This window comes from Papilio machaon, chromosome 2, assembly GCF_912999745.1.
Source record: "Papilio machaon chromosome 2, ilPapMach1.1, whole genome shotgun sequence".
Taxonomy (NCBI): Eukaryota; Metazoa; Arthropoda; class Insecta; order Lepidoptera; family Papilionidae; genus Papilio; species Papilio machaon.
In genome coordinates, this window is record NC_059987.1 from 7,670,305 (window position 1) to 7,796,106 (window position 125,802).

Sequence of the window (125,802 nt, forward strand, 5' to 3'; positions counted from 1 at the left end):
CGTTATATCAGCGTTTTGGTGATTTCCTAAACATTACATAGAAGTGGACAATGTGAAATATTTCAAAATCTGAGGCACTGAGTTTTAGAAACATCATTAATTTCCGAATCGAAAAAGGAAAAATTGCAGCAGACGATCAATGGAATAACATAGCTTATTGTTTATATATTTAGCTATGTGTGAGTATTAATAAATTGTTAATATTTTCAACGAAATAGCCTGATTTTAATGCCATTATATAGTAACATTTAAATATTTATATAAATATATAATATTTAATAAGCATTACTTTACAATAAATATAGTGCACTCTTTGTACTTTTGTACTAAATTAATAGTATATCTTTTACTTAAAATTAGTGTGCCTAAATTTAGGTGAGCAATATTTGACCGTAACTTTATAACGATCACAATAACAGTATTAACAACATTGTTAATACTTCATAACTATAAAAAAAAACATTATGTGATGCTTAATATACCAATATTATCTTACATGCAAAAAATCTATAGTGATCCCATGGGTGTCTCAAATCTTAAAAATAAAATATATTTTCTAACGACTGTGCTCAAATATAAATATCAATAATATCTCTAAATGTATTTACAATATTAATAATATATTTTTTATAACAAATTATTAATTCCAAATATCAACAGATATTTGTTTACTGCATAACAACAGTAATATTTACATATTTTGTTATTTTTTGGACACAATTTTTAATAAGACAATCACTAATGGAATGATTATAGATGAAAAACTATATTTAAAATATGTAATAAAATAACAAAATACAGATCTGAACAAATTGCACTACAAATAAAGTACCTAAATATTTCTTTGTTATTACGATCACAATCAAATTTTGGCTTCAATGCTATCATCTATTATGTTGATAAATAAATTGGGTAACTATGAGATATATAATAAATATATAAGGAATGTTTTGGTAAACCATCTTTGTGTGGTGGGATATTAATTGGATTAACTATAATTATAAAATATAATAAGAAATAGTTCAATGTACAACGCAAACTACCTTAGTAGTTATGATTTAAACGTATCGTATATTTCAATTTGCCAGAAGATATGTCTTCCAACTTTGGTGGCGTTATAATAAACTTTGCATTATTTACAGATTTGTATTTGCGAAATTTCTCAGCTAACACATAAGTGTTTTTTCTGTAACTGTATACAGCTTTTACTTTGTTATTTAATGCCATTTTGTCAACAAAATAGTTCTTTTCTATAAACACCCATGGTTGCCATTTTCTCCCCGTCAAGTCTGGATTGTATGATTCCCTGTCGCTCGAAGTGCTCGCGTAATGAGCACCGTTTTCATTTTTCTTAATAACTACTTTAGGAATAGAGTGCTTATGTTTTTTATTTTTTTCTTTATGCATTTTTATTTGGATTTCATCAATGCTCTTAAGAACATCTTCAAACTTTGGCTTATTCTTCTTTGGATAATGATGTTTAAGCAAATCGTTATTTTTGATATGACGTTCGTCTAACTTTGGTTTTTCTTTAGCTATTTTTAAAAGTTTTAATTTATTAAGGCTGTTTTGTGGCAAAGGAAGTTTAACCTTTAGATGGCGTATTGTTTCTTTCAAAGGGGGAATATACTTTTGTGCGGCTTTTGTGAGAAGTGGTCGTGTTCTAGGATAATTTACTAGTTCGTTATTTTCAGACAATTTACTACTTGTTTTACTTGTACTTTTTGTATTAAATTCGTTAATTTGCGATGATATAGATCCATTGCACTTTGTTATTTTTAATAAAATGCCGCAGCTTTTCTCTTCAGACGTGGTGGAGGACACTTCGGGCGAACTGGAATATCGCGGACTTTCATCTTTATGATGGTAAGTTATCGAACTGTCGCAAGTTGATTCACATGAATGTACTATATCATATTGAGTTGGTTGGTATACGGTGTTTTCCAAGGCCTTATCCAAATTATCCTCATAGTCTGAATCAATGAAATTGCTCTTATTATTCACAACATTTTCTAGTGGTGATTTAGAATTAAGTCTGTCTCTATCATGTTGTTCTTTCAATGTATTGGGCGAGGTATTCTTAATGTCATAACATTTTATGTCGGGCTCATATTCACTCCTATCGTTTGATTCCGACAAAACTTTTTCCAATGAATCGTTATCGTAATATCGGTTGTTTTCATCTGAATAATGAGATTCTCTTCGAATAAGAGTTTTTGTAACGTCCATTTGCGGCGTTCTGTACAAAGTCTCTACAAGTTCTGCGTCGTCAGTACACATTTCGTTGCCATAAATGCATTTTATTTTCTCCATATTCTCAGTGTCATTGTAAATTAGAGATTCGTTTTTTTCTTCAGTTTCAAAGTCTAATATACTGTCACTTGGCGAATACGGTGCATCGAGAACTACATTTTCAGCAATGTTGTCACTAAATACGGTCTCTACACATGCAACGTCTTCAATCCAGGATTCTTCGTCAATAGTTTTACCTACTGCGTTTTGGTCGACGGGATTTTCCTGGACGAAATCATTCACATCACCGATCGAGTCACTTTCTGTATCGATTTTGGTATTTGTATCAATATCTTCATTCACAGAACATGTTTCATTATTAGTTATTTCATTTGTAAATATAATCTCTCCCTCTGTTGCAAACGTGCAGTCGTTTTTAAATTCGTTTTCATAGGCATCTTCGGATATTTCAGCCAAGCAAATTTTTTGTTCTTCTTCAATATCTTCTGTTATAACACAGGAATTATCAATAAGAATACAAAAGGACACATTTTCTTCGTCATATAAAGTCGAGATGGAATTACGGCGATTCGTTTGAATAATATCGCATAAGTTTTGGGCAATTAAATGTGGTTCCATCATTTCACAAGGATTAATCTTTTTACGTTTTCTTGGAATTGTATAAATGTTTTCAGAGTTCATTGGTTTAATGTCATCGTTGGTATACATATTTATAGCAGAATCTGACAAAGAACGTTTTAGACGCAAACGACGGTCAATGCTTACTTCAGGTTTACTTATTATTTCTTCTTCAATATTATTAGACAATTGCTTTTCTTCGTTTTTATTACAACACTCCTCGGTTGATTCAAAGTTTAGAGTTTCGGTGTCTTTGTTGTTTGATGAATAATCTGTATTAAAATTTTCTACCCCATTATCTTTCATAGAATTATCATCAAGTTCTGAGCCAATCAATTTTTCCTTTTCTGATGGATTATCTACACATTCAGGCATGGTGTCAATTATACTACTACGAGGACTTTTCAAATCCTCATTACTTCTGTATCGTTGTACAACCGTACTGTCTGATGTCGGTGAAGTAGAGAAAACATTCGTATCGTTTTTATGAACTGAGATATCTTCAGTGATATTAGAATCTGTCAACATGGAATTTTCTGAAACTTCTTCTAATTTTTCAAAGATGGGTAGTGTCGGCCTGTTTAAATAATCGTCCTTTATAGAAATGCTATTAGATTTCTTTTCTTTTAATATTACCTCCTCATTACGTATTATAAGGTTTTGAATTATATTTGAATACAACCGTTTATTAAAGTAGAAATTTTTACTCGGTGACAGCATGGACCCGTCAAGATGTTCACTACATTTATTGTTCTCATTCTTACTATCACTTTGTATATCCAATGACATCACATCGCTTTCGAGTTTAGCTTCCTCCGATGTGCGTGAAGGTACTTTGAACTCGACCTTGAATGTTTCACTATTATTACTGCAATCGACTTCTGATGCGATTGTTGTATTTATTGGCACCATCAAATTACTGTCATCAATTTGTACATCCTGTTGTTTTTCAGACGAATCGTGATAAAAAATATTACTTTCAAAGTCATTATCTATCGTCAAATAATTTTCTTTTGAATGATCAGAATGTTTATTTTTATCACTACAATCTAATTCTTCAGGTTGGCAACTTATAGATTGAGTAATGTTTTCAGAGTCCTCGATAGATATAGAATCCTGCGTATTATTATGTTCTGCTAAATTAGTATCATTTTTATTTAAATTAGAGTCCAGAATTGAATCAACAGCGTCAGTTGATGTACTCAAATTTATTCCATCTGAATTATAAAGTAGCTCATTTTGAGGCTGAAGAATGTGACTTTTTTTATCATGTGTTTCTGTGACATCAGATTGTGAAGGTAATATTTTATCAGAAAATTCTTCTTGCCCAAGATCATTCAGTAACTGTGAATTTGTTTTATCGTCACTATTGGAACTTTCAGTTTCGTTTGATATGTTGAAGCTAGTGCTTGTAGACAATTCGGATTTATCAAATGCTTCTGAAATATTCAGCTCTTCATTGATTAAATTAAGCAACGAATCATTAACATTAGTATTCTCCTTAAGGGGACAATCCTCCATTGACTCACTATTACTTTTATTCAAGCTAAAGTCAATTGCAATATCTGGAGAAAAACTAGATTGTTCCACTTCATTATTTATTTTTGGCAAAATGTTACATTGTTCATGATCTACATTACTTTTATTTAGACATATCATACTTGTTTCGTCTTGTGGGGTATGAGGCGACGTAATACTATCATTTCGAACCAAGTCTTGTTTTTTGGTAATGTGCTCGTTATCGGCGTTACAATCACGAATAATGCTACTATCATTTTCATGACTTTTATTAATATCTGGATTTTTGATAATAACACTGTCCGTCCTAAATTGTGTATTAGCTATTGGACTTAATTGTTTTTCTTTAGATTCTAAATCAGTTTTCCTTAATTTACGATATTTACTCAGTTTTGGAACATTATTTTCAGTTTCTGAATTGGGAGAAAACTGTGATAATTTATTTGATTTTTCAATCTTATTAGTGTCGCTCCTGTCTTTCTGATCAGAATCCAGTATGGGTAAGTCTTTAACAGGTGTAGGCGAATTCACAGGTTCCATATTATTGGAATTTATAAACTGTTGATTAATTTCGGGAAAATTTAATTCAATATCATTATCTAGTCGAGGTAAAGATGCTAAAGATACACTTGAGTATTCTAAATATTGTAAATTATAATTTTGTTTGGTAGGATCTAAGGAATTTTCATTTCTGAAGTGTAAATTATCCATAGAACAACTAGCAATAATATCTTTTGAAGCATTTTCACAATTTGAATTTTGTACATTTGGAAAACTTCTATCAATGCTAGTTTTATCAGTTTTGTGTAACACATTTGATTTTGAAGCAATGGGATTAGATATTTTTTCTATTATTCTTTCATCTAATATATTTTGAATGGGAGTAGCAATTTCAACATTTAACATTTTTGGGCTGCAAGGCTTAATTTCAAAATTACATCCTACTTCTTTATGAATAACTGACTGGCTTATTTTCGCTTCAACATCTAAAGGTGATACTGGTCGCGGTATAGCATTAATTGGTTGTTTTGTCACGGTACTTTTCAATGGGGCATGATAGTCCTTTTGTGGTTTTAAATTAAAAGGTCTCATATTTGTCGATTCAATAGCTTCTTCAAATTGGTTCAGTAACTCAATATTATTATAACCTTTGATATTTTCAGGCAATTTTGATATTTTTTGTATATGGTCATATTTACCTAGTTCTTCACTTGGTACATTTACTAAACCTAAAACATAAAGCTGTTCTTGTTTATTTGCAGTGTCATGATGACTCTGCAAGTTCTTTAACTCATCATTACTTTTTGAAAGTGTATCTTCCTTATTCTGCTCATTTGGTTCATCATCTCCTTCATTCCACATTTGAAGAAATTGTCTTACATTCAAGTCTTTTTTTACTTTGGAACTTTTACTATTATTAGGAACCTGAGCTGTGACATTTCTAGGTAAATATCCATATCTATAATCAGGTGATTTGTATATGTGATGATCACCTGGGAAACCATTGATATGTGAGTCTAAGCTCCTCCCACTAGTAGTTGATGATTGACTTACATAACCACAGTCTTCTTGAGTTACATGTGTCTGGGCTGTATCATTGCTGGTATTTGAATCAGATGGAGAAATTGCAACAGCAGTTGGAGAGAAATGTATAGGATGTCTCAATAATGGGTTATGAAAATTTACTGAAGGGTCCAAATTTCTAAGGTGAGGTACATAATCAAAATTTTTCATGGGAACATTTTCCTTTCGATAAAGTGGTAGCTGAGAAATTCCATGCATATTAACAGGTGTATAATTAGGATATATAACTTCGCCTTTCAAAGAGTTTGTATGATTTGCATCATTTGAGTATACACTATCAGAAACTGAAATCTTTTTAATCTGGGATGCTTCATAATCAAGATATAACTTATTGTTGTTAGTGTAAGGTAATTTGTTTGACATCACTGACTTGGAACTATCAGAAGGATAAGGAAACACATTATTTTGTATACAATTTGGTTGGAGTGGCCCATAAGAGGGGTGAATTATTTGGTTACGATATGCAACATTTAAATTTGCTTGGGGACTAGGCCTTTGGTATCCATCCATTATTGGTTCCCCCATCCTTCTATCAATATATTTAATTGGAACTTGTGGATAGAGAGGATAAGAATGTGGGGGAGCTGATTTTTGTGGATCAAAGGCATGAGGTGGGAATGGTGTGTGGAATGAATTTGGATAATTACTAATATAATCATACCTGCCAGGTGGGTACCTCCCTTTTGATGGGTATGGTCTAAATCGAACATTTGGATCTTGATAATACTGTTCTGGATACAGTCGGCTTGGGTCTTCTTGAACTGTTCGGTGAGGTCTAATCATTGGCATTGGTCTTGGACCAGCACAACTGGGATAATCAGAATACTGGTAAAGTTCAGGAGCACCATAAGGCCTCAGAGGTCTGATATTATTAGATGGCCATCCATGAGGGCCATTTCGCGCAATTCCAGGATTTAAATTAGTTACAGGAATTTCTGCAACTCTGAGGCTCTTTTGTTCATTGCAAGCTGGACCAATCGTATAAGGCACATCACAATACTTTGCCTCTGAAGGCAAATTCACTTTAACATTTTTTAGCATAGTAACATTTCTGTCCATGGGGAAGTTTGATTCATCAACTTTTTTGGCTGAATTGTAAGGTGACACCATTATCCTTTGCATGTTTTCTTGGAATGTTTGTCTAGGAGATATGTTTCTTGGTGGCTGATATTCAGACATTTTATGCGGATAGTCTGGAGGTTGTCGATATATATTGTCGGAGCTGGGCCACGACTCAGATATGATTTTTTTCGCAAAACCATCATTGCAGTTTGGCGACGGCAATATTCGGTCAGGCCCGATAATCGCACACGGCCTCGAGGTCTGTACATCCACTTTAGCCAAAGGATTTGCACCAATATCTTGATATGACTTACAATTATTTTGTAGCGAATTGCCGCTCTGGGCGTACTTTGTGCTGCCATCGTTGTTATGTCCACCCAGAGCAGAATCGGTTCTCAAATCTTTAGCGTTCATGACAGCCGTTACACGGGTGTATTAAATATTGAGTCGTGGTCATTTTTTGATCATTTGATGGAAATGTTGTCCATTTACCTCCAACTCATAACAAAATTATGGATCATCCTGAAATATAAACAAAATATCAACACCTATGTCAAATGTCAAAACACACTGCCACATGCACAATACACTTTTAGGACTTTTTTAATCGATATTTTACTTCTGTAGCACATTTAAGAAAGAAGATACCTGCAATAATACTTTAAGTATATAAAGCATCAATATTATTTCCTAGGTGACACCGATTTATTACGTCCCTGTACACCTGTCGTCCATGTAAATCGGTTGTGTTGCCTTTAAAAAATACATTTTAGATAATGTTCAATTGCCCCTTAAAACATTTTTTTAAATTAATATTTAAACTTATTTAATTTTTATTACTTAGTAGATTATTGCAAAATACAATAAATGTAATAAAATGAAAAGAAAATCATTGTTTTACACAGTTTTGTACGACCCACTTAACTCTGTCGGTAGGTGACGGTCGGACTTGTAAGTTGGCAACACCACAACCAAAGAGTTGAAGACTATGGCTTATTTCATAAATGACATGTGACAAACTTATTGTCTATCACATGTCACTGTCATATTGATTTGACAGCGACACCGACAGCACACATAGTTTGATTTTGCAAACGTTTTTATTTTATAAAAAATATCGTTTTAGGCCTGAAATCTCATAATGCAATTTTTATCTTTAAGCTTCATTCTTTCCATAGTTTTAGCTATATATATTATTCACACAATATGGACTTTAGCTGAAATTTTCATACCACCTGAGTGCGTTCGTGGCGAGAAATGTTATTCGTCATTTTTAATTTCTAATCCAGTACAGCATCTTGTTTTATTTACTTCTGTGAAACAGTTTCCTCGCATCGATGGATCCACAGCAGAATCTGTAACGAAAGTTCATACTTCTTTAAAAATTGACTATCGAAACCCGACAACTATGTTAGTTCTTTTACTGATTAATTTTCCAAATTTATTTTTATTTAAATTTTCTTCATAAATCCTTATAATGTATTACAGAGATGTGAATATTAAAATCCCTCGAAAAACTCGCAATAATGGCACATTGTACATGCATGCAGTTTTGTTGGATGAAAGCCGCTTATATAAGGATTTTCGAGAGCTGCATAAGACTGAGTCGATGCATACCTTACCACTAGTGACTTATGTGGAACCCCAGGCTGCTACATTTAATTTGCTCAATCATAATGTAAGTTATTTTGATACTACTTTTGATTTATTTTCTATTTTGGCCCTTGTATACTCAGAATAATGTACTGATGTGCTAATATCACCTAATCAAATCCTTAATTTAAATATTTTAATTCAAAATTTTGTCTACTGGTTTGCATACATCAATTTTACTTGAACAATATTTACTTCAAAAAGCTTTCTATAACTTAAATGTTCCCCATTTCATTTATTTTTACACAACCATAGAATACATTGAGTTGTAATAATAAATTGTTGTATTTTTCTTTTAGGAGGTTTTAGAGAAACCTGTTCAAAAAAGTATAAAACCGTACTCACATATAACCACATCAGTTCCTTTGTCAATTCTGACTGATAATTTAAGTCTTCCTGCAAGAATGCCTCCTGAGCTGCTGCAGTATTTAAGGTACTTATATAAATCTGTTACTACTTACCAATAAAAGCTCACATTTCAATGAATGAGAAATGCAAATTTTGCAAGACAAAGTTTTTTAAACATTAATACAATTAATTAAGGCGCTTCAAACATGAACATAAAATAGATCGAAATCTACAGTTGTTTTTATAAAGTTATTTTCGAATTTAATTTAGATTAAAAAATATATATATATCACCACAGTGCTTTCGTTATAAGTACATCATTATTTATTGATAAAGATCGCATTTCGTAAGCTGACGCATAATCATTTTTAAATAACCATGGTTTGTCAAAAATCCACGCCAGCTGCTAGAATCGAGGTATTAAATCGTTGATGTATTTTTAAGCTAAAATGTAATAAATTATAACAACTAATTACTGTATGCTTAATCAATAGAATAATTACATATATGTAACTATTTTATAGTAATTTCCAAAACTGTTAAACTACCACCTGAACAAATACTATAGTAAATGTTATGTACACTAATATTTGCATATTTATAAGGTCTATTACTATTTAATTGATAAGTTGTAACTGTGTTATATATATGTTGTGGTTGTACTTGAATAAATATATAAATAAATAATCATAATTCTCAAAATATGTCTTATTTTCAGAGTTCGGAATGGAAAATTTCTGCCGATTATTGTGCATAATGTATTAAAGTCAAGAATGTCACATTTGAAACTGCTGAACAATAGTATGTCTGATGTAAATATAACTGTTACTGTAAACCCAACATCATATGGAACATTACGATTGGCTCTACATGTGCGTTTGACATTGGAATTGCTGCACGGTCTCGGTTTTAGTGAAAAAGATGTTGATGATGTTAAAGGAATATTTGAAGATACAAATCTATATTTGTTATCAGCCACTGTGTTAATATCCAGTTTTCACGTAAGTTATATTCTGAGTTAATAATTATAAAGCTAGCCTATGTTTTTTTATTTTACTTTGTAATAAAGTAATAATTTTTAATTGTTAAATTATATCTCCATTTTCTAACTACAAAATCAAATACAGTTGAACCAGGCTAAGCGAGAAACCTCTATAAGCGAGAAAAATATCATGGAATGTTCGCTTATCTAGGTTCGACTGTAAGCAATCTCATATCATTGGTTGGCAATGATGTGTTTAATCCATTCGCTTCAACTTTAAACATTGTAATAATGACAATAACAATCATAACATATAATCTATTACTGTATTCTTTTTCAAATAAAAACCTTCTTTATGTCGACTTTAAAGATTATCTGGTTCGACCATAGATAATATGTGAAATGGTTTTTTTTGCAGTTATTATTTGACTTCTTGGCGTTTAAGAACGATGTGTCGTTCTGGCGCAGTACACGCTCGCTGGCGGGCCTGTCCGCGCGCACGGTGCTGTGGCGAGCTTTCTCACAGCTTGTTATATTCTTCTATCTAATGGATGAACAGACGTCTCTCTTAGTTCTCATTCCTGCCGGTATTAGTGCTGTTATAGAGGTAATCTTCTTACTAATTTAGTAAAGTTTGGATGTATGGATGAATGTTTGTTACAAGGTATCTCCAGAACAGTTTAACAGATTGTGATGAAATTTGGCATACGCGTAAAATATAGTCTGAAAGAACACATAGGTTACTTCCTATGTTTTTAAATAACTTTCGGACATAGTCGCGGGCAACACTTAGTTGTTTAACTAAGTACTACTAGTAACTTGTTGTTGAAAGTTAAATTTTAGTACCCTTTCCACCTTTTTATTTGATAAAGAAAAGATGGCAAGGGGAACTGGAATTTATAGGTAGATAACTAATGTGTAATCTCTAACTTCTTACAAGTTACTTCGCTAGTGAACTTGTATGGACTCATTTGGCACTTTGTATAAAAAAAATGTGTGTGTGTAGGTGTGGAAGGTGACAAAGGTGCTGCATTTGCGCGTGTCAGTGGTGCGGTGGGGGGTGCGAGTGTGGCGCGAGGGGGGGGCGGACGCGGCTGAGCGCTGTACTGCGCGCGCCGACGCCGAGGCCATGAGATACCTCTCGATCTTACTCTACCCTCTATGTATCGCCGGAGCTCTCTACTCACTAGTATATGAACCGCATAAGAGGTTAGTTCATTTTTAAATTCAAAATCTATGGTCTATTTATATGAAGAGACCAGCTAGATGTGAATGGAAACCAATCAAGATTTGTACTCATGTTTTATATAAATTTTTCGTGGCTGGCACACATGCATGCTAGTTGCATGTACTGGATTCAGGTGTTTGTAAATATTAACTGGCATGCAAGTAGATGGCACGACATTTTGTGACAATTATGGCCATGTAAGTGAAGGGAAGTGGCGTAAGGAGTTACGAAAACAAACTTTTACATATGTAAGACGTATGTCTTAGAAGTAACAGGTATACTGCATTGTACAAGAATGTGAAGGCTTCTTAAAAAGACTATTTTTCTTCGTTGTCCAGCTGGTACTCCTGGGCGCTGCACAGTGTTGTGAACGGCGTGTACGCGTTTGGATTCCTGTTCATGTTGCCGCAACTGTTCGTCAACTACCGGCTGAGGTCTGTGGCGGCGCTGCCCTGGAGAGCCTTCATGTACAAGGCCTTCAACACCTTCATTGATGACGTGTTCGCCTTCATCATCACAATGCCCACCGCACACCGGGTGGCGTGCTTCAGAGATGATCTCGTCTTCCTCGTGTACCTCTATCAGCGATGGTAAGATTGTCTATGGATATGTGCAATATTATAACTCAAATAACATTTGAAACATTTTATGGTGACATTAAAAAAAACGCCATATATAGTAAGTGACATTTGTTTGTTTGCGAAGTTTGTAGATCGATAAGGATATTTGATCCGGTGGGCATAAGTCAAACTAATTTATGATAGCTCACTAGCGCCCTCCTGTCAATATTAAAAAACTGTCACAAGGTTCGTTTCGTAATTTAGCTGTCGTGTCATGTTTTATTATTCCATTTTCTATGGTTATACATATTTTCTGACAGCACTTACGGCGATAGCAGCATTTGTTTTATCGGACTATCCTTGTTTGACTATAAGTCTTCTTCGAAATTGATCATTTCTATAGTAATGTCTGTGTAGAAAGAGAATGGGATTTGAGGGTACAGTAGTGCTTTGTTGTTAAACTGTGTAAGGTTTTACCCTTTTTAGACATGATTAAATACAAAAAACCGCAAGAAATCACAACAAATAAATCCGTATCAATACAAAATTTTGACGTTTGACAGATGGCTGGGTAGGATTGCCATATAAAAATCGCCATGTCCATTCTCTTTCCGCACAGACTATATCATAACTTGATATTATCTACTTGATCTAACAGTATACAGTCTAAATATATATTTATCTCGTGTATTTATTAAATAATAATAATTTTCAGGCTGTATCCGGTGGACAAGTCGCGTACTGACACCGCTACAAGTATGACTGACACACCCGATGAAGAACCACTCAAACAGAAAGAAGATTAGTGCATTTATTTTAATTTTTTTTATCGAGGCTTGGTGCTACATGATGCTGACTTGTACAGTTTCACATTATAAATACTTAGTTATATTACTTGAATTTAATTTTTTGAAAACATTTTTTTTTGCTTGGTAAATGAGCGTAGTAATAAGTCTGCGCCATCTACCCAAAAGTTCTAGTAACATATAAAAAATAGTAAAAAAAAAATTCTTAATACGATTAGAATATTCAAGCTCGTAAAATTAGAATTTTAGTAAGAATTCTGTTTATTACTATTTACTTTTTAGTAAAAATCACGATAGTTTAATATAGACAACAAGCTCAAAAGATGACATTGTTTTTATTTTTAAAATTCCATTTCATACTAGACGCAAAATGTCAAAAAAATCTATTTAAATATACAAAATCTTTGTAGAAATTGTATCCAGTTGACTTATTATCCTTGGAAATTAAACTAATGAAATGTTGGTACATAAACGTATTTAATTTCTTGTATTCTTTAAAAATACAAAATGTATTTTGTATAATATTTGTATTCGTTTTAGTGACAGTTGAAGATTAACCATATGTTAGTCGTTTTTTTATTAGTGATTGTTTTATTTATATATTTTTAAACATATAAAACATAACACAAAACTGAAAATAATTTTTTATATCATAAAATTTAATGATTTTACTAAAATTAATTCATCGTACAGATAAAATCAGTAATTTATTTACGAAAATCATTGAATATTAAGTTATAAAGGATTTTCTAGTTTTGTTTCTAATCCACCAGTTTTATTTATTTTATTTATTTAATTTATTTATTTAGATTAGTCAATTAGTTGTGGTTGTAATCTAGTATTTCTATTTGGCTATGTGTTAGAAATAAATTTAAACTATAAAAAATCTTTATTGTTCGTCTCTTTTAAATACTTATATATGTTTTAAATAATTTGATTGTTTATTTTATCAGAGCCAAGAAATTACACAATTTTTTAAAAGAGATTTAACTTTTATCGAAAAAATTTTTTACAATATAAAAAAAAATTAAAATGTTAAATAGTCACCGAGTTACGATTTTTTTTTATTAATTTGATTGGTATTAATCCCATTTAGCAGAAGAAATTGTTGGAATTAGCATTTTTATTTTTAATTTCAGTATAAAAATACTGACTAATGCATTATTACAGGGAATAAAACATTCCTAGATTTAAATTATATTGATGCGATTTATTTATCTGTTGACTAAGACTGGTAGCTAATTGTAAGAAATTGTAATAAAAAAAAATCAAAGAAAAAAAAATCATGTGAACCAAAAAAAAACTGCTCAAAATTGTTTTAAAAAGTAGCAAGTTTTAAAATTACTCATTTTTGTTTTAGAATTACTTAGCTTTAATACAAGATATTTGTTTCCTGTCACATGATAGTCAAGAAGTCTTGCCTCTTTTTTTTTCATTGTTATAAAATAAATTATTATTTAATTTGTTTAAATAAATAAATATTTAAAGCAGAAAATTTCCAATGAAAATACCAAACAGAAGATTATTTTGCTTAGTTATTAGATAAATAATAATAAATAAATTAACTAAAAAGGTCGTTTTTTTTACACAATATATTTTAACCATTCATATTTGATGATATTGCCGTGTAAATTTATTCTTAAAAGAATTTATTTACGGTGATACGACATAGAAAAACTTGTGTGTCATACATTCAGGAAATCAGTATTAAAAAAAATACAGTCGAATTGATAACCTCCTTCTTTTTGAAGTCGTAATTTTTGTGTAAGAACTTATAAAAGTATATTTTTTGTTTCTGTTTTTTTTTTTTTTCAAATATAGCGAGAGGGATAACATGTTTTTATACAAGTGTTTCAACAATGGTAACCCACAGTGAGGATTGAGAACAAAATACACGTGTAATTTAACCGCAAAGCCGCACAACAAATAAAACGTTGGAGTAACTTAAAAAAAATTAAAAATCCTTTATAGAACTAAAAAATTTTTACATATTTAATAGAGCTCTGTCACCTGTGCTAGGTGTAACCTGTGTTACAGGGGACAGCGTCTTCTCTTATTTATGATCTTACGTTTCTATAGTATGTGCTACAGTACAAAATATGTTTATAATAATATATATGTGTATTTGTGGGGTGTGTATGCGTATGTGCGAGTGTGTGTGTGCATAGTCATGAATGTCAATTTCTTTCTATATCAATGTTTTGTAAATACAGTAATTATAATTATTATGTGCATTTTAATTTTTTTTCCAAAGATTAACTATCTGTCGTTCAGTAGACTGTATTATCTGATTAGTAATTATATTTTATATTTAATTCTTTGATTAATATGTTGTTAGCCGGACGCTTATCACGTGTAAAGATAATATTCACTAAGATACATGAAAAATGACTGATTAGCGAAGTCGCGATTCATTTCAATTTAGTCCCATCAACCGTACGGTAGTGTATAGCTCTACAATAAACTTTAAAATTAGATACGACGTCTGTTAATAGATTATTCTATGATTAACGTCAGTAAACGGGTGTAAATGTTGATATGGATTTGTACGACATCCTTCTACAAGCAGGATTGATAACATCCGCATTGGTTTTATATTTAATTTATATTAGAAGACCTACTAACAAAAGTGGACCGTACAGAGAGAAAGGTAAGTTGAGCTATTTACCAGTTTCTATAATGTTTGATTTGTTTTTAAATAAACTATGTTAAAAATGTGCGATGTGATGTAAAATGTATTCTCTTATCCGTAAATTCAAAACCGGTTCATTAGACTTCGTAATAATGTTTATTTTAGCACGTTCTCGTTCGCCGTACATTTTTTTACCTCTGTACGCAAATCAATTTCAATATTGAAACGTCCTTGAAACAATTGAATTGATGTGTTTATTTTTATGAAATAAAAGAATATCTCATAAAATCTATGGCGCATTAAGATTGATTTTAAGTTTCGAGTCATCGTAAAGAAATATGAAGGATTCGTTTTTTAATGAAGAGTTTAATCAGGAAATATTTTTAATGCGGCTTAATTTTTTGGATGCTACTAATCGATCCTTCCTTGTCGTTCCAAGTAAACAATTAAGCGGACAAGGCCCTTCCTTTAGTTATATAATAATCAATATTTGAATTACATTGATTGTATCGTTGATAAACACAATAAACTTTACTAATATAAATGCGATGTTTAGATGGAAGGATGGATGTTTGTTAGAAGATATCTCCATAACGGTTACAGAAATCTCACTGAAATTTGGCATCGATGTAGAACATAGTCTGGAAGAACACATAGAGTACTAATTAAGGTTTTTTTGTAATTTCGCGCGGACGGAATCGCGGGTGACAGCTATAACTTTAAAAATGATTAAACATAGTGACTTTAAATGCTCTGAAGCTAGATTTCACAATAATACCTGGATTAATAACGACAAAAGCAATCGAGAGTTACTCGATACATTGTTAAAGATGTATTGTTGGCTCAATTTTTCAATGAGATTGACAAATGAAAATTATGTTTTGTCAATGGAAACCTACTGGAACAATTATTTAATTTGCTTTAATATGTTTAGATCATTTTATGGAGTAATAAACACGCTAATATGTTTATTTTGTTTGAATTACAATGACTTCAGTTGTATTCAAAAATACAAATAGAGATTATCCGTGCTATCATTATTTTATCATTAAGTCTCTCTTTGTATAATGATGGCAACGTAACTACTTTCATGTCCGAATCGTATTTTTACCGACCTTCGCAAGTCTATTTGTTGGTCGATCATATTAGGTCCTTACATATGAAATTGGCGTTTTGTATGGGAGGAACAAAAAGTCGAAATTTTTTAATATAATATATTTAATTAATCAAAGTATGAACCATTATTTTCTATGCACTTTTGCCATCTCATAGGTAGTTCATTGATCCCTTTACTAAAAAAACCAGTCGGACGGGAATCAATAAAATCTTTGAAGGCGATTTGGACTGCCCCATCGGAGTTGAATTTTTTCCCTTGCAAGAAGTTATCCAAATTTCGAAAAAAATGGTAATCTGTTGGAGCAAGGTCCGGGGAGTACGGAGGATGTCTTAGACTTTCCAATTGAAGCTCTTCTAATTTAGTAGCCGTCTGTTGCGCAGTGTGTGGTTTAGCGTTGTCGTGAAGCAGCAGTGGCGTGGAGCGATTGTCCAGCCTAGGTTGTTTAGCCGCTAGCTTTTCCATCATGGTTTGCAATTGCTGATAATAGACATCAGCCGTAATAGTCTGGCCAGATTTGAGAAAACTGTAATGAACAATACCGGCACTAGTCCACCAAACGCTTACAAGTAACTTTTTTGGGGTTAATTTTCGCTTGGGGCAGGATTTGGCTGGCTGGCCAGGATCCAACCATTGCGCTGAGCGCTTCCGATTATCGTAAAGAACCCATTTTTCATCACAGGTAATGATTCGGTTTAAAATACCTTCATTATTGTGCCGGTTCAGTAATGTAACGCAACAGTCGACGCGCGTTTGCCGGTTTGCTACAGTCAATTCGTGAGGTACCCACCTTTCAAGCTTTTTAATCTTCCCAATTTGTTTCAAGTGAATTAAAACAGTTTTATCACTAACATCGCAGCCTGCAGCTAACTCGGACGTGGTTTGCGATGGATCCGCTTCCACAATAGCCTTCAACTCTTCATTATCAACTTGAGTCTCAGGCCGTCCACGGGGCTTGTTCTGCAGATCGAAATTTCCAGAACGAAAACGTTGGAACCAAAAACGAACTGTGTTTTCTTTTGCAACACGACTGCCATACACATCATTCACCCTTCGAGTCGTTTCCGCAGCACTAGTGCCACGGCGGAACTCGTACTCGTAAATAATGCGATATTTTAAGTTTTCCATTTTGTAAAATGAGTGACGCAAACAGAAAAAAACAGAAGAAAAAAAACAAATGAATGACGGTCATCGAACCACAAATACATGAGTCTATAGCTGTACAAATTTGAATTTGGAATTCCTTACCAAAGAGGAGAAATTCTTGATTAAAGTGGCCAGTACGAAAAACGCCAATTTCATATGTAAGGACCTAATAATAACTTCAGAAAGGCGATGTGATATTCTTGTATTGAATTTCTTAGAAACCGACTCCCTGACACCGTAAACCGCATTTGTGAGAAACACGTAACTGTCGTGTTTTGTTATTTGTTAAAAAACTTATGTTTTTCCTTAGTCAATAATGAAAATATAGTGAGTTTTACTCATGTAAATGTTTCCTACATTTACATGAGGAAAAACTTAGTCCTTATTTCTATATAGTCTTAAAAATAATATAATATTTATTTTACAGAATGGAATTACATAATAAAATATATCTTTGCACGTATTGCTGTCAGGCGATGGAAATCACAGTTCCCTTCAAAGTTCGTGGTGTCAGAGACGAGTAAGGAAGGTCTTACAGAAGGATGGGACGGCATCTCAATACGGACATCTGCGACAGATGGCACCACCGTGCTGTTAGGTATACGCAAAATATGTGGGCGCAAGCCAATGGCCGAAGTTAATCTGTATGTCAAATTAGTTGATGGAACTTCATACAAATTACCAAGTAAGTATTTTCAAACAAATGTTGTATCCTATTATTTGGATAAGTCCTTAAAATCGAAACAAAATTATAACATATTATAAGTTATCATTTTATACATGACGAGCGGTTGTTTGTCCCTACTATATGGCTTTCTCCACAATTATTGGAAAAATAATTTATATTTTAATAATTTCAGGTTATCCTGAAACATTAGTGGTTCCATGGGAAAGTATAGAAGACGGATGGAGCGCGGGAGGTTTGAAGGTACAGATCCTCGAACCGGAGCAAAGATTGAGAATTTTGTACAACGGTTTACTAAGGAATTCAATTGACGACACCACACAGCATGTACGACTTAATCTTATGTTGGTATAATTTTTTTTTGTTATATACATTACGTCAAAGGTAACATTATTAAGGGATGAGGACTGAAACGACTTGGAGGACACAAAACTAGCGCAACGACCCCGCTAAAGTGGGATAAAAATAAGGAGACGATGATTAAAAAATATATTCTATTCTCCTTCTTAAAGTGCCCTATTTCGAAGGTCAAAATCCCGAAGCTGTGGTAAATACAACTGTGTCTCTTTCTTACGTCAGTTGGTGCTCAGCAACGAGTGTGGTGAGGCACCCAGCGGACTGGAGTGAGCAGCTTGCTGCGCACGCGCTGGCGCTCGAGACTTGGCGCGATGGTTCCTGGGCTCAAATACTGTAAGTATAGTACTAAGGAAGTTGTTCATGATACACTCCAGAATGTACAAAGAACAACTTCTACCTTGTTTTAAAACATATGTAAGGATTGATTGCCAAAGTGGGTCAGTAAAGGACTGGTCCTTGAAGAGACAATTAGACTTGTTCTATTACGTGGTTTCTACTATCTGGTTTTTATCATTTTGAGAGAGTCTTATGTTTTATATCGCAGAAGTAAATTCGGCCACAACAGCTGGCTGCAGTTCGGCGCGGCACAGGGCACGCTGCAGACGTTCGACGAGGAGGGCGCCCTGCAGAAGAGGGAGCGGCTGCGGATGCGAGGAGTGCGCGAGAGAGGCTGGTCACGTGACGTCTGCGCCAGGCGCGCCCTCACTCTCACCGCAGTCGCTAAGGACGGCACGGCTATCATGCTGAGAGGACTTTCCTACAAGAATATTTTTAATGAGTTAGTCTACTTTAAATAAGAATTTGAGATGAACACTAAGTACCTATAGTTTTCAAGTAGAACTAAAGGGGCTTAATGTCACATCTAACAGCATGTTGTACTGCTAAGTTCCGTGGTAGCTGATGGTACTTTTAAAATATTCATATTACCACGCATAAGAAACTTATCTGCATTGATATAATTAATCTTTACAGATTAATCTCGGGCTGCGTAAGGTTTCCGGACTACACGATCAAACCTCTCACCGCCACTGATCTCATTATGTCAGAGTTTTGTGAAACTCCCGATGGAATACCGAAAGTTTACACAATCACAGCTGTTGGTAAGTTGCAACTTTGAAGTCTTGTTAAGAACATTATAATAAAAAAAATGTTTGTATATTTGTAACAATTTAAATCAAAAACTACTGGACAGGTTTGAAATATTCTTTCACTATTAGAATGCATCTATCGCCGAGTAGTTTAGGTTATGTTTAATATTGTTAATAATTATATTGTAGCAAATGGTCGCAGTTTAAAAGTTGTGTTAAGAATAAATGACGACGGTGTGAAAGTCATTTCATTAACCCCACACAAACAAGACATTGTTTACCGAACACTCGCTGTCGAAATAAACGGAGAGCATGGTACAGGCATCTTAGAGTTGACATACGAGTCTTCTGGTAAGTAATGAAGAAGGTAAAGATGAATTTCCACTGTTGCAATTATATTATTATCTATTTTGAATCAAAGAGAATGTAAAAACGGATGACAATTTATTTTGATACAGATTATAGCAGTGGAAAGTCGTAGTAAATTACGCAAAAAGACGTCGAATTGCTTAGACCTCATTTAAAATATAAGAAGAAAACTAAGTATTACGTCTTCTCTCAGACAATGTTCTACATCTGTACCAAAATTCATCAAATTACATGAAGCCGTTTTGGAGACACCTTTCCATTCATCCAAACAATCGCATTTATAATATTCATTAAGAAATTACGGACTCTGCAAGAAAATCTCTTTTATTTAAAATGTATTCGTACTAACGCATGAGGTCCAATTCTATTATTATGCCTAATGCAGACTCTATCGAGTGAAATGGCTCTCTAGGACAACAGAGGATGATAGTATGTTTTTCGGTTACTATTTCCAGATAAAACGCCTATCCCACAACAAGCATCACAGACACATATTTTAAAATGGTTAAATGAAGACAAAGCAGGTTCAGTGGGTTACTGTTTAAGTTTCGAGGACAGTGCTGCGGCTTGTCCAGCGTACGTCGGCGGAAAAGGAGCCTCCTTAGCACTACTGGCTTCCGTACAAAACGACGAGGTAGACATTAGTGCAATTTCGCTAAGAATGCTGAAGTTATTTACGTCTTATATTTAATTAATATCATTAAAACATTGAAATATTACGTGGAAATCTTTACGACAGCCAAAACCGTAGATCCCAACTTATCGTACCGTACGATACTTTCTTGTTGGTGGTATCTTAAAATTGTAAAAATTAAGTGAAATAATATAATATATCCAGGGTTACAAGGTGCCTCCTGGTTTTTGTTTAACCACAAAAGCATTGGAAAGGCAACTCGAAGTGTATCCGGAGTTAATTCAGGCGATAAAAGGCATCGAGGCTGCTAATGAAGACTACGATGAAGATATTTTTAAACAAAAATGTGAGACGTAAGTGAGTCCGACGGTCTTTTTGATAAAAAAATATAGGAATTATATAATATTAAGTGAAAGGAATAGTCTCTAACACTTTAACATAACACTTTCAGAACAGTAGAGTTATTTATGAAAACTGATATATCAGAAGATATTAAAGAAGAAATATTGAAGTACTTGAATGATTTAAGGATAAAAATAAAGGAACAGAATTTTAGTATAGAAGAACGCTTTGCTGTTAGATCGTCAGGTAAGTTTCTTGTAATTCAAGTATAGTATAGAAAGACTTTGAGTATTAAAGTATTTCGTATTTTTTACATGTTTAAAGTTGTTATTGTCAAGTTTTCAAAGTGTCGGATGACTTTAGGTGTGGGAGAGGACAGCGAGGCGACGACGGCGGCGGGACAGAACGAGACGGTGCTGGGTTGTGTGGGCGACGCGGATGTGTTGCGCGCAGTGAGGCGCTGCTGGGCCTCCATGTTCGCCTTTAATAGCTCTTATTATCGTCGGTAATGTACCAAATAATAATAATAGTAGTTATTATCACCTCAACCATTTATCCATCTGAACATTATTCATAAAGTTACTTAGCTTCTGTAGAAATTTGCATGGAAAGTAAGTTAAAATGTATGTTTATTGATTTAAATCACCAAAAATATAGAAAACCTAGAGTTGCTACACTTCTGTATGATTCCAACACTATTGGACTTAAAAAATTAATAATGTCTGAGTGTCAGTGTTGTTACGTATACGCAGACAAAACGGTCAACCATGTTCGTGCGGGGGCGGTGTAGTGGTACAGGCGTTAGCGAGTGCGCGCGTTGCCGGTGTGTTGTTCACACGACACCCGCTCGGCGACCCTTCAAGACTCCTCATCACTGCTAACTACGGACTTGGAGAGGTATACAATTGTACATTTAAGCTCATTCTTAGGTTAAACCAAAACATGTTGATGTCCTTAACTGGGTTTTTACACCTTAATCTTTATCTTAATTAAATGGTGTCTATTTCTTAAATATTCTTTTACAACTTATCTATTTATTTTGGCCATTTCTTTCAGAGTGTGGTATCCGGTTCTGTTGAACCAGATTCAATAATAGTAAAGCGTGAAACAAGCGGACTAAGGATAGCTAAAATCGATCTGGGATCGAAGAAAGAACGAGTGAAGCCTGATGGGGATGGAGTGGCTGTAGAAACGGTCTCTGACGAAGAGCAAAAAGTGCCTTGTCTGACTGTGTCGGAAATATTAAAGCTTGCGAAATTAGGCGTCTCGCAAGAAGAACTGTGGGGTGCCGGAAGAGATATTGAGTGGGCTATTAGCGATGTGAGTATTTAATATACTAACGTGTTGATTATAATCTAATAAAATGTGATAATCAATAGCCGTTTTAAATCCAGGTTTAAAAAAAAAATTACCTATGACTCAATCTTTCATTAATTTTGGAATAACGAAGAACAGCTTAATCGTTGTCTTACTAATGTTAATTACTTCTTGCAAAAGATATTCAGAACGATCAAACGTTACAAATACGTTACCGGCTTTTGTTAAATAAAGAGAGACAGTAGAGAAGTAGAAGCAGAGATGACAAGATATAGAGCCAACCCTTTCAGGCAAAGTTTAGAAGTAATATTTCGCTGGAGAACTTGAATTTGTTTATTGAATGCATTTAAGCTATTGTTATGTATTTAGTATGTTATTGTATTCCTTTAGGGTGTCATATATTTATTACAAGCCCGACCCATCACATCGTTAGAGCGCTGGACTGAGGAGGAGCTCTTGCACGAACTGGACTTCCCCATCATGTCGGATGATGAGCTACTTACATTCGCTAACACAGGAGAGGTAGTCTTCATTGAAATATTTCAGTCAAACCAATAACTCCATCTATATCAGTGAAGTGTTTTCACCTAATTCAAAAAGCCATCTTGTCGTATCTTTTCTTGTGTGTTGTTTTCCATACCAATATCTATTATCTTGCAGAAACAATCATGCTAACAGCATCAATGCTAGCGGTTCTGATAATTATGTTGATAATTTACTTTCAACAGGTACTTCCAAAACCTTTGACACCTATGACTTACGACCTAGTGTTGACGCCTCTACAGAAAGGTATCGACGGTGTGATCGGATGTAACGGTGACCACTACGACCGTAGTATCGCCGTCACACACAACAGATGTGCACTCGTACTCTACAACGTGAGTTCAATTTATTCTGCCAAGTTTTTTAATACAGATAACCTGCTAAAAATGCAACAGAAATGTATATGTGTAAAGGAATTCAAAATAACAGAGAACCTCGCATTATTCATATGCAAATGACTGTATTTGTAAATTAGTTGCGTATTTACGATCGGGGATGTAAACCATTCGTTAAAACTAGCTACTTCAAATGCATATTGGACATTCGAATTCTTAAAGATACATTAAAAAAATCAGAACAAGAATTTTTAACTCTCTTCAAAAGTGTAGTAGTTATAATTTGTATTCCAGTCTGTGTATCGTCGTATGCCACCTAAAATAGACATCGGCATCCGCATGGTGGAGATGGCGGTGCACGGACACAAGGTCGCCGACGACAACATTGTCAGTACGGCGCTGCACAGGCGGCGGCCGCACTGCCTTGACAGAGTCCTCACTATGGCATCTATGTTCAAGGTTCGATATTCCGATATACACATCTAACTTACAGTATAGAGTAAATAAGTTATAAGACAATTAATAAAGAAGTAACAACTTATATAAAGAAGTGTGAAGACTGACTCCTCGTGGAAAAGAATAGCAAAGGTTTCGTAAAAATATACTTAAAGTTTATTGAGATGTCTGTAATTTGATACATTTATGTTACAGTCAGTACTTTTTGCAAAATCGACAATGAATGATACGATCAAGCGAGTGAATGAAATGAACTTGGAGATCGAGACGAGCGACCCCCTGGAATACATGAACAGGCTGGTGGCAGGTCTGCCGGAGCGGATGCAGACGTACAGCGCCAACCACAGCCACACCAGCTCGGCAAGCACCTTCACACAGTTCATCGCGATGAGCATACTGCTGGAGGGGAAGGAAGGTCATTTCCTTATAATTGCAAAGCTGTCTCCACGACTCTGTCCGTACGGAATTAAAAATCTTAATTTAGCCTATGTGTTCTTCCAGGCTATGTTCTACATCTATGCCAAATTTCAGCGAGATCTGTTGAGCTGTTCTGGAGATAACTTCTAACCAACAATCCATCCATACATTCGCAATTATAATATTAGTAAGATACTATCACTATTTTAAAATAATGGATGCTATTTTAGCTACTTTTTTCACTGTCAATGTGAAAACCTTTACAAAATGTGTTCTGCCTTAAATCTTTATTTAATTTGTTAAATATATTTTTTATAGATTTCACACCAGAGCACTGCAGTGAAATAGGCGTCCTTCTCAGTTCAGGCGACGTGCTCTCCGCCCAGGTGCCTCTCGCTCTGGCCGATATCACTAGAGAGCTGGAGGATTCCGGCAAAGCTGAGGAATTCCGTGTTCTGGAGCCCAACGACGCGATGACCTGGTTACGAAAAAATCTTCCTCACGTGCATATGGATATATGCCAGTTCTTAGAGCAACACGGCCACAGAGCTATTATGGAGGTAAGTCGTAGAAGTGACATAGTAAAAACGTTAAGGTACCTTTTGTTACATTAATAAAAAGTTTATGTTTCTTTTTTAACATAAGTAAGCGTTACGTGACATTCAGTACAACTCAATTGATCATTTTGTGTTTTAATTAAATTAATTAGGAATAATAATAATTATGTTTTAGTTCGATCTAGCGACAAAACCATGGGCACTTGTACCAGAGGAATTCATTAAGGTACTACAAACAATGCCAGCGACGAAAGATGCGAGCAAAATAATTAAAAGTAACGCTGAAATTATTGCATCTCTAAAGACACCTCAGAAACCCAGCACAAGGTAGATACATAATGTATTAATCTTTATTTTTAAACGTAGCTAATGTAAAGTATAGTTTGTTACATCTGTGAAAATTAACCAAAATATTGTACTCTTTTGATTTATAGAAAAGCTCTACGTTGGGTTCTACCTTTATGTCATCGCTCAGTTCGTCACCGCGAAGGGACGAAAGCGCATTTGATCCTCGCGATACATAAACTGAGACTGTCAATACTAAACCTGGCGAAACTGTTGGTACGCCAGTGGTACCTGCCTCATCCTGATCTTATATTCTTCTTCAGACTCAATGAACTTCGTACTTATATAGAGAAGAGAAATCCAGCTATATTGAGAAAGTAAGTAGTATATTTTTTCTTATTATACTAGCTGTCGCCCGCGACTTCCGCGCGGAGATGAAAAAACGTAAGTACCCTATGTATTCTCCAGGCTATGATTAACATCTGTGCCAAATGTTATCCAAATCCGTCGAGCCGTTTCGGAGATACCTTCAAACAAACATCCAAACTTTCGCATTTATAATTTTAGTAAGATGTAAAAAAAATCTAAATAAAGTAAATACTGAATCCAGAAAAGATGAAACTTGAAAAAATCATTTATTTGAGGCAATATTTCTAATTAAACTTACAGTCATATTTCTAGGAATTCTATTTTTTTCTGTTTAAATATCGCATTAGCTTCTGAGCTCCTAGCACGAATATTTGCGATACGCGCCTTAGTAACGTAATCGAAATAATGTCAAAATTTGTATAAGATTTGTTGGTATACTTTACACTCGGTATCATCATCATCATCATCAGCTCACTATACGTCCCCACCGAGGGGCTCGGAGCCTACCCCAAGTTAGGGGTGACTAGGCCATAGTCAACTACGTTGGCCAAGTGCGGGTTGGTTGACTTCACACATATCATTGAATTTCTTCTCAAATATGTGCAGGTTGCATCACGATGTTTTCCTTCACCGTAAGACTCACTCGACACACTCGGTATGCACTCTACAAATTCTAATACATATTTTGTCGATAATGTTACGAAAACGTTCTCACGAATATTCGTGTGAGGTCGCAATTGTTATTTTTACGTTTTTGTCTTTGGCCTTTAAGAAACAAAATACAACAGATAACTTCTTTGAAAGCTGAAGCGGGATCGTTTATTTAGTTGTAAATATCTTTTAATAATAAAATATATTATTGGTATTAATCAGGGCTATACAGCGTCAACAGCTGTACCCCGGCTGGTGTAAGCTCAAGTTCGCGGAGGTCAACACCGGCTGGTTTGACCCTCTGCCGACCGCCGGGCTTGCGGTGACCGCCGGTGACGTCACCATACAGGCGACCTCAGTGTGCGGTGGGGAAGTCGTGGGCAGGGCTTGCGTTGTCAAGGATCTCTCAGAGGTATAACTACAATTAAGGCTTTCCACTGACAAATCACACACGTAAACTTAGAGAATAATTTTCATTGTGTAAAATTGGCTATATATAGTAGTTAGAGTGCTTTTTCTCTAGACATTGTTTAAGTTACAGCAGTTTGTAATTAAAATCCCGCCCATAAACAACAGAAGTTACGACTTGCAATTATTGTATACTAGCCCACCAGCGACTCTGTCCGCGCGAAATTAAAAAAAAATTATAAGAAGCCTATGTGTACTTCTAGACTATATCTTTGCCAAATATCTATTCATCCATCTAAACATTCGCATTCATAATATTAGTAAGATATGTTACGATTAATGAAATATATTTAAACAGATAAGCGAGTTGCAGTCAGGAGACATATTGATAACGCACTCGACCGACATCGGTTGGTCGCCATACTTCCCACTGCTGAGCGGCATCGTCACAGAACTAGGCGGTCTCATATCTCATGGTAAGACTTAAAGTTTATCTGTTTATACAAAGTAATATTACATATATATTTTTATTACCTATGTTATTCTCAGGTGCGGTAATAGCGCGTGAGTACGGTCTACCTTGTATAGTGGGCGCCACAAACGCTACGAGCGCCTTCGCAACCGGCGACACAGTGCGCCTCTGTGCCACAACTGGCACCGTGCAAAGAGTGCATCTACACACTGCTGACACTGTAGCTGAGACCGTAGCTGATGAGTAGCTGTTCTCTATGGTCTAGTTGAATAAACGTGATTGAACTGTTCTTTGCTTATTATTTGAGAATGAATAAATTAAATTAAGGAATATAAACATATCAAATGAAACTGTATAATTGTTCAAACGTATAATATTCAAATATAAAATAGGTTACAAGAATGTCAAAAAAATAGAAAAACTAAAAACATACAAAAGTTACAATAAAAGTAAAAGTCGAATATAAAGCAATAATAAATTCCATGAATGCACCTTGTATATCAGGACCCGTTATATTATCTCACATATCAATATTTGTAAGATCATTAAAATTTTATTGAAATATAATAATCGTTATGAACTTATCGACACGTTGCCAACATTCAAATCGAGAAGAATCAGACCTCAAAAGAACAATTTTACATCACACCAAAGTATTTATAAAAAATAATCGCCTACTCAAAATTCAAGAGCGTATCTACAACAATTTTCCGACCGATAAATGTATCAAGAGCGTTTTATCCATCAAGTTGCAACATCCAAGAGGAGCAGTTCAAAGCAATCAAAGGCGACTGGGCGACCGAACATGACGACGTGACAGCGATAGCGCGGCGGAGTCACCGCGCCCAGCAAGTAGGAGGCGCGGTATCGCACGCGGCCCACGTACACCGCGCCCACGCGCACCGCGCGCTCCGGCACTGAGCCCGCGCGCCACGCCAGCCACAACACTGGCGCGTTGCACAACACCTACTCATAATAAGTGGTTACAGTTCAAGATCATCCTAAACAAGACGCACTGCGATACTCAGAGACAAGTAGTCACTATACTAAGAGGGCTAATACTCTGAATGTGTGAGATATGTCAATTCGATTCGTAGTGCTGTGCATATCAGCCATTCGATGTGTAATTTGTATTGTGTACTGGACACATATTCTCACCTGATATTTGGTGTAGTGGTATATCCGGCCTCCATGGTACAGGACGCAACAATGCATAGAAGGATAAAGAGCTGCTGGCAGAATTTTACAACTGGAAAAAAGCCAAGACTATTTTCTATTTCGGAATTTAGTAGACTGAACAGAGAAAATCTACGGCAAACATGTAACTGATGTTTCCACACGATAATGTGATAAACCATACTTATGCGTGGTACGGGCGACCCAGGTATCCTCGCCGTCGCAGACGCCAGCAGAGACCGCGGCGCTGGGCACCGCGCCGCATGCACTGATCACCCACACCGGCCCCGGCTGTCGCCATCCCGGCACCCACTCTACAACATGCAGTCAGTAGAACTATGTCAGTTCTAAAGACAACACCAACAAACGCATGTTCACACTCGTTTGCAGTCAGGTGGTACATCCACCAAATAGGTAATTTCCGCATATAAAATCGAAGTTGAAATGTACACAGGTTACTTTTACTATACCATACCCTTCTTCAGTTACTTCATTAATTCTCCTAAAGTTTTTAATCGAATCGAAAATAATAACCTGACAACTGTCTTTTGAATCTCGATTCCCAAGGGCTACACAGACGTTCGTTGCATTGTGTCCACTCTTTCAAGTTTTCTTTAACTCTCTCTTTCAGTATTCGCCATCGTCTAGCAAAAACAATTATAAATTTAAACGAAAGATAGGAAAATAAATAAATATCGAAGGGTGAAAGGTTATTTGTTTTAAGCGACATTTTTTGCGATATTGACTTATGTATATATTCAGAATCAGGGAATTTTTCTGATTCTGAATATATACATAAGTCAATATCGCAAAAAATGTCGCTTAAAACAAATAACCTTTCACCCTTCGATATCATAACACAAATACTTGCCGGTGACAGATATAACAAAGGAAATTTTTATATTCAAGTATTAACTTACTCGGACGATGAATCTTTATATTGTAGGAGTAAGTCAGTCTCTTTTATCTGTTAAACAAAAGCGTGCGTCATGATATATTAATTAAAAAATAAAGTAAAATAAATAAATAAGAAACATACAGCATCAGTCAACCAATGTGTCCATCTGTTAAACATTTCAATAAGATCCAACATTTCATTGTGCGTGTCAATAAAATTTCTAGTTTTCACCGTAGTTCTGGTCGGTGATACAATCTGCCGAATTAATTTTAAAACATACTATTATTGGATGAGCAAGCAATTGACTGACAGGAGACGGCTTTGAAGAGGCCGTTGGCAATCTCTTATGACAGAGACCAAGACTAATTCTGGGTCGTGGCGCCAGAGAAGTAAGGAGGAGTAAGTATCTCTGTCATTGTTTGCCACAAAAAGCGTCTATGGTAAATCAAAATTTTGTTAAAAAATAAAAAAAACAAAAGAATATCGGATTCGTAATTCAAAATACATATAAAATACCTTTTTGTTTTTGTATTTTGAGGCAATACGTATAATTAGTTGTCGACTGAATGACTTATATTGAGTCCATTGCAAAATCTCAGTTGTAGTAGTTCTTTGAAAATTGATCCAAGTTTTATCCAATTCTAAATCTATCATGAAACACAAAATTGAGAAAAGCATATCAATATGTAACAAAAAAACTAAATGTTTGATGGTTTACTTACCACTGTTTTCTTGGAAAGTTAAAACTTTCTTAATACTGTTATGTATCCAAGTCTTCCAGGCTTGTATGTTCCACATAATGCTGACCATCATAGAGTGCCAGTCGGTCATTTGATCCGTCGTTACAATCGGAGTCCCTAAACAAAACAGTTCATGTCAATAACATGGATGAAGTCAACATAGTTTGTCTCAAAATTAGATATTTATATAAATTTTTACTTACGTGAGCTATAAATATTTCTAGTCTGAGTAGTCCATGAACTTTGTGGCTGAACCTTAGGTCTTCCCGTCACACTTGAATTCGTTTCTCGAGCAACTATCACCGTTGGTGTCGACCCGAACATATGCAGAGATCTAAAGTTGGGTAGGGTTTTCTTTTCAAACGTCAACGGCGGTTGGATGGGTTGCTGGCTTTCGGAGTATGGTACATCTTTGCTCGATGAGTTATAAGGCGAAGTAGAAAAGGCATCGCTTTCTGGGGTTAGCATTGTCGTTTCTTCCGAGCATTCTGATGCGGAGAGTTTCGTCGGGATATTGTCGAAGGGTCCTCCGGGCGAAGGGTATAAGACATAGCCCGCTGTAATGTTTGACCCGCAGCCGGGTGAAGGTTTAGAGGCGGGACATGTTTGTGTGGACTTGGTGTGTTTCAGTGGACACTGCCTGATGGATATCTCGACCCCCGAGCCGCAGATGCGCGGGCCGCAAGGGTCCAGCTGCATGGCGCGCCCGGGGCACACGTCTAACGTGTCCTGGATTGAAACGTGACGGGATCTTCTGGAACAAACTCGACCTATCCTTCGCAAGCTTCCTTCGCACCATAACTCGCATTGGACGATGACATTCTTCATACATTTGCAAACTTGAATTACCTCTGTAACAACAAAAATATTAATAATATAAAAGTCTAGGCGTAATATCTGTACGAGAAGTGAAAAGACAATGCACCTGGTTGCAAGAAGTATACGGCGAGATAATTCGTGACGTCATCAACTACATCTGAAAAACAAAGATGAATATTAAAACAAAGATTTTTATATAATAGAGTGTATTAAGAGCCAATATTCTCACCATCTATGAGATCTTTGTACTTATTTGTTGCAAAACTTTTGTTAGCTAATATTTTTAGTTTTATTTGTATTTTTCTCGACACGACAGGATCTACATTTGTTACGCTTAGTTGATCAGCTGTCTTTGTCCGTAATCTGTGAAAGACAGAAAAATATGGTTAAATGAAAAAAATAAAACGAAAATAATAAGATTCATAAAAAGTATATTTCCTCATACAGGTTTGCGCCGTCGAGATGTGTCTTACGCAGTGTGCCGTGACGCAAAAGAACAGCGTCTTTTTCTTTATCCATTTGTTCTACTAATATCTTTAAAGTTTCCGACTTTTCCTCTGAAAAATATAACCAAAAATCGTCAAATTGGTTTCAAAATTCTTGTTTTCTTTTACTTTTACAATTGTTGTAATATAAACCTACCTTGAAGCTTGACGTAGGATGTAAGAAGTCTAGCATTACACTTGATAACATCTGTAATAAAAATTCAAATCAATATTTATCTACAAAATTCTTTGCTTAAGATACAAAGAGGCATACATACTGTTGAGATCTGTTTTTTCGTAACCAGACGGTGTGACATCTTCCATGACCTTCTTCAGCTTGTCTTCTATTGAGGATTGCAGAGTTGCATCCGGTCTGTTTATTTCATCGTCGAACGTCGTCAGTTTACGCCAACTAAAGTTTCAAATAGTTATATAAAACACAATTCACGCCTGTAACCTAAAGGGGTAGATAGAGATCACGGACCACCATTTGATGTGGCCAAATGAATCTCCGCAATCGACTTTTCGCCATTTCGGGAGACGGAATGTGACATGTGGCGAACCGGCTCGCCGTCTTTTTCTCCCGGGAATTTACATAATATGTAAATTCTCATATTATGTGCGTGTTGCATCACGATGTTTTCCTTCACCGTATAGTTACAATTATATAGGTGATGTAAAATTATTTCTATTGTTAAGATATTTAAAGATAAAGGTCAGATATTGAAAAAAATTTACTCACTATGCTACAGCTTCAGCATGCGTTTTATGTATTTTGCCTTCGACGAGAGGAGTGTCACCAGCCACTTCTGCTTCAGTCAAAAGCGCGATGTACGCTTCGATTTCCTTATCTAACATGTTAATGTTTTAATATTGCCATAGTTCAGTTACATCTTCATACCGTAGTTTTCCATCACCTAAATACATATTAGCATCCCTTTCAAATCTCAACAGAGATAACAATCTTTTTGTTACATGTATTTTGGCAATGGGAACTCCACGGTTACATTTCTCGTAACTTTCAAGAAATAAAAATTTACCTGGTATAGTTACATGTTCCGACAAATATCCGGCTGTCGTCTGAACATATTCTGTAGCAAAGAATATTTTATAAAGGATTTTAATAAATAAGTACTACAATAATCTTTTTTAATCTCTTTTAAAAAAAAAATATAACAACAAATACCTTTTATATACGGGGCAACTTTACGTGGCATGCCTCGGCCTTTTATCATTTCCCCTAATTTCTGTGATAACTGCTCCTGAATTACTTCACGAGGAGCGTACGCTTCAATGTTCTTATTTTTCTTCAACCTTAACATTTTGACAAAGATGTTATTTAAGTTTAAAATTACATTACAAAATATAATCTTTACATGAAATTATTTATAATGTTTGCTACACGTTCATAATGTAAGAAATCAAAGTAATTTCGTATGTTGTTAATTTGTATTATTTCATTGAATAAAGAATCCACCTCTGAGCCGAGTAGAAATAAGATTCAGTGTCTTCATTCACTTCTGCTAGAATTTCATTACCACGATTCTGCATCTCTGAAATGACAGCCTCTCGCGCGAGCACCTTGTAACCTTCGAACATTCATGGAACTGTTGGAGTTTACGTAAAAATAAAATACAGTTTAACAGTAGCATCGAATAAATACTTACTTTTAGACATAAATTTTTCGGAGAGATTCCTTGAAGACTCAATAATAACATCTGGAATAAACAATCGAAGTTAGATAACCTTAAATCATTTTGTTGTTTACCGAATTACATATATCTTAGTAAATAAAATATTCCAATGTTAAGAACTGGAGCCGAATGCCAGGCTTGCGTCGCAGTTCTATAATACCTGCTACTATGAGAAACTAAGATCTAAACCAGTTTTCGATAATAATGAAAAAATGACCGTTACTTCGAGATGTACCGTAAAAGTATTTTTTGGCTTTTCGTGTTTTTAAACTTTAGAGTACCTACTCTAGAGTCCGTACCTAGGCACACTATTAGCTAAAGTATTAACTGACAGACTAATATTGATTAACCTTGCATGGAATCTTTGAGTTGCGGCGGCGTATCGGTAGCCACGAGTGCGCTCAGTTTCCTCTCAAATTTCTTCTGCAGCCGGCCCGTGTCCGACGATTCCTTCACCGACTTGTCCGTTGTCAGTGAGGGCTCTGATATCCTAGACAAGTGGGATAACTAAAATCTAAAACAATTAAGGACGATAGCCTCCCAACCCTGGGATTTTTGTAGCAACGGTTTCTTTTCAAATTCGAACACTATAACGGTTCCATACTTAACTTTCATCTATTCATTCAACACTTAATTAATGATACAAAGTCTTATACAAATCAGAATAGATAGAATATTTTTTATGGTACCAGTCGGCTGCCATCGCGTGGGATAATTCGTTATGAGGTTGCTTGTAAAAAACTTCACCACCTCGCCCTTTGAGCTTCTGCTGAAGTAATTGTTCAGCTTGTTCGTGGTCCATGTCTACATCTAAATTATTGAGATTCTTAATATTATATATTTAAGTAAAAAATCAAGATGTATTTTGTAAATGTCAAGCAATTTCAAGCCTAAATATCCAACAGAAACCAAAACAACGTTGTTAAAATTCACACTATATTGTTTTAGAAAGCTTGTCGAACTAATTTTTGAGTGAGCTCTTATTCGTAGCTCGTCTTCTTTTTAAACGCCGCATTAAAACTAGGCATTGACGGCTTCCGAGCAACGAACGCTTTAAAATTACTCTTGTTCCATTCGGCCAGCTCTCAAAATGCAACAGTCTGCGATAAAAAAGCGTCGCCTCTTTAAAGCGATGCTGTATGAATAGATAAATGGTAAGTTTGGGCGTTTTTTATAACTCGTTAAAAATGCCTTCTATTCGAATACTTTTGTAACGAGTGATAAAAAGGTGCCCGTGTGAATGTGGGCTCAATAAATACATTTATGCTTTTTATTTAAACGGAAATCAAACGAAACTTATAGTAAAAAAATATACTAACCTGTAGCTTTTGTTTCTTTTTGAGTTTTTTTTAGTTCTTCGTTTTTCTGGAAACTTCGTATTTGTAAGGGCTGTTGCGACTCAGATGATCCTTGGGATTGTTGTTGTTGTTGTTGTTGTTGTTGTTGTTGCTGCTGTTGCTGTTGCTGTTGCGCTTGCAGCTGTCCTTGCGATTCTATTTTGAGTGGCGATGGTAACCCTGGTTGCGATGATAGAGGTGGTTGCGATGACAGCTTCGATTGTAGACTGCTACTTCTCCGACGTTTATCTGCTTCACTTCCTCTTCACAAATACAAATGAAATTATTCAAAACGATCAACTCACCAATAAATAACATATACTTTAGGTGCTTAAAACGTTGGTGAAGAAATGTTTAAAATTGGTTAAGAGAGCCTAGCACGAAAATTTACGAAAAAAGTATTCGTTACGTCATCTACCAAAATTTGTATTAGCGTACACCGTACTCCCATCGGGCGTAAAGTATAACGACAAACATCATGCAAATTTTGTTGATACCATTATGAAAACGCACATCGCAAATATTAGTGGTAGAACCTTAGTATTAAACGGATTGGTTATTAAATTAAATTGATCGCTCAACAAAAAAGGCTCAAATAATTGCAAAATAAATAAAGATATTTAAATATTACTTACCCCCAATCCTCAAGGCTCTTAGGGTCCAGACCGCCTGTAGAAGCAAAGAGTTAAATATTTCTTCAGATATTAAATCAATATCGTTAATTAAACAATGAACTATAATTAAGTATACTTACATTCCTTTGTAGCGACACCAGCAATGTATTTTGATACAGTATCCACTGCATCTAGAAGTTACATTACAAGTAGTAAAATTGCAAATTTCCACATCATTATATTTCTTGAATAATTACATCGATACAGTTATGTTACACCCAAAATATGAAACGAACACATTGTCTAGCCATTACAATTACTAGAAGTCACATTATAAAGTTCATAGTTGTTCGGTGACATGTAGTACACGTTTTTAATACAATTAGTTAGAAAATTAAAAATCAAAAATTATAAATTAAACTTAAGACATGTCTCTTCTGACAATTATATTACCAAGTTGCCTAATGAATGTTAAAGTTCACTTTAGATGTAGGAGGACGTAACTTTAATTTTGCTACACTATAATGTTATATTTTCGAAAGTAATTCAAAGATTCGGGATCAGCCCGTGACGTTTTCGGCTAACATTTGCTGGTAAGAGGTAAATGAATTGCTGTCTCTATCTGTCCCAATTATGTTAAAAAACTGTGACAAATACCTGGAACATATGGCTTGGCTTCTTCGCTAACGCCCTTCATAGGAAGTTCGTTAATACGATCGGTAACAATTTTATGAATTTTCAGTGCGAAATTTTCGGTGCTGAAATTTGGCGCTTTGTCTATCCTGTTAACATATAGATACATGATTTGAAATAATGTTAACAGGAAACTTGATTTCGATGTAATAATAATTTATGAAATAAATAATAATAATAATAATTTATGAAATAAATTATTATTATTACATCTTCATACAATTTATGAAATAAATTATTATTATTACATCGATTATGAAAAGGATAAAAATAGGACAATTTAACAAGTTTAACTGTTTAATATAGAAACGACCTCAGACTATTTTCTAGAATACCATATTCCATAAAGCGGTAATCTCCAACAATTTATATATTTAACTAGCTTTTACCCGCGACTCCGTCCGCGCGGAATAAAAAAAAAAAAAAAAAAAAACGGGGTAAAAAATTATCCTATGTCCTATTCCTGGTTCTAAGCTACCTGCTCACCAATTTTCAGTCAAATCGATTCAGCCGTTCTTGAGTTATAAATGGTGTAACTAACACAACTTTCTTTTATATATATATAGATTTACTTACATTTCTGCAGCTTCTTCGTGTGTCTTGTTAAATTTTCCGACGGACAAGAACGGTTTTTTCCCTTCAGCTTTCATGTCATCGTGTATTATTCTTATGATTTCTCCTACAAATAAAACATTTTTATAAAATAACTCAATTTACAGAAACCCATTTCTACTTCAGCTACAAAAACGATGGAATGAGAGAAAACATTTGCGGGAAAAGTCGCGGGCAATTACTATGCTGCTTATAGAATTAAGGATATTTACCTCTTCCTTTTACAATATTTGTTAAGTTACTTGCAGCATCGGATACAGTATCTGAAATTAAAACAATGTGCATCAACAAAACTTTCTTCACTTGAAAAGATAACGAAATATTAGGCGACCCGTTTCAGCCTTTCTTCTATAAGAAAAGAAAAAAGCAATAGTAAACGAACCTTTTAATATATTTTGCAAACCCTTTTGCGTTACAACACCGCCTATTTTTTGTTGCAAATCATTTTTAAGCTGTGGATCTACCGGCTTTGCTGGTATTGCTGGTGCCTCTAAAAGTCTGGAAATAAAATCTTTCATTTTATTATGAGCCCGTAGATAAAATAAAGTGTTATACATTACTTACTCTTGTCCGCCTTCTTTGAATGTAATTTTGTAAGCTTTTTCCTGCGCTAATATTTCGTCTTGTTTTCTACTCATTAAATCGGCTAAGAATCGTCTTTTGTCGTGTTCATCTGTAAGTAAAGTTTCAGTTAGTTCAATTTCTTATAAGAAATCATAGGTCCTAGCTCGAATATTTGCGACAAACGATTTCGTAACAACATCGACTGATGATGTACTTTAAGCCCGATAGGAGCGCTTCAATACAAATTTCATCGATAGCGTTATGAAAACGTTCTCACGAATATTCGTGCTAGGCCCTCAATACTTAATTATGTATTAAGTATTTACCTTCCAGTGGTGCGGTCAAGTACTTTGAAGATTCATCAATTATTGCTGAAAGAAAATAATGTAGTGAGTTAAATATACATACTATAATTCTTAACTTTTAAATGATTCTAAACAGTAACCTTCCATCTGCTGTTTGGCTTTTTCAGGGGGTGGTTTATCTTCAATAAGTTTGGCGAGTTTTTCTTTAACTTTTTCGTAAGCCACTTCATCTACTTTCTTAGTTGCAAGATTTGGGGCGTCTGTTAACCTGATGTTAAAACGAATTGTATATATAAAACTTAAGTTGATCTAAAATGTGAAAACCATTAAGTATTACTAACCTATGACCACCAGCTACATAAGATTCCTCATACTCCTTCTTTTTGACAAGTTGTTCTTCTCCTTTTTCTTTCATTACAGTTGTCAAGTGTTCGAAAGCAATGCCTAAAGAATATTTTCAATTAAATATTTATAATCAATCAAAATAATATAAATCAAAATAACCTATTTTTTTGGTTACCTTTCACGGTCCCAATTTTTGCTAGTTTACTTGCTGCCTCAGTAACCGGTGCTAAAATAAAAAGTAACAATTTTATAATTACATTATATACTAATTATAGTAGATTTTTCCGATAGTATGAACTATCTAAAAAAAATAAAAATAAAACTTTTACCGTCCAGTTCTTTATTAATTAAAGGTGTTGATTTTGGCGGCAACGATGATTGCAATTCATTGAAAATTTCCTTCTCCAATTGTTTATTTTCAATTGTATCGTCTGGCACTGGAGTAACTTGCAATCTAGTTAAAACAAAAAACAAACACATTCACACAAAAAATAAGTCATTAATTAGCAACTGAAATTATTACCGTTGTTTAACAGTTAAACATAAAATGTTGGTGTCTATTGTTTATATAAATACTTTACTCCTAATATAAATTTAGAGCAACTTGGTGACTAAATGTCCATGTAAAGAATTGACTTCTTGGTAATGATAGCTTGGTAACGCTTGGTAGCATTACACTCACGACTTTGCTGCACCCGCGTACGTCTCACTGTAGCCTTTGTACTCGTATAGTGGTTTTGTTCCCATTGACTTTTCTACTGCTATTAAATAGTCCATAGGATATTTTTCACCCGCAACGCCACCTAGCATTAGAAAAAAAATAGAAAAAAAGATAATTATGCTTATAAAGTCCTAGTATGATAATGTTTTCATTTGCTGTACTCACTTTTCATAGCAATCGGTTGCGACAAAACATCGGCTACATCTTGTACAAGAACTTAAAAAAAAAACATTAAATGAGTAAGGTTAACAAAAAAATAATAAAAATAATATTATTTCATTTAACCTTTCATTGGCACATGCAATTGTGCTGGAGTGACAGGTTTAACGTCAGACGCTAGTTTTTCCTTAATTTCTGTTGCTATATCTTTCACAGGCAAATATGGCACTAAGTTTGGAGCTTTTTCCGTCCTGTGAAAGTCAACAAAAATTAAAAATGTTACAGCTTTAATACGTAACATAAAATAACTTGTATAACTAACTCTTCGGCTGCAGTTCCGTACGCCATCGCATAGTCGCCTCTTTTCGCAAGATCTTTTGTAGGAGTCTTTTTCATTGTCTCCACCAGTAACTTCAAAGCTTGCTCTAAAAGTAAAACGTGATTTTACGCGCAGCTAAGTACAGAATGGGCATAAACCCGCATAGTTTTATAACGTTGTAGATAGCTACATTAAAAAAAAACAATAGTATCAAACACAACTTTTCTTTCTTTAAAAAATGTTTTTTTTTTTAATCTGAACATCGGGGAGTACCAAAAACATTATGCTATTTGCATATTTTTGACAGACACATACGCGGACATTGACATTTAAAAGACTTAATAATTTTTTATTATTTTGGTCATAAAATAATTCTTACCTCTGTCCCGTACATAACCGGATAAATAACTAGCGCACCTTTTAATTACCTCTGAAATAAAAGATAAATTTATCTATGTTTATAACTCGATATTTTAACATAAAACATTCTATAATTTTCTTAAACACACCATTCATTTCTTGCTTCAGAGCTTTGGGCGTCACTAAGTCCACGACTTTGTGTAAAGCCTTTTCAAATAAAGGCATCGTTGCTGGATTTGGACTTATGCTTGATAAGCCCGGTGCTTTGGTTAACCTAATAAAACATTTAGTTATATAGTTTATAATTTTTTCTAGTCAATTTAAAAGCATTAAGATAGGTAAATTTAAATAAAAGTTGTGTTTGGAACATTACAATTAAGTGTTTTGCAATTTTGTCTGATATAAAATAATTTAAATTATTCATATTACTGAAAAATAATTTTTATCAAAATCGAAGCACCAGGGGCGGAGCATCGCGGTAACGTACATTAAAAAACAATCGAATTGAAAACCACTTTCTTTTTGAAGTCGGCTAAAAAGCACTTTATCTAAAAACAGTTACTTATTTTGTCAGGTTTACTATTGGTGATATTTTTAAGGGAAGTAACATTAACATGAAATCTGAAATCTTTCTTTAATTAATTCAATCAGTAATACTAACACATGAGCAGCTGCAAAGTTAGTTTCCAATTCAGAGAATTGAGGTGTAAAAGGTTTAGCTCCAGTAAATGTAAGTTCTTTAATAATAATGTCGAAAGCTGGACCTCGTTCTACTAAAATATTAATAACATTATTAATGATAAGATTTTAACTATTATTATAAATCTAGCTGTCGCCCGCGGCTGTGTCCGCGCGGCTTTAAAAAAAAAGCTTAGTAAGTAGCCTTTGTGTTCTTCCAGACTATGTTCTACATATGTGCCAAATTTCATTAAGATCCATTGACCCGTTTCGGATATATCTCCAAATATCCATCCATCCATCCATCCATCTAAACATTTGCATCTATAATATTAGTATTTAAGTATTTATTAAATAATTAATAAAAGCTAATACTTACATTTATCGATAGCACCCTGAGATAGATATTTCGAGCAGAGGTCAATAGTTTCTGTGATGGAAAACATTATTAGTAAAGTGTTTAATAATAATAATTAATAGTCTAGAGATATGATATTACCATTCATGTCAGTTTGCATGTCATGCGGTGTAACCTTTGCCACCACTTTCTTCAGACCCTCCTGGATTTTTCCTGTTAGAACCGGATCGTCGTGGTCGCTTTCTAAACTTCGTGCTTGAGTTAACCTTTTCATTACGTTAAAAAAATATTTTAAGACTAACAGATCAGAATAAGACATTTTTTCCAGTAACCCGTCGTATATTTTTTACATCTTAAAAATTACAGTTCAAAAATTATCTAGATTAACTATCTATCGGATTATATTTAAAATTATGTAAACACATTACTCTGTGGCAGCATCTTCGTATGTTTCTTTTATTCTATCCTTTTCAAATAAAACTTGTTTCGGTTGTTTACGTAATGTGCTTATCAACAGCTTAAAGCCAGGGCCTTTGTCCTCTGAAATCAATTCGTTAATATTTAAAAAAAAACAGTGAAAATATTCCAACCACCTATTAAACAAATTATTACTCACTGTTATTTTCAGCATTCTCAGCTAAGAAATTCGAGCACAAATCAATCATGGCTGAAATAAAAAATAGGTTTATTTATGTACGTACTTTTAAATCAGAGATAGGTATAAAATCTTCAAATACCTCCCATGGGGACCTCTAGATTCTTCGGTGCGAGAGGTTTTGCTATCCCAGAAAGTGCATTATTTATTTTTCTCGCTACACCGCTATTAATTTCCAAGACATCAAATGTAGGAGTTTCTTTAAGCCTGAAAGTAAATAAATATCGTGCCATTTTAAAACATAACAGTAATACAAGTTTTTTGACAATGGAAACCCAGTGTAGGACTTATCTCGTATTTGATTTTAAAGCATCTACTTACAAATTCGCCGCTTCAGTATAAGTTTGGTGAAACTTGCCATGATCTATTAAACTCTCGTCCCCATGCTTATACATCGCATTTGTTAAGATTATAAAAACTTCAAGCATATCACCTGTGAAGTATTACTCGTTAAATTTTAAGCCATTAATTTAAATTCCATACAAAATACTGTTACCACTTACCAGTAAATTGCTTATAGGCAGGAGCTGCAAATAAATATTTTAATAAATAAATTTAATCAATATGAAAAACATATAAAACTATTCACTTACTCTGCTTCAAAGGTTGATCTTGACCCTGAAAAAGATGTGGTAACATTAATAAAAAAAGTAAAATAATTAATTAAAAATAAAACAACAATAACAACTATCCTTCATTCTCCACTTGAATACAAATGAACACGAATGAAAAAAAAAATAGGGAAAATGAAGCATAATTTTAACTTTAAAATATTCAATAAACATTTAATAAACGCAAACATTTATTTACCTTTCAGTCGTGTTCAAAAGTTATCGTTATCCAAATGGAAAATAAAAAAACTATATCAAGATGTAAATATGTTTTAATTATATTTCAATGTTCAGCTTTTCGTACATGAAATTTAAAATACAGAAAAAGCACCACCGTCTTAAGATCTTAATACTAGAAACTTTGATTAAATTTGTATGAGTTAATTTGATATTGTCACGAAATGCATTGTATATTTTCGTTTTAGACATCATAATTATGTTGCATTTTTTGTCAGAACTCACATGTTGCATCATTTCGAGAAAATCATCCGTAAAACGTGTGTCGCCGGCCGCGTCTGCCGCGATCACGTCTATAATAAAAACACCCATATGTTTTGCATTCAAACATAAAAATATTATTAAAAAAGCAGTATGGTGACACTAAAATAGTACATCCATTGTCTAACGATCTCTAAGGCTATGTGGGCGCATTACAAATCACCAGAAATTGCCAAAAATGTCTGCAAATGCCGTCAAGCTCAAGTTTCGTAGTTGGACTACAAACGAATGCTCAGCAGTGGACGAATTCACTATAATTGACACGACCATATCGTTAGTTAAATTAACTCAAAAACTTACGTACCATTATCTGTTTTTATATTTCATAATTAGGACTTTGGTATATAGAGAAGAAGATAGTTATTTTTATTTTTCAGCCGTAGATGTACTAGTTCGTGATTGCGTCACTTCAGATTTAGTTTCAGACTTATCTCTGTCTTCGCTAACTTCGGGCTTTTCATCATCAGCATAGCTCCTTTGCACTTCTTCTCGAACAAAAGAATACTTACACTTACACTGATGTACTTTGTTTCGAATCTCATGATGAAATACCAAAGCCATGAATTCTTGTGTACTAATACGAATTTATGGCACTAACTTAGCATCTTTACTGTAACTCTGTACTGATACCCTTTTTTTTAAGGTTTCAGATAGTAAATCAACATACCTTCATCCTCATCAAAGTCCATCATCAGCATGCGATCGTCAGACTCCGTAAGGATTTCATCGATCCACACAGCAATCTGTTGGTAACATAAGAGTGATAGTAAATTATATATTTTTTTGTCAAATAATTAAGCACATTAAAGAGGTAAGTACCTTGTCAGACATCTCCATCATAAACCTTGCTTTTGGACTCGTACTGTTTCGTGACGGAGTCTTCATTCGCATATAACCGCATATGTCATTTAAGATTAAATTCGACAGGCACAGCATTCTGCAAGGAGAGCAAAGTGATACAGCAATGAAATTAAAAAAATCTATGTGCCTTTTCAGCGTTTTAGAACATGACAAATGTTCAAGATGTTCATTTCTGTCTAACCTCGTACTAGCTATGTACTTACAAGTTGTAAGAGCTTGTAAAAATACTGAAAGTTACCCATCAGCAAGAGCGTAGCGTCCAGGCCTCGCAAGACGTTGTTGAATTCCTCGCGCAAACGCAACAGACGCATTCCTCGCCCACAAGAATCTTTTGTCATCGCATATTGCCAGCAAATCTGTTTTCCCTTGACGTCTTAGCTTCCTAAAGAAACAGAAATACTAGCCGAGATAGTTTTTTAAATAATAATATTGTAAACCAAATTTTTTGCACAAACTTGTTTCGTTTCCTCTTCGTTTTTCGTAAATTAACAAAGTACTCGTAAGCTTGTTCCGGCTTAAAAGGTTCATCTGCGTCCAACATAGCTCGAATACGCCCGATCTAAACATATAGACATAACTAAGATATTGTACACCAACTATTTAGTGCAAACGTATTAACAAACCATTGCTTTAAAAATTATATGTAAATTAGAAAAAGCGTTCATCTCACTGCCATTTTTCCTATGCAGTGTCAAAACATAGGTACATAAAGTTCAACATTAATAGCCTACCGCGTCTGGTGTCAATATGTCAGCATGCTCTCTCCATAGATATATCATGTGCCTTCGACTGGGCTTGGACATGTGCTCCAGCCGGTCAGTCAGGACCGCGCCGTGGCGACGCAGGCAGCGCGCATGTGCCCTGTACTGGCGTTTTGATAGTTTCACATCCGTAGCTTTTGGACCCCTTGGTAATAAAGAGACAATGTTGCAATGCACGTTAATGCGATAGTCCTATCATATTTGCCTTTACCACGATAATATGTGAATTTGTACATTTTTGTAACTACCCTCATTGATAAAATGTAATATTAAAAATAAATAATCAGTTTCTTTCAAGTTTCTTTTTTTTAATTGATTTATATCTATAAATGAAATCGCAGAAATAGCAACGCTACTTATCTTTTACAATATTTAGTAACAACTTTTATAAAAAAATACAGGGCCGACACTTGATTTTGACCAAGCTGTATTTTTTTTATAAAAGATGTTACCCTTACCTTGGCCTAGCTGGCCTTGGTGGGGGCCGCGCGGGTCTTTGCGGTAAAAACTTAAACTTCCGCCGTAAGTCGCGGCCTGCGACAATAGTTTCAGCGACGGAAGGGGGCGCCGTCGCCGTGGAATACGGAGGGTAGGGGGGATACTCCGATGCTATAAAAATCAAACTTTTTAATTTACGTACTATTAGCCCTTGAGCCCAGTCACCCAATGGAGCGTCCACCGAAGCGATCTAAAAACTCGGTGACCTCTTAATCCGGTAATAATAACGAAGTAACAGCCCGAGCCGAGGCTCCTGTGGGAGCCCTCGAGCCTAGTTACTCTTAAACGAGGTTTAGGCTAAGCGCCATCTGCGCCCAACCACCTCAAGCCCGGTGAAACTGTAAATGCCTCAAGGCAAACAGTGACAACTCAGTCACAAAAAAAAAATTACGTACTGTTTTGTAAGTGTGCGTTTAAACAACAGTAGTAGGTACTGCACTGTTTACTGCTCTGCCATCGTGTGAAACACGCGTTCTAACTAAAAATCAGATTATGTAGGTTTCAAGTTGTATACCTGTAGTGGCAATCGGAACATCAGTTTCGTCAACCTCCGACGGCGGTGCCGGTGCGTCAGCCATTTTTTGTAACTATATGAATCCTAACAAATATAATTATGAAATATATTAATAAACATGGGTGGTGCTTGAAAAATATAAAATTGACATAAGTCAGTATAACATTGTAATCTTCTGTGCTAACGCTATTACAGATTGGCCAGTTTTTCGATAGAAAAAGTATCTATCAACACTTCATAGTATTTCCGCAATACTTGATTTACGGATTCATATACTTTAAGGCGAAACATAATATTTATGACACCAGCAAGTTTTTATAACTTTTACTGCCTTGAAAATATTTTCGATGGGACTGCACACATTTACATCTGTAAGTACTACATAGTTAATTCCTATTAATCTCAATATATACAACTACAAAATTAGTTATTAATTTTTATTGAATATGTCATTGTATAGTTGTTTTCAAAAATATTGGTTGCTCAAGGTGATCGGCTCCCTCCCCCCACATCTCGCTACGCAACAACACGCCAAAATTGTGTTCTGCGCAATGACTCGCGCGAACTTAAGAGCCGTCAAGATATCCGAAAATTGCAACTATACTGTACATTTATTTTCTGATTTTAAAAACTGATTCTAGCTTCTCACCGTAGTCCGTTATGTACAAAATCGTCAAGAGGATATAAAACAAAGTGATGAATTAAATGTATAAATAATCTTAAAATATAATATTTAATTATTTTTAATGGAATAAATGTTTATAGTTTGTTTGAAGGAATTACCATATTATGAATACGTTGGAAACGACAGTAAGTCAAAAATCAAACAACTCCAAGATATGTATTTTAATAACTTTATTTAGAAATACATTAAATAACATATAGGTACATAGTTAGCCATTAAACATACGTCTAAATGGTCACCACAATCTGTTAATCTGGAAATTCACTTTATACGTAGTAAAAAATACAAGTGTTTAATTATGTAAGTCAAGTTTCTCCATTTACATTAACTGTGGGTTTCTGAGGCCAAAATTAACGTTTAAAACATATATTGTTTTCTCTGATACTCAGAAACCAACGGTAAATCTTTAATTACATTCCACAGATAATTTATCACAAGAAAATATTGCCAAAATTGTCAGAATAATTTGACAGTACAACTGAGATATATGAAATATATTGTTGTCATTCTAAAGAATATTATACAAGTGTGTTTACATTGACAAAAACATGTACAAAACACATGTTGCTGTTATTATTTCAAATAATACTCAATCTGACAAACAAGTACATCCTCCTTACCCTGCCTACCCGTTTTTCAATGGGACATGATCGAGTTCCCCCTTCTACGTAGCAATTTCATTATTTTCAATACTTTTCTAGTCTCAACCATTTCCTGCATCATTCTTTAGTATTCCAATATTTGTCTTCCCAAAAGTTGTTCGTAATATTTTCATGCTTCTCGTAAAATGGCATATTCTTTTTGTTAAGACACACTAACCAAATATAACAAATCCTTACATTTCCACACTCCATTAAGGAGATGAATTCCTTAGAAAAAAGTAAAAAAAAAACATTCTCGACACTACGAGATTATATAAGCCTTAATAGATCCACAGCCATATTACCGAGCTTTGCAAATCCCGGAATAAAATACCTTATACATATTTGTATTATACCTGGGACATGGCACAGCTTCCTTTATTAATTTGAAATTAAACAGATTAATTATCATTAATTCTATAATTATTTCATTAATACTACATTTTATAAATCACATATGAATTGCAAATTGTATTAAATAGTTGAAACTTACATCTAATTGTAGATATATTTTAAATATAGTATGAAATTTTCATATACATAAGGTATTCAAATAGAAATCATTTATCATTCAACTGTCATCACACACATTGTTGTTATACATGTGTAACAACAGTAGAAACTCCCCGATAAAACCTCTTTACTCATAGTCGGAGTCATCTTGTTCATTATCATCATTCTCAGACTCTGAGCCAGTATCACATTCCAATCCATATGTATAAAATTTATTTGCACGTCGTTCACTGCCATCGGGTATCACCAAGATTTGATAGTGTGTTTTGGCTATTTCTTTATCTTTATAAGCTATATAACAGACTCTGTGAGATGGTTGTACCTTACCAGGTATAATGTGCCCTTCATGTCTTGCCCTACCTATGTAAAGCCTCTCGGGCACATCATCTTCTGAATAGCCGCCAGGTACTGCATTAACTGGTACCTTATCACTGTAACTACTGATCCATATCAAATTGTAGCCGCATAAAATCTGGAAAACAATAAACAAAATGACACAATTTTTACAGGCTTAATTCTTGTTATGAATCATAATGTCAATCTGAATTTCACATCCAATGAAAGATTGAATACTAAATTGGATATTCCATGCATTTTTATAGATGTATTATATTTCATGAAGTGATAATTTAACTTGATAAATACTTAATCTCCAAGATTCACAATATTACTTAACTACATTTACCTGAAACTCATCTTTGGCATGTGCAGCTCCTCCCCATGGCACATAACAAACATTGTCAGACCGGACATACTTGCCCGGAACCATTGAACCATTATGATAAGCTTTGGCTACATACACAGGTTCATCTTCAAATCCACCAATGTATGCCCCAAATGGCATATAATCTTTAGGGTCATACCAGAACGGTTTGGGAGCTTCTAATGGCTTTAATTTGTGACTCCGAATAATAGGAGGTACTGAAAATCAATAATAAATGTTTACTACAATTGTAGAGCTTGTGTAAGATGGATTGATACATTTTATGAATTTACACAATGATGGTGCAATTCCCATATACTATTGTGCAATTGTAAAATATGCAACCATTTAAAATTAAATTACATAGTAACAACTTCAACACGTACATTCAACTTTCCAATGCACAGGTGTTCGTTCCCTTCTCGACTTGACATCGAGAGTGATGTACCGTAAACCGGGCACTTTGTTGGGACATGTGATCAATGGGTTGGGGTCATCACCCTGGCCAAGTCTTATGAAGTTCCCGTACCATGTAATCCAAAACTTAGTATAATTCTCCGCACTAAGAATTCCAGGAGTGCGAACCTTCACACGGTGCTCATTACCCTTTTTTATAAAACTGTGTGGATCATTACTTAGTACAATCTGAAAATGTAAGAAAAGTTGAAATTTAGATAGTTAAAAATCCTTGGTTTATCCTTATCAGAAAGAAATATCAAAGGCTTTAATGATGTTCCATGTTGTATACATACCCAATAGTCACAGGTGCGGATTACTTTCCTTGATAAACCTATTACTATGTTTCGGGCTGCTCTCACTGAGAAAGCTACAGCTCCACTTGTTATTTCATAAAATGTACTTTCATGACTAGGCCATGTGGTCAATTCTGCAATAAGTATAGGTAAATAACATCGAGAAATTTCTTCAGCTTAAACACTGAATAAGTAATATTACTATAGCAAATATTGCAGATTTATGATCTGCCCTATTGATCTATAGTTGTGGTACAAAACCTATAACTCAGAAATCGGTTACAAGCTGTGTATTAATATTATTATAATTATTAAAATAGTATATAAAACATTTTGGTAAATTCATCACTACAACAAACCAATAATGGAATGGATAGGTTTGGATTATGAGGAATAATGGTAATTTTATTCTATGTCGAATTGGATATTTCTAATTTACTACAATATAAAGTTTGAAAAGTAAACTCACCCAATGGATCGCCCATCTTATTAGCGTCTTTAAAATAGTATGAATTGTAGATAATTTAAACAAAATACACTTGGTCTTTCCCTGGTTGTTTTTTGGTATATTAAGCAGTTCACATTCGCTATCGAATAATATGGATTCACTTTTATTCCTGGAAAATGAATGTTCACACAACACAAATTATAATGTCTGCTTCGCTAGAGAAATTAGCAAGGCAATGAAATAAACATATAGTCTGATAATAAATCAATAAGAATCAAGATCCACCTCGTATCGATTTCTGTTTTAAAAGTTGGAAAGGAAAAGCGTTGCTGTCGCGAATGCGAAAAATAATGTTGCAAGCATCATTCTTTAATTATAACTAGTTCCTACCAAAGACTGGCATCCGCATGCTCAACATAAAAGTTCTTTTATTACGTTTAGAATCTTCAATCTTACTTAGGCCCTTCGTACATAACTAAGGCCGAACGCGAGTCGTCTATTCGGTCTGCACAGGCATAGCGCCTACACGGCTGAAAGAACAACATTTCGGCGACATCGGCTTGTGGACGAACCTCTATGAGATTGTATTGCGCAAAAGCCTTGTGAATGACCGGCTTTACTTGTTGAGATAAATCTTTCTAAAGCAGTATAGATTCTGGTCTATATTTAGGTTTAATCTCTCGTAATACAATAGTGGATCTTCAATATGAAGAAAACTTCAAGATCTTTTAAAAATTTAAATTGACCAAATGAACAGCATATAGTCACATATTATATGTATGTAATATCTTTATGTATCTGTAATGTAAGTAAGACGTACTGGAAAGTAGAATAGCTTATAAGTAAAAAGTAATTTTCGTCACAAAAATTACCAATCTATTGGCATGTTTTATATACCAACACACCACTTGTCACTCTTTTTGTTTTTTATTTTTGTTTATCAGCTGTCATTTTTTCACCTTTTTTTGGTAACGGTGTAAATTTTACAGTTTATGATAAAAATCAATTAGTCAAAAATCGATTTTTAAAGAAAAAAAATCGATTTTACAAAAAAATCTTTAAAATTTCAGGGAAAACATAGAAATTCAAGCCATAAAAGCTACAATCGCCAACTCGACCGTCAATAATGTATATTTTAGCCGATTTTTCCTAAACACTAATTGTCATAAAATATTTTATAGAATAAAATAAAATTAAGTAAATGTATTAAAAGCATCTCATCGATAGCGCTGTTTGAAAAATCGAATAATTAATTTAATTGATTTTAAAAAATCGACTTTTGTATAAAAATTATCGTTTCATAAAAATCAAAATACTTTAGAAAAATAAAACTCCGATTGCAAATATATGGTGCAATTTGCAAAATGTGAGTTATCACTTATCACTATTTCACAATGTCTGAAGTACTAGGTGAGTCAAAGAAGTGCCAAATTATAAGTAGATAGTAAGATGTGCTAATAGTTTTTACCAAGTTATATTAAAATAGTTGTAAGATGATTTATAGTATAGTATTATTAGATATTAGTATATTATATTAGATATATTATAGTATAGTATATTAGATATAGTATTGGTTATATTTATAGTATTTATAATATGGCACAATAGGATTTCATGCTTAAAATAATCAGAGATAAGTTATATTTTTATGAATACTGTACTTAATATTAATAATTTACAACAGAATTTGCTTTAAATCATAATTTACTTAGCAGTTCAACAGACAATATTTATCCATGTCTTTTAAATTCGAAACCTTATCCTACATAAATTGTTAGTATATTTTTAGGAACACCATACAAGATATGCAGAGTAGATAACTGTGGAATAAGAGTGAAAGTAAAAGTTGAAGGATATGGACCTATATATGCTGTACTTCATCTACTTGCTAAAAAGTGTCCACATGTTGAAGTTTACAAGGTATTTTTATTTAATTGAATCTTGTTTTGGATCACAGATAATACTAGTTTTGGAAAGCTCATCATATTATTTTGTTACCAGATTTCTTTGGGGAGATTAACACAAATAGAAAGACCTGGACATGAACCTATAGTTCAGGATTTGAATGGAATAGATTGGTCAATTTTAAATGAATTCTTTATATCATGGTACGGCAACATTATCCGTATTGGCCTCATCGGCAACCAAAATGTTCTTGAGTTCAATCAAGAAAGAAAAATCTCAAAAGTCATTGGTTTTGCCAAGTTGGTGACAATAACTGCAGATTCTCCATCTCAACTTTGTTCGAGCGACTGGATATTTAAAAGTAATTTGAATTCCCTTGATTATAACTAGCAACTATTATAAACTGTTAGCTTACAGAAATTCAACAATAATACAGAGTTTTAATGTTTTAGATATTCAGAAATAACACTAATAGATGATATATTAACACATTGTTGATCGGCAATTTTACTGAAAATTTATCTCATGTCACCATGTTATGGAAGTTTGGTGTAATATCATGTTTGTTCCACTCTTCTTCCAAATTTTCGTCACTATCTGATGCTATTATATTTATTTTTTTATATTTCGGTGGCCTAATATCAGAATCGCTCTTCTGATACAGTATAATTTTAACAGTTACCACAATTTGATTCACAATCACTTGGACAATCAGATAAAGAATCCGCGTATATTTAATTGAAAGATTCTTCATTACGTTCCATCATCGTTTTTTAATTTTTTTAAATTATTAAATTTTTTTTACAACAAAAGATTTGGCGGGTCTTATAAACGGGAGAAACAGCTTGTGTTATCGTGGCCGGTCAGCAACGTTCGGCCATAAAAACACGAGATGATGAAACATGATTGTAAATTAAGGTCGAGATAATTGAATTGGTTGAAAGCAATGGGCAATCACAAGTAAAATATAATATAAATCTCTTTTAAGGTCCACCAGAGATAGTGTATTTACCAAGGTGTATCGAAATAAGGGACAGTAAACTGCATTGGAGGTCTTTGGATGGTGATAAACTACCTGCCAATGCCATAATAGGGGGGTTTCAAAATGACCCAATTTATATAGCTCGAGCAAAACACAGAGGATCCCTTTGTCCTGGAAAATATATACATTCACAACGTTGCGCCTATATTGCTTGGGGCTTTAGTGAACATCGAAAGGATAAATTTGAGGTAATTATTGACTTGATGCTATTAATTTGTTTTTATTTCTTCTTCTCAGTCGTTCAGACTGGTTGTAGTCATCAAGTAGGTGTCGTGACCCTTTTCACTAGACAACTCCACTCTTCTCGTGCTGCTGCTTTTTTGGCACATACATACAAGAGGATGTCTACCTTATTTTTATTTAGTAATGTGTAAAACTCGACAAAAACCATAGTTTCATATCTTTCTGTCATAAGGAGACATACAAGCTGGGTTTTACCTAATGTTAAATGACCTATGCCAATAAATGAAGATTTCTGGTCTTACTTCTTATAGGACACTGAGCCTTATTTTTTAGAAATACACCAGAGGCCAGAATTTAACTGTAATAATATTAAAAATGTCTTGTTTCAGATTCTATGTGGCTTAAATGTCAGATGGGTCAAGTGTAAAGGAAAAAATATACCTGAGAATGCATTTATCGGAGGCACATCAGAAGTCAATAATGAACCACTATATATAGGTCGTGCTAAGTATGGCAGTGATCTTATATGTGGTAAAGTACATCTGTTATATGGCACTTGTTATTTACCATACAATGGCAGTGAACTTGAATACAAGTCCTATGAAATATTGGTTATACCAGATATTCCTCCACGTAGTATACAAGACTCACAACATTGTTGTGTTAGCAGCTAATGTTAATAAATAAGAATATAAAATATTTATTTTTTTATTTGAATTAATAAATGACTAAGATTTAAAATGTTTTCTTTAATTTTACACCATTTCTGAAGGCCGCGCTGAAAACCAGCGCCTGCAGTGACAAGCTGGATGCAGCATCAGCTGAGCCTCTTCCCATTAGCCAAGAACTATTTTTTTTCTCTTTAATTGATATCTTTATAAGTTTAATTTGTTTTGTTTTTGGTTAAACTGTATTTTTTTTTTCTAATGAATTTCATAGGATATTCGTCAATATGCTACTATTTATTTTAGTTGTTAAATAATAAAGAAAATAAACACATATAATTTTTACATTTTTATTTATAAATAATTCATCAAAATATAACACAAACAATTACTAGCAATAATAAATAGCTAGATAAAATATAGTTATTATGCAGTGCAGCAAAATAATATAATTATAGGCACAGCGTGAATCATCTTTATTCGTCTGAGCAGTTTCACTGCGCACAAAGCTTACTTGCTACGTGATATAATATCATAATTTTTTTTTTCTTTCACTTGTCATGTTTTAAGCCATCAGTACTTCATAGTCAGGGAAACCTAGTTCCTGTCCACCGAATGGGATGTAGCAGACACCGTGCGAGGGTTGTACTTTCCCCGTGGTGATGCTGCCCTCATGACGTACACGGCCGATGTATAGAGGCTCCCCGTCTTCGGACTCGCCGCCAGGGAACGCCCCCGGAGGAATGTTGGATCCACTCACAGGCACCCAGTTGTTAGGACCACCCACAAGGACCTGAAATTAAATTTACATCTATAGAAAACATTGATATTTATATTATAATTGATTCCTGTTGGAAACAGTTCTGGCATACCATTTTCACTACCCATTCGTGTTTTTTTAATACAACTTTTTTAATGTCACTGTTTGATGGTTTCACTGTTTTTAGTTTTGAGAGAAATTGGTGAACACATCATCAGCTAATATGACTAGATATGATTTGTAACTCGATAGTAGAACGTCGTTATAGTGGTTTATTGTTGCCTACCTGATATTGCCCTTTGCCGTGTTCCTGTCCGCCCCAGGGAACGTAGGCGCAGCCGTGAGAGGTAACCAGTTTTCCGGGCAGCATGGCGCCCTCGTGCTGTGCGCGGGCCACGTACAGCGGCTCGCCGGAGCAGTCTTGTCCGCCGACCACGGCGCCCGGCACTACCTGCCCACTGCTCGCGTCCATCCACACGCCCGCCCCGCCCGAAGGCGCCACCGCTGGCGCTGCGCCCGGGTAGCCCGCCGGCGCTGCGCCGGGGTAGCCCGCCGGCGGACTGTACAGGGCCGCCGCTGTAGGCGCCGATGGCGCTACTGTATAGTAAAGATCGTATTAAAAAAATTGTTGGTACTTTGTCTTAGTTTTATTTGATAGCAAAGAAAAACGTTAAAATAAAATTTGAATTAGACGAAAAAACATAACGGAAATTTTAAACTAAATATACATACATATGCATGCACTTTTTTTCATGGCAGCGGAGGTTACTTAAAAATTAAGAACAACGTAATAATCACTAATGCTTCTGTAGATATGTATACGTCCTTGTATGCATGCAATGTTATCAAAATAATTAAAACTGATTATAAAGAAACAGTAAAGAAAGAAGCCAATTTACTCAAAATGTACCCAACATACCACGAAAACCATTCAACATCTGGATGTATTTGCCGAGGACTAGTTATACACATACGAAAATACAGAATCTATACATTAATCGTGTAATATACAAATTGTTAGATGCATACTTGATTATATGCGAATGTATTCAATGACACAGAAAATACATAGAAACAGCAATTAACATCGGAAGCAAAATCTCTAAAAATTGTATCGACACTCAACGAGACGCTCCGCCGCTGTAGAAATGCCTGATGCGCCAGCTGCCGTGCGCGCCGTAACCCGACCGTACCCCGAAGTGCGTCACCGGGAAGGGGGTCGGGTCTACCCACTCCATTATCACTGCCCCATTTGACCCGTCGCGAACAATCAACCTGCCGCATCTCCATTCGATCAGGAATTTCCTAAACTCGTTGGGATTCATCAGACCGGGCGTCGGAACTGTCACCTACGGACCGTTACAATGCCTTACATTCTGTGATCGATTTACAATTAATATCTTATTACGACACTTAATCTTGTACGCTACCTTGTCGGGCTTCTGTCTGCAGTGTCTGATAACGGACTGGGTATTCTCCCAGCCGCCGAGGATAAACTCGTACATGGGATCCATCTCGCCGGGTCCCGGCGACAAACATACGTGGCAGTTATGGGGACCACGGTACTCAAATTCCAGGGAGCCGGCCGCTACGGGTCCGAATTTATATTCTAACTTGTCCGGAGTGTTGAATTCTTCCGCCTCTGCATCGATAATCTGGTATTTATTTATCGGTGTTGGGTACACTTTGATACTAGTCGCGTTACGGCTACTTACCTTCTATTTTCCAAGTGCCGGTAGCGCCCCAGCCGGTGCATACGCCGACGAAGGCGACGGGGAATGGTTCCGGGTCCGCCCAAGAAATGAAGGGTATGCTCTCGCCTTCGCGGCCAGCGGAAACCACGCCGCCGTCCCAGCGCACCCAGAAACCGCGGAACTCGCCGCCGTTCACAATACCGGGTGTTTCTATTTCCACCTTGTCTGGCCTTGTTTTGTTCTTCCTGATCACACTCTTTGTGTTTCCCCAGCCGCCGATCATAATCTAAAATAAGTTTAATAAAATAAACTACAGATTTAATTCATGTGAAGAATCTTTCTTTTGGCTAACCCAAATTTTTATCAAACTACACGATCTTACTGACGTTACGTGTCTTTAATTACCTCGTATATCGGCTCAGAATCTTGGGGAGCCATAGTAAGAGCGACGTGGGCGTCATTGGGTGTTCGCACTTTGAACTGGACAACGCCGCTGGACACTGGAAAGAACTGGTACTGGAGGTTGTCCGGAGTAGACACATCTGTAAAAATTACGTGTCACGTTGTTATTGAAAGTTTGAAACAACTTAATAATATGAAAGCTTTTTATTAAATATCTGAACTAAAAATTCTCGGCAGGTTCGAACAATTCTAAATATAGGCGTGCCGTTGTTTGCGGGCATAGTGTTCGCATAGTTACTTTAATATGCCTGTCGTATTACATGGTTCAATGCACCTAACTGTGATGATAATGATTTTACGTTCCCTTGGAGAAGTCGCGGAACATTATGCCATACAGAAATAATGAACAACTCCAATCCGTATATTAAGGAAAAATAAGTACAGACGAATTAGTAATTTCTTCCTTTTTTAATTAGGATAGTAATGGATCAATCCACGATAAAAACCATGTTTTACTAATATTATAAATGATACGTTTAGATAGATGGATGAATGTTTGAAAGTATCTCCAGATGTAGAATATAGTCTGGAAGAACACGTAGGCTACTTATTAAGTTTTTTTTCAATTTCGCGCCGTCGAAGTCGCGGGCGATAGCTAGTGAGTAATATATCCTCATTTGTTTTAACACTAATCGACGACTAGGAACCGTAATTTTTTTTATATAGAAGTATTGAGTATAAAAATAAATTCTTAAAATGTAGTAGATATCTTGAAAACATATTTTAGTTATGTTATTTATTATAATATCATTGTATTTAAATATTGATTTCTTAAAGTAGATATACGTTTCTATATGTTTATTTCCGAGTGGTACAGTATGATGTCATACGATTGAATCAATGTTGCCCGACCTTCGGGCGCCCGTGTTGTTGCGACGAGAAATTGGGGCAAAACTTGCGCAGTAACATTGATCAATACTCTACTAACTGATGAACAGAATTATATAACCAGATGTTTTTGTGTGGAACGTGTTTATTTCGTTCTTACATATTGGTATGTAGATAAAAAAATAACTATTGAAGGTTTTATTTTTGGCTATTCGTATCAGAAGTATTAAAAATCAAATTCATATGTAATAAACGTATTTGAATTTTGAATTTGGAATGTTAACATGTTTGTTTTATATTTATGTGTCATACAATTTATCTTTTACTAGCTGTCGTCCGCGAGGTATTAAAAAAAACGTAATAACTAGCATATGTGTTCTTCCAGACTATGTTCTACATCTGTGCCAAATTACATCAAGATCCGTTGAGCCGCTCTGAAGATACCTTCAAACAAACATCCATCCATCCATCTAAAGCAGTGTTTCCCAAAGTGGGCGATAACGCCCCCTTGGGGGCGTTTGAAACCTAGGAGGGGGCGATAAGGGGCCCAAAATGGGGTCTATTGAAATTAATTAAAGTAATGAAATTGTCGTTTTTAAGTTTTAGGGCTGAATAAAAATTAGGGGGCTCTGAAATATAATTGATTTTCAAAGGGGGGCGGTGAAGGAAATAAGTTTGACAATCACTGATCTAAAGTATAAACATTCGCATTTATAATATTAGTAAGATTAGTTCAGGTGTTCCTAAATTTTACACTTTGTCATCTGTTTTATTTAATTTGTGAATAATATATTTATTCGAAAACTAAAAGTTCCGTGTAACTTCAAATTGGAAAAGTTAGCTTAGCTACATATATTACTGTTATTGTAAAGTTACAATATTGTACCTACATATAAAATTGTCTTTCGCTTTTCTACTTTAGCTCACTAAATTTAAACCAAAATCAACTTTAGTAAATTATAGGTAAACGTAGTTACGTGATAATAAAAAAAGATCTATAAGAATGTTTTTAAATTATTTATCTTAGCACGTTTTAAGAACATGTCATATACGATTAAAATGAGTCACAACTCCCACGCTGACAATTTATTTTAATTTTACAACACGTAATGCTAACTATCCTATTACGTGAATACTCAGTTGCTAAACCTAAGAGTCTAAATACTTACAAGTCTGCAGGCCAACGTTCGATTCCAAACAAGTTTTGATTTACAGTTTTAAATTTACATTTCATGTAAGTTTTTGACGGCTTGACTTTATTTAAAAAGCACAGGTGGTCAGGAGCAGCCAAATAGAAAGTCTTAGCTACAGATTCGGCAAAGGACAGTTCATGAGTTTAACTTTGTTTCCCTTAACCAAGCCCTTAATTTCTTATAATGTTATTAATGTAATAAAGTAGGTATAATACTTCTCACATTTTCATGGAAAGCGGCGATTGTATAAAAAATAATTCCAAGAATACCTAACCTAAAACGATTTCAAGGTCAAAGCTGAAATAACGAGACAGATATTCATCTGAGAACGCAACTATTATGACGTACATAAGTGCCGCAGAATTCTTTTGAAACTAGACTTCAGAATAGAAAGCTATTTTAGGTCCTCATCAGTAAACGACCTTTAAAATATGAAGGACTTGTATGCAAACATAGAATTTATTGACCTTTACATACCAACGGCTGGGATGTGTCCAATTAATTTCCCAACAAATGTTATTACTTTTAGATTTGTTAGTTTTAGTCATCGATATGTTGTATAATTACGGCGTTTACAGACGGCGTTGGCGTTTAACATAAACTCGGTGTTATATAAAATACCCAAGGCAAGTTGTCACGTCATTTCGTATTATGCTTAAAAATTTGACTATCGATTAAAACGCCGGTTACAAAATGCAGCGGCAAATTGAAGAATTAAGTTAAGTTTCTTATCACTGTTACTGTTAATCAAAACAAACAAAATGTCATCAAGTAGTGGTTTTAAAAATAATGCAAATACTACGTTTTCAAAGGACTTTTCACAAAATCATAATGATTTTAAATATATTTACTGTAGCGTATTAAAAAAAGTTACGATTCTCAAAGCGAGCAATTAAAGTCGCGGAGAATCAAAAGGTTATCTGACATTTAAAAATACTAATATGTCCATAGATAGGATAGGATGAAACTAATAAAAATCATTAACAAACTGCATAGATTACTGGAACTTGCAAAGTGAAGATGTTAGGTTTAGATCACGTTAAATAAAAATAATATCAAAAACAAACTAACAAACGAAGATGTGTGTTTTGTGTTATGTTAATAAATATGCAAAGGTAATTTTCCATTATAAAAAGTACGTTAAAATGTACTTAAAGGCTAGATTTATTACTGTGAGAAAAGCAGTCTCATGGTCACATTAACGATGCAACCAACAACAATTGAACGAGTTGTCTTTTTGCGAGTTTATATAACGCCGAGTTTATACAAAACGCCGAACACGTTGGTAAATGGCCGTATTGTATGACTGCGAAATATCGATGGTTGGTTTTAGGTCCTACATCATACGATTCTTTTCGCATAATGTAGGTTCATTCATAATTATTATTATCTCATTTATAAAACCAGTCATTCATAAGCCATAATAAATCTAAATAGATATATTTTCTAGCAGGATGCAAAGTTATTTTTATTTTTGTTTTTAGATCGTAATTAAAATTAATATGCTAAAGCGTAGAACGCTACTTGGGTTTTCGATTTACATTCCTATCAGCACACATAGTAGGTAGGTACCTACTTATACATATTCCGTATATAGAAGACATTTGTGTTATAAGGTGAAACGAAGGACGACAGGTGCTTCCACAATAACAGACGCAGGATTAAGTGATCGTTAACTACGAGTATAATATAAAAGACCTTGCTTATTGTCACACAATCAAAACGACCAATGGAAATCTTTGCTTGACCAGATGAACTCATTGCTAAGAATAAGATTTACACTGTACATAAGTAGGTAGGTACCATATATTTAAATATTTAATTGATAAATTTATGATCTAAGGCTAAGGTAAACCTTTTGATTTCCATATATAAACAATGTCTATGATAACGTTTTAATAAAAAAGTTTTAATAACAAATAATCTTGATGCGATTACATCCACTCCGGAAAGTTTTTAATATTGTGGATTCTTCGTTAAGGTAGTTTAGTTTTTGCCACACCCGGCTTTGGCTTCTGTCCAGAAAAACGCCGGCTGGTTTATTTACCCCAACATCAACAAATGTTATTAGAAAAAATTGCAAATAATAAATTAGAATACGAACATTTTAATATCGATAATTAAAAAGGGTTCAAATCCATCGCATAAGGCCTTTATAAGTACTAAGAAAAGTCTACTCACCCATGACATTAGCCATGTTGTAAATTCTTTAAGAACTTTTCACTGCTTGCGAAAATAAAACCGTCCGCTTTCGTCCGCGATATTTGAAAACTGAGCTCGGGTGAGACCGCATTCCGCGGCCTCGGCCCTCGGGTCGCGTCGAGTATAGCGTCGCAACGCAGAGATGATGTCATAGGTACCGGTTGCAAAAAAGGTACGGCATTTTGGTTAGTTTTTAAATCGAAAATGTATTAACTAACCTTAATTTCGAATGCAGAATGAGGACATATAATACATAAAACATTTTAGGTATGCAAATTTATATTCATTGATGTAAGAATTATAGCGCTGATTTTCAAGCGTAACGAAGCAAAGCGACTATAATATGAAGTAGGTACAAACTTGCTTTAGCCTTCACGTTTGTTGAGTACGTAAAGGCCAGTAAACAACATCATTCATTATATTTATGCTTTCTAGATAACTATATTGAAGAATTCTTCATTTCCGTAAACAACAGAAACATCTCGATATGTAATGACTTTATAAATGCAGCCAATTTAAATGGAATTAATTAAATATTAAATTTAAAAGGCAAGGTACCTATTACTTTCGAATTTTTTAATTGACCTTTCCAAAAAATAATCTTAATATATCTACAGACCGGACAATTTATCAAAATTGTAATAAGCTCTCGGTGTTGTAGTTTTATTACTGTAACTATATTGATAAATTAAATTGGTGTGCCTGTACGCAACTTGAAAATCTTGTCACTTTTAAGAAAAAACAATTTAAAAAAGAATTGTCTCGTTAATTAGCTGTTTGATTGTCCGCAAGTTCCTAGTTATAATGGAAAAAGAATATTAATAAAAACATACGAGTACAAAAAAGAACTAAATTATATTATTGCATAAGAGATTTAATTATTTTCTGTGTTGTATTAGGAAATTTTACAATTTCAAAGAAAATGTGGCGTCTACTTTTAGTTAGCTTTCTAACTACATGACGTCACAGTGATGATGTGACGTATTAGTGAGTGCCGCCAGACATGATTGACTGATTAAATGCAACGGATATTTGTCTCTAAAACGTTTTTACCATATGTACTTTTTAGCACTGGCTATCATTGTAAGGATGTAGCCTTAAGTTTTTAAATTTCCGAATTGCCCCCCTCTAAATCCAAATGTCCCCCGGGTGGGGCGTATGCCTCACCTTGGGAAACACTGCACTAGAGGTATATTTATGAGTCACATTCCAAATTTAACTTAGACATGTAATATATTTTGAGGTAAAGGGCAAGGAACTAGAATAATGTTGACAAAGACAAAACATGAGATCTGAAAGAAATGTTTTTGCAATTTGGAAAGAGCAGCAAAGAATAAGTTTGTAAAGTAAGTCGAATAAGCAAAAAAAAAAACAATCAGCTTGGATTTAAAAACATTATCGAGGAATATAATTCGAAGTAGACTCTACAATTACTTAAACCTAAAAGATTCACTTTACGATGTCTCCTCCTATCTTCCACTATTTTCTCGCAGTCTTCTGTCCACCACTTCTTCTTTTTTCCTTTCCTTTTGCCTATAGTCTTTAAACCCGCTTGTTTGGCTGTGTCTTTAACTTTCTCCCAAAGGTCTTCGATATCCATTTCGTCTACTTTTAGTTCGCTAAATTTATTGCTGGTCTCTATTTGGAATTGGGTGCCTGTAGCTGGGTCCTTAAGCTTCTCCACGTCAAGTAAGTCTTCTTTATCTACTTTGGCCCTTTTCTTGGTATTTATTTTTGGTTTTATTTTGACCACTTGCAGGTAGTGGTCACTATCGCAATCTGCACCCCTGTAAGTTCTGACGTCTTGTATTATGCTCTTGTGTCTGTCATCGATGAGGACGTGGTCAATTTGATTGACGGTCAGTCCGTCAGGGGACTTCCATGTGCCCTTATAGATTTCCTTATGAGGATACATGGTGCTCTTGATTACTAACGACTTTAATGTTGCAAATGTAATCAACCTTAATCCATTATCATTGGACATGCTGTGTTTGCTATGTCGACCAATTGTGGGCACAAAAGCCTCCTCCCTCCCAATTTGCGCATTAAAGTCACCAATTAATATTTTGACATCGTAGCTGCCAGCCTGGTCATATAGGACTTCTAGGTCTTCGTAGAAGCTGTCTTTGGAAACCTCACTAGATATTTCTGTGGGTGCGTATGCATTGATAATTGTTATGTGGGAGAAACGGCTTTTGAGTCGAAGCAGACAGATCCTGTCTGAGACAGCAGTAAAACTGAGGATATTTCCTAGTAAGCTATTCCGAATGAGAAAACCAGTTCCCTTCACATGGTGTCCGGAGTCCGAGCCGCTATAGAAAAGGGTAGCTCTGTTGTCGATGTTACATTCGCCTTGCCTAGGCCATCGGACTTCCTGTAGCGCCGCTATCCCTATACCATAGGTCTCCATTTCTCGCAGGACATTGTATATGGACCCTGGTCTGTAAAGACTCCGCACGTTCCATGTGGCTAATCGGGTGTCCGATGTTCCTCGCCAGTGTTCGTTGAGTTTGGGATCAGATTGTATTCTCTTCTCTTTTGTCGGTTTCGTAACAATTGGTTTTTTCCGTGGGCGAGTTGTCAGCCCGCCGCACAACCCCCATACTGCTGGAGGACCACACCCTACTTTGGTCAGCGAGCCCATCGGGCTTAGCCGGATAGCGTAGCTAAGCTGTACTACCGACCACCCCCCCATCCGCCACCCGGAGGACGCTCCCCATACGCCGTGAGGGCCAGCGCGGAAAATAGTGGAAGATAGGAGGAGACATCGTATTCTCGCAGAACAAGACCCTCGACAGAAGCCGAGATATGACGAACTTAGACGGCAAGCGCAAAGAGTAATACGACAAGCCAAAAGGAAACATCTAGAAGATAGGATAAAAGAGATGGAAACTCTAATAAGAGCCAATGAGTCACACAAGTTTTACCAAGAGATTCGCGCTGTCAAGAAAGGATATCAACCTACCGCACAGATTCTTTTGGATGACGAAGGCAATCTTGTAACAGACACCGAAGATCTCAAAGAGATGTGGCGGTCCTACTTTCAGGGTCTATTGAATTGCCCAGAGCCAGAGCAGACTGTTAATTTAAACTGTGAAGCAAATACACATACTGACGTAGCGCCATTATCGTTTGAAGAAGTCAAGAAGGCGATAATGAGGCTGAAAAACGATAAAGCTCCTGGCATGGACAATTTGCACGCCGAAATCTGGAAGTACGGAGGAGTCGCCACCCAGTGCAAACTATATGAGCTACTATGTAAGATATGGTCTTCAGAACAACTGCCGCGAGAGTGGAAAGTGGGTATCATCATCCCTGTCCATAAAAAAGGATGTAAGAAGACGTGCTCAAATTACCGAGGAATTGCTCTGCTCCCGACAGCGTACAAGGTACTATCCTACGTGCTACTGAATAGACTAGAACCCTACGCTGAACAAATCATAGGGGATTATCAGTGTGGGTTCCGAAGAAACCGTAGCACGGTGGACCAAATATTCCTCCTGAAGCAGCTCATGGAGAAGAAATGGGAGTACGCACAAAGCATTCACGCACTGTTCGTGGACTTTAGCAAGGCCTACGATAGCATAGACAGGGGATCACTATACGCCATACTTAACAACTTCGGAATCCCACAAAAACTCATCAATCTGATTAAGATGGCCACCCAAGAGAGCAAAATGCGCGTTAAAGTTGGAGGCGAAGTCACTCAGGAGTTTGGGGTAGTCACCGGGCTAAAGCAAGGAGATGCGCTGTCCCCTATGTTGTTCAATATAGCACTGGAGCATGTCATAAGAGAAGTGCTGACACTAGACACCGGCATACGGCTAAATGGACAACACAGGGTGATTGGATATGCCGATGACCTAGCCCTTCTGGGTGAGAGTAAAGTGGAAGTGGAATGCTCAGTTCGAGCTCTAATATGCGAAGCTTCTAGGGTTGGGCTCAAACTTAACCATGAGAAAACGGAATATCTCCACATGAAACGCTATAGAAATGCGAGACAAAAGCGTGAAGATCTGCGCGTTGGAGATATTTTGTTCAAAGGGACCGCTAAGTTCAAGTACCTAGGATGCACTATAACGGATACCAATACACGAGAAGAGGAAATTAACATCCGGATTCACAACGCCCTCCGTTGTAGTGCTGCCCTGCACAAGGTGTTAGTGTCTAAGCTATTGAGCAGAAGAACCAAAATGCGAATATACAAAACTGTAATAAGACCAATCTTGATATACGGCTGCGAGACTTGGACATTGACCCTTAAAGAGGAAAATATGCTTCTGGTGGCGGAGAGAAAAATATTGCGCAAGATCTTGGGCCCAAAGCAAAGAGAAGACGGCAGTTGGAGAATCCGCTACAATGCAGAAATCGAGGCGCTGGTGGGCGAGCCGAATATCCTAGGAGAAGCCAAAGCTCACAGACTCCGATGGCTTGGCCACCTTATGAGGATGGGGGAAGATCGGAATGCCAAAGCAGCGTATCTCGGGACCCCGACTGGCCGCCGACCTATCGGCCGACCTAGATACCGCTGGCGTGACGCTGTAGAGCTAGACCTGCTGGAGCTACAAGCGATGGACTGGCAGGAGAAGGCACAGGACAGACAAGTCTGGCGATCTCTTGTGTCGGAGGCCAAGACCCACTTTGGGTCGCTGCGCCAGCGGAGTAAGTAAGTAAAAGATTCACTTTATAGAAAGTAATTACTAGTAAAATAAATGAGTCACATTAAATCTTTGTTCATAGTCATCTTAAACAAACAAGGTTGTAATTAACGGTGACGTCATCACAACATTAAATTTTATAGCGTAGGACTACGGTCACAACTTTGATCACTGTTTATTTTAAGAAATTACTTAATGCGTCATCGAATGTTTTATTAATATTGTAACGTAATATGTCTAGACCTGCATTGGTTTTTTTTTAATTTAGACGGCAGTTCAGATCAAGGTTAATAAACATAACGATGTTTAATTGCAATGACTCACATCATTGCTGTTATCTTCTCGACCAATTACATACCAAGATACCAAGGTTCTAGTGCCATCTAACGAGTAGTAGCTTTTCTCTTAAGCGCCATCTATATTGTGGCAGTTTCAAATTTAAGCGCCATCTATATGTGAAAGAAGAACTATGGTTGAAGGTGTTAAGTTTTGAATTACTAAGTATGCAAGGTCTACATAAGATGGCAGTATAAAAATTTTAGACTGGCAATTTTTAAATTAGGATGAAGATATTTTTCAACATACAACGAGATGGCGTTTTAGATTATTTAAATAAAGCGAAAGGGTAGGTTTGTTTTTAATAATTACCAATTGAATCCACATAAATTATTAATTATAACTAACAGAGAAAGTCTAGAAAATCTTCTTATTGACGTCCTGAGATAACCAGATTACGTATGTAATCTTAAATCATTTTATCGTTTTGTAACCAAAAAGTTAAACGGTTACTTTCATTTTTTTTTTTTATTAATGGTTTAAAATTATTATGCTACGTAAGTTAGTGACGGCAGGATCCAGGATTGGCATCAGTTGGCAGGGCAGGACTTTCGTTGAAAGTGAAATGCGAATATTAGACGAAAAAGTAAAAATTCAATATTTTAATTCAGTCCCTGATTACTAAATAGATAAATGACAAACTACTACCATTGATACTTAATACATACATATATGTTTACAAAAAATTGCGCACTTTCTACACCATAAAGGGATGTCATGCGTGACACAAATTTTTAGATGATTCCATTATTAAAAAAAAAACGCTCTTTGAAAAATCTACCATCTGCTGAGCCGAAAGCTAGGGCGGCTAGAGCAGCTGCCGCCGCACGCGCGCCTTCACAATAGAAGCGATCAATGAACCCATAACCCCCACCCTAAAACTACCACCACACTGATTTTTTTACATTCATCTCTATTTCTATCATCTTACGTTTCCTTTTTCTGTAAACTGTGCTCGAACCCTTAGAGGTGCACTTTTTGTTTAGGTGTCTGTTATAATGTAAAGTAAATTCAAATGTATAGTAAACTTTTTCGACGATTGATTTTGGAACAGCTGATTTTTTTTTCTATATGGTGTAAATATTGGATCACATTTTGTTCCACGCTAGAAAAGTGCAGAGGTTCCCGTAATTCTGTGACCAAGAATTTATTTCATTCTTTACAAAGTTAAGAAGTTTTTGCTTGTCAATTTAAACTAGTCTATTTTGATATAGCGACGGAATATTTGTTTCTTTGTAATACACAAATGATGAAAAATAGATTACTAAATATAAGAAAATTACAGGATCCAGTAGTTAGGGTAATTGTACATTTTGTAACATTTAATAATTTATAATACTAAATAAACTATCCCTACGTCAAGTTACTATTTCATGAAGTCATGAGAAGTGGTCTATAAAGAAGGAAGCAATCGAAAATGCGAATTATCTGATGTTAACTATATCACAACTGCGTTATTTGAAGAAGAGTTGAAGTGTGAATTGTATAAACCACGAAAGACAACATAAGGACAACCTCGACTTAACACACACACACACAAACGTATTATGTTTATAATCAGTCATTTAAAATATTATAACTACGAGTATACCTTTTTAGGATGGAGTTGCAAGAGTGTTGGAAGATGCTAACAGTGGTAGACGCTAGCAACAACATCTGTTGCACAACTGGGTCGTTTAAAGAAGATAGGTGTGAAGTGGAAGCAACTCCGTGTTTCCTCTGATGAGTATGCGAGCCGGAGCCTTAATTTTAGTCCTCATTCCCTTCTAACCCTTTTAGGAAAGGATGAAAAGGGAAGTGGATAGACGGAGGAGGAGACTCATAGGAAGGGGAAATATCCTCTTTCTGTGCGACCCTCCTCCGTCGATTAAAGGTAGGCAACGCGTCTGCAATTTCGGATTTCTATCGGCAGTCGCTGTGCTGTTTCGGCAAATTCTGGTGGCCGCTTGCTCGTATGCCACCTTATAAAATAAGTTTTGAATGTCATCATGTGACACTAGAATTATTGTGAGGTGCTGAGCAAAATAGCAGTTTACAGTGTCAGTAGTGTGACAGTGTCAACAATGAGTGTCAAAGGCGTTCAGAGGAAGTGCGATCGACATATTCCGCGTAAGAACAATTGATTTCCCACGTCGCGTCGACGTTCACCGCTCGCAGCGACAGCCTGGCTTCCTGCCGTCGAACCCCGCTCTACCCGGCTTGCTTTCAGTTTTTTTTGTACATCAAAGCAATTGTTATATGAAACTGCACAGATTCGTAACTTCCTTTACCTTTATTTACGTTAACGTAGTCGGTGATGCAATGCCGGGATTTTAATCTTGCTTCAAGGGAGATGTGATAAAAAATAAAGTACCATTTTATAAGCATCATCTAATCACTCTGGCAATTTATTTATGTTACAATAGAACTTCGCGACATCTCTCGAAGTTCTCAACATATCAATGAATATTTGCTTATACGCACAAGATTTAGCCATTTTCAATGGGTTGGCAAAGAATGCTGGCGTAAAACAACATAACAATGCTGTGTCTTTGATATGATAACCGTTTGTAGACGATGTTAGGTCACAATCCACCTCATATATTTATGATGGCTTAACGTTGTAAGAGTTGGTGATTGGACTTACGACGGCCAAGCTTCAAGGTTAAAATATAATGTTCAAACGATATGTTACAAATATATTGAGATAGATTTTTTTACTAAATTAAAAACTTTAGACGCAGTGGCGTCAACTACTGTAGTAATAGAACTCTATTAGCGATTTTAAAGATTACTATAAGTTGGGTCTAAAACACAAATTAGTATGTTCTCTGTACTTTATACAAAACAACGATAGACACAATTCCACTTCAACTAGAGAAGTACTTACGATTGGCGTTGTAAAGTAGTTTATCTCGGTATTTTGTTGAAAAAGTGAAGTGCTACACAGTAGCACTAGATGTAACGTTCAAGGAACTAAGACCCTAGTAAATGCTGCTGATATTGCAGTAAGACTCGGTCGCGGTTATTCGGTTTCATTGTCTTGCTCAAATACACACAATTGTCCGTAGTTTGATGAGATAGACCCTGTCAAGAAGAGACGGAGAAACGGGGTGCTTCTTATCTTCTCTCAAAGCTTTTTGTCGTATTTCATACGTACACATTTCTAATTGGATTACGCATCCCATTGTAAATCAAAGGATTTAATTGTGTTCACTACTTGAGCACAGTGAAATGTGCAAAAGTTAAGGGTTAAATTAATAGTAAGCGAGAACGCCTTACGTCCTCAGTTCTTCAATTTAACAGCAAACAAACGGCGGCGGCGGTGATAACGAGGCGTATCATTACGCAAGTATCGGAGACGGAGGGTAGCAAGCGGCAGGCGGCGGGCGGCGGGCGGCGGCGGGCGGGCGCGCGGGCATCTGGTGGCCGGCGCGGGGGGCGGCCCTGGGGTGCGGGGCGTGAGGAGAGGGGCGCGGGGGCTAAAATTAGTACCCGTGCGCCACGTGCGCTCCCGACCGCCACTAGCATCACATCAGTAGGCGCGCGACCACCGCAACGAACGCTCGTCAGTCCGCACAAAGCGTTCACGCAAACATAAAAATAATCGTATACTGATCCGCTCCCGCGGCGTCAGCGATCAGCGTGACAGTGTTGCAGTGCGAGGCCGACGCGACGGAGACGGTACAAGGCATGCTGATGGCGGGCGCTCTGCCGGCCGAGCCCGAGGGGCTGCTGGCGTTGGGCGCGCTGCCCGGACAAAAGGACACCACATGGACCAAGCTATTCGTCGGGGGTCTTCCCTATCACACCACCGACAAGAGCCTGCGGGAACACTTCGCGGTCTATGGGGACATCGAGGAGGCGGTGGTCATCACAGACAGGCAGACGAGTAAAAGCAGAGGATATGGATTCGTGAGATATATTTTTTATTTTTATTTAAAATAGTATGGTTGTGGAGTATAACATAGGACTTTCTTAAACATCAAATAGACACGTAATGCCCGTGCGCATTCGCGTCGAGTTGGCGCTGAAACAGTCGCACTATCGCACCTTATCGCACCTCGCCGCCACCGCTACCTACAGTCAGTGTAAGCACCAAGTTAAGCATAAATGTAGTATTGTGTGTGTACACGCACAAGTCATATCGCTAAATTACGACACGGAAGTTGAGCTCTATCGACACAGGAGTGCTTGCCAATCTTTCCCCGGGGAATCAATGAGTTTGGCAACTATGTATAACAAAAAATAAAAAATGGAAACAATTTCTATTATGAATTATTTGCTTGACTGTGCACAGTTTCATTGTTAACATTGTGAAGTGTTGTTTGTTGGTTATCAATCCAATTATGGGTCGTCATGCGACTTCAGTGTTAAGAATGAATTACCACTGAAGCGGAGAGATTATTGCTTTAATCGTACGGCTGCAACCTTCGCGGGGATTTCACGTTAACACTCGATCCGCAGATTCGCTGAGCCATGCATTACCTTAAAATATATTAATATTGGTTTCTGAAACGTAATAAAGTTTGAGGCTTTTGTGTATTGCACGCAGGGTTCGTGGGAAATGAATCACAACCCCATTTTCAATTCAGTTGGGGTAGGGTCCGTCTGGGGAGGGTACATGTCCCAATGCACCCTTCTGTCACATCCAAATAGCTTATAACCGTAGTGCATCGTCTATGGCCCGGAATATTGTGCAATAAATGCACAAATTGATGCCAATTTTTTGTTTCAATACTTTTTAATCTTTTTCATTCTAAGCGTCTGTTGGATAGTACACTGCTACGTGGGTCGTGCTAAAGGACTTGTTAAAGACAATAGGACGTCATCCGATACAGTACGGGCGCGTACATAATAGAACCTTCTAGTACCAACCACTAAAGTCTACGTCCGTTCTATAAAATGCATAAGTCTATGCTTTAACATTTTATGAGGTTTTTTAGAAAAAACTTCGAGCTATTTATGGTGGCTAAAGTTAGAAAAATCAAAATCGTTACGTATTTGCATATCTTATTTTTACTTCTTACTCATATTATAAATGCGAAAGTTTAGATGTATGTATGGATCAATGTTTGGATCTATTTTTGCCAGAAGGTATGTCCAGAACGGTTCATCGGATCTCGCTTTTTAACGTAGATAAAACATATTCTGGAAGAACACAAACACTATTAAGATTTTACTTAAATTCTAATTTTAATAAAAGGTATTCAATAAAGTCTGGAGATGTTGATTTTGTATATAAAATATTAAATGCTGTAGAAGATTTCACACACGTAAAAACATTAAGGGAGACGCAACTAGGCTAACGGACGTAGGACGTAGGACGTAACTATATAGGCTTACAATAAGGTCAATTATTATATAAATTTCCTGAGAAAATAATAGGTATATGTTGAGGCGTGGCAACTTGTGTAAGTAACAGTTGGGCGTCACAGTACAGAGACCGCCTCCGCTACGCGCTACGGCGTAGATACCACACGAGATAAATTCATTCACAGATCATTTGTAAACAATGTTTTTATCTTACATTCTATTCATAAAGAGATACGCTATGTTAAAGTAAATAAAATGTTCTATTAGGTTTATTTAACCTCTATAGTACCTAATTGGAGAAGGCAGATGTTTATTGATACATTTTTCATGACGTCTGTCTTAGAAAATTATTTTACTTGTACAGGATTGCTTTTTCGATGTTGATGACATGAATGTTTTCTTACAAGACAAGAGGTTGGTGATAATAATTGTACGATATGTCTTTTTGATCCCATTGTGAAATTCCTTTCGTTATGCTTTGAATGAAATTAAATAAATTTAATTCTGAATTAACAAATAAGTAGTTTTAGGTCTTTTGCCTGTTTAGTTTGTAATATATGTACTACATTCCACAATCGTTTCCGCCAACCATTAGTAGAAGTCGCTGCCGGTAAATTAAAACGCGGTAGCGTTAATGCAAAATTACTTACATGTTATCATTCAAGTGTTAAATAAAGTGGGAATCCTCATTATGTACAGGCCTGTATGTAGCCTAGGTGTCAGTTAACACCTAAATTTTTCGTTTGTTATCCTATGAAACAAGAATGGCGGAACGCAGTTTTACTATGTTAACAAGAATTTTATAGTCGTCTACGTAGTTCAACTAACGTCGAGTGGAATTATTTCACTTATGTATCACCAGCTGTGCACACAACACGAAATTATCGTTGTTAAATTGATGGTAAAACTTACCCGACTGACGGTGGCTTTCTGAGATCAAAATCCTCGTTTAAAATATAATTGTATCTTTTTTTTGTCAAAGATAATGACAGGAACGATATGTTTTTATACAGAGATTTTGGTGTTAGAAATTCACGGTGAGAGGTAACGTTTTATCTAACAATGGCTTCCCACTGCCTTGTATTGGCGTTACAAAAATATATTCTTATCAGAAGAGAATATCTTACAGAATGTTCGAATTTTTAAATAAGGAAGTACAAGACAATTGACTGCGCAGGTTTGAACATCAACTCAAAGTTAAGCATTCCAGAACTCTTGGTAACTACTAAAAGCACTATAAATATTTATTTTATGATGAACATTAAAACATTTGAATCAATTTCTGAAATTCCCTTGAGTGCAATCGTAGTTATTAATATTCAGCTTTATGTGTTTACTTTGATCGTTACAATTGATTTAAATGTTTCAAGCCTTTAGTTACAGAGGCGTAGCCAAATGCATTTATTCAAAGGAGTTTAGTCATTTAATGTTTGGAATAATACATTTTTTTTAATCAAACAATATTAAACTTATTACTATTGCACCACAAGTACTCAGTTCGAGTCTCAGCTATAGAAGACGGGACAGAATTACTAATAAAATTCACGAAAGGTAGAACTGTGTTATGATTAAAATTGTGATTTTGTAACATGACCAGTATTTAGCAGTACAATTATAATATTTTCAGAATAGAAGTCCATAAAATAATTATAAATGACTATTACTTTGTAACGGAATTTCATAGTGACAAAGTCGTTATTTATAAAGTAAAGACGTCATACTCTTTATTAAAAGTAGATTTGTGCCAAACGAGGATTGTGTACACAGCTTTTCAGTTTAAATGACAACTTACGTGTAGATTTCCAAAGTGTTTATACTAGAAAGGTTATAACTTTATGTTTTTACTACTTTATAAAATACAATCGTTGATATCGTAAACTGTTTACTTTAGAGTTTATTATTACTTACATTAATGTCGTAGTCAAATCTTTCTTTATGTACGATGCTGTTCTTTATACGGTTCAATTAAAGTAAAGGCTGATTGTAATCCTATTACACAATGTTGGTTTTCACTGTCAAAATATACGTGTGTGTCTGAGAACATGTGTGATTTCTTGTAACAGTGAAAACGCATCGTAAAATTTTAAATATACAGGGTTACAAAACTGCGTAGTAATGATGAGCAATTGCTAAGTGTCTGCAACACCCTCAAAAGCGTAGTGGATTTTTATTACGCAGTGTTTATTCCACACGAATTTTCGTAGTCTACTATAAAATAAATAAACACATATTTTCCTATTAAAAATTTGGTTGATAATTAAAAATTTATCTAGTTTCAGTACAAACAAAAATAACATTACGCTTTCTCTTTTTATTCATATTAAGGTCATGTCTAATGCAATTGTATACTTATGTATTTTTTATGTATATGAACTAATTACATATGTATTTATCTGATATGTATTTTAATAATGGAATTACTTGTTCGATGGATATATCAGTTGATTAAAATTATTATTAACTTCCCAATAATTATATGTTTATGTAGTTTTTTTAGTAAAGTTACTTTATATTTTGACACGCTATTGTTCGATTAATATTTAAGACAATTTCAATAATGTTATTGTTATATGTTGATGCGCACATAACAATACGTTTTCTTTTATTACTCATCATATTTACATTTTTAAATCAATAAAAAAGGAATGATAATTTTGTACATACATTTTCCACATGCTTTTGTTTTGTTTGCCATCGATTGTTCTAAAGTTTAGCTTAACAATAACATTCTTTTTGCAATAATTTATCGAGAATTTCAATATTTCTCAGCGATAGTTTACAAGAGACGAATAGCGTGGCGTCGTTACGCAGACCGTACCCCAACGACGGTTCGCAAAATGTAGTGTAGGCGAATTAAGCAATGACTAGGGGTGTGAATAGGGTTGCTAACTATTCAGGTTTGACCGGAATTTATGTTTGCTTGGTGCACCAAGTTTTGACTTGACATTTGACATTAATGTCTTCGGCCAATAGTGAGTGGGGGAAAAAGGTTAAAAATATCCTTCTTTTTGTCATACCAAGGATTACTTACGTTAATTTCGATCGATCGTCTTTTTTTCCGTCGTCAGTTCGGGTGTGTGAATGTTGGCAGCCCTACGTGCAATGCGAGGGGCGACGTTTGAAGGGCACAGGATAAGCGCGGGGGTGAGATGCAAGTCGCAATTGCACTCCTATCGAACATCTTAGGAGGCTATGAATCTATGATGAAATATATCTGTAATGGTACAGAAAAACTTCGCAGCTTCGCTTCGATGTATTTCAGTATTGTTATATTTATTGTATTTCAGTTTTTTTTAGCTAACACAACTGATATAGACACACATCATCAGCATCGTCAGCTTGCATATTTATAAAAAAAAAAAATTGAATAAGTTCATCATTTTTACTTAGCTTTGAAACAAATAGCCACCTCTATTTTGTCAAAGGTAATGAGCGGGATGATAACTTGAACAGGCCTTTCGATAGTATACTCGGTGACGGGTTGCAATATCCAAATGAGAGCTCGAGACAACCCTAGAAATAACAAGCGTTTTCCAACGCATGAGGAAAGGGAAAGTCGTTAATGTAAAATAAACGCAACTAACCTACTAACAGGCATTTTCAGCCGATAGCGCGCTTATCAACACCCGTAACTAACTGCGAATACGTACTGTAAACTGCAGTCGATAGAATTTCATCCCATACAAAAATCCATACAAATCAATCAACCGTACATACTTTTTATCAATCATACGTTTTTAATGATAACGACACTATTATTTATACTATAATTTAATCTTAACAATTAAATAGTGATTTGTTAATATTTTTCTTCTTATCTATCTTTAATATGTTTTTCACTTAAATAACTCGTTAGTGGTTAATATTAAAAACAATTAAGAAATTACAAAATCGGTTAATTTATAAATAATTTAATTATACCGTTGAAATATTTGCAGAAAAATTAATGATTCCGTTTTTCTGTTATGCACAATAACATGTTTACCAAGCTCTTAAACTAAGGGTAATTAAAATTAAATGGCGGAAAAATGTTTTATCTAACATTTTATGTAAAAATGTTATCTAAATTTTGTAAGTGTTATATGACTTTGTCATGGAAATAAACGTTTAAAATTACATATTTTTAATTACTTACATTATAGTGCGATAAACTTATTTAGCTCGGCAAGATGACAATACAGCTACCGTACGAAAAAGATTTTATGATACTTTTTGATATTGACATGGGGCGATAGTGACCTATCATAACTTAATTTGACTTATGCCCACCGGGTCAAATAACGTCGGTCTAAAATTGTTTTGGTCTTCATATATTTGCAATTTAAATTAAACGTGATATCGACTGCTTTGTTTGTTGTTGGCCCTTTGTATGAAAGGCCGAGTTATTTCGGTTGGCCCGGCCATGTCGGGTGAGTTGACCCGGCGGCGCGGCGGCGAAGTGTGTGCGTTACAATACCTGACTATCCAATAACATACGCATACTATATATTTGTATATAAATTGATTTTATATTGAGTACATATATTTAGTTCTCATAAAATGAAGTTTTTGGATACATATTAAATGAAGGGATAAGAATAAATTAAAGCACATAAATTCGTAGCCACTTTATCATTGAAAACTGTGCAGTTTTTGGTGCATTTTTCATACCCTAATTCCTTTTAGTACTTAAATTGTGATCCAGAATTGTAAAGTACTGTATTATAAATGATTATAAGTAATTTATCAATATCTTAGTATCTGTATTCTTGTAATAATATGAATGTTCTAATTCCAGGTAATAATGGGTGACCGTGCGGCGGCGGAGAGAGCCTGTAAGGATCCAAACCCCATTATAGACGGGAGGAAAGCCAACGTAAACCTCGCGATATTAGGCGCAAAACCTAGAGGGAATTTAGCACCAGGTTAGTACAGACTTTTACTAACAATCTTTTTACTATTTATTTTTTTTGATACCCGGTTTTAGGAGATTGAACAACGCCTTGTTTTTTTTTATTTTGTTGTTCTTATTTTTTTAACCCCGTTTTTTTCGAAAGTTTAAATGAAAGCCCATTCTATTGTTTTCTTGTAATAGCCTGACCGATTTTTTAGTAAGTGACATGCATCGGATTTTTATTATTTTCTGGAATTGCGGATTTTTTATAATTAAAAAACATAAAAAGATCGTACATATTAGTGTTGGAGAAATATGAAACATCGTATGGAAGATTAAATCTATTTGTCGAAAAGAGTAACATTATTTGAGACCTTATTAGATATGTAACTCTAGTCGTCGGAGAGGACGTATATAAATGCGTTATATAGCGTTATCGTATCTCAGCTGTTTATGAAGGGATCAGACGCTTTGGGAACACATGAACTTAGTTTTTTTAAATCTTTTGTTCGAATATGCTCTTCGTAGCAACGGCGTGTCGTCTGAACGGACAAAAAATCATACGTTCCCGTCGCGTGTGACCCGATAACTGTCTGGGGGGTCAATATATTCTTGTGCGCTTGCTTGTCTAAAATCTACGTAGAATGATTATCACAATTGTATGGCTTATACACTTTTTACATATGTATATATTTAAATTAATGTTGATTTAAATATGTGAATTTATTAGCGGGTTAGGGAAAACATTGAACTGCTATAAATTGCGTACATTGATGTGACGTTTTTTTAAAAACGGCTATAATCATTTTTTTTTTTGAATTGGTAGTGATGTTAAAGTTTTTTTAATCGTTGTTATTGGAAGCCGTTTATTTTTTAATTTTTCTTTTTTAAAGAGGACACCAAACGTGAAGGTTTTTTAAGTTTTTAGGAACATTAAACAACGCCTTTTAGCCAACAACGCCAACAACTAAAAAAACATATCACAATATATATCTTACATTGTGATATGTTTTTTTTTTAGTTTTTGTAATAAAAATTACTATCGTAATGATAATAACTGTTAATTAAATTTGAAGTTGCAATCGGTTGGCAGTTGATGCTGATTACTATATCGTACTGATAAGTGTTATTTAGTTGATATCTCTGAAGTATTTGATTAATAATATAGTTTTTATTTAGTGTCATTGTAACATTATAAGTTATTTATTTTATCGACTAAGGTTTTCAATACAAGTGTAATAATGTACTATTTGAAAATGTCAATCGTCACTAATAATTATTACAAGAAAAGTTACTTCTTTTAAATCTTACTAATATTATAAATGCGAATGTTTAGATGGATGGATGTTTGTTTGAGGGTATCTCCGGAACGGCTGCATGGATCTCGATGTAATTTGGCATAGAGTTCTGTAATCTGGAAGAACACATAGACTACTTAGTAAGTTTTTTTATTCCGCTCAGACGGAGTCGCGGGCGACAGCTAGTATTTTTACAAAACTTATATTTTCATATGTAGATTAATAAATTAATTGTTTGGCATGAGTACATATCTACATGATGTTAGATGTTGCCAATTTTCTCGTCAGTTTGTCCTAGAGATGACAGAAAGAAATATATAACGGCTTAGTTCTGAAGAAGTTACAGAATAAAATAACAATAAGAAATATTACTAAAAATTATTTAAGTTTAATTAAGCGATTTTCCATTGGTTTCTGACATCAAAATCTCTGCATAAAAAATATCGTTGTCCCTGTCATTAACTTTCACAAAACAGAGATTACAATACGTTTTAAACGGGGACCATTTCGTTGGTACTGTTACTAGTCTTATCTATAAGAACTATAGGCCTCACGAATTATTATCGCAAATATATTAGGCAATTTAATTGATATGAGTCTTAATATTTGGATAATTGTTAATGTCTTTATCACATTACTGTATATACTTTTATATATCCATGTAGCTTTCCTCAAATCGATTTCAAATAATACGATTTTTTTCGGATGTAAACAAAGAACAAAAAAAAATCCGGGTTTAGTACATATGTGAAAAGTTACTTTTGCATGTTTACTATCTATATTATTCAGGTATAATAAAATTAAGCATAAATACGATAAGTACATTATCTTTTAAGACCTATATTTGTTATTTTCTTACTGGTTGTGCCAAGATATTTCTTTACTTGAGAAATTTTTGTACAAAAGCATTGCAACGGCATGATATAGAAATGGTGAGGACAAGTGTAAAGTATGTGATTCATGAATGTTTTTATTATAAAAAAACTATTCATTTGTGAAAAGAATCCAAGGCAATGTTTGATATAAAGGTGCAAATATTTTGTGACGTAATTGAAGTCAACATCATCAGAGAATGTCATAGCAAATGATTACAGCTACTTTTATTATAAAATTCTTTAAATTAAACAAATGTCCAGTCAGTCTTATTATGTTTTTGAGAGCTTACGACATTTGTGAGCTTAGGAAATCTTACAAAAAGATCTTAAATCGTTTAGGTTTAATAGTTTGACTTACGAAAAGGAAATAAACATTATAAAATAATAAACACATTAAAAAAATGTTGAGGAAAATTAATAATTTACTCAACAATGTTAATCAACAGCAAACAATTTAAAAAACAAGTAAAATAACCCGATAAATCTAAACCGGGGAAACCGCACCGGTGACGTATTTCACACCGGCGTGATTAGGAACGGAACAAGCGGTCTCCCGCCCCGACCGGAAGTCCCTAAACGCTCGGAAGCGGAAGTGCTCGGCGGAGGCTTGCTAATTGATTGCGCCCCCGCGGTAACGTCGACACGCGCAACCCTTGTAGCCGGCCCGTTACTTGGTTTTGTTGTTTCAATCAAACAAGCGATATGTCAAAAGAATCAAATAACTCTTTTTGATGTTTCTTTGATAGGGGGTAAGAAACGAAGACCTGATGAACATTAAAATTCTTAATTTTCTCTTACATAATAGTTGACAAATGATGGGCAACTAATTTAGTCATTATCTGTATTTTATCGTTTAAGGTAGCATACATTTGTCTTTGCTTTTTAGTAACATAAAATTTCACCCAAAGTAAAGATGACAATGATCGTATTGGTAAGGCCGTGAGGGTATAAAGTTTATAAACATGTAATCTAAATGACTTGAGACCGGGACAAACGATTGTCTTTGTAATCGTCTGTAACGACATGCAGTATAACTTCCGCACGCTCTGTACTCACCTTCGATAACTGTAATCATTGCCATGCGTACAGAAACAAAATCAGTACGTGACTATAAATATTTTTATTCCTTAATTATACTATTTCAAATAATCCTGTTATCCTTGATGTAATTTTTAAATAAATAATCTTTTTTGTTTTTAAAAAAATGTGTGGAAAAGAAACTGTAAGGGTCTTCGTACAGGCTACGCTAATCTTAGCTACTATTGTACGGTCCTTTTGTCGCGAGTATCGACGCGAGGGCAAGTCGTCTTTTCGGCCGTACTTACAAAATTTAAACGGTATAGGTTTTGCTTCGCCATCGTAAAAATCCCGGCAACTTTTTCAAAACAATCTTGATATCTTGGGCAAAAAAAAGTCGGCGATGCGTGCGTGAGTACGAACCTCTTTGAGATTGTAATTCGTAAGTCGCTTAGAGAGACCAAAATCGTCGGTTATCGGACCTAACCATACCGTTATTTTTTCAATTTGTTTTATTAAAACAAAAAAAGTTATTGCTTGGTACATTATTAAAATATCATCGCAGGTACAAGTCCAAAAATGTCATTGACCAAGATGTTGTCGAACTGGAGTTCCCAAATTTGGAAAACAATCGAGAATTCAACTTCATTGCAAAACATACGAAAGATATTTCAATATTTCATTCTCATTAAAACTAAGACTATAATCTTCACATGAAACATGTATTACAGTCATCCGCCTCTACGTCAGCGTCAGAATAGAAAAGAAGCCTTTAGCTAGCATCAACTACCTTCTTGACAGACATACATCAACTTTAAAAATTGCAAATACATCATCATGTGTACGAAATATGTCATTTTTTCAACAAACGACAAAGGTATTAAAAATGTGTCCCAGATTAACTTTTACGTCGTACTCTTAGAAATCTTAACATGTGGTTTATACTTAAATAAACTTACTTGAATAAACGTGAGCTATTTTAGGCACTATAAATATACTAGTAAGGATGGTAATTCCTAATCCAGTTTAATGCAACGGAAACTATTAGCAATGGTAGCTCCCAGAAATAATATTTGCTATGATTCACCGAACATATGAAGTAGTAAATCGGGAAGTGAATAAAATATTTTAAACATATCTTTAAGAGTGATTCCTACTACAATGCCATTTTAACAATTGGTAATGAAAAACGCAGTTTGACTGATGTCTAAAAGGAGGATAAAAGATAGATATCATAAAGAAAGTAAGAAGAAAAAAAGAGAGAGGAAGAAAGAGATAGATGCTTTCGAACAACACACGTGTATAAAAGATGTATTGTATGTACACTAATTCCCGATAACACAATACTATATATCCTTGATTTATTCAACATACATAAATATTGAATAATTAATTTATTTAAATATATGTTTGTGGCAATTCAAATGTATAATGTATAAGAACTTATTGCTATTTTACAGTCTAGTATAGTTTACAATTAAATAAAATTATCAATGAACTTAGTTCGAAATGTCCAACGATAAATTTCTTCTAGACATCTTTGAAACCGGATCAACAGTATCATGTGTCAATATCTGCTGAAATGGCGTTACTATGGCGTTCTAGTTAGAGATAGTTTAATGTAGATAAAGTACTAATTACTAGACTGATCTGTGAGTGATTTTTGTGCCTATTATTTCAAAAATAAAACGTTCTTCTACATTCTGGGGACTAATAGGGATTAAAAGATTCTTTTAAAATCCGTCAAAATCCGGCTACAAAAGATCACAATTTACCAGATACAAACCCTCGAAAATAGTTAATCTTCGGGCTTATACTAGTAAAAAAGGGTTATGTAGATTAGGTTTAGAATAGTAACAGCCGCTAGCGAGTTGGCAATGTTTTGTAGAGGTCACGGTATTGTTGCGCGTCGTGCGGCGGGTGTCGCGGGTCGCGGGGTGCGCGGCACGCACAATGGGTGCGGGCGCGCATGACGGCCACCTGGCCGTGGTGTACCGGTCCCGCCATATGCCCCGGTGCATTACCGTGTTCCTGTTTCATTAAAAAAAACTACTGGTTTTAATATCTATGTATTTTGTACACAGCAATTACATATTCGGTAGGTATTAATGTATAATTTCAATGACGCTGTTTTAAATTCTAGTTCAATTTTACCAATGGCATTAAGTAGTAAAAACAAATATTTGGATTTACAAATATTTCAAAATGGATTTCAATTGATTTTCACACATCTTTTATTGTAACCAACTTCAGATAACAAAATTTACATAGCTGAATTTGTATTCATAATTAGCACATGCATTTGTGTTTCCCAAATCGCACTAAAGTTGGCTATATTTCTGTAATATTTAATATTAAAGATTTAAGGTTACATTTTACAATAATTTTACCGTACCTGAGTTTAAAATCGTTTAGTTAGATATATTTACGTAAGTGATTCATTGAAATTTATTAATGTAAAACATTACTTTTAGAAGACCAAATCCATGACATATCAAGGTCAAGCAAATAAAAAGAAACAAAACGATTGTTTCCATTTAGTACTGAATCTGGAATAAAGACAAAGTCCAAAGAGACGCATAAAACATTCATGTTTGATAGGTCGAGCAAGCGTCCAAGTAATTTGAAAGTCCAATGTAGGACCCAAAATTCAATGAATCCATTTGTATACCAATTTCAACATCCTTTAGCAAGCGATATCGAAGATAATTTCAATTCTTTGTAACGTTCGAATATATTATAATGCAAAAAAAAAAACTATTGAGATTCACTTTTCACTTTGTAGATTTATCGTTATAAATCGTGGATTCGTTTTACCAAAAAAGAGACTCCTTATATTAGGAAAGATTAAGTGTAACGGCTGAAGAATCCAGTTTATTAATTAAAACAATAAAAACTCGTTTCTATTTTAGATGAGTCAAAGATATTGCAAATTGGTGAAAGATGTAAGTAAACAAGAAGCAACTATTCGTTTATAAGTTTCGCTTCTACTCAACTTTGAATAAACGCATTATCGAAAACTGTTAAAACGAACCTGTTTAGTCTACATTTCCTCGTTTCGTTAGATTACTGTTTACGAGAATGCATTGATGTTTACGCTAACTTTCCCATCTATAATCGTATAAGACTTCGTAAGAAATCATTGCTGAATTTGTAATGACCAATTTATTACATCTTCTGTAAAATTTATATATTTCGAGTTATCTAATCTATGTTCAACTATCTATTGATACAAGTCTATCTGTGGGCCTAGTACGAGTATTTGTGACAATCGCCTTCGTATGACTATCGTCAATTATGTCAAAGTTTGAGAGTTTTAGTGTACTAAACTACACTTTGGTCACACCATTTTTTTTCATAACGATACGATGGTGACTTACAAATGTTCATGGTAGACCCACTGAACCGGTGGGCTTAACTCAAACCAAATTAACACAGATACAGTTCACTAGTGCCTCCCTGTATACGTCAAAAAAGTCTCAAAATCCTCGCTGTAATGTAGCTGTCATGTATTTTATTCTTTTATGTTATTTTCTAAGCAGGTTTTATGTATATTTTGACAGAATCAACCGCGATAGCAGCGCCTCTCTTACCGGTTTAGATATCCTTATTTGACTATAGCTGTTAGCTGTGCTTGCTAAGATGTATATCTTACATACATACAATGTATCTAAATATTTACATGGCAAAACGACAGATGTTAAAATAATGTCAAAAATGCTGTCCAGTCTAGACTTACTGGTTGCCTTTGTGTCCGATATTTTTTCCCAAAAGGTGCATTTATACCGATGCATCTTTCTTTCATCTTAACGGTACGGCATTTTAAATTAGGGTTCATCTTAACACGGTGTGACCGTTAAACTAGTTCGTTCCTGTCTCCCATTGTTGCACAGGATACGTTACAGTTAGGGTTGCTAGTTGCTAACGTATCAAAGAGTAACAGCCGGTTTTATATTAACAAAACTGCGACCATTTTACCTGCCAGCACTTTTGTTCGAATATAAATAGATAAATACGTTTTGGGTCGTATAATTCAAAGACTGTATAATACAATATCTATAATTGAGAGTAAGAGACTTTAGTCAATAAAATTTGGTTGATTTAAAAAAATAATTTTATTTTTTTAAATAAAAAGAAACGTATAAAGACGTTTCTTTTTATTTGTAATTTATTTTACTTTTATCGGTGGGTAAATGTAAATATTTTCCATAGCTTTTGTATGGATATCTATTATCCGACATTGATAGAGCCATAAAGTCTGTATCAGTCTTCGGCGTGCGCGCATCTCAGTGTAAGCCAAAACAAATAAGCTTTTATTTGGATCGCTCAAGGGTACGTGGGCGTATCAATTATAAGTCTGGAATTTATATTTACCTGCATAAATAAATACAGATGTTCGAAATAGAATATACTTATGAAGTGCTCATAAATAATATTTAGAAAATTGGGTATTTGTTTTATTTTAGAGACTTTAAAGATTATTAAATTATTAATCTTAACAATTTTTCGCGGAATGCCAGTATTTTTTTATTTAGCATCCCCGGAACTCAATCAGGAAACATTGATCTATGGATTCTGGGTAACCTTGTTTCTAAATACGCGTCCGTGGTTGAAGGCAGTGCAAGTTTTGAAATAGACAACGTCGATTATGAAAACATTGTTAAAGTTTTATTATATGGGAGTGTTGACGAGGGCCGAACGCCACTTGTCCAAACAGCCACGTCGCGATGAATTATTGAGTGACTCTAGCCACGCCATAATCGATTCACACCTATCTTTAGGCTTTATTAACACTAAGATATTTGTGCCGTGGCTTTGTAATTAAGTAATTAACAAGTTTATGTTCGTTTAATCAACCCGCGATAGTGTTAAATTGGTATGTTAAATTTTTCAACAGGTATTGCGTGTTTATTATTTGAATTATTTTGATATACCTTGTGACAATTGAACTTTGATAAAAAAATATTATTATTTTTTATCGAAGCAATTTACCGATATTCTAATTCTAGCAATATAAATGTATGTTGAATACAATTTTAAAATGAAAGTTATTTAAATTGATTGACCATTCAAATTGAGAAACGGGCGTAAGTTCGTTAAACGCCATTTAGCACTTTCATAAAGGTATTGATTTAATTATTGAATTGAATTACTGGTAGTATTGTGTGTATTGTAGTTGGAAATTCCATTCTGAATAAATTAAAACAGATATACGAATAAATTACAGTATGTCAGTACGTGATAATATACATTATGTGGAAACCACCGAAAACTATTGGTGTTTTATATGTTGTTTTGTTAACGACTTATTCTACGATCGTATTTAAGTTATTCTCAAGTAAGAATAATATTTTTATTTAAAAACTTATTCGAATTTTCAATGAAAATATAATACGAAGATTTACAAAACCACAACACATCATTTTATGTTGAAATTGAATAAACCACCAGGTTCCATGCTTTTGTATTGAAACACACGGTGAGCATGCCACCTATCAATGGAATGACATTTACCAAGCACTTGTATGCGCAAACTGGGTCAAATGTACAAATATAATATGTTTGTAGACAACTATGATTATAACTACTGAAAAAACAATGCACATTACATTAAAGTAATGGATTAATTTTATGGATAAATTTTAATGCCGACTAGATATTATGAATTAAAGAAAAACAATATTATTTAAGTTGTAAGAGGTGGTTATGTCACAGTTGTTAAGCGCTTGTCCGAGCCGTACCGAAATCTACTCGTCCAGGTTCGATGTACCAATGTATTTTTCGAATTTATCCTACGTTCTTACGTTGAAGGAAAACATTATGATGTAACCGGCATATATCGACGAAGAAATACAAATATGCGAATAAAGTAAACCACCCTGCACTGGCCCAGCGTGATTGACTAAGGCCTAGTCCCGCCCCAACTTAGGTAGACTCCAAACATGTATGAGTTGACGACGTACTGCTTAGAACAGTTTTTCTTTTAGGTTTAACATTTACAACGTTTCAAAACATGATGCAATGGATGTCAATAAATACATCTCGAGGGTGGTTTTTGATATTGCTCAATTCTCGAGTGCCATTGTAATTGAATTTATGACACTCCTGATTCATCGAGCCGCGAACTAAAGCATGGAAGTCATTATTGATTAATGAAGATCCCTTTGAATTCGCTTAGGGTTGTCCCGGCGCCGGCGCGCGGTGGGCCTGCTGCGATCGCGTGCGCCCTTCACCGATGCATTACTTATGCATGTGCCCCTCTACACCGCGTTTCCCCCGGCCCCTCACTTGGACGCGCTATTTTTATTTGGGTTGTATTTAGGCGATGCACCGATGAGTCCGCACGCGCTGCTCGCCCACCCGATCGATATCTATATGGCCACGCTTGGCCTATAATGGCAGAATTGGGGTCCGCCATATTTTCAAAATGGTGACGACGACGACGAATAATCAATATTTTTCCTCAAAACGTTTCAAACGTTGTGCAGTTATATAACTTTACTATGTGCATTGTGCATACTATAATAGAATTAACGATAGCTTCAATGCCCACGAGGCTAAGATTAGGTTAATTAGAACACTGAATGAAAAAGGAAATGCACATAAAGTTTTAACCTAAGCGTGTTAGACTGCCGTATTCTTTATAAAAAAACTACTACTCAGTGTGAATTTAGTAATCCAGTAAAGAGATACAAAATAGGAATCCCTTTTAAGTTTGAACTTGATAGTCTATCGAATATTTAAACCAAGCCAAAGTATACCGATCGATAGGGCTAAGCATACATATAAATGTATGAAGCCATAATGGTCAGCTTAGCTCAGTTGCCACGTGACCACGCTATCAGATTCTACGATCATGCTTCCATTTTACTGCCCGCGACGGAAACGTGCAATTACATCGCTTATGATATTCTGCCATTGTCATTGTGATTGTGATTTAGACGGAACTAACTAATTCACTTAAATTACTGCTCTGTCGTATCCTAGAAGTGAAATATGCTGCATAATAAATGCGCGATTAGACAAAGAAACAAATTAACTTACACATTATTTACGCCCTTAATATCAGATGGATTATATCATGCGTTAACTTTGGATTTTGGATTCGACTGTTAATTTTATAACTTTGAGTTTCTGTTGATTGATGATTTGTGTAACAAAAAAAAATAGCCAACACTTGTTGCCTGATTTATAGCATTAGTGAGCATTGTTATTTTTAAGTTTTTAAAGATAAAGTTATAAATATTGTTTACTCCCAGCAGAGAAATGTAAAAATATAAAAACTTTTTATTGCAAAGAATGATGCTAATTAATACGCAATGCATTGTTGTTCTGGTACAGTTCTAATGTTTGGAATAAAAATTCTCATTTTTTATTTGCATGTTTTACTTTCAGCGGAACAACGGTTTAAGAAATAACGTATGTTTTCCGTCCGACGTAAACAGTGACGGGTTTACCGAGAATGAATACGGTTCTGTACGTACGGTACGCAACATCATATCATTTCAGAACGGACAGGCGTAAACAATGAAATCATTTATTATCACGTTAGCCGCTCAAAATACCTCCCCCTCCTCAAGACAATAATCAAAGTAGAGGCGAAGGAAAAATGTTAAACTGTAGTCAATGTGAAAATTTAAAAAAAATGCTCTCATATAAAATCGTCATAACTTATACTATGCAAACAAAAACTTACGTAAATTATATTTATATTTTTGGAACAATTTTTGATACAATCTTACCTAGGTAATGAGAGAATGACTTTTTTAATTAAAGTTTAAAGTAAAGTTTTTTTCCAGAAACTTTTATTTTAACTTTGGTCTTTACTTGTTGACTGTACTTTAAAAAGACGTGTCCATCGATTTACGACAGGGGCGCATTAATAACGCTGGAGTCGAACGCAATCCAACTGAGCTACGTCTTCCGCGTCGTATCGAATGTATGCCGTTTGCCCTAAAATTTTCACCTTTACTAAAATGAATTAGTTTATAGACTATTTTTAATCTATTACTATTATTCTTACATGTCAAGAGAACTTGTCTTCATGGCCGAATATTTTTCACATTTCACGCATTTTTAAGACGACAAAAGTAGATGAAAAGTATAAGTAGAAATTCAATTATATTTCATTGATGTGTTTGACTTTAGGTGAACTATTAAAAGATCAGATCGGTCTAGTCTGAAACAAGCCGGTACCTACATTTAGATAGAAATTACACTTCAGTTAAGTTGTAACCTTTAATTAGTGGATATGAAAGTTTTAATAACTTACTTAGTGATTTGTTTGATGTTTTTTATAAGGGTCTTGACCAATTAAGTAACTTATCAATTGCTACTTTGCATAGTCCAAAAGTTATTGGTACCTTTAAAGTTAATGTAAGGATTCGGTTACTACCCGTGGGTTTCTGAGACCAAATCTTTGTCCAACATTTAAATATCGTCATCCCTGTCATTAACTGAGATAACATTATGTTTCAAACGGAGATTTTGGTTTCAGAAACCTAAGGTACGAAGGCTTCACTTTTTATTTATTGCTGAGTCTTTTACGGCTTTACTGGATTGTAACGTGACCGTGCACTAATATAACTTAAGTTGAACTTTAAGAATTACTTACTAAGGGCTCCCGCTCGTCACGATGGATGTAGTTAATTAAGATTCGAAGTTGAACGAGAGGGTGAAATTATTGGGAAACTTCTCATAAATTTCGAATGCTAAAACTTATATTCGTTACTTCGTTATTTCGTAATTGTCCACGATCGTAATTTATGCATTCAATGCAATCACATTAGTTAAATTCTGAAAGAAATTAACCACTTTAGTAATAAACTTGAAAAAAAAAATAAAGAAAAATATTACCTACTTTTTTTACGAAATTTTTCTTTGTACTTATAAATAGGCTTTTGGTGGCAGTGATAATTCAAAATAGACAGGAAGTAGACACAATGTCCTCTTGCCTATGTCGGTTTCTTTTCCCCTACGTCCGCGTAACTTGAGCTCTCTCCACTTCCGTGTGAAGCCATTTAATGATCCTAATATCACAACCTGGCTGAGGTGACAATTTAATTATGGAATAACAACTTTCGTAGGGCTAGAGACTTTACAATCTATTTGTTGTAACTAGACGCCTCGCCACATTAGGAATTCGAAGTTTGTTGCAATAAGGTTTTGACATTAAAAAAAAATCAGTAGCAAACTAAAAAGAAGATAGATAATTATAGTTTGGCATTGATTGGTAACGTTAAACCTTGTTAGTTATATATTTTTTTGTCAATTTGATATTTGAAATGGCTTTGTATGTTAGATGGAAATTGAAGTCGCGTAGTTTTCTTGGTGTCTTAATTATTATTTATGTATAACAGCTGGCGCGCAGAGGCTGGCCGCGCGGCCGCCGCCGAGCAACGACTTGGTTATTTATAAAACAGACTCGACTCTCGTTTTGTCTTCGGCTCGCTCTTTATTTTGTCTAAATATACGCAGTTTTGGGAACGTCGTCGCAGCCGCCTCTGCCCCTGCCGCGACACCGACACTGGCTTCGCGCCAAAACCTCATATTTTCCCGCCATTTTATATTCTATACGATGTCTATAACGCACATAAGATAGGTCACTTAAAACTAAATCATAACAAGATATATAGGTAATGGATAATGGTTTAAAAAGTCATTCTTATTTATCGCTCTTCTAAAAATAAGATCGAAGATCCCCTTAACATTAAATCATCAATTCTTTGAAAGAAAACGTATTAATTACGTATGGTTTTATAATTTTTTATTCTATGATGAAGGCTTAAGGCTTAAATGAATCCCAATATATTTGAGAAAAAAATTGTGATATAGCGACGCGAATTGAAATTTGTTCTCGGCCATCTTACATTACATAAATGCAAGACATGATCAACATTGTGTCGACCATAAGATTAAGATGCTGTGGACGCCCCAAAACTAGGGCACGACTTGGTTGGTCAGTCTATTCTCGTTCGCGATGCCACATTGTTGGAAACAAAGCGAGCTTGCTTTTGAAAGCGTTAATGACCAATTTTCGACGTATTCGCGATGTATTTGAGCTATAACACTAGCTCGTTAACAGATTAACGATTACATGATCGTCTTAAAATTTCATTTAGTATTTCCTAAAGACGTCAGTCAATACGTGAAAATATCATTTCGGAAATGTAGTGACTTGAACGCAATTAAACGTTGCGTCAATAAAGAGTCGTAAAATAGCACATTTTAATAGTTACAAACTTTATAATCTGTTTCGGATTGAGAAAGCAGTCACTACTTAGAATTTTTAGGTTATCTGTGATAAAGAATAGGTATATGGTCAAGATATATGCACTTTAATCTTGTTATTTGCAAATGCAAAAGGCTGGTAACTTAGTGGGGTATATTTATTGGTACTTTTACCAGTACGCTTTCATTGGAAACTAATAGTTGTCGAAATATATACTAACAATTGATAAAGTTAACAGCCAAGAATTTTATGAAGATAACAATTTGTTATACTCGTACAAGTATACTTTACCACCGCGCTCATTCCGGCCGCGTCTAAAATCGTATTTCCGTAGAATCCTTACAAGCGATGCTAAGCACCCTGAGTCGGCTTAGCAGTTCAACGACCCCAAGTCCAGAACTTATTCTGTCACAGCGCAAAAAAACACAATCAAACTTTATTTACGAGTACTTTATTTTCTGCTTCGAGACACAGGCCTTATCCCGGATTTTATTACTTTAGCTTTAATATAAACGACAAAATCATCTTTTACATTGTATGTTAAAAACGAAAGTAATAATTATTTATGTTACTTCAATTCAAATGATGTTCACAATCGATTTATACTGAACGAACTGGGTCACATCAACAAAAGAGCGTCGCATTTGGTCCGAACCACAATGGATATAGAGGAAAAATTTAATGAATCAGATAAGCTTTATGGTGGACAGTTCGACCTCGGCCGTCAAATGGCAGGCCATCGATCGGACAGGGTGTGGGGGGAGCATCACGCGCATTTGCTGCACGCGACAAACCCTTTGACTACTTTTCGGCTTTGAATACCACCCTAACAACAATTTGTGGTCATTCGAAATATTAAACATTATCGGCTGTTTAAATAAACTAGAATTTAATAATTAAAAAAAGCAATGTTTCGGTAGTAATCAATTTGCAGGTATATCTCGTAAATCGTTGGTTAACTTTAGTTTAAATACATTCGATAATGAATTAAGCACAAACTTTTGGTAAGTTAAATTCACTGTAATTGGCTAAAAAAATATTAGGTAATTGACAAATGTACATCATCGTTATCAACATTCATCTGCCCACTGCTAGGCATATGCCTTTCTCAATGCCTTCCATAGTTATAAGATAAATAAATAATATTTCAAACTATGTATTATATTTCAAAATGTTGCGTGCTCGCATCGGCTTTGCGATTCAATAAATAATTAATACATTTGATTGCAAATTACAAGTAATTACTATACGTGATGGCGGGTGACATGATACGGTGGCCTTCCTCGTGTATTACCGTGGTAGCCGAAGCAAACATCCGTACTGCCCCGGATGTCATCTGTCGCAATCACCGGCATTTCACCACACCACCGCCGCAGCAACGCCCCGCGCCTAGCCAGCCCAATTCGGAAGAGGTCACGCTCTTCTGACCACCTAGCGTTAATCAATGTTACATGTTTGATTGCTGACTATTGTTGAAATTGCACATTTCCCTAATGTCATCTATGTCTGACTGATTACACGTTTAACCTTCAATTATATGTTAGCGGATGGCAGCTTGTTTTAATGGTGACTCGACAGAGTTGTACTAACGATAAAACTGAACACCTTTTAAAATCCTTCCTTCATGTATCTACCTAGTAATTTGCCACGTCTACCTGGGAGACTTATTATTTTAAATGCAAATAATTTAACGCAGTTTCATTAGTTTAGTTTCGTTAAAAATATACATTTTATTAGATTAACACGTTAACTGCGAGGCCATTTTGGCGGAACTTTCAGCCAGTGCGTTTGAGGCCTGTTCGTGGCAAAGTTGAACTTTTTTCCAGTGCTATTGAGGCCTCTCCTGCCTCACAAAATTATGTTTTCGAAAAACATTTTTAAAAAATCCAAATTAAACGATATTTGCTTGAAACTTTACTCTTATGAACTTAAATATGTGCATAATATGAATCTAGCTTCGCCTGGAGTTAGGACGTTTCGTTAATGAATAAAGTAAAATTAAAAATTTGTCATCGGTTCTGCCTCAAATCGCACTGAAAGGAAGGTCAATTAATGCCTCGACTAGTGATGGGATTAAAAGAGAGTTGTAGTTACGATAAATGTTTATTAAGTATTAATCACAGAAAATGTTTTTCATTAAAACATGGTAAACAAAAAGATTTGTCACACTGGACACAAAAAGTCACAATTTTTTTAGTTTTCTTAGCAGCTTGCGTGCCATTCAATGTCAATCTTAATTTTTCGTAGCAACCTACGCAGCGCTTTCTTTGACCACCTCTTTGGAACAAATGATCAGCACATCTGCCGATAGGAAATCTTGGAATAAAATATATATTTTAGATCATCAGCAAAAACATTCAACGTTCTCTGTACATAAACGATGATCAGCACACAATGGTAAAAATTGCCACTATGGACTAAACTTCGAATGGAACTGTGACTTGCTTAAAATAACAGTGAAGAATAATCCACAACTGAGCACACATTTTAAGGCAACACCCATGTGCAAAACAAAATAATGATGATAATTGAGTATTGTTAGTGGTGAATGTGCGTGCATGCGAATATTATATTAAGTATAAGACGTACTAATCGTGCTATTTAAGTAGAATTAGTTAATAGTAGCTTGGCTTTTAGTGTTGTGTTTCTGGCTCGTAAATACATTCTGTGTCCGATTTATGCACTTTTGGTTCATCATAGACACAGGCCACCCCCTTAAAATTCAAAGTTGCAGTAATTTAGGTTTTGTATGGTATAAGTAAAATTTTTACCGAGGTCAACATAGTTTCTCATAACTCCAATAAACATTTTCAAATAAGTCAGATGAAGTACCATTATTGGTTTAAAACGTTAAGGATTTTAAAATAAAGTTCTACGCTTAATCTTTAATAAATCCTGCCAAAACGTCCTCGAAACTCGAAACGTTATCGAAACTTTCCACAACACTAAGCTAGGATGCGCGGCGCCCGCGCCGCCCGCGCTTCGTGCAGTGCGGCCATGAGGCCTACAAATTTTGAGATAGATTTGACCTCAATCCGCACTAGGCGTAATTAATTTCTTTTCAGTGCGTTTGGGGCCTGTGGGACCTCATTTTTATCTAATTACGCCATTGGGCTAGATATCGCAAGAGAAACATTTCTATATATTTGTTTCTGTCGTACTCATAGAAATACTGATCTAGGAGCCTCCCGCACAGAGCGAAACAACCCGATTTTGACTGCCGCACCAGCGAGAAGTCACGCTTTGGGCCTATCCTGCCTCAATCCGCAGTTAACGTGTTAAAAACTTGTTCGTTCGGTGTCAGACATCAGACATCATGAATTCCAAGTACGTTGATAATTATTTTCTTGTTGCAGCGTTAGTATTTTAGACGTAGGTACGCGACATTTTTAAACTTCCATCACTGACGTCGAAGAACACGCGTATAGATTAACGTATTCGCGTTTGCCTCGACGTGTTAGCGTCTCAAAGCCATTTATAGCCAACGTTTGTCGTCTTCTTGTCAAGAGGCATGTCCCTGGACGCCGGCCCGGGCGGGCGGCGAGCGACCGAAATAGCCACCGCCCCGCGCCGCTTAACAATGCAATAAAAAGAAATTAACATTCTAAAGTCGCCTGCGCTAAGTTGATTCTCGTGTCATTTGGATGCGGTCCAATATTCCGTGATATTTCTTTTAGTCAAGACTCTGGTCGCTTCCGTTAAGTGAGAGCGAAAATAAACGCATCTAGCATGGACGACGAGTGATACTTTTTCGGGGTATCTCGATGTTATTTCCGTTGTCACCTCATTACCGGTGCTGACATGTTGGTGTGTTTGTCGCAGGTTTCGGTCTGGCTGCGGCGGCGGCAGCGGGCGTGCGCGCCGGCTACCCCACCGTGCTGCAGTCGCCATACGGGTGAGTTGATAACTGTTTCACTTTCACACATGCGATTCAATGTTCAATGGTACATACACTTACGAATTTGCCAGCACAGCGGCTCCATGCCGTTGCTTACACATCTCACGAGACAAAAATCAGATGTGCCGAATCTTACTCTTACATATCTTACGGATACACCATAAGTAGATTTGACACGATGCTAGAGCTTTATTGATGTGAGGTGCACTACTTGCCGCGTTAGGTAAAGTGCGCAGCGAGCGGCGGTAAGTGAGCCCCAAGGGGCAGAGCCTGAGCGGAGGTGCTGAGCTGAGTTTTGTCTCGGTAGATGAGGCGGGCGGCGCCTGCGCACGGCCGGCGGCGCGACTCCCGGCGGACGTCTCACCTTATCTATATAACAAACATTTTCACATAGGTATCTATGGCAAGCGTGAGCGTGAGAGTGGATTTTTTTCGTTTTGGGTGTGAATTAGTCGATTGGGTTTTTAATGTTTACGTTTTACAAAGCTATAAGAGGCTTGGGCGGCGCCGGCGTCGGCACAGCCAGTCGCGGGCGCCGCCCAGCCCGCACGAGATGCGCATCGTTACCAACACTCGATGTTTTCTTACTTATATTTTATTTATGTTTTATATGCCGTGTTCGTGTAAGATTTTTGTTGATTTGAAATGATTTTTTTGTTGGTGGTGGATTTCGTTTAATACACTTACTAAGTTTTGTAGCGCGTAACCAAACTTACCTAAGAGGCTTGTTGCGCGCAAAACTTCGCTTTAAAAAAATCATGACCAGGTATAAAAACTTTCATTGATAAAAATATGCATTGTCTGTTATGTTTTTGAATTCTATAAAAGCATTAGAAAAAATTTGCGAGCGCGTCTCAGGCTGCAGGATGTTTTGTTACGCGGCGTTACTCTGTGACCTGAGTTTTAGAACAAAGTGTAGCTTTATTTGTTGCCTCGATTCAATATATACTTAGACACTATGCTCAGATCTAGTATTGTGTCATTTCACTTTCCGTACAGCAATAAATGTGAATTTTTCCTTCACTTCCACTGACGTGTTACGTGACCAGTAGATCGATTAAAACCCAATGCCACAGTTCCGCCGCCGAACCACTACTCTATTATTTATTCATCGAAATTCTAACCTAATGAAAAAACAATCGGGCGCAAACTGAATTCGATTTCTCATTGTCAGGTGTTAATTCTAAATTAATGAGTATGTAGTCGTATGTGGGCGGTTGGCTTCCTTATTACATTTATGTAGGTGTTTCGACATCATCCTGAGCATTATCGTCGTAAATAGGTGTGCATGTAAGTAACCGATGTCGTAAGTATTGAAAACTAAACTCTGGAACCTTTAGACGTCTAACAGCAATATAATAAATATAGATGTGACATTAAACGAATCTTAGTAATTGATTGTCTTTTCCTATGTAGATGTGGCAGCTTGTGTGATGTTTCGCCAGTTTTATAATGCTCTACACGCGTGTTTTGTGACATCTCTTCAGATCTTCCTGTAATAACTTTAATACACCCTTTATGTCGTATTAGATGAATTTGACGAGACATATAAGGCTTATAGATGCGTATTTATCGTTTGTTTAAATTCTGTTAAGATGTAGGTATTGCACATTGTGATAGTACTAGCAGGCCCACAGGTGGGCGTAGTGACCGGGCGGAGTTTGCGGGCGGGCGTGATCCGCGCATGCGTTCTCTGCTCCACAGCCTGCGCCGAGCTGATCCATCAAAAGCGAATCTCGAACAGAAATCTATTCGTCCCTCTCGATCGCTATGTAGTTGAAAAAAGACGAACGTTGGAGAAGAAAATGTTTAGAAATAAAACGTGTTCGCGGCTGAGAGCTCTCCGATGCGGCTGATGTGGCACGTTCTGGAGAGCACTCCTCCGCAAGACTTGACCGCTCCGCGTCACACTATAAAGGAAATTATGCGAAGCTGACATTTTTTATCACTAACACAAACGGTGGATCAAATTTCGATAATGTCAAAGAAAGTTAAACATTATGCCTGGTCTAAAATGATTTGATCTCTAATAAATATGAAACTAAATTAGTGATGATGCTTACATACGGTCATCCTTTAAAGCTGTCTCAAAAAATCATGTAAAATAGGTCACACTAAATCACAAAACTTGTAATTTCTCCTATTTTCCCAATTTGACTAATGGCTTCACATTTTTCTGGCTTAGTATTTTTTTTTGAATATAGGTTAAGAATTTTCTTAACCACATTGTAAGACAATATAAAGTATTTTCAACGCCTAATTCCTGGCACTTGACGTTTAAAAAAGGCTTCAGTTACCCTGTTAATACAATACCGCATGTATAATATACATTATAAATGTCTAATTATAAATGTTTTAGTTATGTATTAATTTAATTGTTGTATAATGTTTTGACATAAGTAAACACAAATTTTACATTCAAAAACTAAATTGGATCTAAGCGATATAGAAACGACGTGCAATAAAAACGCATAAATTTAGATAAAATTCTACAAGATTCGTGACGTTTGACCGAATTACGGTGAAGACGACGAACGTTACCAGCCGACATTTTTATTAGGTTTCTTTTTTAATCTTTGGTGGCAGTGACGCACGGTGGCGGCCGTCTGCGGGGACGAAGTCCAGACTTTAAAAGTCGGACTCGCCCAGACTAGGCTGATCGATGTATACTAACCTAACATGACAAGCTCGCGCCTCACAAGGCTAACGGGGCTAGGTAGAGTGTGATGACAGATTGAAAATGTGTTTAATTTTGCGACGATGATTTTTCACACTACGTAGTTTTTAGTTAATGAGTGTGAAACGTTATCGGGGGCGTTGATGGCTTTTAATTAATGTGTCAGTTTCTGTTTGTAAAATTGTTGTCGATTCGACAGGTTGTCCCCGGGGTACGTGTACGGCGCACCGGGGTATGCGGTGAGCGGGGTGGGTGGCGGTGTGGGCGCGGGCGCGGGCGGGCTGGTGCAGCTGCCGCCACTACAGCACGCCGCCGCCGTGGCTGCTGCCAACCACCTGTACGAGTACCAAGCGGCCGCGGCACAGGGAGCGGCGGCCTATCAGCAGCAATACGCAGCTGCCGGCTTTGATCCTTACGCAACAGCAGCAGGTAAGTTAATTCTTAGCAGATTATGGAATTTGTAGCTCGTTTATGCTATTGTCTATTTTTTTTAAAGATAAGAGAAAGGTAAACTAGCGCTCTGATTATTAAATAACTAGCGATATTTATAGATATAAAACAATCAGATGAGTTGCAGATGCTTCGACATACTTTATGTAGGATCGATGAAGCATCCATTAATTTAAATATTGGTTTAAGAAGAAAAATAATAAAAGCCACGATTTAGTATCTTCATTACCCCTGAGATGAGATTCTTCGACTTCAATTGGACAGTTGCCACGGCCATGTTTCGCAGGTGCAGCCGACGGTCTAGATTTAGACTATAAAGTATTTATATTATGAGTTTAAAGTGTAGACGTGTCAATTAGCTACTATTTAATACTATTATTTTTGATCAATACAAACATCAGACAGATGAATTGCATCCCTTTTTTACGATATCTATAGTTATATGATCTGTCATGATTTTCAGCTGCGGCGGCGGCTGCGAGCGGCGCGGGCTACATGTCTCCGTATTACGCGCTGCCAGGAGGCGGCGTACAGGCGCCACTCCTGCCGCCCCTGCCCTATCCCCCGCAGCTGCAGGAGGCGCGCATGCAATGAGACCACATCCAACAGACCCCGTGGCTACTTTACTACTGAACTATTACGAAGCTGTACTTAACTTAGCCTCTACGCATTTAATCAAGATAGCCGCGGAAGCTATACGCAATGTGCAGACTCAGCTCGCCCCTAGCGGCTGTCATTCATTAGTATTTTTGCGTAGGGGTTCTTATGTCTCAGTAGCCGCAATCTGTTGATGAAATTGTGATGAAACTTAAAAAAAAACTTCGTGAATTGCAAATGTTACCGCTACAGAACCAAATATTAAACGTTCGTGTAACACTAACGTAACATGTTTAAACCAAAAAGAAGTATAAACGACCAAAGCTATGAGCTTATACCAAAATGTTGAAGACATCTTGACAATTTAAATCTGTTAGGTACGGATAAAGGTGATGGGTCGAACCTTAGTAGACATAATGTACTTAATATAGGAAGTACGTACTTTAAATTGAGGTTATTCTATAGATAATAATAAGCTATGTTAAACAAAGCTCTTGCCACGCCTTCCTGTAATCACATATAGTTTTACTAACATATTAAATAATATATCTGTACATATTATCCCTTATTTTCAAATGTAATAGAAGAAAATAAGATAAAGAAAGCTGTTAAATGACAATAAACGCTTGAAAAGAACTCGTCTTTTCACCTTAAAAATTTCTTATCATTTTGTTTGAATCAATAATCTTAACTTGTTTTCTAGACTTTTATAACAACTTGAAACGAATGCTTAATTACTTAAGTTACATGTTTACCATCGTTTTTTATTTATTTTTAAGTTTTTGTTTTGTCCGACGATTTTATATAAATTTATTATTATTATCTTTTTATTACTGAAATCTTATATGTCTCAAATCTACAGAATATTTTCTCCGAGATTTTTTTTTTCATAATGACGAAAAAAAGGTCATATATAAAACATGTAAGTAAAAGTATTCATGTGTTTCTTTTTTAAATGCCGTTACAACGTTAAAGTTTTATTGGGTCAGGATGGTATCCATTTTAATATACCCATTAATAATTATCAATGAAATATTAAAGTTTGTCAAGTTACAGCTTCCTTTTCTAAGAAAATTAACAATCGCAATTTTAGTCTAAAATAAAGTTAGATTTCATAAAAGTTTATGCTTACACAGTCGCTAAGAGAATTTTTAAAATATAACCTAGTATATAATATCTTAAAAAAATATCATAAAAATAGTTATAAAATAAAGATATTTATTTTCTTAGCGATTGAATAATTTAACGTCCGTCAAGAAGATTGGCGAATATATTTCTGGTAGGACGATAAAGAGGAAATGCGATGCAAATTGCGATGTGTATGTAGCTTTTTTATAAGTCAATAATTACATGTCCATATTGCTCAATGTGTCCAGGAAGGACTCGGTATAGTGTAAGGTCAGAAGGAGAGCAATAAAGGGCTTATTTAATATTATTACTATTAATAAATGTACTTAATTTTATCGCTGTAAAACATAGTTCGTAATAAATGCCCTTCTAACATTAATTTGTTCTCCAAAGCGGTATAGGGTACTTACTAGGTAGTTTAATTCAATTACTAGTCCATGTAATTTTAATGATAAAAAATTTAGACTTCCGCCGGCCGTTCCCATATTGTAACCAACATGATTTTAGCCTATTTTCAATGATTTCTATTGTTTCTTAAAAAAATGACTAAATAAGTTTGTAAAGGAAGAACAGAAGTCCGAAAATGAAGGTTGTATGATGAAGCTTCAAAGAAAATGGCAGCGCGCGGAGTGGTCGGCATGTAGTACAAGTTAAGGGCATCAGACCGAGTAGGGAACACTGACCCTTAGGTCTTAAGGTTAATAATAATGTAATTTGCTGTTATTCGTAATTTATTTTGTTGATATTTGTAAAGCGTCATGTTGATAACTATTTATTGTGGAAGAGTAATAAAAAAAATTGTTAAATATTTATCGACCGAATCGAAACTCTCGTATGTCATCTCGAAGTCTTTTATTGTGATTCGGTCCAATATTATAATGAAATATACACAGTAAACTTTATAATTGTAAGTAGATATAAATGTTTAATGCATACCAAATGGAACATTAAATCGTTTTAGCCATAGTTGTGGCCATCTTGCCTTACATAATATACAACGTAATGTATAGTTTATATAAAAGAATATATTAATATATTGCAACATATCATCAAACCAGGTGTATGAAATTTCAGTGTGATTGTGCACTGTTCAGTCCATTATATAGTGCATTTCATTCAAAGTAATTAAGCACAATTATTTATGTATTACGTACTCGATAAATGGAAGTTCATAATAAAATACTTAATAATTGTTATGAGTAATTTAAAATTATACTATAATTGTACTTAATTTAGGTTTAACTAAAATGGAAAATAATTTTGTAAGGTAAAAAAAAAATCATCGTTTTTTATTTCAACCCAATTCCTAGTAAATTTAATAAATTCTACAATGTTTGTCGTTCAGAGGAATTTGTGTCGTCAGAAATCTTGGCACGGAGTCAACACCGATTCAGCTATATCAAATAGCCTATTTTGCAGTCATGTGATCAAAAGACTTAATTATATTTTTGTAAACAATATAGAATCGACTTTCGTAAGTGTCGAATGACTTATCATTTAACCAAAAATACGAAAGCATCAGTATTCAAATGCTAAATGCATACATCTTTTTTAACTTTGGTTTTTAAGTCTTGCCTACTACAACACATCTTACAAGCTAGCTTCAGTGAATAAACCAGGTTGTTTTTTTAATAAAATTTTAAAACAAAAATTGTCTTAGTTTCATAATACACAAACACATTCTCAAAAATAAAATAGGGAAGCCTCCGTGATGTAAAATATACGAGTATACCAGTTCTAGTACGTTCTACAAGGAAATTCGACACCCCTCTGCTACTTATTCGCCCACCCCAATCCTCATTGCTACCGCTTTGTTAAAATCCTTTGGGGTTGCACGAGATGAGAATATTTATATCGTAAGTATGTACAGTATGCGTTGAATAATGAGAAAACTTTAAGAATTATTGAGCAATAGTTTTATACATGCTGTGCACGTCGGTTTTTTAAATTATTTATTCGTTTTGGCTATCATTCTTTTAAGAACCCTGTAACAGATTTGGTGCTCAGTTAAAATAGAAAGTAATAAGAATTGTAGAAATAATTGTAATCAGAAACTTGTCTATCTGAATACAATGATCTAAACAGTGTCGTGAGGTTTTAAATATGAACATACATTGACTAGGACTTTAGATATTCCTAAAAGATACTGTAAGGTATTTTAAGTCAAAAGACATTCATAATTTTCATTTGGTTGGCTTTCACAAATATAAAAATGTTCTTATGCTTTTAGATAATGGAACTCGATAGTTATTGTGCAAACTATTTGTTTTTCTGCTTATTTATTTGCAGCATAAATACTTATTACTTTTAAGTAATAAAAAAAATCCAACGACTAATAACTTATCTGTCTATCTAAATATGTCACTTTAATTCTTTAACTTATCTGTATCCTTACTCAATGGTTTTGGTGTCGCTGTTTTCTGTCATTGTCAATGTCAAACGTTAAGTTGGATACATGGATGGATATTGGAAACATTTTGCTTAATTTTAGCTGTTTTCATTTTGTATGTTTATTATGTAGGCTTTCTTATTAATTTTACATAAATATTTTAGCATTGCAGTTCGATTATTGCAACATATTTTTTTATTACCAGACATATCACGAAATAAAAGTTATTCGACGATTTCTTGATTTTATCGGTTAACACCACAAAGCTCGAAGTAACTTTTGGGATTATTTCATCAATATGGCAGGGCAAGGGCACCAGTTCCCTGGCAATTTCCAGGGTAACCCAGGAGCCATGAGGACGGGATATGGCGGTGGGCCAATGGGTGGCCAAATTCCACAAATGCCAAATCAGTTAACAGGTACGTTTTACTAATTCTTCAACAATTGATGTTGGCGACTTAAAATTTTGCACATCTTTATAAATTCGTTGATTAAAAAATACTCAATGTTACAGTTGTACTCATAATTTACTGATGTTCTGTAATATTTCCAGGTGTTATGGCAGGTCCAATGGGCAATGCAGGTATGGTTGGTATGGGTAATCAGATGGTACCACCTTATGGAGCTGCAATGCAAAACCAAATGGGTAACATGGCAATGGGACCACAAGTAAATAAACAAATTAAATTTACCATAAAACTGCTTAAAACTTATATTAAATTATAAAAGAAAAATCATAATTTTTAGGTTATTAGAGGCAGCAAAAGATTAAACTGCTTATTTTCCAGTTGATCCCATTAATAAGTGCAACGTTCAAAATGATAATTTGCTGTCAGATTTTATGAATGAAATATTAAGCAAATAGAATAGGATAGTACAAAAGAGACAGAAGTTGTAGCTTTTTTATTTAATGACTGTGTTTTACGTTCATATTTGCAAGAGCTCCTTCTGTATCTACTTCATTGGTGGATTTCAGGGAATGGGAGTGGGCGGAGGAGTGGGGCCTGGTGCTGCAATGGTACAGCAAGTTGTACAACAACAAGGTAAAAATTTAATAACCCTTATTTCAAAATAATATAAACATCTTAAGGGAATTTAGAAGTTTTCTTTAAAAATGAGTTTAGAGATAATTTTATTAACTATACTATAGTTCTTTTCAAATATCTTGATGACCCAAGGTCATCGCAGTAACTGACGCAGAGTTAAGAGCATCCTCAGGAGATTTAAAAACTACTATACCACCTGCTTCACATGCCAAAATGAGCAATGGGTATGAACCCAGCACAGAAGTACAACTGTTACTGGTCTAACAATTCAAATGTCAAGAATCTGTTTGAATTCACACAACATGCAGAAGAGTTCAGAGTTCATGACATGTTTAATAAATAAAATAGTGTGTACTCTATTTTACTTTTTATGATATTAATGGTTCTAACATACAGCTATGCAAACAGTACCTGTGGCAGCACCTCCTGCCGCTCCCCCCTCAGCCCCACCACAGCAGAACAAGGACTTCAACACTGCTTCTCTGTGCAAGTAAGTTTCTAGATTCCACAAATGACCCTTTTGAAGTAAGCAATGCATCAATAAAGTACAGTATTGTTTTCTGGGTCATATTATGTTTTTCTAATATTAATGTATCACACAATTGGAATTTACATTTTCTAGCTAATTTTATGTAATTTTAGAACACAGCTTTTTCAATTTCATTGACCTTACTACCTTTTAAATTATTTACCATTTTGTCCATGATTATAAATAAATAAGGTAATATTAAATTTTATACTCCCTTCAGACATGTTAGGGGTCGACAATGTGACTTTTTTTAGAATATTTTAGACCCCACAACCCTTTGGTCAAATGTGGTGAATTTTTAGACTACCTCATCCCGGTAAACCTTAAATCACATGTATTTTTTTAATACAAAAACTTTAAAAATAACATTAATAATGTTATGTTTCGTTATTTTTCCAAAACCCTGCCCTTATCGAGCCTCAAGTAATGGACGATACCTTACGTGAATTAACAATTGTAGGTTCGGACAAGAGACAGTTCAAGACATAGTGAGTAGAACACAAGATGTGTTTCAAACGTTGAAAGCTATCCAGCCTCCGAACGGTACTCAGCACGGCGAGAATGCCAGCAACGACAAAAAGGCTAAAATGCAGGAACAACTGCGAACGATACGATTACTGTTTAAACGCTTAAGGTTGATTTACGAGAAGTGTAATGAAACTTGTCAGGTAGAGGTATATCTTTTTTTTTATTATTACAGCTTTCATCCACGAATTTACGAAAAACACGATTTAATGTTAGCTATGCGCTGCCCAGTTTCCTCTTGTTTAAGTCCCCCTATACCTAAAATTGTGTTCTGCGCAGCGACTCCTGCGTAGTTCCAATCCGCGTTATTCCAAAACCTTTATATTCAATTTGTACTGATATAATGCTGAAAGAAAAATATATTTCCATGTAAAATTTCACCCTATAATTTAAACTTTTAGGGGATGAATTTTGGACATATATTTTTTAGTACTCTTTTTCATAGTAAATCACTATGCAGTCTCGCTAAGATAATTGCTTTACCGATGGTTTCTGAGACCTAAACCTCTGTTTTGTCAAAGATAATGACAAGGATGATGATATGTTTTACAGAGATTGTAGTCTCAGAAACTCACTGTTCATAAAACAATATGTACAAAGGTTTAATTGATAAATAGGTGATTATTATAGTTGTTAGATAATATGTTGGTAGCTCTTTTTGCAAATTGTACAGAACACAATGTTAGTGATAAAGGGCACAGGGCACCGATAATTTTGGACCTTAGCTTGAGCTAATTTTAAGTTGAAAAATGATTACAGATTTGTTTAATATTTCCAGGGCATGGAGTACACTCACATGGAAAGTCTGATACCTCTCAAAGACGAAGCTGATAATAAGACATTAGATGAGAGACGAAACACTGAGACGTACCGACAAGTTTTAGAAGAAAATAACATACTCACTGAACAGGTATTATTTTAAATTAATAGCATCTTGGGTTTTTCAAAGAAATACTCACATCTTCAATTATTAGTTTTGATTCATTAAGTTTAACTTATAATCTGTATTGTGCACTTTAATTAACTTGATCTGACAAAAATAATTATAATAGTAACAGATTTCTACTAAAAATTATTTTAAAAATAACTATTTTATATATCATAACATACAGAATTTTTTAAACCTATTTTTTTTTTTAATTTTAAATTTCTAGGTAGTATCTAAAAACAAACAACTAAAGGAGGTGATAACAAACTTGAGGACAATTATCTGGGAGATCAATGTAATGTTAACTATGCGAAGGTCATAGACCAGATGTCATAATTAATTTCTACTGTTACACTCTATGTCAGTGATTGTCAAACTTATTTCTTTCACCGCCCCCTTTGAAAATCAATTATATTTCAGAGCCCCCTAATTTTTATTCAGTTCTAAAACTGAAAAACCACAATTTCATTACTTTAATTAATTTAAATGCCCCCCATTTTTGGGCCCCTTATCGCCCCCTCCTAGGTTTCAATCGCCCCCAAGGGGGCGTTATCGCCCATTTTCGGAAACACTGCTCTGTGTTTTCTTATAAATGTTAGATAGTTACAAAAGATTATCAAAGAAAATCACAGTTTTTCTTTTATTTACTAAACTTGTGTGTGAAAAACAATGATCTTCGTGTAAAAATACAAGTGAAGTGAGTTGCAGTTCTTCTCATGTTTATATCCTTTTTGTGATAAATGTTGTTCAAATGTAAATAGATTATTGTATAAAATTATAGATAAAGTAAATTGTATCATTAAGGAAAACATATTTGTAAGTATTTTAGTTTAAAATATTGAAATTAAATAAATATAATGTGTCGTATCAAGTTTTTATTTTACTCACATTCCTATAATTTTTACTGAACATTTTTAGAGAGCATTCACACTGGTGGTTTTTAACGCCGTCTCAAAACTCGGAATTGACGGCTCTCAGGCGATGAACGCTTGAAAATAACTCTTGTTTCCTTCGTTCAGAGCTCAAAATGGAATACTGCCAGATAAAAAAAAGCGTTTGCTTTTTATAAACGCTGCCTTATGAATACATGGAAATATGTTTTTTAACGCTTTTTTAGCGCGCGTTAAAAAAGCACCCCTGTGAATGGAGGCTTAAGTATTGAAGCATTGCCTAGTCATTTTCTTATGTTTTTCTCTGTATTTTTCACTTTTATCTTCTTGGGGGTATTAAAGTAATATCTGAACGTATTACAAGTATATTTAAAAAATAACACCATATTCAAATTTTTATTTGATTTAATTGAAATAAAATATAATTTACATAAGTTGTGTTTTTCTAAATTAACACCTAAGACTCTAGTCCATATAAAATAAATTATAACATAAAGCGGATGGCAAGCATTCTTTTCAAAGAGCTATTTGAAAGGTACAACTTAAGGCTTATTCGTTAAAATATGTAACTGCATAAGAAAGTTAAACAACAAATATATTTTTTTCTCAATTTTTTAAATATCAACCACGTGTTGTCAAGTGATCATAACTTTCAATAGAGATTTCATTTTCATCTTAAACTTTTTCTTACATCAATAACACAGTGTACTTTGTTGCATGACAAAATAGTATTTAGAAATGAATTAAGTACGTCTATCTGCGTTCGATAGGTTTAACTACTTCGGTGGCTTTCTTCTTCTTCTCTAAAAACTTCTTTTCGTAGTGGTCTTCTGGTTCCAAGACCAATTCGGGCTGCGCCTGGTCAGCTTGATCTGGTATTTCTGGAGCGGCGTCCATAAGTTTACCAGCGCTCCTGCCAGCTGGTAACGCGTGGAAGGCTTCAGCCAGTTCTGGGTTGATTTCCTCTAGCGGTGTGTCTCCAGATCTAATATAGACGGGTACGTAGCCAGGCACCTGGGGTAAGAACTGCCATTTCGGTCGCGCCTCTGGAAAAGTAAACGTTTTTTTTTTAAATTGCATAAAAAATTTGCTAAATAAGTGATTTTTTAATAATGATATGCAATGTATTTTTTACTATTCAAATTTTATAAAACAAGGATCACCACACACATCCTTGCTTGAAGTAATGGGTAGTTTTTTGTAGTCGACGGGAACAACTGTCCGTGTATAACCACTAATAATACTATAGCGTCTTGAAATGAATGTCATCAAAGTTCAATCATTTATTAAGACTTAAATTAATATGTTCAGTCAATTTGCAATAATGATTAATTATGAGTCCAGTATGACATTTTGGAACAACTGTTCATTAGAAACCTGTTGGGCGCTAGCGGTAATTCGATTTACATAAAAGCTTTTTATGACTCCTTTAATTTGTCTTGTACGCAGTAAGGATGTTTTAATGATTCAATATGGATTTATAGCTTCGGTTTTATCTTCGGATTCTACATACAAACGTATTTTGTTTTGATAGAAAACTGGAAGAATTGGCAGTGGTTTGATGTGAACTGTCAATTATGTTTTATCTACCCTGGATTATGGACCCTGGGTTTCTAAGTCCAAAATCTGTGTTTAAAACATATTGTTAGAACTGTTTTGTCTAAGATAATGTAGGGATGACGGAATGTTTTATACAGAGATTTTGGTGTCACAAACCCACGGCTAGTCATATGAGCATTTTTCATATTTATGAGAAAATTTTAGTTAAATTGATATAAGTTTGGTATATTACAACTTGGTATTGTTAGCGATATCCGAAATAGAAATTAGATGCACATTGAGTTAAGCATTATCATGTTAGTTATTAGAATTGATAGGAAAATTTCCCTATAATATTAACATAGGTTAATGGCGATTGCTATCGGTTGACCCGCTGTCCGGACGGGATCAAGCACGCTAATGCAACGTGCATCGTAAATTTGCTAATAGTTAATAGGACGGAATAGACGCGTCTGCTTGTGCAGACGTTTTCCTTGTTAGCGTGGGTCGTTCAACTTGCTACAGTCCATTTATCAATACTGTGTAGAATCTAGATTGTTGGTAACTCTTTATTGATGTCTAAAAATATAGCGCCGTATTATAAAGTCTTGAATGATAATTTTTGGATAATCCAGTGACTCACAACGATCTACGAAATGACGTCACGTCAATAAATTATACATTTTCTTTGCATAATTCCGTTCCGAGAAAAATAATACTAAAAGAAAATAAATTAAGGCAATGTTTAAAGGAATTTTGTACGCATTTTGATCTCTATGGAATTCAAATGAGAGAGCGTTACCAGAGCACGGAAACTTAATATATGAGTTCAAATGTTTGATATATTGTTAATATAAATGAAATGACATCCGCACTATACTGCATTTGAATCTAGTACTAACAATAGCCCATTCGTACATTGCAATAAACAATAATTATCTTTTTATATTTTAAAGTACATACTTGGAGTAAGTAATATTTGAATAACCATTTATGTACCTTTACATATGGTACCGGACTTCGCTTTGCGTTGGCTATGTGTGTTGCTGTGGCTAGGTATATCTATAATTTATACATGAAATTTCTCTTTGTTAGTTAAACGTTTGCTTAGACTTTACTTGTGTAAGTGGTTTTATGTTAGCTTTTACAAACGGTAGTCGAAAATTACGTACGTATACTTTTCTTAAAAGGTTCTTCTCGACGTTATTTCTCGTTTGTGACAAATAGAAAAAAAAAATCATAAAAAATTATTATCAAATACGTCTTCGTTTTATCAATAAAAGATCTAGTTTTAATTAAGTCTTTCAATACCTAACAAAATAATGTGTTTATGAGTAAATGTTATTTGTAACAAATCTAAAATTGAGTTTGTGTATAACGGTACAGCAGCGCAGCACGGTCGCGAGATTTGTCTAACTGTACTGCGCAAGCGCCCAATTTACACGTTGCTTTCATATACCATTCTAACAAGAAGCTATCGAGTTATATTAGAACTCTTCATATTTCGTTTTGTAGTTCAATACTGCCACGTATAGACTCACTTAATAGTCGGTCGGTTACTTCACCATTTTCCTCGTCGGTGACGACGAAAATGGTAAATTAATAAACAGACCAAGACTGACAGAAACTCTCGACTCTTTACCGACGATTTTAAGAGATGAAACCAACGGTTACACATTCCGCATTATTATAATATATTACTTGTGTATATTTATTTTACCGACCATATGTTATTCAGCAATAAGATAAATAATTTAGGAACTTAGGAACTTTTTAATGGTCTCAATTCTGTCAGCCATATTTGAAATGAAATGGAACCGTAGATGTGGTATTTATGTACGATGCTGACGATACGCTGCACTGCCAGTCCTTCGACCCTATCTACGATATCTGGAATTCCGTCGTACTATACGCAAATTTTACATGTCAGTGCAGATTGGACTGACAGATCAGTTGTCTGTCACCTGTGCTGTTGCCTAACCAGACAGAGCATCAGTAAAACTAAAGTTCAAAGCTAATATTATATTTTGATTAACATCCACCCGAAGTCCATTAAGAGTACATTTAACGGTTGATTCTGACTTGAGCACTTTTTGCTCGTCAAATTAACTGTAGCCTCTGGTTTGTTGTTGCAATATAAAAATATCATTTTTAACCTAAAAGTGTTTATTTTTAAGGTACAAAATAGAATGCCGTGTGATTTTGATTCGTGAAAGTATGATTTTGATGGATCGACGTCCGTTGTACATTCTGCGGTTCCTCTTCTAATGCTCTTTGTGATGGCCCATGTCCATTAATTCACGAGAAATTGCGAATTATTCTGTATTCTTGAATTACTCACGAATAAACATAAAAACCGAAAAAGCGGTACGACATTTGCGTTTTTAGTCGGCTATTTTGTGCTTGACTAGCTGTCGCCCGTGACTCCGTCCGCGCGGACTTAAAAAAAAACTTAATTTGTAGCCTTAATGTGTTCTTTTAGGCTATTCTCTACATTTACGCCAAATTTGAGCGAGTTTTGGACATAACTTCTAATAAAAATCCATCCATGCATACATCCAAACATTCACATTTACAATATTAATAGTAAGATTGATTAATGATTGATGTGACATTTTATACTGCTTTTGTGCAATCAAAAATATAACATTAAGTAACAATATAAACTAACTAGCCATTCAAACTAACAGTAAAATGTATTTCGAGAGATGGTATGGCAAAATGGCATTTAATTGAGTTTAATTTTAAACGAATGTCGTTATAATTTTCGAGTCATCAACCTATAAGCTTATCTACAAACATGATGTAGAAATGTAGGAACAAAACGTCGGCTATCTGTTTGGTTAACTACCTATTAGGACGTCGAGGTTAAGACATGATTAATTCTAGCTTTATCATATAAGTGTTTGAATTGCAATGCAATAACAAAGGTCGATAAGAAATAAAGATGTCAATGTCATAATGAATATTTGAACAAATAATAGAGAAATAGTTACCATGATTTTTCAAGGCCGTTAAAGCCAGGGCCGGTTTTAGCATTCCGGCGCCCTGGAGGAGATTTTTGCGGCGCCATCTTTTTTTAGGTGTCGGGGGATATCTTCCAAAGATAGGGTATTTTAGTGGACTTATCTTTATATCTGGCTCTGTTGCCTTATGGCTGACGCCGCAGGCCGGCCCTACCCTAACATCGCTATTGGTTAAAGCTGTGAGAATGTGAGGGATGATATTATGTTTTTGTACAACAGTTCCGACAGCGGAAACTTATGCTGCTTAATTTTACTAGCGGTCTTAATTTCGAAACCCTTCAATCGACTATTGTCGTGAACCATATCTTAACATAAGCTTTTGCAAGTTTACCTGCAATTATCACAAGAAATATTAGAAAATTAATAAACGTCTACTAATATTTTAGTATTAAAAAACTGTTGAAAAAAATTTAAGATTGTAATAGATTTTGTTAACGACTTCATAGACTCATTTTTAAAAAAGCTTATTCACGCACCGTGTCTATGCGAGTCCTTAACGGGTAGTGTCCGTAACGGGAGAGTCATTGTCCTGTCCAGTGGTGTGTAAACTCGCCTCGGAACGGGTTCATCGTGTTTGTTTTTGCATTATTATAAAATTCCAATTACCATCCGATGGTAGGGGGGTAAATGTATATCGTTCGACACGACACGTATACATTGCTGCGAAAACTAACTCGATTGTACTTTCACGTCTAACTTTCACAGCAATGGAAATAATTCAGTTACATGATATCATTCCACCTGTTGATTGTATCTAGAGTGAGTCAGATCAATTATTTTTTTATATCACCGGACCACTGGTAGTTTAATCGACTTCGTGGTCAAGAGCTTCTTTTTGGTCGAGACTCGAAACCTTTCTTAGAATAAAGATAATGATCAGTTCGCGGTATTTTCGATGATTTTAAGGATTTTTATATATAAAATATCGCAATTATATAAGTAATTTTATGTTAAAATGATTACTAATATGTGGTTAAAGATACACACATTTAAATTATTTTGAGTAATTCCTAATCTTTTACATTAGAAAACGGAACTGGTTATTGAATATATGAATACTTTTTACGAAATGTTTGTTTTAGATAGAAATTAATTGAAATATAAACAATGATACAAAAGCGGCAAAATAAAAGCACAGAAAAAATAATTATAAGCTGAATTAGATTCCATATTTGATTGTCTTCCTAATACTTAATAAAAACAAAACATAATCAATTTTTTTTTAATTATGCAACATAACGGTCAGTATTTAATGTACGCAAGACATTTGGCAAAATGTCAGGGCTATAATAATTAAATTGTTAGTTATTCAGATAAATATTTCTAAGGTTATTTTTTTCTTCAATTGAAAGTTATGTATATTGTTGTAGTATTAAAATTATGATTAAAATCTTTTCGTGTTAGATCACGTGAAAAGATTCAAGTCATTACTTCTTACTAATATTATAAATGCGAGTATTAGTATGGATGGATGGATATATGTTTGTTTGAAGGTATCTTTGAAATGGCTGAAATGGCTCAACGGATCTTGATGAAATCTGGCATAGATGTAGAGCATAGTCGGAAAGAACATATAGGCTACTAATTAAGTTATATTTTTAATTTCACGTGGACGGAGTCGCGGGTGACACCTAGTTTATACATGCATTACAAAATTACTAAGAATATTGAATTTATTATAAAAAAATCTGTGGCGCTGTCTTTTATATTAATGTCCTTTTCAAAGAAATCCTTTTGCGTTCTTTTTATGATGTGATATTCTTCAATTATGTTTTAGGTATTTTTTAATGGAGTTGGACTTGTAATAATAAAAATTTGTTTATCGTAAGAATTTGTTTTACTCTATGTATTATATATTCAAAATTTTAAAACATGCATAAGTTTCAATTAAATATTATCTTAAATCAATGTTACTGTTTCCATTATTATGAAATACAAAAGAAACTTCCGTAAGAAAAATTATTTTCGGAGGTAAATGGACTATACACTTATCCACAAGGTTTCGAACTTTTATATTTTTAGTATCTCTTCTTCAAAAGTAAATGCTGGAAAATGCTCTAATATTCATTAAAATTAACACTTGAGCTATACATTATTGAAATGACAATTAATGACATTAACCAAAAGCTTTTATATTTAGATTACTATGCTTCATCGTTCAATTTTACACAACATTTACGATCAAAAACATCCATAACAATAAAAAACCTAATCTTCTATTGACACTTTTTGCGCTTTACGATGAATAGGCTTTAATTGATATTATAATAAATATTATTTTACAATAAAAAAAAACTCGAAGCCATGATCTCGACTTCACGGAGCTCACGACCCAACCCGCCGTGACTCGGAATTATAAATAAGTTTGCTTATGCATCGATTTGCGTGTCATCTTTTTTTTGTTTTTGAATTATTTAATGATATTTCTTTGTTTTATCGCATTTATCTGCCAATAAATCAAAACGCCTACACAATAAAACATTATTACAGATTCCTAAGAGCTGGTAGAGCCTTATGAATTGACTACTCAATATCTGTCAGTGTTTTTTAATCACTAAAGCGAAAATTATGTGGGGAAATGTTTTGTTTAATTTAAATCAGAACGAGGAAGTTTTAATCCTAGCTTTAATTATCAAGTTAACTATATTTGTAACCGTCGAATTTTGATCACATTGGAGAAAGTTGAGGTGAGTTAATAATGTCTCTATAAAGTTATACCTTTTGGATCGTATTACTATAGTTAACTGTTAACTTAAGAAGTTAATAACTTTAAGAACTTATTATGGCATACAGTCATAGAGCAAAGTTATCGGTCGATCGTCCCTACCCCCTTTATATTAAAACGGAAAAATATCGAACGTAACCATGAATTTACGGTGAAAACTTACGTTTATATTGTAGACGAAATGTGTGCCAGTAATGTAAACCGTTATCTTCAATCTTCTATCCCCTTAGGGCTTTAATGTGAGCGTTGGTATACTTTTAATTGTTTCCAATTTTAAAATAACGGAACAGTTATCGTGATGTTAACTTGTCTGTTTGTATAAATCGATTAGTTACATGTAGCATGCTATATCGTGTATTTTAGTTAGTTACAAGCAGAGCATGCAAAGTAATCAATAATTTTATAATTAAGCTATTTACGTGTATGATTTAAATGATTGTTAATGCGTGTATTGTCAGTGATCGAATACATATTTTCTGTTAGTAAAAAGTATTTTTAAATAGTAAATGAATTAAATTTTCGTCAACTTTTTAAAAGAATACATTGTTATAAATAAAAAGAGTACTTTATAACAAGTTTAGAGTACCTACCCCAGGTATAAAAATAAAGCGTCATTCGTGGTTTACTAAATCATATAATTTATAGTGACTTGTTTTTATTATCAATGTTATATATAACTTAGTTGTATATCTATATAAATCTAAGTCTAAACATAATCTAGTCTAATCTAAGTCTGTCTAACTTCAAGTTTTGGCTCTCGATTTTTTTTTGTCTAATCGTTCATTTAAATCTTTAACGTAGTTTTTAACTGCGGACAGAATCGTATCTTAATTTACTTACGTGTTTTCTTCATATAAAGATCGGTTAAATCTTACTAATATTATAAAAGCGAAAGTTTGTTCAAATCTTATAATATAACAAATAATAAGACATTAAGACTGAACGGCTCAACGGATCTCGCTAAAATTTGGCAAATAGTACAACATACTGGAAGAACACACAGGCTACTAGTAAAGTTTTTTCCTTAATTCCGCGCTCGGAGTCTCGGGCAAAAACTAGTATTATATATTTTATATGATTATTAATAGAATTTCTGATAGTGGACCAAGTCTATTAAAAACGTTTTATTTTTCTATAATATATTATGAATAATGATGCGTTGATATCTATAAGTAATAAATTTCTATTCAATATTTTAATATTGATTTAAATAATCTTAAAATGTAATGTTTTACAAAGAATTATTATATTCTATTTATCTATCGTGGAACCTTTTAATAATAAGAATAATTGTTTTCTTTCAATCTTTAATTTCTAACATTTTTTATTATAGAAATTTAAAACTTGTAATTTAAAATTCAATTTACAAAATTTTAATTTCTTTATGAGCAACAAATATTTTCATTAATCCTTAGTTAAAAGCCTAATAATTAATTGGATATTTAAGTATTAGATATATATTTGTTTTATTTTAACATAAAAACAACTCACCAATAATCACCAAGAACAAACAACAGAAGAGAAATAATGATTTGTACATTATTTCTAATTTCTAAATTAATAACAGATGAGAGGAGTGAACGGGCTACAACGTCGGCGGCAGGGCACGGAGTGTTGCGCTGGACCACAGAACCGGATTAAAAACGCCGGCGCGCCGCCGCGTCCCGCCCTAGAACGGTATACACCAACCTGTAGGATGCAGCTTTCCACCACATCACTATCTATGAAATATCTATTTTCTTGATCAAAAACAAGACCTAATGTATTTTTACAACCGACAAAATCAGAAAAATCGCAAAAATCGTTTTATTTTTATATAAAAACGAGAATAGTTTAGATCAGTGTACAAATTTTAAATATCAATATAAAAATAATTCATCATAAATCTATAAAATTGCATTGCAATGCTATATCAACGGATAAGGAATTTTTAATTTAATTATGACTCACTTTATGAAATTATTATTTTTAATTGGTAATAAGCACAGAGTTAGCAATTTCGAACCAATAAAAATAATACCATGGTTTTTCTCAAGCACTTTTAATTTATTTAAGTTGCTCTGAAAGGTTTAGTTATTTTTAGTAATTCAGTGCATGTGGAGACAACTCATCAGAGTAGGTTTTACATTTTGGTTTAGTTAGGGATGACCTACAAAAAAAATATTATATTATCTATTTAAATATTACTTATTAAGGTTATAACAACCCGTAAATGCATACGATTTTAACAAATTTTACTTGTATGTAGATGACGAATGTAACATGTATCAATTTATTTTAAAGCTTGTTTTCATGCGAGTTACTTGTGACAAGTAAATAGCTTGCAATTTGTTAACATATATATTCAACAGTCGACTGAAAGCTGTAGAAAGTTGGAAAGATGTGGATTTTCCTTTTGTACAACTGTATAGACGTTTATGTGACTTCTTTAGTTTACGATAGACATTTAACAACCAACAATGCACACCTATAGATACAATACCTATAGGTAAACACCAAACTATTATTGGTAAAATGTTGCCATATCAACTATAATTCTTTTTTCAAAAATATAAACTTCAAAACATCCAAGTTGTTAAACTATTTTTTTTTAGTTGAATTTATAGTTTCTTTAACAATAAAAAAGTATAACGTTGCATCTAATTTTGTTAGTAAATTTAATCAATTAAAATAATTTATAAATAGTTTTTTGAATAACATGTTTTTGTACTATCTGCAACCACAATGCAACAAGCACGGTCTGATTTCTTTGTTGTGTTAATTTGTTACAATAAATAATGTAAAGTATTTTTTAATACATCGATGGGTTCTATGTATGTGGGCCAAAAAATTAATGATTTCTACTTTTTTATGTTAAAAGCTACCTCTTAGTCCAGTTAACAGAATGCACTAAACACAAATACACAGTTACAAATGTAAACGAGTTTTTTTGCAAAAGTAAAGGAGGCTATGCCCTTTTTCTATATGGTTGAAATTTTGAGAACCTCTCCTGAAAAGTTGTCAATTTGCACATTGGCCCCTATTCGTTGGAGCCACCGACATACGGAATTTGTTGACATGTAGGTACACATATTTTTTCTTTATTTGCAAGCAACAAGATATGAATTTCAAATCAATACTGTAAAATGTTTATTTTTCAATCAACGTCCTATAAAGTGACCGACTCACTGAACGACTTTCTTTATATGGAACTTTGGTATTTAGGGAGACAAAAGAAACTGGGACTTTGAAAACAAGATATTGTAACTTTATTACCTGCGTAAAGTCGTTTGAATAATCTGCAATAAAGATCTCTTTGTCAGTTTAAAATGGTATGTATTTCTTTGTTTTTTTTTTGTTTTTTTAACGCTATTCACTTTTGTAACACTCTTTTTAAAATAATTAGTTCAACTATACATATCTCTTTAGCCAATTTTCCCTCGCTGTTATGTTCATTATTGATATCGATTTTATAATATTAGCAATTAGGTTAAATTTAACTATAAATCTAAATGACAATTAAATGAAGGTCAATTGAAAGAGTTAAAAAGGTGAAATGTCAACGCTGTATCTGTGCGCTAAACAAGATAAACACTAATAATGTTTCTACTATAAATTATATTTTAATAATACCTTCAAGATCGGTTAGATTTGTTATTGCGGTATTGGTGCATGTTTATATGTCTATTTATAGTCTGTACCTCTTATTAATGATTGAATTTGCTTTGTGAAAAATCTTCGTGTGATATTGCTCGTTATTTGACATAGATGCCTATAATCCCGTTCAAATGAAATATTAAAGCTATAATTTTTCTCATAGAGCGGAAAGAGGCCCCATTAATTCCGAAAACATTAAAGGTTGTCGTCCCAAAATGAGTTTTTCGCTTTTGCCGGCGAAATCATAAATTTTATCAAAAATTACCAAAGATCGAGTTGTAGATTATAAAATTATATATAAAAATAACTCTGTGTATTTTTTCTTAGAATTTTAAAATGTTTGATGTCAGAGTTAAATAAAATTATAAATAGTCTGTCTCAAAAATGACAAGGCTTTAACTTTTAAAATGTTAAATGACAGATGAATGGCTTTAATAAGCCGTTACACCGAGTAGCTTATTCGGTTTAATCCACGTTATTTTTGATTGATTGACTACTATTAGTTTAATTGGCTGTCGTGACTCGAGCCGTGGATATAATAATGGAAGGGAAGGAGGTGAGGATTCGCTGAAAGATTCCTATCTAAAGACTTGTACTTTATTCGGGTTAGGGTCACTCGTGAGTCATCTTTTATTACACTACCAAATAATTGTTAAAAATAAATTTGTTTACTATTACCTAATAACAAAAAAAAGGTAATGATTACTATCAAGTGATAAATAAATAAACAATTCGAGTTCTTTATCTCGTTTGTGCTTCTAGAAAAAAGAAAGAGATCCCAATCTATTCTGCATTCAATTTCAAATTAAATTAGTTTGTAATACTTCTAGAATAACAACATTAGTTAGATAGTTTTATAAAAAATATTTACATGCTTCTAAGCATACAGAAGCATCAGTCTACAGAACACAATTAAATTTAGAAAAAAAATAACTAAGACAGCAAATAAGTTATTTAATTTGATTGCAATGAAAATGCAGTAGGCGTTAAATTACAAATATTATCTACACAATTTTTTAATATGACAGGATAATGTTTTGAGTCACTTTAACGGGACTGAATTAGATACACTTGTTACCTAAAATATAGTCCAAAAGAGATGCCACACAAACAGTACGTCATAAAATCTCGCGTCTTCTAGTAGTCGAGCGATAAACTGGTAAATTGTTTTCTGCAGTGCGATATAAAATATTCGTGTTTATAATCTATATAATCAAAAAAAATTGCAGTGTCTGTATGTAATATCAAAAAAGAAATCATATTTCGTGTACATGATGTATTGCGGTGCTTATTATGAAATTATTTGTTTTATTCTTTATTCTGTCTGTTCGTCCACAAATCCGTGTTTGTTCAGGGTAATCTCTAAACATGCTGGACCGATTTTGACAGAATTTTTCTTAGCTTCTTGTGTGTGTGTTGGAGTAATTTAGCCTATTTTTAGCCGTCTTCAAAAAGGAGGTTATCAATTCGACTGTTTTTTTTTTATTTAACCGCGGAGTTAAATAAAAAAAAACTGACGAAGTCAAGCGAGACCGCTTGTTTCAAACATGACGATTAGTGCAGACAAAATGATATTTCGAAAATCGTCGTCACTCTTGCACGTCCAATTTGCATAAAAACTCCTTCTGCTGTTAATAAAATAATTAGATTTTAGAATTCATTAAGAGAATTAGTATTTCGAAATAAAACTATGCATTTGTACAAAATAAATGTATAATTACATATTAAATTATTGTCAATCTTAAATACAAAATGTCGCACATGCTATCTAATTAAATATAAACATTGCACTGAGTTGTAAAGTTATTTACTTTTACAATTTTACAAATTAAAAATTACAACAGATATTTTTCTATCAAGTCATAAATTAATTTCGCTTTAATGTAGACTAAAACATGGCATTCCGATGTTAAGGCAAACAATAGGCGTCAGCTTAGCAAAGTTGAGGAATTCAGAATAAAAGAACGATGGATTTCGAAAATTTTCAAGATTAGAAGAAAATTTATTTCAAGCTGCAAATGCTAAACGGCAAAGTTTCAATCTCACTTCTGTATTTTTGCTTTAGTTGTTTTTTTATTTCGGTATTTTCATTTGCGCTTTCCATACCTGTAAAAAAATTTTTAAATGAGTTACTACAAAAGTATCAGATCAACTAAAATGAAAAAGTAATTCCGATAATGCTAATTTTATCTTATTACTGCGTGATGCACTCGATGGATTGACATGGCTTTACAATTCCAAGGATAAGTTACGAATTCTTATCTTATTCCGTGTTATGGTCTTTAAAGGTGGTAGATATCTAACCTATAAATGGAGTGTTTCATACAAGTTTGACGAAGTTCGAAAGTCAATTGTCATTTTGTATAGAATAAGGCTTATAGGTATCTATAGGTTACTTATCTATAATAATTAACTATTGTATTTCCCATACGCTTTTCTTGCTCTGAAGCGTCTGCAGAGCGTTGTTCTTACGATTCCGGCTTATGTCTAAATGAATCTTAATTCAGTTCCATTGTGTGTGATACTCACGAATTAGAGGTGGCATGCGCCGTTGCCGTGGCAGTGGCAGAGGCAGTGGCGCTACCGCCGCCATTTCCGCCGCAGCCACCGCTACAGCCGCCGCCGTGTCCTCCTTGGCCGTAGCCACCATTGCCACCGTAGCCACCGTTGCTATAACCACCGTCGCCACCGCCGTAACCGCCGCCAACGCCACCGCCATAACCACCTCCTCCTCCTCCGCCGCCACCTCCGCCGCCGCCGCCGCCGCCGCCGTAACCTCCACCGTATCCGCCGCCGTACCCGCCACCGTATCCTCCGCCGTTGCCGTAACCTCCGCCGTTGTTGTACCCGCCCCCGTAGTTGTACCCGCCCCCGTTGTTGTAACCGCCCCCGTTGTTGTATCCACCTCCGTTTCCGTAGCCGCCGTTATCATATCCACCATGGTAGCCACCGTGACCGCCGTATCCACCGCCGTAGCCTCTGCCATGGCCTGGAAGTCACATTTCATAAATTAACAATAAAATTTTTCGACAAAATAGGTTATTTTCATCCCATAAAAAATATAGTTTATGTTTTTCAACTTAGATAATAGAAGGCAAACTTCTCTGCATTCCGTACGAGTACGGAATAATTTTGAAAAATCATTAAACAAATAACTATTTACCGACATGAATCGTTAAATTATTATTTATTAACCGACTCTTGTCGGTAAAGCTCAAAATTATCTGGAGTTCATGCTTTTACCGTAACATGTAAATAAGTATTACCTATAATTCCTTCACATTTATAATTTGCACTAATTACAATAAACAGCCTTTGTTATTTATTGCCTAAGAAGTCATTATCATAATATAATTTGTTTGCAATAAATTCAATACAATTGCTTACCATGTTCCTTCACCAATATAATAGTTTTAGTTGGCTCCTCGTAGCCGCCATGGCCGCTGTAACCGCCGCTGTGCCCTCCGCCGATGCCGAAGCCTCCGCCAAACGAGAGTCCTCCTCCGCCTCCTCCTCCGAGAAGCAAACTCTTCAGGAGATGCCTCTTCTGTCTATTTGGCCTGCCTGACGGAGCATATTCTTGGTCCTCTAGTTTCTGTAATATTTTTACTTTGTATTAGTAAGAATAGTATGGGTTTTCAATTGAATAAAGCGTTATCGAGATGTATTCTTCGCTTTTTTGATCTAATGCTCCAGTAATACTTTATAATGTTCTGACATAATAAACGTATCATTATTTCTGTTATAATACAACTTACGTCAAAAATAATAATTTTTAAACAGTTAAACAACTAAGACAATAACTTAAGTTTAAATGAAAAAATGTATAACTACTTTTATAGGCTCAGAAAAGTATGCAAATCTAGTGCTATTCCAAAATTGAATTTGGTATCGAGTAAAATTTAAAATAAAGAATTAAATGGTGAATAAATTTTTAAATACCAAAATAGTTGTGAAACTAAACCTTCATCAGTGATGGTTACTAAGCAAATTTTTTCTCTGAGAATATTTATTCAACTTCTTTCGAACAAGATTTTAACATTCATAATGTTTCAACGATCATGTTTTTGTGATACGTAAATTTAAGAAATAATACTTTAATTACTTAAATGAGTGACGTAAATCTCAAAATAAGATTCGAGGTCTTGTGCTTCTGAAACAGGTTTCATGGTAATAATAAAATTATTACACTATTTTTTGTATTTAAAACAGCAAAGAACTCGTTCGTACACATCACAATATCACCTTGGGTATTGATAGGGATCTATACAAAAGTAATATTATGTGAATACTTACTTTAAATGATATGGTGATTTTATTCTTTTAAGATTAAATAATTTAAATTTAATATGAAGAAAATTACTAAAAATATCCTTACTTCATACTTTTCATATAAAAGATTTCAACGTTACCTGTACATAAATAGGTTGAGGGTTGATTCCCAAAGATTTAGCGGAGTTCTCCCGTCCACTCGGAGGCTGATTTTCTTGGGCTAAGAGCACAAGTATCGGAAACTGTCTAGACCGATCATTGGCGTGGGTCCTAGAGTCCTTGGGGGGCGCAAGCACAGGTGCAACAAGCACCACTCTCTCGCCGGCGTCTAGGGCATTGTCACCAACTGTGGCGCAGGCCAGACCGGCCAATGCCACTACGCTCACCACCACACTGAATCCCATTGTGTACTGCCGCGGGACGTGCCGCTGCGACCTATTTATACATTCGATATCTGACGCCATCATACGTCACTATTCGCAGGATATTTCGTAGATCATTTTCTCACGGTGACGTTACAAAAAGAAGGCTTTGGCACTGTAATGCATTTATGTAGGTAATTATTAGCTGTATTCTTTGTTGATTTCAAACGTGCTATTAGTATGTTATAGCGCGGGCACCGGACAATTTGCGAAGTCTGTTCATGTATACATGTGGTTATTCCGGTAAACCGGACGCCCAAGTTGGTAAGGATACATTTTAACATGAACAGATGTAGTAGCTTTTTTAATTTCACTTGTGTGGAGTCACTAAAATTAGTTTATTTTTGTAACCAAGTCGGCAAAGTTAAATCGATCTTGAAAAAACTAGCAATTGAGTTCTAGTTTGTAGATATTGGAGATAACTGTTTCGTACAACCGTGATATTTGAGTCTAATGAGAGAATTTAATTCCTATTCCTAGGTAAAAATGATGTACCTAAAAGGTAGTTGTCATCGATTAATCTATTTTTAATCTAAAAATGTTTTGATTTAATTTTTCCCTACATTTCATTATCATCAGTTCATATGTGTCACTACTGTGTGGCTCAAATTAAGCCTAAATACATTCCAGTGAAATAAATCAAATTAATTATAGAATTTATTGTTCATTAGTATTATTTCTGCTTATCATCGTCACGGTTGTTACGTGCCATCTGTTTGTAGGTAATAATATCGTATGAAACATCAAGTTTATGTAATTATGCAGCTGTATGAAGATTGCTTTGAATGTAACATAATAGCTACTTAGTAATCGGTAAAATCCTATTAAACGTGGAAAAGGTTTTTCCTCGAGAATCCGGATAATTGTTTAGTCTGCGAGACGACAAGAAATATGTAAATAATACAACATTCTTTTGAAAAAATATATTTTTATATCTTATCGCTTAGAATTTAATTCTAATTTTAGTCCATGTTTGGTAGTGGATTTGACGAGGAGGGTACGCACAGACAGAGGATGCGTCCCCTCCTCTGTCGATTGTAGGTAGGTAACGCATCTGCCATTCCGATTGTCTATGGGTTGCGGTCGCTTCGCTATTTAGGCGGATTCAGGTGACCGCTTGCTCGTTTGTCACCTCATGATATAAAAAAAGAAATTAAATTATTTGAAATTGGAATTCGAAAACTCTCATAAGGGTGTTGTTGTGTTAGGGAACCATTTTAAATTACATGTTAATATTTTTTGGATTTCACATAACTTAAACCTTTTAACATACAAAACAAAGACTAGCAATTTAAAAGAGAGCGAATGACCTAATAAATGATGAATGATACAGATAGGTCACATTTGTTTTTGTGTCCGTAAGTCTGTCATTACATTTATTAGCATTGTCAATAACTGACAAGTAATTATATGACGAAATGTTATGTCTGTTTCTTGAATAAGGGGGATGAAGTTGTGTTTTACATGTGTTCCAGTACTGCCGCTGTAGCACGAAAAATAACGAGAAAGTATTACTTATCTTACTTATGTTTGTGGGAGTAACTTAGGCTTTTTTAATTCCGCACTGACCCACTGCTTATGTATTGAACCTGCGGTTTTTCCTATCATTGATTAAACCTATTAAATATTGCAGCGTTCCTTAGCAAATAGGGGTGTGCGAATATTGTTGCAATCAAATCGATTCGTATATTACTATTCTATTCATAATTAGAATTTTAGAATTATTCGTGAATTCTGATGGCACGATATCAAAATATTTCTTGAAACGTTTAGCTAAAGAGATGACGTCAAATGTCAATACTTATTAGGAGTGTGCGAATATCGTTCGAATCGTATCAAATATGAATATTCGATTGGACATTCGAATCATACATTCTAAACTTTTTGAGTACTTATATTCTATTCGGAACGAATAATTCGTAAGTTCGAACTATTTGCACACCCCTATTAATTAACTGCTTAAAAAACCAATCACGCTATGAAATAATTGCTTTATTGTCAGTCATTTATTGCAGAAAAACAAATGAATCAATACATAATAAAGCCCGCTGCATACCTTACATTTTAACTGAACCATCAGATTGCATAGTTAAATCTTACTTGTGTGGGCAAAAGAACTGTAAGTTAAACTCTACAGTTCTCATTTTGCCTATACAAGTAAGCATTGACTGTACAGTCCGACTGTTCAGTTAAAACTGATGGTGTGTAGCGGGCTTTATACAAAAAAGAATAGTATAATCCGGAACTCATTCAATTTGTAAGAAAATTATTGATGTATTTTAATTTAACAAACAATATACGTTACTGTGGACTGCAGGGATAGTTGTATGAAAACATTGTCTCTGTTTTGTCAAGGAAATGAAATAGATAACAATATGTTTCAACTCAAGTGACATGGCAGAAGATTTAATTATAGTTAATATAATATAATTCTATATTTTTCTTAGGGAAATAAATTAATATTTTTAGAACTTGAAAAGTATATCCCACTATAATCACGGCAGTAATAAATATTTCGTAATACATCATTTTTTCTCGTTCTTGAGAATGAAAATTAATTCATCTGTCGATTGACGCACATAATGTGTATTTTTTAGAACACCATTCAATATAAACCAGAAACGATAAAGACGTTACTGGTTTTTGCTTAAATTTGTTTTATTCTAACTAGAAGCTTTAGAATAATACGGTTATGAAACATGTTTTTGTCGAACGTTGCAATTATATTTTTTTTATATTTACGTTGTTAGCAGTACGTGTATCTCACAGATGTTTTTGATTTGTGTTTAATACATTTTGATTACAACTTAATTGAGAACTAACATATTCAGTACCTCGGTCGACGGTTTTTATTTTTGTTCAATTGAATTACAAACTATTAGGTTAGTATTAATATTAACAACCTTTGCAATTAGATCGTTTAATAAGAACCTTTAAACCTCACGTAGACATGACAGGAAGTTTTCTTGGCATGATTTACAATCCAATAATCTAAGATAATATTTCTTTTTTGCCTTTTAGTCGTTTGAGAAGGTTAAGCAAATTGTATTATTAGGTATTTGCTAGTACATGGTGACAGTCCTATCCCTATTATGCTTTCCTATGACTGTATTTATAAGTATATCTATAATAATTCTCAAAAATTAGTACATAAAGTGTGTTACATACTAAACAAAAGGAAAAAGACCAAAAGAAAGACCACGATTAATTTTAAATAAATTTGACTTCGATATAAAACAAATGATAGGAGATTTTATTGCAGGCGCTAACGTCATTTCTTATTTGAATATAGCAATATATGTCATTGCTTCTTTTAAATGCAAGAGGACATTTGCGGTGACGGCGAACGTGGACAGAATCGACGAAATATGCATTCAATACATTATTACTCTATATTAGTAGATAGAAGATGAGCTTGATAATAATGGGTTTAACCCGTATCCGGGTTGGGTAATAAATCCATTACAAATTTCCCAATGTCAAGCGACGTAGAATGAGAGGATCCAAGGTTTTCTTGTGTATCTATTATAGGTTTCTAAATTTACTTTAAGAGGAGCATATTCGTGATATCAATCCAGTTTAAAATTATTGTGAGAAATTTTCGTCATAATGTTACTGAGGGCCTCGGAGCCTACCAAAAAAGCGCCCAAAAGGCGACTAGGCCGTAGTCAAAATCATGCTGGTCCAGTGCGGTTGGTTAACTTCGCATGTATCTTTAAAATTCTTCCGATATGTGCAATATTTTCCTTCGCCGTAAGAACGTCGTATCTTCTTATATATATAAAAGAAAGTCGTGTTAGTTACACTATTTATAACTAAAGATCGGTCGAACTGATTTAGCTGAAAATTGATGGGGAGGTAGCTTAGAACTAGGAGACGGACATAGGAACGTTTTTATCTTGTGTGCATTTTTTTATTCCGCGCGGACGGAGTCGCGGGTAAAAGCTAGTAAATGTATATGATCGAACCTGGACGAGTAGATATCGGTCCGGTCCGATCAAGCGCTTAACAACTACGGCGCAGACGCTCTTATAAGTAATAAAGAATCATTTTACCTACTCATCATATAACCGGGGTCAATTAATTAACAGCGGATCAAATGCTATAAAAACGGCAACGTATTTAGCGTCTGGAAAATTTTATAAAATATTAATGTTAATAGCATTGGTTATTTATCGTTGAAGGTTTTCAATAACAAGAAAAGGTTACCCACGGTGTCACAGAGTTCACAAAATCGTCTTCTTTTCTTGAAAATAGCATTAAAGGGACTTCAAATACGATCTGATGTGTAGTAATTGTGAAAATTACTACAAGTGAAACAATGAATTTAAAAATATTATAGATATTTCATGAAGTGTGCAATATTATTTTCATAAATGGAAGTGTATATCCGTGGAGTAGGAATGTAGTACAATAAAAATGATTACACCTTATTTATTAAACGAGCTTTTTTCATTGTAATTCATATAAAATGCAGACTTATAATCGTGTTTTGGCACCGCCTACATATTAAGGAAGAGCAAGCAATGTCTGAAAGAAAAAACAAATGACTGCTGTGTACGCGAACTGGCATTGAACTTTACTCTTTTTCTTTGTCTGAAGATTAAAAAATATATATATATTATAATTATCCGATGTTATTAATGCATAAACGACCTTACATACATTTCCGATAGTTATTATTGACGCTTATAATGTTATAGGCTCAATTACCATTTAGTAGAACTTACGTAAATTAATATAAGTAAAAAAAAACATTGTAGTAAAAAGTTTTTATTGATACTGTAATCATTAACTTATTACAAAATTGCATGTCTGGGGTTGATGCGTTCTTCCAGTCTCTGTAACAGAAGAAATGAAAAGTATAAACATACGATGTTCCATAAGTAGCCCACGAAAGGGAACCAGGCGTCCACCCTCCAGGTGAACCAACGACTTAGTGCGAACGGCAGGAAGTCGTTGAATGCGGAAGGCGAAAGACTGTATAATATTTGAGTCATTGGAGAATGCCTATGTCCAGCAGTGGGCAGACAAATGCTAATGATAATGATGTTCCATTGCTCATCGCCAAGCAATCTTTAGCTAGGTTAGTGCATTCATCCTATGCGCCTTCATTCATTTTATGGAGTCACGTGTTCTATTTCTACTTGCGCGTCTGCGGTTGCTATACTAAATGAAGATCGTGCGTGGTCGGTTTTGTGCGTCTAGGCGCCTAGTGGAAATAGACCTTTAGGAATGTTAAATTAGTTTGAAGAATTGTTATACACGTACATACCTAGTTGACATGCTCATCAATACATTTCCAGACATCTCATTTCTCAAAGAATCCGGATAGACAATAATAATAATCTTAAATACTAAGTCGATGTTTATTGTTCTAAAATATCAAATTACATAATTTTTCCGATTTAAGCTTTGATCTTTAAATGTAAATGAACACTAGAGAATGTTAAATTAACTCATTTATTTATTATGGGTTTATCCCTTAATTAAAATTAAACATACTACATAGTCTTTAATCAAATGACTAACAGTTACAGTTAAAATACTTAGGTAAGTAGTTTTTAAAACGCGGTTATTTGGTAAAACGACTGTAGAATTCTCAACATTCCTATCATTAGTATTTTATCTATACTAATCCATAGAAGATTAAGAATATTTTTTTTACGATCATTGTATGCTTATTGTCGGTGCGAGTCTGACAAAATCCGCTCTTGCCTCTAACAAAAGCTTTAAGTGTTAAATAAGTCAGTATTAAAATAAAGCATGTTGACATGACTTCAAATACATTGTCTAGTTGCATTTATTAATATTATCAGTTGTTTTAATCTCGCTCGCACGTATGCATCATAAAGGCATCTTAGAGAGCAGGATGGGAATAGTTTCACGCTTCTAACTTTTATGATGAATTGTAATGAGCCGGTATGACTTTCAAAGGACGATAGTGTCATCTGACAATGGCAATACGAGTACATCCGTGAACCGTCTTTACAAGGTTAGTATGCTCATTTGTTTTTCCCTGGGTTTCCACCGAAACACATGTACGATAACTATAAGAAACTACTCCTCCGTATACTAGTGATTTTAAATCCTTACCTCTACATAAATAGGTTCCGATTTTTCTCCCATTCTAGGTGCATCCTTATAACTATTATTTTTGTTAGCCAGTAACAACAGAACTGGATAGTCTTTAGCTGTCTCCGTAACACGCGCTCTGGAATTCTTAGGCGGAGCTAACACGGGAAAAATTAATCCTACATAACTTTTAGTTGTTAATAAATCTGCACAAGATACATTAACTAGTATTATTAATAATAACGTTGTTACTACTTTAATTTTTCTCAATTTATCTTTTCTATGAATTAAATTCATCGTGCCTAAAGCAGAATGTTGTTGTTAATAAATAGGAAGGCATTATATACGTTTGTTGTGAATCCAATAAGATCACGATTTGCGAAAGGTTGAATTAAACATAAAATATTCCTTTTAGATTTTGTCCTTGAGTATTATATATATTTGAGATCGATCAAAATTTAATTATGATTCTGGCGGATATAAATTAGAGTTACAGTAGTTTTTCATTTAAAAAATATTAACTATCTTGTATCTTAATGTTTATAAAAAATTATAAAAACGCTATCTAATTCTTATTCGACATCTTAAATTAACTTACTTTAGAATTATTAATTTAACCAACTTAAAGCTTTTTTGACTGAGGAAAATTGATGTATTGATCCTTTACCGAATTGTTCTACTTTTGGCATGTCATTGCATACTCGTAAGTTTATTAACTGTTGGTTTCTGAGATCAAAATCTCCGTTATCTCTGGTTTGTCAAATGTACAGGGATGACAAAATATTTTATACAGAGATTTCGGTCTCTGAAATCCATTTAAACATTTATATCAAATAGATTTGCGGGGCTTTCCCTTAAGCTGGCATTGCAACACTTACTGCTGTTATAGGAGTCGACATCTTTTATTAATAAGCATTACAAATAACAAAAGTATTCAAATGATACTAAATTAAACACATAAAATTTAAAATGTTAAGATTGTTAATAATTATAGTGTCTTTAATAAACGTACGGACGTTAGGTTTTTTTCTATAGTAATAACGCGTAAATAAAGTTGTTTATCGAGTCGAGACTTCGTCGGTATGTTAGTTGTTTGTCCGGTCTTCAACTGGGGAATCCACAGCTTGTATCTGCGTCGCGCGAAACAAAACCTCCCAGAGAACAACGCACTCGTTATGAAAATATATTGTGATTACCAGAAATTTAGTGATATAAGTTTTGCTGTGAAGCACAAAATTTACATATTATTTATAGTAGTTCTATAGATTTTATGGAAATAGTTTTAGTGATCGTGAAGTCTATGAAACACAGTTTTATATAAATATAACTATATAAATATAACTATACCTTAATTTAATTGGGTTCCGAAGTTGACATGTATTGTGGAGAGGTTAGGACAGCTGTTGGTGTCAAATATTCTTCCGTACTCATGACAGATACTAGCGATCTTGAAGGCTTTTTAGGTTCTATAAATGGTAAAGCGGGTGATGAGATGAAACTCGGTGAAACTACTGCAGATGCCATTGAACCTTCAACACACGGCTGAGCCGGTGGCTGCTTCCAATTCTGGTACCAGTTTGGTTTCTGCCATGTCGGTTGTAACGCAGGCGTAGGCATTGCATCATGCTGGTACGGTGTATTTGGTAAGGGAAATACAGTCCATCCGTTAACGAAAACTATAAATAGACATGAAGTTAGCACCACAAAGAAATCCCCTATCATTGTTA

At 34.6% G+C, this 125,802-nt stretch overlaps 13 protein-coding genes and 1 long non-coding RNA gene across 15 annotated transcripts; 5 read left to right on the forward strand and 9 right to left on the reverse strand.

Moving 5' to 3' along the window:
* Nucleotides 1–879: 879 nt before the first annotated feature.
* On the reverse strand, nucleotides 880–7,774 carry LOC106716929. The gene is made up of 2 exons (XM_014510599.2): nucleotides 7,684–7,774; nucleotides 880–7,557 (listed from the first exon to the last, which is right to left on the reverse strand). The coding sequence occupies exon 2, from the start codon at nucleotides 7,447–7,449 to the stop codon at nucleotides 1,045–1,047; it is 6,405 nt and encodes a 2,134-aa protein (XP_014366085.2). The 5' UTR covers nucleotides 7,450–7,557; nucleotides 7,684–7,774; the 3' UTR covers nucleotides 880–1,044.
* A 334-nt stretch (nucleotides 7,775–8,108) lies between these two features.
* On the forward strand, nucleotides 8,109–12,642 carry LOC106716937 (cleft lip and palate transmembrane protein 1-like protein). The gene is made up of 8 exons (XM_045683135.1): nucleotides 8,109–8,445; nucleotides 8,524–8,713; nucleotides 8,988–9,121; nucleotides 9,755–10,037; nucleotides 10,437–10,625; nucleotides 11,025–11,227; nucleotides 11,585–11,836; nucleotides 12,522–12,642. The coding sequence occupies exons 1-8, from the start codon at nucleotides 8,177–8,179 to the stop codon at nucleotides 12,610–12,612; spliced, it is 1,611 nt and encodes a 536-aa protein (XP_045539091.1). The 5' UTR covers nucleotides 8,109–8,176; the 3' UTR covers nucleotides 12,613–12,642.
* A 2,378-nt stretch (nucleotides 12,643–15,020) lies between these two features.
* LOC106716936 lies at nucleotides 15,021–27,061 on the forward strand. Its single transcript, XM_014510613.2, has 23 exons — nucleotides 15,021–15,262; nucleotides 17,932–18,189; nucleotides 18,365–18,533; nucleotides 18,769–18,879; nucleotides 19,091–19,324; nucleotides 19,519–19,646; nucleotides 19,824–19,985; nucleotides 20,459–20,637; nucleotides 20,842–20,990; nucleotides 21,089–21,225; nucleotides 21,343–21,484; nucleotides 21,732–21,876; nucleotides 22,036–22,299; nucleotides 22,687–22,818; nucleotides 23,025–23,174; nucleotides 23,469–23,633; nucleotides 23,826–24,045; nucleotides 24,366–24,607; nucleotides 24,780–24,931; nucleotides 25,039–25,266; nucleotides 26,132–26,321; nucleotides 26,676–26,793; nucleotides 26,867–27,061. The coding sequence occupies exons 1-23, from the start codon at nucleotides 15,151–15,153 to the stop codon at nucleotides 27,034–27,036; spliced, it is 3,957 nt and encodes a 1,318-aa protein (XP_014366099.2). The 5' UTR covers nucleotides 15,021–15,150; the 3' UTR covers nucleotides 27,037–27,061.
* Nucleotides 27,062–28,476: 1,415 nt separating this feature from the next.
* LOC106716845 lies at nucleotides 28,477–38,694 on the reverse strand. The gene is made up of 36 exons (XM_045681434.1): nucleotides 38,650–38,694; nucleotides 38,274–38,376; nucleotides 38,078–38,202; nucleotides 37,958–38,008; nucleotides 37,754–37,874; nucleotides 37,401–37,525; nucleotides 37,247–37,297; nucleotides 37,068–37,170; nucleotides 36,867–36,994; nucleotides 36,748–36,792; nucleotides 36,422–36,530; nucleotides 36,240–36,355; nucleotides 36,070–36,120; nucleotides 35,822–35,924; nucleotides 35,210–35,334; nucleotides 34,693–34,743; nucleotides 34,574–34,607; nucleotides 33,921–34,201; nucleotides 33,291–33,411; nucleotides 32,952–33,091; nucleotides 32,575–32,625; nucleotides 32,385–32,496; nucleotides 32,094–32,221; nucleotides 31,948–31,998; nucleotides 31,650–31,758; nucleotides 31,186–31,319; nucleotides 31,065–31,115; nucleotides 30,868–30,979; nucleotides 30,652–30,785; nucleotides 30,529–30,579; nucleotides 29,807–30,454; nucleotides 29,586–29,720; nucleotides 29,380–29,510; nucleotides 29,005–29,118; nucleotides 28,886–28,932; nucleotides 28,477–28,609 (listed from the first exon to the last, which is right to left on the reverse strand). The coding sequence occupies exons 2-36, from the start codon at nucleotides 38,345–38,347 to the stop codon at nucleotides 28,477–28,479; spliced, it is 4,095 nt and encodes a 1,364-aa protein (XP_045537390.1). The 5' UTR covers nucleotides 38,348–38,376; nucleotides 38,650–38,694.
* A 1,130-nt stretch (nucleotides 38,695–39,824) lies between these two features.
* LOC106716846 lies at nucleotides 39,825–40,335 on the reverse strand. The gene is made up of 3 exons (XR_006756571.1): nucleotides 40,283–40,335; nucleotides 40,095–40,206; nucleotides 39,825–39,932 (listed from the first exon to the last, which is right to left on the reverse strand). It is a non-coding gene; the product is annotated as an uncharacterized LOC106716846 (long non-coding RNA).
* A 1,412-nt stretch (nucleotides 40,336–41,747) lies between these two features.
* On the reverse strand, nucleotides 41,748–42,844 carry LOC106716912. The gene is made up of 5 exons (XM_014510569.2): nucleotides 42,747–42,844; nucleotides 42,530–42,673; nucleotides 42,250–42,367; nucleotides 42,098–42,173; nucleotides 41,748–41,915 (listed from the first exon to the last, which is right to left on the reverse strand). Exons 1-5 carry the CDS (start codon nucleotides 42,830–42,832, stop codon nucleotides 41,797–41,799), a joined length of 543 nt encoding a protein of 180 aa, XP_014366055.2. The 5' UTR covers nucleotides 42,833–42,844; the 3' UTR covers nucleotides 41,748–41,796.
* Nucleotides 42,845–43,010: 166 nt separating this feature from the next.
* LOC123721775 lies at nucleotides 43,011–44,183 on the reverse strand. Its single transcript, XM_045681470.1, has 3 exons — nucleotides 44,065–44,183; nucleotides 43,511–43,661; nucleotides 43,011–43,197 (listed from the first exon to the last, which is right to left on the reverse strand). The coding sequence occupies exons 1-3, from the start codon at nucleotides 44,126–44,128 to the stop codon at nucleotides 43,011–43,013; spliced, it is 402 nt and encodes a 133-aa protein (XP_045537426.1). The 5' UTR covers nucleotides 44,129–44,183.
* A 1,765-nt stretch (nucleotides 44,184–45,948) lies between these two features.
* LOC106716926 lies at nucleotides 45,949–48,278 on the reverse strand. The gene is made up of 5 exons (XM_014510596.2): nucleotides 47,828–48,278; nucleotides 47,359–47,492; nucleotides 46,993–47,251; nucleotides 46,589–46,824; nucleotides 45,949–46,375 (listed from the first exon to the last, which is right to left on the reverse strand). Exons 1-5 carry the CDS (start codon nucleotides 47,841–47,843, stop codon nucleotides 46,031–46,033), a joined length of 990 nt encoding a protein of 329 aa, XP_014366082.1. The 5' UTR covers nucleotides 47,844–48,278; the 3' UTR covers nucleotides 45,949–46,030.
* An 847-nt stretch (nucleotides 48,279–49,125) lies between these two features.
* Nucleotides 49,126–51,638, forward strand: LOC106716927. The gene is made up of 5 exons (XM_014510597.2): nucleotides 49,126–49,216; nucleotides 49,596–49,726; nucleotides 49,808–50,072; nucleotides 50,700–50,941; nucleotides 51,326–51,638. Exons 1-5 carry the CDS (start codon nucleotides 49,201–49,203, stop codon nucleotides 51,608–51,610), a joined length of 939 nt encoding a protein of 312 aa, XP_014366083.2. The 5' UTR covers nucleotides 49,126–49,200; the 3' UTR covers nucleotides 51,611–51,638.
* Nucleotides 51,639–52,011: 373 nt separating this feature from the next.
* On the reverse strand, nucleotides 52,012–58,838 carry LOC106716925. 2 transcript variants are annotated; one of them, XM_014510594.2, is made up of 7 exons: nucleotides 58,720–58,838; nucleotides 54,461–54,597; nucleotides 54,077–54,341; nucleotides 53,792–54,003; nucleotides 53,488–53,710; nucleotides 52,648–52,958; nucleotides 52,012–52,394 (listed from the first exon to the last, which is right to left on the reverse strand). In XM_014510594.2, exons 1-7 carry the CDS (start codon nucleotides 58,733–58,735, stop codon nucleotides 52,167–52,169), a joined length of 1,392 nt encoding a protein of 463 aa, XP_014366080.2. In that variant the 5' UTR covers nucleotides 58,736–58,838; the 3' UTR covers nucleotides 52,012–52,166. The 2 variants fall into 2 exon arrangements, with proteins under 2 accessions (XP_014366080.2, XP_014366081.2); XM_014510595.2 differs by lacking the exons at nucleotides 53,488–53,710; nucleotides 53,792–54,003 and having other exon boundaries at nucleotides 52,013–52,394; nucleotides 58,720–58,836.
* Nucleotides 58,839–67,225: 8,387 nt separating this feature from the next.
* LOC106716935 (RNA-binding protein 24-B) lies at nucleotides 67,226–95,555 on the forward strand. Its single transcript, XM_014510611.2, has 5 exons — nucleotides 67,226–67,628; nucleotides 73,807–73,933; nucleotides 91,146–91,218; nucleotides 94,098–94,327; nucleotides 94,812–95,555. The coding sequence occupies exons 1-5, from the start codon at nucleotides 67,407–67,409 to the stop codon at nucleotides 94,940–94,942; spliced, it is 783 nt and encodes a 260-aa protein (XP_014366097.1). The 5' UTR covers nucleotides 67,226–67,406; the 3' UTR covers nucleotides 94,943–95,555.
* A 2,923-nt stretch (nucleotides 95,556–98,478) lies between these two features.
* LOC106716884 (mediator of RNA polymerase II transcription subunit 30) lies at nucleotides 98,479–101,884 on the forward strand. The gene is made up of 8 exons (XM_045683387.1): nucleotides 98,479–98,577; nucleotides 98,668–98,881; nucleotides 99,016–99,131; nucleotides 99,439–99,508; nucleotides 99,905–99,998; nucleotides 100,498–100,705; nucleotides 101,341–101,472; nucleotides 101,717–101,884. Exons 2-8 carry the CDS (start codon nucleotides 98,761–98,763, stop codon nucleotides 101,810–101,812), a joined length of 837 nt encoding a protein of 278 aa, XP_045539343.1. The 5' UTR covers nucleotides 98,479–98,577; nucleotides 98,668–98,760; the 3' UTR covers nucleotides 101,813–101,884.
* A 997-nt stretch (nucleotides 101,885–102,881) lies between these two features.
* Nucleotides 102,882–111,275, reverse strand: LOC106716882. Its single transcript, XM_014510527.2, has 2 exons — nucleotides 111,162–111,275; nucleotides 102,882–103,426 (listed from the first exon to the last, which is right to left on the reverse strand). The coding sequence occupies exons 1-2, from the start codon at nucleotides 111,208–111,210 to the stop codon at nucleotides 103,134–103,136; spliced, it is 342 nt and encodes a 113-aa protein (XP_014366013.2). The 5' UTR covers nucleotides 111,211–111,275; the 3' UTR covers nucleotides 102,882–103,133.
* A 4,003-nt stretch (nucleotides 111,276–115,278) lies between these two features.
* On the reverse strand, nucleotides 115,279–118,008 carry LOC106716886 (glycine-rich protein 23). The gene is made up of 4 exons (XM_014510531.2): nucleotides 117,719–118,008; nucleotides 116,694–116,901; nucleotides 115,836–116,295; nucleotides 115,279–115,412 (listed from the first exon to the last, which is right to left on the reverse strand). Exons 1-4 carry the CDS (start codon nucleotides 117,980–117,982, stop codon nucleotides 115,394–115,396), a joined length of 951 nt encoding a protein of 316 aa, XP_014366017.2. The 5' UTR covers nucleotides 117,983–118,008; the 3' UTR covers nucleotides 115,279–115,393.
* Nucleotides 118,009–125,802: the final 7,794 nt, after the last annotated feature.

Bases quoted from the DNA above. Each gene is read 5' to 3' on its own strand.
- LOC106716929 (XM_014510599.2), bottom strand. From the start codon at position 7,449: ATGAACGCTAAAGATTTGAGAACCGATTCTGCTCTGGGTGGACATAAC.
- LOC106716927 (XM_014510597.2), top strand. The intron at 50,073-50,699 runs GTAATTTGAATT...ATCTCTTTTAAG, and splicing joins GAGCGACTGGATATTTAAAA to GTCCACCAGAGATAGTGTAT. The intron at 50,942-51,325 runs GTAATTATTGAC...GTCTTGTTTCAG, and splicing joins ATCGAAAGGATAAATTTGAG to ATTCTATGTGGCTTAAATGT.
- LOC106716845 (XM_045681434.1), bottom strand. From the start codon at position 38,347: ATGAAAAAGACTCCTACAAAAGATCTTGCGAAAAGAGGCGACTATGCG. The intron at 33,092-33,290 runs GTACCATAAAAA...CCACTTGTCTAG, and splicing joins CACGCGATGGCAGCCGACTG to GATATCAGAGCCCTCACTGA. The intron at 31,759-31,947 runs GTAAATTTTTAT...TTAACATGTTAG, and splicing joins GGAACATGTAACTATACCAG to ATAAGGAAATCGAAGCGTAC.
- LOC106716912 (XM_014510569.2), bottom strand. From the start codon at position 42,832: ATGTTGGACGCAGATGAACCTTTTAAGCCGGAACAAGCTTACGAGTAC. The intron at 42,674-42,746 runs GTTTGTGCAAAA...CTGTTTCTTTAG, and splicing joins ACGAAGAGGAAACGAAACAA to GAAGCTAAGACGTCAAGGGA. The intron at 42,174-42,249 runs GTACTTACCTCT...TGTTACCAACAG, and splicing joins TGATGGAGATGTCTGACAAG to ATTGCTGTGTGGATCGATGA.
- LOC106716926 (XM_014510596.2), bottom strand. The intron at 46,825-46,992 runs GTACGTGTTGAA...ATTGATTTTCAG, and splicing joins TGTGCATTGGAAAGTTGAAT to TACCTCCTATTATTCGGAGT. The intron at 46,376-46,588 runs GTAAATGTAGTT...ATTGTTTTCCAG, and splicing joins ATGCCAAAGATGAGTTTCAG to ATTTTATGCGGCTACAATTT.
- LOC123721775 (XM_045681470.1), bottom strand. From the start codon at position 44,128: ATGGCTGACGCACCGGCACCGCCGTCGGAGGTTGACGAAACTGATGTT. The intron at 43,662-44,064 runs GTATACAACTTG...TGATTTTTATAG, and splicing joins TGTTCCGATTGCCACTACAG to CATCGGAGTATCCCCCCTAC. The intron at 43,198-43,510 runs GTAAGGGTAACA...TTTATTACCAAG, and splicing joins CCAAGGCCAGCTAGGCCAAG to GGGTCCAAAAGCTACGGATG.
- LOC106716937 (XM_045683135.1), top strand. From the start codon at position 8,177: ATGCAATTTTTATCTTTAAGCTTCATTCTTTCCATAGTTTTAGCTATA. The intron at 9,122-9,754 runs GTACTTATATAA...TCTTATTTTCAG, and splicing joins GAGCTGCTGCAGTATTTAAG to AGTTCGGAATGGAAAATTTC. The intron at 11,228-11,584 runs GTTAGTTCATTT...TTCGTTGTCCAG, and splicing joins GTATATGAACCGCATAAGAG to CTGGTACTCCTGGGCGCTGC.
- LOC106716882 (XM_014510527.2), bottom strand. From the start codon at position 111,210: ATGTACAAATCATTATTTCTCTTCTGTTGTTTGTTCTTGGTGATTATT. The intron at 103,427-111,161 runs GTGAGTTGTTTT...TTACTTTTCCAG, and splicing joins TTTGTTCTTGGTGATTATTG to AGGCGCGACCGAAATGGCAG.
- LOC106716925 (XM_014510594.2), bottom strand. The intron at 53,711-53,791 runs GTAGCGTACAAG...AACGGTCCGTAG, and splicing joins GCAGACAGAAGCCCGACAAG to GTGACAGTTCCGACGCCCGG. The intron at 52,959-53,487 runs GTTGAGTGTCGA...TTTACTATACAG, and splicing joins CTACAGCGGCGGAGCGTCTC to TAGCGCCATCGGCGCCTACA.
- LOC106716884 (XM_045683387.1), top strand. From the start codon at position 98,761: ATGGCAGGGCAAGGGCACCAGTTCCCTGGCAATTTCCAGGGTAACCCA. The intron at 99,132-99,438 runs GTAAATAAACAA...GGTGGATTTCAG, and splicing joins ACATGGCAATGGGACCACAA to GGAATGGGAGTGGGCGGAGG. The intron at 101,473-101,716 runs GTATTATTTTAA...TTAAATTTCTAG, and splicing joins ATAACATACTCACTGAACAG to GTAGTATCTAAAAACAAACA.
- LOC106716936 (XM_014510613.2), top strand. From the start codon at position 15,151: ATGGATTTGTACGACATCCTTCTACAAGCAGGATTGATAACATCCGCA. The intron at 20,638-20,841 runs GTAGACATTAGT...TAATATATCCAG, and splicing joins CTTCCGTACAAAACGACGAG to GGTTACAAGGTGCCTCCTGG. The intron at 24,608-24,779 runs GTAAGTCGTAGA...ATTATGTTTTAG, and splicing joins GCCACAGAGCTATTATGGAG to TTCGATCTAGCGACAAAACC.
- LOC106716886 (XM_014510531.2), bottom strand. From the start codon at position 117,982: ATGGGATTCAGTGTGGTGGTGAGCGTAGTGGCATTGGCCGGTCTGGCC. The intron at 116,902-117,718 runs GTAACGTTGAAA...AAAATATTACAG, and splicing joins CTCAACCTATTTATGTACAG to AAACTAGAGGACCAAGAATA. The intron at 116,296-116,693 runs GTAAGCAATTGT...TGTGACTTCCAG, and splicing joins TATATTGGTGAAGGAACATG to GCCATGGCAGAGGCTACGGC.
- LOC106716935 (XM_014510611.2), top strand. From the start codon at position 67,407: ATGCTGATGGCGGGCGCTCTGCCGGCCGAGCCCGAGGGGCTGCTGGCG. The intron at 73,934-91,145 runs GTTAGTACAGAC...TGTTTGTCGCAG, and splicing joins TAGAGGGAATTTAGCACCAG to GTTTCGGTCTGGCTGCGGCG. The intron at 91,219-94,097 runs GTGAGTTGATAA...TCGATTCGACAG, and splicing joins GTGCTGCAGTCGCCATACGG to GTTGTCCCCGGGGTACGTGT.